General features: G+C 41.5%; 4 protein-coding genes across 5 annotated transcripts; all 4 read left to right on the plus strand.

Moving 5' to 3' along the window:
- Nucleotides 1–11,947: 11,947 nt before the first annotated feature.
- Nucleotides 11,948–30,761, plus strand: pld1a (phospholipase D1a). The gene is made up of 25 exons (XM_070919762.1): nt 11,948–12,138; nt 12,872–13,041; nt 13,287–13,429; nt 15,009–15,120; nt 15,384–15,449; nt 16,332–16,390; nt 16,657–16,749; nt 17,584–17,736; nt 18,588–18,737; nt 19,548–19,631; nt 21,794–21,875; nt 22,585–22,695; nt 23,187–23,372; nt 23,960–24,173; nt 24,497–24,625; nt 24,962–25,080; nt 25,581–25,694; nt 26,655–26,765; nt 27,055–27,143; nt 27,835–27,948; nt 28,130–28,179; nt 28,296–28,430; nt 28,990–29,143; nt 29,346–29,463; nt 29,997–30,761. The coding sequence occupies exons 1-25, from the start codon at nt 11,958–11,960 to the stop codon at nt 30,219–30,221; spliced, it is 3,162 nt and encodes a 1,053-aa protein (XP_070775863.1). The 5' UTR covers nt 11,948–11,957; the 3' UTR covers nt 30,222–30,761.
- Nucleotides 30,762–34,553: 3,792 nt separating this feature from the next.
- Nucleotides 34,554–91,205, plus strand: LOC139297262 (TRAF2 and NCK-interacting protein kinase-like). The gene is made up of 34 exons (XM_070919849.1): nt 34,554–34,843; nt 44,932–44,997; nt 61,422–61,478; nt 62,505–62,630; nt 64,433–64,543; nt 66,378–66,468; nt 66,942–67,072; nt 67,173–67,227; nt 67,786–67,864; nt 67,976–68,151; nt 69,369–69,435; nt 69,561–69,759; nt 70,498–70,614; nt 72,983–73,204; nt 77,365–77,529; nt 78,158–78,424; nt 78,969–79,075; nt 79,551–79,666; nt 80,410–80,507; nt 80,654–80,677; nt 81,022–81,030; nt 81,599–81,667; nt 82,135–82,241; nt 82,449–82,551; nt 82,686–82,835; nt 83,151–83,250; nt 83,436–83,606; nt 83,717–83,860; nt 84,394–84,528; nt 85,212–85,312; nt 85,561–85,710; nt 87,617–87,776; nt 88,550–88,689; nt 89,325–91,205. The coding sequence occupies exons 1-34, from the start codon at nt 34,787–34,789 to the stop codon at nt 89,406–89,408; spliced, it is 3,954 nt and encodes a 1,317-aa protein (XP_070775950.1). The 5' UTR covers nt 34,554–34,786; the 3' UTR covers nt 89,409–91,205.
- A 1,486-nt stretch (nt 91,206–92,691) lies between these two features.
- slc2a2 (solute carrier family 2 member 2) lies at nt 92,692–99,292 on the plus strand. 2 transcript variants are annotated; one of them, XM_070919851.1, is made up of 12 exons: nt 92,692–92,706; nt 93,305–93,400; nt 95,216–95,424; nt 95,643–95,767; nt 96,061–96,176; nt 96,285–96,447; nt 96,956–97,062; nt 97,784–97,864; nt 98,195–98,299; nt 98,442–98,543; nt 98,736–98,939; nt 99,089–99,292. In XM_070919851.1, the coding sequence occupies exons 1-12, from the start codon at nt 92,692–92,694 to the stop codon at nt 99,290–99,292; spliced, it is 1,527 nt and encodes a 508-aa protein (XP_070775952.1). The 2 variants fall into 2 exon arrangements, with proteins under 2 accessions (XP_070775952.1, XP_070775953.1); XM_070919852.1 differs by having other exon boundaries at nt 93,308–93,400.
- A 2,417-nt stretch (nt 99,293–101,709) lies between these two features.
- On the plus strand, nt 101,710–108,909 carry LOC139297410 (eukaryotic translation initiation factor 5A-1-like). Its single transcript, XM_070920058.1, has 5 exons — nt 101,710–101,724; nt 102,877–103,050; nt 103,194–103,298; nt 104,952–105,083; nt 105,507–108,909. The coding sequence occupies exons 2-5, from the start codon at nt 102,889–102,891 to the stop codon at nt 105,564–105,566; spliced, it is 459 nt and encodes a 152-aa protein (XP_070776159.1). The 5' UTR covers nt 101,710–101,724; nt 102,877–102,888; the 3' UTR covers nt 105,567–108,909.
- Nucleotides 108,910–144,179: the final 35,270 nt, after the last annotated feature.

Consider the following 144,179-nt stretch of genomic DNA (forward strand, 5'->3'; position numbering starts at 1 on the left):
ATCTTTTTTATAATTTTATTGCTCTGTATTATGTACATACAATACTTTTACCACTTTACTGTTTCAGTCCTATTTCTCTGTGGTTCATGTGCATGTGGTTCTGGAGTGTGTCTGTTAAATAGTAAGTATTGGAGTGTGGTTTTGGCTGTCATTTAGGCTTAACTGTGCTTCCAGGGTGTGGTAGCAGAGTACAGGGTAAAGTCCCTGTCATAAGGATATACATACACACATTTGACAGCTATGTCTGCAAGTGTGCTTTCGGTCTGTGAGGGGGCGCAGTGTATCCCTGCATCCACAAGATGGAGGAAGAGATCTCTGTTGATTTTGTACTTGAACTGTGAACGTGTGTTTGTGTGTGGCTGCCAGACTAATGAATGGTTTTGTACTACAGGTGTAATTTGAAGGTATTTAGACACACAGCTAAATCAAATTCTCATTCTCTCTTGCTGTTATTGTTCTTTCTTTTTCTTTTCTTTTCAATGAAGCAATATGTTTTGTTTTGTTTTAAATCTTACAAGCATAATCGTTATGTTTAAGTGTTTAATTGACTTAAACAGACTCAACACACACACACATGCAAAGGTGCAGGCAGTCAGACATATTCATAAATACACAGGCATGGACAGACAGATACACATATTATGACAGACAGATATATAAACATAAAGCCAGTGAAACAAACATAGTAACATACACACACAATGTGGACAGAACAAGAGACAAACAGAGAGAGAAGTGAGTGTAAAATTATGAGATAATGGGCAGGACCGGTGTCAGTATCGTCTCCCCAGAGGACTCCTCCTACTTCACCAGAAGTCCAGAACAGTGTTTTATCCAATGAGAAAAGCCTGTGGGAGGAACCCTGTGTCTGTGATTGGTCTAGAGTTTCAGAGACCCCTCCCTTCGTGAGGAGTTGAAGAGAGTTCACTGTTAGTTTTTTTCTCAGCCACACTTACTGAGTTACAGAAGAGAAGGAGCTCAGACTTGCTGTCTGCTGCTGCAGTGCAGTTCTTTGTGGAGAGCGTGAGTCTCAGTATTGCCGTCCATTCAGTGAAGTCAAGTGGATTGATCACTAACCAACATGTGGGCTGCACGTCCACAAAAAGAGCAGGTTGGTAATGTCTCCCTCTCCCTCTCTATTTGTCTCTGTGTCTGCTCTGTTCTATTTGCGTCCATGGGCTGAGGGGAGATATGCGTCTCTGTGACAGTCCTTGGGTTTGGGTTGTCAGTGGGATCATGTAGAAGAATTTACAGTATGTTTGAGTCTGCCATTATACTTGCTGCTCCTGTATGTTTGCATTAGGTAGAAACAAAGTGTGTGTGTGTGTGGGGGGGGGGGGTTTATTTAACATGACATGGTGTAGCTGTGTCTGTTCATCTTTGTTCATCAAGATGTGTGTTTGTGTGAAGATCTTTGCCTCGGTGGGCGTGTGGTCCTTCAGTTGAGGGTGTTTACGTTTCGTTAATGAAATACTGCAACAAGTAGTGTGTTACCTCTTGTGTAAGACTGCACAGGTGTGTGTGTGCTGGCCTGCTGCCCCTCTTCTTACACCCTGCTGTGAAAGTTAGTTGCTACAGCTGGAATGTCATGGGAAGACTGGAGATATTTTGCTTCCCTTTCTCCGCTGCTCGCTCATACCAACCCCTCCCCTTCTCCTCTCTTCTTCTGTTGTCTATGCAGCGGATACACTTGATACTGACCTCTGGCATTCAGCAGTCTTCCTTTTGCATGGCCTCAATGCTTTTCTGTTGTGGTGCCAGCACACACACACACACACACACAGTAAACTGTATTACTGTTATTCCTGCCTCAGGCTTAAAGTGTGTGCATGTGTGTTTAACTGTATCGACCCGTTCCATGTGGTGCTATCCTGCGCAGTTTGTCATACATAACAATCATAAATCTGGACAGTGGGAGAAGTCGAAGGATTTTTGCTCACAAGGACCTACTCTTTAGTTAAAGACACAACTTTATGTAACAAGAGTTTTACCTCATTGCTGTTAGTGTTCTTCTTCTCAGGAAGGATTTCAAATATGTTTAGTGTGGCAGGCAGATTTAGTGCTGTGAATGTATTCCAGATGTGGACTACAGTCTCATATGCTCCTGCCATGTGGTGAACCCCTGTCGAAAACCCACAAACTCTGTTTTGAGTTTCTAACCACATTCTCAAAAATGATAATTTGTGGATAATTTAGACATTACTTTTAGAATTGTACAACAGACATTGTTTTCCCAAATCCTTAACAGGAACAGACTTTCTCAATGATACGTCTATAGATAACAGGTTTAAACCTAATTGCAGCAGACAGCAAAGCTGAAGACAAACGACAAAGCTCTCCTGCACAGACTGTAGAGGATAGAAGATGTCCATGAGATGCAAAAATGGAAGTGATTTATTTACATGGTGAAAACTGTCGCTGTGCCATTTGGCGCTCAGACCATCATTAGCACCTTGTTTTGCCAGTGCATCTAAACTCTCTCTCTATTTTAATCAGAATAGGTTATTTCTGGCCTGTATACAAGCCTGATTCATGTCCTGCGTTGTGAATTCTCAGATATTGAGGTCCAGGACAGCCAGGTGAAAGTATTTTCTCACAAACTGTAAAGGGTTGGTTCACCCAATTCCCCAAATCATGTTTTACCCCTTATAATTAGTGGAATTAGTGGCCATGCAGATAATTTTTGTTTGATTTGCAGAGGTTCAGAAATTTTTGCCTGTGACCCCAAATCAATGAAGGAAAATGGAATTTCATTAGTGGTCACATGATTAAAAAATTACATCAACATCTTTTTCCAGAAACAATGTTCTCATTACTCCATAATAATACAACAGTTTTCATATGGACTATTTTTGTGTTGTAAAGTAGCTCTGGTGAAACCTCTTCACAGTCTGGCCTGTGGATTAACTGGTACATTGTTTCTGCAAAGACATGTGACTGTTGAATTTTTAAGAAGCTGTTGGCATCACAAACGAAATTCCATTCACCTCCATTATATTGGGGAGACGGCAGAAATCTCAGGGACAGGTAACACCTCGGCAAATAAAACCATTTCATTTAATTTGGGTGAACTGACCCTTTCAGGCAAGAGCGTGAATATCCTCTACACTTTCTGTCCTGCTACTGTAATCATGTTGAGTCAGAGTCACTTTAATGGTCAATGCACAAGTAATAGTTTGGTAATTTCCTGGCTCTAAGTTGGCTGCCTTGGTTGGGCTGAGTCAGGCTTGGCTGAAAGAGAGAGAGAGGGAGCGAGAGAGAGAGAGCAGTTCCATCCCTCCTTCAGTACAATGATGCCTTGTGTTACCGCCAGCAGAACGCCACTCTGGCGATGATGACGACGACTGCGCCCTCTCTTTTTCTGGCATTTACTGTATGTCTTGCTTTCTCTGCCTCTCTGACCATCCCTGTCCCCCCTATCCATGGTGTGAAGGATTAGATAATAGGCAGCTTTAGTGTGGGCAGAGAAAGAGAGGTGTCACAGACCTCTCTTGTTGCTTCTCTCTCCCTTCCTCCCTCCATCTTCTCTCTCTCTTTCTCTCTCTCTCTCTCTCTCTCTCTCTCTATCTCTCTCTATCTCTCTTAGTACCATCTGCACCATGAGCAGCTTGGCACCACACAATCTGTAAATGCCAAGCTAGGTTTACTTTATCTTTATTGTATGTGCGGGTGTGTGCATCCGTGAGCGTGAGTGGTAGTCTTATTACGCAAATATGGTGTTTACATGTATATATGTTTTCTTTAAAATGAGTTAAATTACTCACAGTACTTTGTAAATGTCAAATATGTTGTCACACATCCAGGAACAGATGATGCAAGTTATCTATTTTTCCTAACACTCTGTAATCAGTGACAGCACCTCTGCTGATATTGACATAGATGTTCAGCACGCCTTGAGTGTTCTTTCCAATAATTTGACACTTTCCAAACACATATTGCAAGCCAACCCAGTGCAGAGGGACATAAATTGGAGTATCGGCTGCCATCTAAAACAGGCAGTCGTGCAGAGTTCAGTTTATGACTTGTACATACTATTCTGGATAACACTTTTTGGATTAAAGAAGTAGTGCAGTCTGGCTCAAAGGTTTCTCATGTTTCTGAGAAAGATCAGCCCCCTTTTTTTTTATCAAAGTATAACATTTATAGTATTTAGGGCTGTGTGATATAGTCGAAATCGTTTACACATTATATACACATATATTCCGATATCTTTTCTTTTTTAACGCAATATGGCAAATGTATCCAAATTAACACAATTACAAATGACAGTTATTTGTGTTGCACTGCTGTGCAATGACATAGACCAAACTCTTTAAAAGTGTCTAACACAATGACAAAGGTTATTAACGTTTTATTTCATTTTGCTCAGAATCATTCATTCAGACAACAGAAGGCTGCAGAATGATAAAATGATAAGATCTGATCACACAATGAATTTGCTGAAATGAAAAAAAAAAAAAGAGTAAATACCCAACCCTACATATATTGTGGTCTGGCCTGTTGGATTTCTCTCAATGTGAATTTTGAATGTCTGCATGGTAACTTTATGGTATCTGTGCTAGAAATATTCACAATGTCCTTTTTTGACCATGGGAAATAAGAAAAAGAGTGTTTACAATTTACAATCACAATGTTACCAATAGCTTTTTTCTGCCAGTTATATTATTATATCCCCAAACATTTTGTTCATGAAAAGGAAAAAGAGGGTAAGAAGATGGCATACAAAGAATGAGAGCAGGCTATAGAGTATTGGTCTCATGTCTGAATTCCCCTTAAAAGAGAAAATATTCTATGTGCTGTCCACCTTAGACCCCTCTAACACCAGGAAGCCCTACAGCAGCAGAGGAAAATCATTTGGACATATTAGAAAATATAAACGTTCTTCACGCAGCTCTGGGTGAGGACAATACCACTGTTTCTCTGTTCAAGGCATTTAGGATTTGGTTAAGGCCTCATGCAGTGAGTGCAACTCAACTCGCAGCAGTAGCCACAGCATGGCAAGTTCCCACCTTTCCAACTAGATCAGGCCACTCACACATCACCATCATTTCTGTTCATCACTGTTTCTTCAAGCAATCTGAAAAAGCAATCATCATTCCCATGAAATGCTAAAACCTCCAAATCCCCTGTGTATCTAGGGGTAAAGGAAATATTTGAATCAACTTTTAGTTGTAAGAGTGATATTAGTACTTCAGAAAAGACAAGACGACAGTATGTATGATCAGTGTGTGGACCAATGGCAGTGCCTTCCCACACGGATCACAAAGGTTTGGCAGTGAATCAGCTTTTTGGCTGCAAGACACGCAACTTCCTGACTAAACTTAATTTGGGACAACAACAGCTAAGCAACTGATAGAGGATGCAGATTTGTTTCTGTCCGTGGATACAGCCATGGGGACCTCGTCTTTGATCCCATGTGTCCCTGTACACTGCTACAGGAACAGCTACTAACAAGAGAAAAACGTAATCTAGAGTATGTCTCATCTTCTTTTATTTTAAAACCAGGAGGAAATGTTTTATGTTACAATCTCAGGAGGGCAGTTGGAACAAAAGAAGGGACTGTAGTAAATGCAACATGGCCGCCCCTGTTGAACAAAAACAAACACACCTTGCCCTACTTGCTTCTTCCTCCAGCTATGAATGGGTTTAAGACATTAATGAATGAATGCATTTTGAATACAGTATTGATTGTGGATTAACCTGGTGTAACCCACAGTAATTATTAAACTTTCAGTACCACTTTCTAATAAGCTCCCATTTATAAGTTGTAACACATTACTTATTATCATCATCAATCATTAACTAATGATTTATAGATATGTTATATTAAGTAGAACAAATTTTGGGTTGCCAGGTTGCAGAGTCGTGAATAGTCAAGTCTTTCTAATAAACCATCAACTCTGCAGTTATAACTGGGTCACAGGTTTCTCACTTTCTAATAGGTCAACAGCAAAAGTTAGCAAGTCATCTGTAATTAATGTTAAGAAGCTAATAATACAGTTTTTTTAAGCCTTAAGTTGTTAAAGGAATAGTTTGACATTTTGAGAAATATTCTGGTAGAAACTCAGAAGATTGATACCACTCTCATGTTTGTCCGTTGAATATGAAGCTACACCCAGCAGCCAGTTAGCTTAGCTTAGCACAAAGACTGGATACAGGTGGAAAAAGCTAGCCTGGCTCTGAACAAAACAATTTGCCATTTTACAGAGGATTATATACTACTATACTACTATTTCTTGGCTGGGAGCAGTGTCTCAGCTGGTTGCCTGGAAACTGCTTAGGGTCAAGGAATAGTTGGGCACCTAACACTAACTGTAAAATGGCAAATTTTGTTTTTTACACTTTGGATTTTGAATGGATTAAACAAACAACGCATGACATGTTAATAATGAACTTTACAGGTGCTGGTAGGCCGATTTTGTTGCTGTTGGTCACAACAAGGCTATTTGTTTGCAAACAGACATAAAAGTGGTTTTAATCTTCTCATCTAACTCTTGGCAACAAAGCAAATAAGCACATTTCCAGTATTTTCAAAGCTTTTTTTCTGTCTTGGTGCTAAGCTAAGCTAATTGGCTGCTGACATGAGATTCAGTCAGAGGTCAAACAGCCCATTGGAGCAAAGCCTAAGTAAATGATTTATTAATTATGTTAATAAAAGCCATTGGTTAAACCTTATACACCTTTATTAAGGCTGCCTTATTAGAAAGTGGTACCAAAGTTTCCAAAGTTCTCCACTAGGACAAATTTCTATCCCAAAAGCTTTACTCTAATTTGAGTTAAATATCACATCCCCAGTAATGGATTTGGTCTTATTAGAATTTATGAAGGTCGGTCCCTGCATGAAAAGTGTAGCAATATGTTTTTGATGGCTCTGCGGTGCAGGGTGAGAGACTAAATTTCCCATGTGGCACATGTTGAAAAGACTGACGAGTACCCACTTTGCTTTTATGTTGCCTAATTTTTTTTTTCTCTCTCTCTCTCTCTCTCTCTCTCTCTCTGCCACAGTCTGCCGAACCTCCACAGTTCTTCTCCCACTCAACAGTTTTTCATTTCTTCATCTATGATTTCACAATGCGTTGATTCCAACTAATTGACATTTAAGAGGGTTGCTAGCACACGTAGGGAGAGGCGGACGCTCTAAGCTGCTTCTGTTGATATTTATGTATAAGCAGCTCGCCGGCTGTTAAACTATCACCATGACAACAGGACAGGAAGCAGGAAGTAGGCAGTGTTCCATTTTAATGGAGGAGAGAGATAACGCCTGCAAACTTCTGCTTCTATTGCATTCTCGCCATATCTCTGCTCTCTCGGCAGGTTGCATACTGTAGACACAGATACCACGACCAGTGCTTTTGAACATGCATGTGTTTGACATCTGAGCAAACATTCAAACCAGCGTTCCAGGTCCCTCTGCTGGTAACCTCTGTGTGGGTCAAGCCTGTTGGGGGTCATGGATATTCTTAGAGCAGGGAGATAACTGCACTGTCATGAATACTTCTTCTGGAATCTAAGATTGCATGCACTCCACACAAAAGTTCAACCAATGGGCCCTGTTGAATGTCTACTTAGACCAAAATCATACTCTTTTTTTTAATGATTTTAACAAAATTAACTTTTTGTTTAGAACATTTTGCAATACATTTTGTTGCATACACAAAAGATATTTCTGCGTTAACCTTTGTTGTGTAACCAAGTGCTTAAACTTGGGCACAAAAGGTGTGACAGCCAGGCAGACATTAAAGTGCAGCAAACTCAAACGCCTGTTTAGGTATGTGGGCTCTATTCTATATATACTTTGTAGATGGACTAATTTAGATGTCACACCGTTCTTAGCTGTGTTCAATATCCTTTCCCACACTGTTGTCCGTCTGTACAAAATGTGACTAAGCAAAGGGAGCTCATTAGAGCCAATGCTGACTCAACAATGGACAAACATACTCTGCTTAGGGATGTGAAAACAATGATTTTATAAATAGTCCTAAACAACTTTTTCTTTCTATAGAATGTTGGCAAATGTATTGAAAGATTTTTTTTATAGTGTTTAAGGTTATTGAACTAGTATTGTGTGATGAAGATGGTGGAAAAACATGAAAACAATGCCAAATAGGGAGTAAAATTATTTTGTTCCTAAATTATTGATGCTTATGACCGTGATTTAAAATCAGCAGTCAACCTAATTAATTATAATACTCAGAATCATTATTGATATCTAACATAAGCATCCATATTCAGGAAAAAAATCAGAATGAAAGAATGATTGGTTGGATGAATGAAGAGACTAAATGGTTTCACAGGGACAACAGGAAACACACAGACACGACTGCCGGTGACTCTTCTGACTGTGTGAGCTTGTTGGATCTTGTTCAGTGGAGTGGGAATGTTTACTGTCAAGCTGTTATCTGTTGGTGTACGTGCTCATGTGTTATTCACCCGTCACAGACATTTTTAGCTCCAAACAGAAGAATTTTGCACTTTGCAGGGAAAGAAGTGCAATGTACCTGTTATATTGGTTCAGATTAATGTTAAACTTGGATAGAAATGGGGAATGTTGCATTTAGGCATTATAGGCAGCTTATGTTAAATTAATGTAGTCAGTGGAAAGTCCCTGAAGGAAAACCTCTGAAGTGTCTGGGTGTGATTTCTTTTGCCTCCATTGACTTTAAAGAAACAATTGACTTTGTTCTTTTTCTCTGTGTGTTTGTATGTGTTTGTGTGTGTTCATGACTCTATGGCTGATGAGTCACCAAAACCACCATCCTTTGGTGCTGCTACTCCCTGTTGACCTTAACCTAAGAAGAAAAAAGACACTCTCTCTTAAGACAGTTTGCTGTTTTTCCTTAAACTGGTGACTTAATGGTTCCACACATCAGTTTATCATTGCTAGACTCATTACAATGCTGTTGATTGTTCTGTCTCACCTAACTGCTATCCTTGAAACCTCAGGCCAGATGGGGTGTCTGATTTTATCAGAATGCTGTCAGTTGTTGACATTTGTAATGATGTTCTGCTCATCTTTTCATATTAATGCTTACATTTTGGATCACTGAGAGCTGGGATGTGACAGCATGGGGCATCTGCTCCCTGCTTGTAAACACACACATATCACTTTGCAAAGTCTCAATTTTCTTTTAACTAACAGGCCTTGATAATGTCCTCTGCAACGTTAATTACATCCCAATCAAACAGTATGAGAGACTAGCACTGCTTTATGACATAATTGTTTTACTACTATCTTAAAATACAGTAGACAGCATTTTGGTCAAAAACAATTAAGGGAAAAAAGGAGATTCAACATGATAGAGTACAGAAAAATGATCCACAGTGATGTAGAGCAGTAAGGGAGAGCACAGAATAATCAAAAACTCCAATCATAGTTAAACTCTGCTTTAATGAAATCAAATCTCCTTTCCTTCCTAATCTTTTCTACTTCGTCTAGACTCAGAGGGAGGTTTGTCAATGGGCTCCATGTGTATGGGCTCGTCTTGGATGACTAAGCGTACTGCTTGGTGGTATTTTATGTGGATGGGTATTTTCTGGACGATATCTTGAAAGGTGGAAGATTTAAAATGCAGATTACCATGCAGTTGTAGCTACTGCTGCAGCACTGTTATTCTCCACACCCTGCCTGTATCCTGTTTTAGTAATGCAGGATTTCGCAGATGACTGCTCTTGGGGCTAAAATAAAGTCAGAACAGCGTCATAGCAAGCACATGACGAGCTGTATTTTTCTAACCGGTTTAACAACTTTTAGGCATCATGATAAGTGTTTGTTATACAAAATCAAACCTGTGTTCTCAGCAGGTTGATGCAATAGTGAAACTAAAACTGAGCACAGTTTCTCCATATCCCTTTGTAAACATCTACTAAAACCGTAACCGGCTGTGTGTTAACGTGTGTATATGCTGCAAATATTTACCTATAAGGTGTAGAAATGCAGTATTTTGACTGTATATGCAGTATACTGTATGCATACTGTGTTTAGTCTTTGTGTCATGTACAATCACTAAAACTAGTGTTAATGTAGCATGACTGCACAGTGCATGTCATTTTTAAAACGACTGTGTTCGTGCACGTGATGCCTTTGTCAGGTCTTACTCAGCATGATGTCTTACACAAAAAAATTACATCACCAACATTGTTCTGTCACCAACTCCCACTCCTATGGGTGCAGTCAGTCAAGTCATCCATAGACACAGTATTGGCCATACCACATAAGTTATAAAGTAATATTTGGTAAGGCTGTCATGTTCAAGACTTTTTCAAACCTCTGTAAAAGAAAGAAGCGTGACTGAAGGTTTTGCGAGAGCAGAGACTTAACTGATCAAAATGTATGAGCCTGTGAGAGGAAGATCCAGGTGGAGGAGTGGATTACATTAGATTAGATTGAAACTGTGATTATACCTTGGAGAAACCCAGGAGTGACTGTGGGTGTGTGTGGTTGTGTGTCTGTAACAGCTGTGCACGATGACACGTTCTTAGTCAACTCATACATTTTAAGAAAGATTTAGGAATACTGTGGTTTACGGCAACCTTTCCCCTTTATTTGGAATTATTCTAACTTTTATAGCGTGTGATAATGTAGATTATGTCATTTTCATTCTCTTTTAAAAATAAATTTCACTTGAATTCAGATTTTGAATAATGCTTTGATCATATATTGTCTGATTGTGATTATTTTATATTTTGTGTCCTTTATTTAAGGCTGTTTATATTAAGATGGCATTAAATAGAAAGGTATAGAAAAAATAGTTTTTTTTTTGGTATTGGTACTGAACTCTGGTATCATATTGGCATGGTAAGTGAAAAATGGCACCCAGCCGTTTGTCTAATGACCTCAAAGTCAAAGATAAAGTTCATAACATTGAGCAGCAGCAATGGACTGAATTTTTACTTCTATGAAGAAGTAAAAAATGTTCATCTGCAGTACATGATAAGGCATTAAACGCATGATAACACATGTGATTATAGGATTTGGATTAAGTGGAGGCTAGCAGCTGATTTTCTTTGTCATTCATTTTGTGTGTCAGTAATGAACAATGGAATTCCAGTCAGGCAATCAATTTGTCAGCTACTAGATTTAAGACAGTTAGCTCTCAGGAATGTCTCTGAAGTCACAGACCACAGATGTGATAAGTGACACGTTTAATCCAACAATAATTTCCAAAGTAATGCATCAACACTTCATAGGTGCGGGAGTGGAAAGACGGGTTGCGGCTGGGGCGGGCGGGTGTGCATGACTTTATCATTAGCTGAGTCACTGGACTACTGGATATTTTGATTCACTCATAATGCTACTTAACAACTACAGTGAATGACGTCCCCCTCTGGACAACTTAATATGAGTGCCCAAGATGCTCCCCATATTAGGGAATTTTTAAAACTCCTCAAGCATGGCTGCATCACTGACCTTCCTCAGACTACAGGAATAATAGTCAAAACAAACAATATTTGAATTGCTGCGCCCAGGTCTGATGTGGTATTGGCGAGAACAAAACAGACGTCTGTTTACCAGCTCATTTCTGTCACCTGATGAGTTGACCTTCAGCACTGAACTGCTCAGTTGTGCATACCTACATCATAGTGCTGCTGTGTCTATAGTGGTGGCCACATGTGACCTTGAAACCTGTTACAGCTGTGTCTGCAGTAGGTGTGTCTGTTTTTAAGTTTGTTAAAGAGACTGCATACATGTGGTCCTTCTGGGACCCGGGACTCAGGGTCTTGTGTAAACAGTCATGATCAGCATATGACCACTGGAAGTCAGATGTCACTCACTCGCTGTGGGAGTGTATGTACACTCAGGAAACTGTCATATAGCTTACAACATGGACAAGGACATGCAAACACACACACTCTCAAGTTTCCATTCATTCCATAGCATATGATGTGTTTTTTAATTTGGAAATGATAATCTCTCCTCTCCTCAAGGCTGGCCCTGCTCAAGGGGCTAACTGCTGAGCATGCTGGGTAAGGCTCCGCCGACGACCAGTAGCCTCAATCTGGTGAGCTCTGAAGTTTGTGACACCACAGCGACCCCGGACGCAACCGACAGTATCAAGATGGCCGACCTTGTGGAGAGCCTGGATACCAGAGAGCTGGACATGGGGGAGGGAGAGGAGACCGACTATGAGGGAAGCATAGGTGTGTGTGTGTGTGTGTTTGCATATTTTCTGTCTGATTCAAGTGGTTCTCCCAAGAACAAGATCATGCCTAAAAGAAAAGAACATATAACAATAAACAAAACAAATAACCATGAGTTATACTGTAGGTGCAATCATTTCAAACACAATAAATCTGAAGAATACTTTTGCAAACTATTCAAAAGCCAATTAAAACTGAACAAAGCAGTCATTCCAGTGATACAGTAAACAGTTCAGTTAGTAAGACTGTGCAAAATCCTCAAGAGATTAAACTTCCAGGAAACATATCAGACTATGAACCAGATTCATCGTTCATAAACTAGATTTATATGGCCATATAAGCCCAAAGCAATAGGTTTGTGACTGTCATCTTAGGGTTGTACGCAGGGTCTCTGGGAAATGTAGGAAAATCGAGGGGTAGTAGACCAGCAAAAAAACAGACAACAAAAAACACAAAAGGAAATACTTCAGCTGGTGAGCCTTCAAACTGCTATCTAACAGTGAGTGAGTATGAGGGTGGATGTTTCCTTTACATAATTTAGATCTCACAAACTCTACCGGAGAATAAACAGACACATTTGACCTGAGCACCACAACCTAGCAAAGCACAAAACAACTCCAACAAAGGCCGACTTTTCCGTGATGCAGCCTACTCGCTCCGCAGCAGCCTGAACAACTCCCACATGCACAAACAGAGAAACCACACTAACCACCCGCCTCTCTCTTCCTCCAAGGGGACTCTCGTATCGCATTTTCAGCGGTGTATGCCACAGTGGGCTTTAAGGAGGCCATTGCTAAGGTCTACCTCCCCACTGTGCCCATCACTGCCCGGATCCTGGAGGTGGAGAGATTCACCACCGCACAGGACCGCTTCAACCTGTCGCACCACAGGAGTGTCAACAAGGTACTGCAATATTTCTGGCAATATTTTGCAATTTTCCTTGTACTCCTTACCTTCTGTTTTTTATTTTAGAAATTATAGGGAACTTTTTGCTTATAAAATAACCATTTCTAAAGCAACAAAACTTTTTCTTGCCCTAATGTTTTCCCTAATATATATTAAGCTCACCATCTCTGTCTCAAACGTGCACACTCACTGCTACCCTTCCCCCACTGTGTTGTTTGTGTTGTGTGTGTGTGTGTGTGTAGTCTCTCCCAGCAGTGTTTAGGATTGAATTGAAGCACGGCGAGTTTACCTGGGTGGTTAAGAGGAAGGAGAAACATTTCATGGAGCTGCACAGAGAGCTGAGGACGTATAAGACCTTTATGAGGATACCGCTGCCTTCACGCAGGTTGGTGCCTACACACACACACACACACACACACACACACACACACACACACAGATTTATACACCCACACAGACCTGCACATGTACAAACACTAACAGACACAAGTTTAAATGTTTACACAAATGCACATGCACACTTGTTTTTGTCACATTGCATTCTTTCCCTGGAGACTTACCCCCAGCCGCAACCTAAAACCCTATAATTGAATGGCTTACCTTGTAAACAGATCATGTCCCCTCAGGGTGACTAATACAGGAGTACACACACGCACACACACATAGGTGCATAGACACACTGAGTATGATTAACATATTAACACTTATTCGCTGTCTTGCCAAGAGTTGGATGAGAAGATATACTGCTCTTGCATCCATATGCTGAATATGAAGCTAGAACAAAGGCTCAAAGTTATGAAACTCTGCCGACACGTCTAATTAACACATTATATCTCTCTTGTGTTTGTGAGGAGCTACGTATTGGAATTATTTCTAGGTGACCAGCTGCCACGCACATGCCGCGTTATTACCAGCACAGTTTGTTTGCATCTGATTTCATTTTGCCCCCAAATATTTAAAGAAAAACAAAAGTACTTAATTCAGGCTATTTAAATGATGGCTACAAGACCAACAACAGGATTAACCATCTCGGAATAATACGTTGATACTCACAAGTTGAAATAATGGGAGGTTTTCCTGTTATGCCAATTCTGCCGGCATTGCATGAATCCAGCAACAGTTGCCAGGCAACCAGGATGACCAGGATGTCACTGCGCTCAGAAATGGTTCCAGCACTTAATTCCCCCTAAAACCACAACATGTTAATTTTACTTTTCTTTTTGTGTATGGATTAAACCAACAAGACACAACATGTTGATTAATAAAATGTAGATGTGGAAAACTGGCAAAGCCTGACTGTTTCTCCCTGCTTCTGGTCTTTATGCTAAGCTAAGCTAATCACCTCCTGGCTCTAGCTTCATATAAATTGTCTAGACATAAAAAACGTGGTGTCATCATCATAAAATCATCTAAATCTTGGCAAGCACATGTCCTCAAATGTCAAACTCTATCTTTCGGTATATTAATCTGTTACTTTAATAATTTATTAACATTTTCTTAATGTTCTCCACAGTACAGTTGTACTTTCCCTCCCTTTCTCACTCTCTTTCTCTCTCTGGCAATGTAGGCGACACACTTCACACTTCACACACCACAAAACAAAGGAATGTTGCCCTTGGATTTTAATAGGATTTACTGTACTCCCTACTCCCTCTCTCTCTGTCCCTGTCTGTGTTATTGTGCCTCTAAAAAGTCTCCTTGTTTTCAGTTAAATAAATGTCCATTTTGACACTCTGCATTCCTGGTTGATAGAGTGAGTCAACCTGCAACCGGACAATTTATTCAGGCTTTTAAATGTGCCTGTCTAAACACCCGATGGCAGGAAGGTACATAGGAAATTATGTGTTTTCATTTCAGAGCAGTGGCTGAAACTGGGGTTTTAAGCTTTGGGCGGTAGTTCAACAACAGGACCAGCCTTTGCCTAAAGGTTTGAGCTTTGTCCGTTTTTCCCCTCTCTGTCTCAGCCACACAGTGAGGAGAAGGACAGTGAGGAAGAGCGAGGTGAGGGAGATGCCCTCCCTGCCGAGGGGAGGGGGAGACGAGCTGGTGCGAGATGAGCAGGTCTCCAGCAGGAGGGTATGTCGCAGCACTGCCTGCAGCCTTTTTTGTCTGTTGTCCTGGTTGGGAAATTCAGTCTTGTCATAATTCTTAACTTTATGGCAAGGAGCTCTCCTGGCACTCGCTCGTTGCCATGGCACTTAACTCCTTGCCAGCTCATGTATCCTCTGAAACCCTCTCTTGACTGTGTGTGTATATGTGTGCATGTTAGTGTTTATTTGCCTGGGTTTTGTCATTAAAATACTCACAGTGGCCAAAATATAGTGTATGTGTTTTTACAGAGGCAATTAGAAGACTATTTGAACAAGCTGCTGAGGATGGCCATGTACCGCAAATATCACCATACTGTGAGTAATCCTACTAAGCAACATATAACATAAACTCATAATGACTGCCTGCCAATCCATAATACTTATTGTCTGTGTATCATAAACGTCTCTAGATATGAGACATGTCAGCTAATGTAGTTATCTGAGATGCACTGTAAAAGTAAATATAATTAACTGTTGTTTTTTCAGCATTTTACTAAGCTCTACCCTTATGTTGGAACAGTGTTGACGCTCGTTAATGTGTTTACCCATAGCACGGTGTCTGCTTTATGTTGACACACTTGAGGGATTTAAGCAAATTATTGCTGCTCATTTAAACTACTCTCATGAGAAACAAGACAATGTTTCTTTTTTCTGGAAATGACAAATACAGACCTGTGCTCATTTACTGTATTTTCTATTTAATGTGACAATACATTTACAGGATTTTATATATATATATATATATATATATATATATATATATATATATATATATATATATTACCTTTGCCTATTTTTAACTTTTATTATCAGAGCCATCTTCTATTTGGGCCATTAACATATGTACTCTTTAGTATACTAAACTTTACCTTTACCCTTACTTACTTTACCTTTATGGTGGAATGAGAAAACAGACCAATACTATTTTAGCCCTGACATTGTGCCTGTTGTGTGCTGACATATTAATACTGTGCGTCATTCTGATGCATAACAAGTTAATATATGAGATGACAACACATGATGAGATAAGTTACGATAAGCTGCATTGCCTCCAGCTGGAAGGCATGTGTATGGATGTAACAGCTGCCTGCTCACAGTCACATGTCGATCTGTACAGTATGTATCAAGTGTTTCCACTCTGTCTATACAAGACTCAGTGTGTGAAGCCTCTTTTTGTCTTTTCCTGTCTATTCTCAGATGGAGTTCATTGACATCAGCCAGCTGTCTTTCATTCATGACTTGGGGCCCAAAGGACTGTAAGCATTTTCTCTTCTTTAAATCCCTTTTTCTTCCCATCTGTAAAAACAGTTCTGACTGTCTTGTGTCAGGTGGATGAGCGCTAAACAGTTCACAGCAGACCAGTGAAGCACTTCAGGATGAAAATCCCATGTCAGAGTTGTTCTGAGATACTTTATTTAAGTGTGCTCATTTACAAACTTCCAGTCTTCCAGTTTACTTTTAAACTCTCTTTACATCCTATAGCACAAAATATATTTAACACATTTTTCTTTTACTCTTCCAGGGAAGGGATGATCTATAAGCGCTCAGGTGGACATCGTATCCCTGGCATGAACTGCTGTGGTCACAGCCAGGCCTGCTACCGCTGGTCCAAACGGTGTGTGATTACCTCTGTCCTTGTGTGTTGCACTCTCCGTCTCTCTCTACCTTTGTCCTGCTCTTTCAGTCTTTTTCTTTTTGAGTCTCTTTTATTCTCCCTCCCACTGTTTTAGTTTCCGGTTGCACATACTGTATCCCGATTTTCACGACTGTTTTTTCCTCTTATGATTAAGAAACCAGTTTGAATTTATTTTGCAATAATTTCATGGTAGAAATTGATTAAATACAATGACAATAAAAGATTGATTAAAAAGAGGGATTAGCATTTTTTTTTTAACTTTTTAACTGGCAAACTTGTCTAAAATGTAGGTGTGATGGATGCTGTGTTCAAAAGAAGAAATTCAGACTCAAATCTATCTGGCAGGAAGCTGTCTGAATGTGGGTGTTAAAACACAGTGACCACTCATCTCATATTTAAAAACATAATAATGATAACATCTTAATAAGTGGTAGTTTTGGCTATCATCTTTTTTCATTTTTTTTGTAGTTTGCTAACAAAACCTGAGTAGCATCTTCAAACCAGTTGCATTGGCACACGCTTTCCTCTCTCTTCATCTGTTTGTCTGTTTCTTTCCCGGCCTCTTTATCAGCCAAATTATTATGTGAGCAGTTTTTATTATTATTTTCCAAAGACAACACAAAAAAAATCCCACACGTTTGAAACGCTCGGCCCGTCCACCTACATCTCCATGTTGATTTTCTTCCTACATCCCGGGTCCAGAAATGGTCCACAGCAATCAACAGAGATCCAGAGAACTTTACACGAATCATAATTCCTGATGATGATGATAATGAGGATGATGGTGATGAGGACTGTGTGTGTGTTGTGTAGCTGGCTGGTGGTGAAGGACTCATGCTTGCTGTACATGAAGCCAGACTCAGGGGCCATCTCCTTCGTCCTGCTGGTGGATAAAGAGTTCAGCATCAAGATGGACTCTAAAGACACAGAGACCAAACACGGAGTCCGAGTTGACAGCCTCTCCAGGTTATATTTCTGTGTGTGTGTGTTTAAATGTGCGTGTACGGTTAAACGTTGGAATATTGAAGCAGATCACACCTATTTTGAGTGAAGGCTCACAGTGAATTCTGAGGCAAAACCAGTAAATTCCCCCTAGACTCTCTAATACTGTTTGTTTTTCATCTTAAAAATGTATTTAAAAGAGTAATAATTTCCCTTCAACTGGCCCCATTCAGTTCCTCAAACAATGATTTCCTACAGTAAAAGAAATCGACTTTCAAGAGACTTCCTACACCCCCCAGACAACAGGAGTAAACCTGTTGCATCCATTTGTGGGTTGTTTGTGTAGGTGGAGAGCACTAGAGCAATAGTAGGGATGGAGAATGTTTCTCCCTTCACTAAAGATGTATTGTATTTCATTCAGGTTTGCTGATTCTACAATGTTGAAAACCAGATGTTCAGCATTTATAGTTAATTTTAGATGGCTAAAATATTTTTGCTGTCCAAGTTGTACTGAAAATCTCAACCAGTGTTCCAAAAAATGAATAAAAGATCACCAGTCGGCTCAAAAACCACTGCTTCATTGCTTAAAGCTGTTGTTAACAGTCTGCTGTTTCAGGGTGGATTGTTTTCTTTAGCTCATTTTCATTCCAATACTCTTAATCCAGAGCTTGTTTTGTTTTTAGGAATGATTACCAAGCTCTGTTATCTGTTAAAAGGAAAACACAATGAACAGCAGTGTGTCAAGCTAAAGGCAGAGTTGCCTCATTTTTTGGCACCAATGTGTTTTGGGCCATAGCCAATAAAATGTGTGTGTGTATGTGTGAGCACAGTCATGTGTGTTTACATTGTGTCTGTTTGTTTGTGTGTCACTGCAGGACACTGGTGTTTAAGTGCAGCAGCTACAGACACGCTCGCTGGTGGGGTCAAAGCATCGAGAGCTTCGTGAGGAATCATGGGAAGGCTTTCCTCCGAGATCACCGCTTCGGATCATTTGCACAGGAACAGGAAAACGTCCCGGCCAAATGGTAACTTCACTGGGAGAGAGAGCACAGGAGTGGAGCTGTTACTGATGTTGGTGTGTCTGCAGAAAGACTTACTGCAAAAAAGAACAAAGTAGACAGAGCAGGCTTTTCAACTCAAAAGTAACTAAAATTAAAAATACATTCAGACAATTTAAGAAAAATCATGTTTTTTCATGTTCTCTACAAGACAGCTGCACATTGGAGAGTAAATTAAATACAACTCAAAATACACACATTTTCAGCATTTCTTTTTTTTCTCTGCCTTCCTCTGTTAGCCTTCCACTGGTAACTATGGAAATATATGAGGGTACTGAGCAGTCAACTCTCTCTTTGCCATCTTTCAGGTCTTTTTTTTGCATCCTCTCCCCCTCATCTGGCAGATTCTGTGATATTGAATCATTTGTGTGATAATGTCATTACGATGTCTTTGTACTCAGCACGGAGCCTGAGGGAACAACATGCTGCGGTCTTGTGAGCTAATGGAAAAAGAAAATGTTTAAAGAACAGTTATGTTATGATGACACAGCTATGGGTGTTGCCTGAAGCTGGCAACATTAAGAAAGTTGGGGAAGTGTACAGACAAATGCACTTACAGTGCCCTCATTATGTCTCTATCACCTTTTTTATTTTGGTTTTGTGGCCGGCTGTGACAAAACAGACAGCTCCAAAAAGGCAGAAGTAGTTTAGTGTAATTTACTTTACATGGTTTAAAGTGAAACACTGCATATGCTTGTTTACGTCAATACAAGCACGCGTGACAACGATGTCTGTTTTCACAAGTCAGTCAGAGCAACTGTAATTTTTCTTTTGCAGGTATGTGAATGGAAAGACTTACATGGAGGATGTGGCTGATGCTTTGGAGGAGGCTAAAGAGGAAATCTTTATCACTGACTGGTGGTGAGTTTCAGTGCGTCTTTTGTGTAAACATGCACGATGTCAAAGATTTTAGCTGAGGTGTGTCTGCTGTCAGCACTTACATGTGAGAACCCAGAAATAAACAGTTCACTGGGATATATTTTGTCCTGCTTTAACACTGCAACATCCAGTGCAGCCTCAACTTTCAGCAAACCCGACAGAATAATCATTCTCGAAAATCAAACCAACTGGAAAAAAAACCTTATGTTAGCTGTGCAGTATTGGTTACCACAGTGATCTGCCCTGCTTAAAAGTGAGCCAGCTTTGTGACACCGGAGAGCATGAGTTAAAGGTGTCGTGTGGAGTCTCCTTGTAAACAAACACAAGTTGTGTTTACATTCAGTATTACTCACCAAAACACATTTTGTATATCCTTGAGGTCTAACAAACATGTCGAGTGCATTTCCTACCTCATAATACATTTACAAGCCGATATTTGGTCCTGCATTGTTTACATCCATGTTTACTTGGTAGTGCTCTTCTTCTTTGGCTTTCTGGGTGCATTGCTGCGTATCTTGGAGCATTACCGCCTGCTGCCTGTCAGTGGAGTAGTGTAAAACCTTTGGCTGAACTGTTTATCGCATCGTGTGCATGCATGTAAACAGAAACCCCCACAGGGAATACAGTGGCCTATTTTGGACAAGCTGAAGGTATGTTTTTTGGTAGATTATTTTGGTAAGAGTATGGTGAGGTTGCTGCGTCCCAGTGCCCTAGTGGTCTTCGCAGGTAAATTCTTGCCTGGAACTTTTATTGCATGTCAATCCTCCTTGCTCCCTCTCTGCTTTTGAAACTAACCTTAAAATAGCAGGGTAAGGTTGTGAGATATGTCATATTGCAGAATCATGTGTACATGCACATATCAAGTGTTTACCGCATCAGAATCCTCCATCACACATCTATCTGTTTGTGTACTTTGCACCTGCAATAGTCTGTGACTCTTTCTCAATTGGTTTTGAATTTAAAAAGTTCCAAAGATAGTAATGAGAGAGTAATGCAGTACTGGATTTATGAAGTATGTAGTTTGATGCTGTCAAAATAGTATCATGCACCAGCTGAACATAATATAGAATAGCTGTAATGGCTTATTTCAGTAGTTTGGTAAACACACAGGCCATCATCAGAATGAGCTGACAACTTGACACTCTGATACTCAGTTAGTGCAGTGCATGCTGTTACACATTACATTATGTATTACCCACAAGTCCTGGCTCTCTGGCAGGCAATACAATAGTACTGGCTCTAATTACAGTCTCATCCATATCGTACAGTGTCTGTCTACACTTCTGCCGCACCCTCTTTGTCTCTTTCTGTCAGGAGCCATGTGAACTGATTATGTGACCTGTTAGATAGCCCGAAAGTATGGTTGAGTGCACTTTGTATATTTGCTTGCGTGTCTGTTTGTCTTTCTATATGTGCGTCATTTTCAGGCATGTAATGCAAGTATATAATGAACTTTAGGGTCTATTGTGTTAAAATGAAGAAACTCTACATTTTTCTTTTCAAAACAAAGAAAAACCTTATTTGTCTCATGTAAACACTTGTTGTCGGTTGACAGTCACACCTGTACTCTATAGTTTATTATACCCTGTGGGTACAGTCACCTGTACAGTATTGCAAGGATGCAAATCAAATCTAAATCTAAATAAACGGCTTTGCACAGTAGAGAGACTTTTTCTTGCCTGTATTTAAGTTAAATCTTATCACTGTTCTACCTTTCAGATCTTTAATAGTGTTCTGTGTGGAATTTTCTAATGCGAAATAAACACTGCATTTGGCTCGACACAGTAGACACAGTAATAATATTCTTGATAGTGTGATTTCAAATATAATAGTTTATGGTCCCTCTGAGCCAAATGTTTGGCATGGCTGAAACCCCTGCTTTCCAAGGCAGTAATCACTGAGCTTATAGTCTTAACCAATGAGGTGTCAGCCTGTGTAATGTGAGCCAATGGCATTGTAGATATGTACGCTCAGAATGCCAATGGGAGTGACTCATGAGACTATATCATTGTCATGTCTGTCGTATGTACCGAACAGTTTCTTAAGTAATGATGATGTATTCTTTTTTTTGTTTTGTGATTCTGTTAACACCTGAATGCCTAAAAGAAATCCGTCTGTCCTGGTGTCTGTTTCTGTCTCTTCAGGCTGAGTCCTGAGATCTTCTTGAAGAGACCTGTAGTGGAGGGCAACAGGTGGAGGCTAGACTGCACCCTAAAACGCAAAGCAGTAAGCGGGAATTAGATTGCCAACATTATGAGAGAGAAATGACCCACAGGCACACAAGGATTTCACCATTTCTTTCCTCTCAGTAAAATGCAGTTCATACAATTTTACATTCATTTTTCAATTTACAATTGTTAACATCAAAGTTAACATTTTTAGGCATCCAAGATAAAGTAATTTTTCCACTTCTTCCGTGTGGTTTAGGTTAAGGATTCTTAAACAACTTTCTGAAACTGTGAGCGTGCCCACAGAAAATAATTTACTCACATCTGTAGGCTGAAATAAATCTTTATTATCTAAATTCTGGCATTTCAATCTGATTAAGTGGCATAGCAATAGGGTCTTTTAGGTTGGAAAAACAGTATTTAACACCTTACCCTAATTTTCCTATCCTACATCACTGTCTGCCCTCCTGCTTTTACATTTACATTAATCTTGAAACATGCTTTGTAAGGGTGGTTTCTTCAGTACTTTGACATAAATAAATGTCAAGTATAACTTTTAAGTAATATCATCATTAAAAGTATTTAGTTTGTTTCCACATTAAACAAATGATATATTATTATAAGAATATATTATTTGTACTTAAAGACATTCACATACATATATACTACTGACATATACGTGAATTAAAAGTAAACAAAAACCTGTGCAGAATGAAATGGAGATAAATGTGTTCCTAATATTGTTTTTCCTTTCTGTCTCTCTACAGCAACAGGGAGTGCGCATCTTCGTGATGTTGTATAAGGAGGTGGAGCTCGCCCTGGGCATCAACTCGGGCTACAGCAAGAGGACCCTCATGCACCTTCACCCCAACATCAAGGTAACTGAAGGATTATGGGTGGTGGAAAGGATACAGTATGGTTGTTTTAAATTCATATATTATAATGGCTTCCATTGGTCAGGGTTGTCCATGGTTCTGGCATACTATGGGTCTGCCCTATGGGTAGGATGCTAGCCTGGACGACGTGATATGGAGGTACACGTCAGTGATAAATCCAAATGAAGGGCAGGACCATCACAGTTTTGCACTGGCGACATCACAGGAGCTACCAGAACAAAGTTGTTGAAAACAATGAACTGCCTTAGGGACTCCGGCTCTAGATTTTATCTTAGGGTTTACTCCCGAAGCCTTACCGATAAATGGGTATAGCCACGAGGCAGTGGAGGTTTGAATTTAGTTATTTTATTCAGTATATGTATAGTACATGATGGCACATATGCTTTTGCAATTCCCACATTTTATAGGGTCTATGTGCTGTATGTACTGTAACTGTGAATCCATGTGGGCTATATTTCATGTTTGTTGCTCAGGTGATGCGTCACCCAGACCACGTCTCCTCATCCGTCTATCTGTGGGCGCATCACGAGAAGATTGTTGTCATTGACCAATCAGTGGCCTTCGTTGGCGGGATCGACCTGGCATACGGTCGCTGGGACGACAGAGAGCACCGGCTGACAGATGTCGGCAGTGTCACGCGCTCTGTGGCCCTGGAGCAGGTCAGACACACAAATACACATAAACACACACAACTAATTAAAATGTCTTGTCCACCGTTTGGAGTTATTGGCAATAAATTTGGTGCTAACCTCCTGACAAACAGTTGAAATATGAGAGGAGAGGAAATGGAGAAAACGATTTAACTCACACAGTTGCACTCACACGGTGCCAGCTATTGAATAGGCCTCTTCATTTTAATGACACACATGCAGTACAACCGCACACATTCTCATACACATCTACACAAACAGATGATTCGCTATTGACCTTCCAGTCAATACATTTATTTACTTAGTAGAATATTTACTATAGTAGTAGTAAGATTTGTCTCTGTCAGCAAGGCCTCTGGACGTGATGACAGTTGCTTTGTTGGTTCTTCAGTATGTTAGTATAGTTTCATGGCCCCCAAGAGGATGATTTTGCTGATCACTTGACCACAGTCTAAGGCCTCCAAAATTACCATGAAATTCAACAACTCTCTAGAACAGTTTCAACAAAGTTTCAATATCCTCTGCATTAGTTTTAGCTAGGTATATGGAATAAACTAGCAACTGTGTGGTCATCCCCGCTGTTTTTATGCTCCCAGGCGGGCTCCACCAACACTCCGTCCAGTAAGGGCGTGTCCTCTGTTGACGCCGTCTCCAACAGCAATGGACGAGGGACGCCGCCCAGTGATCCGGTGGACTTGCCCAAGCTGAAGGGAATTGGACGCAATAGGAAGGCTCGCTTCAGTCTGTACAGACACTTGCACAAACACACTCTGCAGCATGCGGACAGTGTCAGCAGTGTCGACAGCGCAGGTGTGTTTATATGAGAAGAAAGCGACAGAGTGTGTGAGAATGAGAGTGAACATGTTGAGACATGAATTGGGTGAATTAGGAGGCACATTGTAAAGAACTTTGCTAATAAAATGCCATATACATGCCCTGTAAATGCAGTCCATGTGTGTGTGTGTGTGTGTGTGTGTGTATGTGTGTATGTGTGTGTGTGTGTGTGTGTGTGTGTGTGTGTGTGTGTGTGTATGTGTGTGTGTGTGTGTGTGTGTGTGTCTGTGTGTGTGTGTGTGTGTGTGTGTGTATGCGTGTGTGTGTGTGTGTGTGTGTGTGTGTGTGTGTGTGTGTAGGGAGTGGTTCAGTGCGAAGCCTAAAGACAGGTGTTGGAGAGTTACAGGGCAACACGCGCTTCTGGCACGGAAAAGACTACTGCAACTTTGTGTACAAGGACTGGATCCAGTTGGAGAAACCTTTTGATGGTACACACACACACACACACACACACACTCACGCACACTATTTCCCCTAAAGCTAGGTCTAAATTTCTTTTTAAGCCCTACTTAATATTAATCTTAGTCTCATGATTTTTCCTGTTATACCAGTTTGATGGAAACAAATAATCATCTGGAAAACTAACATTGAGTGGAACCGAATACCATAAAACACTTATTTGTTCCACTTTTGACCGCGCTGTCCTCCTTCCTCCCATCTTCTCTCCTTCTGCCTGTCCCTTTGCTTTTTTATTCTGTCCTACTGTATCCTCTCGCTGTCTCTCTCTTTTCCTGTCTTCAATGTGCTGCTTCCACTCTGTGCAGACTTCATCGACAGGTACACAACTCCCAGAATGCCTTGGCATGACATTGCCTCGGTGGTTCATGGCAGAGGGGCCCGGGATGTGGCCAGACACTTCATTCAGCGCTGGAACTTCACTAAGGTACTGTACACACACACACACACACACGCACACACACACACACACACTCACTACTGTGTAAATTAACAAATACACACAGGGATGTAGAGCAGAATTAAAACTTAAAGCTTAACTTGTTTAACCAGGATGTCATGAGCTGAAGCTTATTTGTTGGCATTTAACCACCTTTTTAGACTGATAGCTTATCACTTTGACTACTTGATTTTACTATTTCCTATGCATGTATCATAGTTGTAATCACAGCAAGTAGTAGCAAACTAATGTAAAATATAAGAGAGGAAAATCACGATTTGTTGACTTAAAAAAATAAAACAGGACAATAAACACTAACCTGGCGACATCTTAGGAAATGTCTGGCTGGAACAGTGGAAAAAAACACCTTAATCCTCACGCTCATGCTTTCCATGGCATCAGCTTTTTCCTCCCGTTCTTTTCCATTCCTCCTCTGACTCTATATTTACACTCTCTCTGCCCAAATTCTCCGACTGTCTCTCCTATAGATCATGAAGCCAAAGTATCGCTCTCTGTCTTATCCATTCCTGCTGCCCAAGTCTCACTCCACTGCCAATGAGCTCAAATACCAAGTCCCCGACTCCGTCAATGCCAAAGTGCAGGTAAGAGAACTGAACACACCAAGTACCATTTTTACCAAACTGCACTCATAAGGCAACACATTTTGAGGAAACTGTTGTTTTTCCATTCTTTATAATTATACAGAACGAGAAAGTGGGGCAAAGACCAAACCATTCACTAAACCTAAAAAGAACCACTGGTAGAAAATTATAGACATACACACACAGTATAAACTCCCACTTTCCTGCAATGTTTTCCACATCCCGGTCTGCAAGCACTTCTGGAAGAAGATAAAAGAGTGAGCTTGAGTTGAAAAGACTCTCCATGGGCCAAAAAGTTATATAACTACAAAGGTTTGCACTTGCGATTGACACTCAAGGGTTTTTTAGCCGAAAGGAAACTGACCTTTGCGTGAAATGCTTGACTAAAATAAGAAGTGCATGAAGATCCCATCCCATCACAACTCCAACCCCATGTTTTGTTTTTTAAGACAAAGTGTTCTTTTGTTTTCTTTGTGTCGTTCAATAAACCTTATAATAAACTGCGTGTGTCTTTTTCAACTGACACGTCTGTGAACACGATGTGCAACTTCTCCATGTACTTTAACTACCACTAATAATACGCACCAATTCTGAAAGTATGTCTTACAACATTTGGGGTATTTTTTGAAATTACACAGCCTTTGTGTTTGCAGTTAATGCTCTAATACAGTTACAGTTTATAAGGTGGGAAAACATAAGTGTGTATACTGATGTTTGGTGTTTCCTTATAATGACCACTGACAATTATATTCATACATATTATAGTTATTATACACATGCAGTCATACTTGGCTGGAACTGTTGTCGACCCCTTCCTTATATGCTTAGCTCTTATTTATGTATACTTTATTGAACAAGACTAGTCGCACAAATTCATATGGCTACAACTGCCATGAAGTAGGTGCAAGATGCAGCCCTTTTTAGAATTACTGCTATAATAATCCTGTCTGTGTGTACAAGGTGTTGCGGTCTTCTGCAGATTGGTCAGCGGGCATAAAGTACCACGAGGAGTCCATCCATAATGCCTACATCCAGGTCATCGCTAAGAGCAAACACTACATCTACATAGAGGTAAACCAGAGTGAGGCCAGGAGAGGAAAATAAAAGAGAAACACTGCAATATGAAATTGTTATGAGAGCTGAGCTGAATTATTCAGAGGTTTGTTTAATGTCGGTAAGGAAATAGCTCCACTGAGTTTCACTTTGATGTCAGTCATTTTTGTACTTGGTGACTCATTGTGGAGTGAAACGCTTCTCTCCTCTGTAACATTAAGTTGCACGTGGAGAAACAAAGCGTCATAACCATTTTAATTGTCTTTTGTCTGTGTTTGTGTCCATCCTTTCTCTCCTCTCCTATCAGAACCAGTTCTTCATCAGTTGTGCTGACAACAGGACGGTCTACAACAAGATCGGAGACGCCATCATCGAAAGGATCATCAGAGCACACAAGTACTTCCTTTTCCTTTTTCCTTTTACTCCTTTCCTGCTTGACTCTCATCACTACAGTTATTACGTTTAGTCGTAGTTCTGTTACTATTAAAGCTGTTATTGCTATTATTAATCTCAGCTATTATTACAGCTGTAACTACTATTATCAGTCATATTTCCATTATTATTATAATTATAGCTGCTATGGCTACTGCTAGTGCTGCCATACATCTCTGCCTGTCTGTCTGTCTGTGTCTCTACGTCTATCTCTCTCTCTGTCTCTCTCTCTCTGTCTCCCTCTCTCTCTCTCTCTCTCCAACTCAACCGGTCAAAGCAAATGAGTCTGGTTCTGCTCGAGGTTTCTGCCTCTTAAAAGGAAGTTTTTCCTTGCCACTGTCACCAAAGTGCTTGCTCATGATGGGAACTGTTGGGTCTCTGTAATAACATTATAAAGAGTCGGTCTAGACCTGCTCTATTTGTAAAGTGTCATGAGATGACTTTTGTTGTGATTTGGCGCTATATAAATAAAATTGAATTGAATTGAATTAAAATTTTTATTTAAACCACTTGTTTGTTTAAGTAGTACTTGTGATTGTAGGAGGGAGGTTTTATGTAATGCATTATGTATACAAGATCTTCTCACCTCTTCTGCTTCTGCTTGACACCGGTAGTCTGTGTCTTTTATATATCTTTGATGTGTGTTTGCTCACAGGGAGGGTAAGAAGTACCGTGTTTACGTGGTCACCCCTCTGCTTCCTGGCTTTGAGGGAGACATCACCACAGGAGGAGGGAACGCCATTCAGGCCGTCATGCACTTCAACTACAGGTGAACACACTGATGAAGTCGAGAGTTTGATATTGAAAGAGGAAGAGCGAAGGGAAATGAGAAAGCAGATGTGAAAGTGTCATGGGAATTCTATTGTATTTTATTTTCCTTTCAAGTTGATTCAAATCTAGGATGTACGATATTTCTATTTTTGATGAGTTTTAATCCCCTGCGTCCTCAGAACCATGATCAGAGGAGAATACTCCATCATCTCCCAGCTGAAAAAGGAGAGTAAGTACAAGAATAAACTATAACGTTAAATGTTGTGACACCTAATATTAAGGTAATAGTTGGAAAAATGTTAATATTCTCCTCCTAATTTCATCCTTGTGTTTTCCCTCTCCCAGTGGACGACCACTGGATGAACTACATCTCCTTCGCTGGTCTGCGGACTCACGCTGAGCTGGAGGGACGCCTGGTCACGGAGCTCATCTACGTCCACAGCAAGATGCTCATCGCCGACGACAACACTGTCATCATCGGTTAGTCTCTCGTCTGCTTCCATCACCTTCTGTCTCTCTCTTTTTTTCTCATGTTGTTTTCACCAACTACTATTTGAGGCAACTAGCCTCTCTGCCTTGACACCATCAAAATGTGATACATCTAAAAATCTGGATTTATTTCTCTTTCTGTCACCATGTGTGCAGCTAACAAGTGTGCATGAAAGTACTGTTTAAGGAAGCTGTAACATAGCTCTGCTGTGCCCTCTGCTGGCTAATAATGTGCAGCTCACAGTACAACAGTACAACAGCAATCAACAAATCAAGAACAATCACTGTAACTTTTCTCTCTGAATTTGTATTAATTTGTATTTATATGGACTAATATTAATGAGTTAAGTCAAATAAAGGCTTATGATCTGTTTTTTATGACTATATGCGTCATTTCGTCAGTGGCAACCAATTAGATCTGTGAAAGAGCTTAGGCTATAAAACCATAAAGTGATTGTCACTCATAGCATGATTAAGAGGTAATGACACCAGCAATTCGGATGAATGCGGAGATTCAGTTTCCATCCTTTGTTCTGTGTGTTTGTTTCAGGTTCTGCTAACATCAACGACCGGAGCATGCTGGGTAAACGCGACAGCGAGGTGGCGGTGATTGTCGAGGACTCTGAAAAGGTTCCTGCGGTGATGGACGGACAGGAGTATGAAGCTGGACCCTACGCACTTCAGCTCCGCCTCGAATGCTTCAGGTGTGTGTGTGTAAGAAGCACATTATAATCTAGTGGAAACATTATGCAACTGTTAAAGGTTTTGTTTGAATCTAATTGTTTTAATCGGCTGATGTTTTGTTTCATCTGACAGAAACATTTACAGTCAAATGATAATACAAAGGTTTTATTCTAAGTTTTGTTTAAATGTGCTGTATTTCTCTTTCTCCCTCTCTCTGAACAGGACTATACTTGGAGGCCACACTGACACCAGCATTGACCTGTCTGACCCCATCAGCGATCGCTTCTACAAGGAGGTGTGGATGACCACAGCTGGCCGCAACGCCACCATTTATGAGAAGGTATGCATTGATATGATGGTTTTTGGGGAAATTCTGTGTCAAGTCAGTCAGTCAGTCATTTGAGAGAGCAAACTTTAGGATTCAGGCATAAGGTTGAGTGGTGATCTCTCTTTATTCTGGTCTATATAAGCACGCTAGCAGTCCCCGTGGCTATCATGCTCATGACACGATGAAAGAACAATTTGGATCAATGATTTTGGGACATCCCAGACAGACTATTGTCAGACTTAGAGGCTCAACTTTCATCAGTTCATCATCAGCCACAGCTGTACTTACTTTAGCTCAAAGTTTGAGCTCAGTCTAAGAACACCAAAGTAATTGGGATTTGTCCTCAGGGAACCTTGAATATGTGTCCCAAATCGTGGAAGTCCATCCAATAGTTTATGAGATATTTCACTATTAACCATGACGGCCTGGCAAACTGACTACTGCAGCATTGCTGTCCCAAGAAACATCTGGTGGCTGACAACTAGTGCTTCAGTCAAAGACGGCTGTATGTTAGCAGTACATGTGTGTGTGTGTATTTGCTGCAGGTATTTCGTTGCCTTCCTTCGTCCCTGGTGAGGAACATGTCCGAGCTGGAGCAGTACCAATCCAAACCAGGTTTGGCCCAGACTGACCTGACCCGGGCTCAGGAGGAGCTGCGCAAAATCCGAGGCTTCCTGGTCCAGTTTCCTCTGGACTTCCTGTCGGAGCAGAACCTCATGCCCTCTGTTGGAACGAAGGAGGCCATGGTCCCAACTGAGATCTGGACATAAAGGACGTGCCACCACTTACACATCTGAATTGAACTGTTTCTTGAGCATCTTGAGTGCAGTATCTGGATTGTGGTTTCTCGTCAAATGTGTAATATTGGATTTGCCAGAGATGGCCTTTAATCCAGAGATGAGAGGCAGTTTCATGAGTCTCCTCTGGGTTGATGTGACTTCTGGGCATTGACAAATCTCTCAGACCTGTTTCTGCTGAAAAACACTAAACAGTAGTTACAACTTATTAGGGTAAGCACTAAGTTTTGGGATGTAGGAAGAACAAAAACACATCGCACTTGTGGACAACATTCATGACTATATTGTGACTGCATTCAAGCTGTGGAGATGAAAAACAGGCACATGAACTTTGGGTTTTGGGAATCAAACTTAACTCCTGGGAACTTAGACCTTTGGACTGTTGGAAAAGCTCACAAGACAGCAAAGATTTCTAAGGGACCAGCGTGAGGCGGTAGTAAAATCTTTGACAATGACGCTAACAAATGTTCGACTTGAGTCATTTAACTCGAGTTAAAATGATCAGAAAACACACAGAGATGGTGATGCATGTGATTTACTGAGTTTGTGATGTATGCTCGTAAGGTTCATTAGTGCTATGTACGCTGTTTATGAGCTCACAGGTGAGTCGTCGAGCTGCTTTAGACAAGTTTAAAAGTTAATGCAGCTGCGTCTTGAGCATCTTTTCTGTAAAACAAATGCAGTACACGCACATGAGACAATTTTACTGATTCAGCAGTGGTGCATGATTTACTAACTGTGCTCAAATCTTGTTAACATGATTGCTATAATGCATGTACCAATCACATCTTTGAAAAAAACCCTCAGACACATTAAATGTCCTGTCAAATGTGTTTTGTGACAGATAATTATCAGAGGTCTGAACTTTACTGTTGAAATCAAAGTGAACTGTGTTGAGCTGACCCAGTTACAAAAGCTAATTGAACTAAGGGTGAGTAAGACATTATTATGGCCGAGGGTGCGTGATCAAAGGCTACAGTGTGAAATGGTTGTGCCAGCGGCCAACATCAGAGGGTGGATGAGACAATCGGCCCACAAATTCAAAGGAGTCATTTCCTCTTTGCTCAACAGATGGTGCTAGCTCCTTAAAAATGCAGTTTGTGTACAGTTGTTCAGCGGTCCAAGATGGGTCTGTCAGTTCTCCCAGCTATTTCTCTCGGTGTTCTATTAAATGCAGAAATACAGACTTTAAAACAATGTAAACAATGAAAATATAGGCAATATTTTCCATATAGCATGCGACTGATGCCAGAGGCAAGGCCTTCATATGAAGATACAGTTTGAAATTGCTTGTTACGTTTCCAGTTTCCTGGCAGTTCCAGTCGTTTTCTTGATGGAGCTTTTTACTCAGAGGGAAAATAGAATTCTCTCTCAAAGCTTTTATTTTTTATGTAATGTAACACAGCCTGTATCTGTCAAGAGGAAATTAAGCTTTTCTAGGGATTCTTATAGTACTTGACTTGAAGCAGTTGGCGTAATTTGTATATGGGAATGTGTGGGCTTGTTGTTACCTGATTTATTTTCACTTCTAATAATTGTCATGGCATCGCGTTTGAAAACCAACCTCCTCAAAATGTGAAGTTAAAGAACCACTCCCTTTAGAATCCATACGTGTTCAGTCATTTGTCAGATATTTTGTGAGATCCTCGGTTGCCAAGAGCCTTTAATTGTGTTTTGGTGTTTATGTCACGCACCCAACATGTTATCAACTGGCATTTATGGAACTGGAGCAGATGATAATTGCATTTTGTGGGAACTGAAAATGAAGTATTGACTTTTTAAATGGGACCAGAAAGTTGACGAATGTTAATTGAAGTGATAAACATTAAAACTCTTTTGCGTTTTACTTTTGACAATATTGTCTGTATTGTTTACCCTTTGCTGTATTTGTCATTGCATTATTTATGGAATATGAACCATTTAACATTCTTGAAACATTTTTTTTTTTAATGTGCGGCATGGTGGTATGGATGGTTTTGGATTTGTCAACTAAAGCTCTTTGTCTTTATCATAACCATCATGCAGCACTCTTGTCTGTCAACTATCTGAACCCCTTGGCCTCAATTTAGCTGGTCTTGCTTCCACTCTGTTTATGTACAATATCATCTTTGTACAGCTGAAAGTATTCTTAATTTCTGTCTGTTCATTTAATAAAATATAACTCAGAATTTAAATGGCTAACAAATAAAATTATCTTTTGATTTTTTTTTTATATCCCATGGAAATAATGTCAGAAGTGACGTACATTAGTGTCATAGTGATGTGTGATTGGAGCTCCAGTTTGAGGCTGTTACAAGCCAGACAAAAACGTTTTCTGTCCAAATGTTAACAATAATTCTTTGGTTTGTTGCACAACAATGATGTTTCGACACATCAGCAAAATCAAGACTTTTATATTCCATTTTAAGTATCTCAGTGTTGTTAATAATTTAAGCTATATTTCAGATATAATGACACATTAACATTTGTTTTTGATTTGTAAAAATTAGCAAGGAGATGTTACTTTCAGCTGCCATCTTTGTTTAGTTTGAGAAACATCCGTAAATTGAGAACAACTTTATAAAAATGTCTTTATGAAGTTTTCTTAAGAAAATATTTTCATTCTAATTGATGGAAGGTGTGTTATCAAAGACTGGCTTCTTTTTATTTTCAGGAAAACAAGTGTTGCAATGCAAAAGTCAAATACAAAAGCTATGATAAAAGGCACAATTACATCAGCAGTTTAAATGGGAATAGGAAAGACGGCACTGGGGCAGTGTATGTGATAGTATGATATACCCTCTGGTTTTATAAACCAAGGATTAAAGTGTAAAAGTACTGTAATGTATTTTGCTGCTGAGATTGAGACTGTCAGTGCCAATTCTTATGAAAAAGAAAAGGAAGTTTGCTGCAGGTGATTTCACTTTTTCCCAGGGACATTGTCCAACACATAACTGAGAACTGGAAAGTCAAAAAAGAAATTCTGTGTAAAATAAAAAAGCCCACACCTGAGATCTGCCCTGATTGACTAATACCTGTTTGTGTTCACGCATGAGGAAGTCTGTGAGAAAATCTGTCAGTTGACGTGCCTTTGGGAAGCCATGTCTCGCCTGTTGATAATGACTGTGAACTTACAGTATTACAAAACATACTTTTAAGTATGTGTGCCTTTTTGTGTATTATACAAGTGTAGAAAATACATTCACAGGCGCAAGGGATAATGGGTCCCGAAACCCCTTCTACTTATCATTGGCAGAGTAATGATATTTTTAATGATTGCTTCGACTCTTATCAACTGTCATTTCCGCTACAATAATCAGGATAGGAACATTATCTTGTACAGAATAATGTTTAATCTGGCAGGTGGGGAGTGCTTTAAGGACATGCCATTAATTTTACATGTGAAGTTCAGTTTAGCCTTCATAAAGAGTACTCTTCAGACCGTGAGACCAGTTGTATAATGTCTTGTGTGGCTCTGAAGGGAGCTTTCCAAAGTCTGAAAATCTTGGCTTGAACTTGTAACTTTTGATTATTTAACTGGAGGCCTGCATTACAAACTGGGGGTGTGCCATTCTTTTTTTTATCTGTCTCTTATGAGTCACCCAACTTTATGGAAGTGCAATGCCAAATTGCTGAAGTGCCCACTGAGACAAAATGTAATGCCGTTACCCAGGATGGAGGACCTGGCTAATATAATAGTCCTGTAACATCTGATAAACCAGCATTCATTTTGACTGTGTCATTGAGGTGTTGCTTCAGTTGAAATGCTATTTTTGCTCTCATTGTTTGTGTAATTGCTGTACTGGATTGCATGATAATGTAAGGTGTTCAAAAGATGGGGAAGTTTTTTCAGAATAAAATGTATTACATACAGTAATCGTTTTTTTTTTATTGTTTGTATTTGTTTTTGTTTCCTTTTTCAGAAAAAAACAACCATAATAAAAAAGATAGATGATTTTCTCAAAAAAATCAATAAAACAAATACCCTAAACACATCCCTTAAACGTCCCCATGTCTTTGAATATCATACAGGGCGACTTCATACACGTTTAGAAAAAACGCTGCTGATCTTTCGTCTTAGTATTTTATGAGAGTCCTTGGAAAGAAAACAAGTTTGGGAGTCCCTACTGCCTCACTAAACCCCGCCCAGGACCAGGCGTGGTTTGCTGAGGCGGCAGGCATTGCGCTCCCCTCCCTCCCTCTCTACATTCACTGGCTGTCACAGCAGCGGCTCCACGACAAGCAGTAATCCACTTTCCGCGGCGCTTCACCTTCCTCGGTACCGTCTACATCCCGCAGTCATGGACCTGGAGGTGCAGATGTACCCGGTGCTCTTGCTTCCCATCCTCCCCGAGTGTGCGCTCTAGCTGTGCGCTCCCGGCCCGAGGCACGTCCCGCTGCTGACCATAAGGAGACTGTTAGTATTTTGTCGGACGCTGAGACATCACCGTGCAGGAGAGAGAGGGGACAGCAGAGACTGAGCAGCAGAGAGGACCACACAGTCGTGACAGCAGAGGCCGTTTCAGGATAACCGAGAGCGGCTTTTTGTGTCCTCCATCATGGCGAGTGACTCTCCAGCTCGGAGTCTGGACGAAATCGACCTGTCCGCTTTGAGGGTAAGATGGTGTGACATTTGGCGTTTTTCAAAATACTGCTTCATCTGAGAGAAACTGGTGTGTGTGTGTGTGTGTGTGTGTGTGTGTGTGTGTGTGTGTGTGCGTGTCGTGTGTGCGCGCGCTTCTCCTCCTCTTGCACCTGACAGCGCTCCCTGAATAGCAACCGACAGGAGAGCCGAGGAGGCTGCGAGAGGCGGATGTGTGGGAGACGGGCAGCCAGGCCGCCACAATGTGTCAAATTATAGATCAAATTATATATAGACATTAACTCACGTGACAGCTGCCTCGCGCATCTGAAGCCTTATTTTCATCCAAGTTAGTAAGAGGAAGGCTGATGGTGTGTGTGATGCTGAGTTCTGCTGACCTGGATAAGGTCTTTTTTCACTGGGCCAGTCTATTATAGGCCCATCAGCCTTGATTCAGACAGCAGTGGAATTTAACCTATTTCTCCCACACACTGCTGATTCTCTTGGCCTGTGTGTTTAGAGAGCGAGACAGAAACTGTTCCTTCCTTTCAGGCCCAAATTGTTATTTCTCCAGAATTCTTACCTCTTAATGGTCGAACTACTTTTCCCCTCTTGTTGTTTTTGCAGTTATTTACTCTCTGTGTGTTGGTGTGTGCGCCAGCCTACCTGTAGTCACTGTGGCCCACTCTCCATCAAAGCTGAAGCTTTGCATGCTGCAATAGCCAGTTCTTTTGTTCATCCGGTGTGTGCTGCAAACCACAACACACTCACACACAGACAGACAGACATACACACAAACAGCCTCCTGCGCTTGTGTTAATGCGTGGATACCCATGTTTTCGCCTGACTGGGCATGGTGTGCGTGTTATTCTGAGTCTGTGTGTGTGTATTTCTAATGTGTGGGTGTCTGCCGGGCTGATAGTCAGCTGTAAGGGATGCTGCACATGAGAAAAGGGCTTCAGCTTAAGACCTGTTTGCTCTGAGAAAGGAAACCATATCACACACACAATGCAGTTGCTGTCTGCCTGTATTTACCTGTTTCCCTGTCTGCTTGATTGTGCCCTCATGTCCATTTTTATACCCTTTATTGTCTGTCTTTGCCTGTCTCTTTCTCTCTGTTCATGTCTTTGTGCTTGTCTCTGTATTTCTGCTTCAGTCACAACTGCTCATCCTGTTCCTCCTTTTTATTTCCTTCAATTTTATCGCCCGTTCCTTTTTCCAGCATGTTGTTTGTCTGACTGACTGAATGCACCTCCCTGTCTATCTGCCAGCCGCTCTGTCTCTTAGCATTATCTCTCTCTGCCCACCTCCCTGCCCTGCCTGCATAAAGAGTAATGTTCGCAGGGGAGGTGAATGAAAGTGTCGACAACAAAACACTGCTTTTGAGGTTCACGCCTACATATGTGGCGTGTTTTTTCGCCAGTGGGGAGAGCAGAATTGGAGGTAGAATGGAAAAGAGGACATGAAAGAAGAAGGGGAGGAGAGGGAGAATGGGACAGACAGAGGGGAGATGAGGAAGAGGAGGGAAGTGTTTGTGCATTGGGAGTCAGCCCATGCATGTCCTGTTCTTTCAGAGGCGTGATGTCAAGCGCATGTCTCTCACTGTGACTCAGATGCAGCTACAAGGGCACATGCACACATTCCAATGCTCACATTTGTTTTTTACAATGCATGGTGATGTATTTGAAGGTACTATGTGAATTTATGTGAGCGCTCTCATCAATAGTGTTCGTTTGACACCTCTTTTATTCATGTGTTTATTCACGTTTCTATGTGCACACTCATAGCTTATATGAAGAGAAAGATCCTGAAGGTTTCTTTGGCTAGGGAAGTAAGTATTTCTCAAATATGACATCTCAAAGAACCTTATGGTTTGTTAGACTTTCTTAAACCCCTGAGACCTACTGATGGGTCAGTCATTTCACACTTTTGCCGTGCAGTTAAGCTTTGTGTAAACCCAAACATTATTAAGGCATTGTTTTTTTAAGATCCCGAAGATATTTCCATTTGATGAAATTGTGCAGCTTCAATCAAGAGTTGGAACAAGCCAAAGCAAAAAAGAACAGGTGATTGTTCCAACTAAAGCTAGAAAGCTAAAGCTAGGAAACAGGTAAATGGGGTAAAGCATTCTTTGGCAGTGCGTACAGCTCTTCTAAAGAAGTGTCATTGTTCTCTCCCTCCTTTGCAAACGTGTATGTCAAATTCTAAGAAACTAAAATCGCAAGATAAATCTGTGTTACCAAAGAAGTCTAATCCTTCAACACGTCCGCACATAACCTATAATCTAGTTACAGCATCACACTCTTTGTCTCTTCATATCTTTCCACAGAAGTGTGTGTGTGTGTGTGTACCTTTCCACCTTTCCACTTCTGTGTACCTTTCCACAGAAGTGGACACACACACACACACACACACACACACACACACTCACACACACACTATCTCAGATGAGTGTACAGTCAACCACTGGACTGGCTAGACAGGAAGTAGGTCAGCTGGCTCTGGCGAGGTGGTGGTGGGGTGATTATAATACTGACATGGGTGGTGGTGATGGGGGGTTGTGTTTTGTATGTGTGTGTGTGTGTGTATAGGGCGTATAGGGGGGTTCAGGGGGCAGAGCTTGCTCTTGCACTCTTAGGCGCACCGACCATCGCACACACACACACACACACACACACACACACACTGATACAAAGAGACAGACAGAACCGAGTGGGAAGTAGAATGGAGAGAGAGAAGTGGCTTTTCATGTTTGCTGCCTCTGCACTTTTCCCTTTTTCTCTCTGTCTTTCTCTTTCACTCCCTTTTCTCATGCCTCGTCTGCTCTCTGCGACATTTGCTGGTGTCGCAACATCAACCCTGGCAGCACCTGTGTAGATGCCGCATGTTTCACTCGAGTGGGAAAGGCCAGTGTTAGAGGCAGACAGAGAGATGTCGCCGCTGTTTCCTGGCTAGGGGTGACTCACAGTGATTCCAAAAGACCAGATGAGGTCGGAAACGCTGCGGTTTGTCATACAGACAGTGGTTTTTATGTAAAGTGATACACACACGTGCCAGACACGCAGGTCAGAGGCATCAGAGGCACGGGTTCATCCAGTCAGCTGACGAGAGCAACAGATGGTAAACCAGCAGGAAGTATAGCCACAGCCACACACACACACACACACACACACACACACACACTGCCAATACACAAATGTGCTGTGCAGGGCCTCAGGTGTGAGATCTGAGATGAAAGAGAGAGCAGGTGAGGATGAAGGGACAGCGACACGGTCAAAGAAAGACGCAGAGGGGGAGAGCCGGATGGACGGATTCGGGGAGAGAAACAGGGCGTGTGAAGATGAATGCAGCTCAGAGCAACTTAGAGGGACAATGTGAGACAGAGGGAGCAGAGAGAGGAGAAGAAAGCCACGGAGGCTGGGCTTGGGCTAAAAGGTGGAGATGTGACCAGTGACTAAAGTAGTCCAAAGCAAAGACCCCTCTCCAGATCTTCTCCCTCCCTCCCTCCCTCTCCATCCCTGTTGCCCAGTAAGGCCACATTCCTCGGCCCCTCACCATGGACGCCATAGTAACGGGGCCACAGCAGTGCCCAAGGCTTACACAGAGCTTATTCATGAATAGTCTATATACTGTATGGCAGTCTGTCGCTGAGAAATGCCCCTCTCCCTCCCACCCTCCTTTCCACTCTGCCTGCCTGCTTCTAGTTGACCTATTTTTTCCCCCCCAAGTCACTGCATCAAGTCTTTAATTCTCTGTTACACTTACACAAGCACCAAAATGTAGAAGTTGGCTCTGTATACATAAAAATATCAAGTTCTCTTATTTGAGTCTGCTAAATTAAATCAGTATCCGCTGACATTTTTATACAAGTGTCCTTTCTGGTAAAAAGAAATAGTGATTTAGCCAACAATATACCAAGTCCAGATTGAGTACAGGTTTTCCTGGGGAAATTGTCTCATTCATAGGAAGTGATCTGATGAAGTTTATGTTTCCAGCAAAAACACCAGTGGTTTAGTGTTTTTGACCAGTCAAAGAAAACTGAATTCAAGGGAAAAAAATGTCACTCTTTGATTTCCAAATGATTTCTTGGAAGAGTGCAGAGCATAAACAACACAGCAATCAGCAAAGATGACGCCAAAACATAAGAAATAAACAGAAGTTGTGGTCGTCTAGATTATAGACTAATGCGTGTTTCAGCATGCTTTAAAGAGATTTAAGGATACATTAAAACATTTTCTAACTCACAGTGTCTTCCCTTTTCTTTATAACTCACAAAGTACACACACACTTGATCATGTGCATGTAAACAAGTCCATAGTAGGAGCCAAATCCCTCCGTTGTGTCTGACTCACATGGTGCGGGGCAGGAAGGCAGCAAAGATGGATTGAAATGACAGAGGGAGAGAGTGGCGGGCAGAAATTGAGAAGAAAAGATGAATGATGAGGGGGACGAAGGGATGGACGGAGAGATGACAGGAAAAGGTGTGAGATGACAAGTTGGCAGAGACGGATGGAAGGCGAGAGGCGAGAGAGCGGATGGGTTCATTAGCATCGCAGAACAAACTCAGCAGCACGTATCATCTTCGGTGGGGCTGTAAATCTGTGATTAAGAGTTGACTCCTGTTAATGTGCTGTACATGTCTGGGTGAGATGTACTGGGAATTAGGCTACCACAGAATCTCCTTGTAAAAGCAAGCAGTGGTGAGCCATGTTGTTAACTGTAAGTAGTTTTATAAAAGGCAGACCCGGCCCCAGCATGACTCCTATCATCCTCTTAGGGTCTCTAATTCAATCCACTTCACTTCTCTGTAATTCACTTTCTATAGACACTAACTGCACTCACCTGGCTGCTGTCTAGTGCACAGAAACATATATTTCAGATACACAGTAGGCCTGTATGATGTAGAGAGGGACCAGCCAGTATTTCCAAATACTTTTTACCGCCCATACTCACATAATTGCCCATTCAAGACAATTCATGTAGAGCAAAAGTACCATAACCCTCCAAAAATATGCAGAATCAACTCTTAAAGCAGCATTAATTGATTTTTTGTGGCTACCTGGGGGCAGCAGAGCAAGCTTTAAACACAACATCGACATACTGTCAGCGCATACATATTAAATGTATATTCTATATCCTGTATGCAAACAGGTAGCCTATTTACATATCCACCAGGCGCAGAGCAGCATTAGCATTCATTTGGAGTCTTGTTTTTAGCCACCTGAGGAATGTAAGTCCAATATTCACGCTCAGTTTAGCTTTGTTTCGCTGTCCACTAACATGTGAGGGAAACGTCTGGCTTTTTAGCTGCTAAATGCTCCACTGTGTTGCCATGCGAATACAATTGTTGGTGTTTTTACCTTGCGAAATGTGTTCCCACAAGTACTGTCTCTATCTGTCTAACATTTGTTATTGTTAAAGAGTGTGTTTGTGGTGTGGCTGAGTGACGCATGTAGATAGAAATGTTTGGTCTCATGCCAAGGCTTCTGTGATTAATAAATGTCATTTTCCTGCTAATAAAGATCTGAAGTATTGTTGATCAGGAGATGAGTCACACTTCCGATAACAATGTTGACCCACAAATGCTTACTTATAACTTCTCAGCAGTTGTGGTGCAGTGTGTTAAGGACATTTTGACCTGAAATGCTTATGTATGCATTAGGGTGAATTGCGTCCCTTATGACCTTTGAATATGGTTTTGCTGATGGATGGATTTTAATGCAACTCATTTATTCTGGTTTTACAGTTAAGGTTAGAGTCAGGACTAGCCTTTGGTAAGGTAAGAGTTAAGGTTAGGAATGTTGTGGAGAGGATTAAGGTTAGGTTGAGGAATGAAAGAATGAATGCAGTCCGTAAAAGTCCTCACACATGTTGGAAAGTGGCTTTCACTAGAGATGCAGCCCTGCACTCTAAAACCCATTATTTCTAATGGCCTTTGCTGCTCATGGACCAATATCCCCTGTTCAAAGAAAAGAGTGGATCCAGCGCTCCATCCATCTCAGTGGCCTTGTGCCCAAAGTTAATCCTACTTCATCCTACTTCGGCATAAAACCATTCCATGTCAAGAGGAAATGGCAAAAGTATAAGCAAAAGAAATAGGAAAATGATTTGGACCAAAACAGAATTTTTATCTGTGGATGTACGAGGATGACAGTAGAAAAGCTCTCTTCTTGTAGCACGTTTTACCAGGTGTGTGTAAAAAAAATAAATGGAAATTAGCCATCTATGACCAATGAATGTCATGCTGTCAGTGTTGCACTGAATGCTAGCAAGATAACATTGCTCTTCTGACTTCTAGATAAGGGGGGGTGAGTGAGGTTAAGCCAACCGTGTCCCACTTTTGATAAACATATCGTCGCTGTTGTGTGAAAGCTTTGCGTCAAACTTTTTGAAAATGTTCTCATAGAAATTGAAAGAAGTCATGCTCCTTTGTGGGTTTTGAATACCTCAGATGTCTGGCCTGCTATGAGATAATCAAAACAAAAACTGGTGGATCAACTAAGAAAAGCTGCACCGTCTGCATGATGTGTGTTTTTTACATCACATCTCATATGGTTGAACCTCGTTCTTACTTCTCTCAGCACTTTTATGTACAAGTTATATTTAATGTGTTACTGTTATTCCGCAGCTTCTTGCAGACACACACACACACACACACACACACACACACACACACACACCGTGATTCATCAGCCACCAGTGAGGTCATGTGGCAGTCATGTGACGCTGACAAACGTTCAGAAGGAACACTAAATGAGAAAAGGGGAAGGGGACAAAATTGCTCCAGTCATTGTGAACTCTAAACCAGACGTGCACGCATGTACACACACATGCAGATGCACTGACAAAGCCCTGTGCATGCTGAGAGCTCATTCTGCAAGTGGCCTATAAAATATGAATGATATCGTGCTATATTTTTATCAGCGAGCCTAAGGACATGTATGAAATGGAGCAGCAAAAATGCTCTGTTTCTCTAGCCACAGCACTCATTCTGTATGCCTACATCATGTGTCTTCCAGCGCTTGTGGTGACTACATGCATTTACAGCGTGTGTGCATGGATTTTTTTTTTGTTATTATCTGAATGTTTCTGTTGTGTAAAAGCAGAAAGAGAAAGGGAGTGCATCCTCAGATGTGTCTCGGGAGTTGCTGTCAGAACTTTGTATGCAGCTCCGAGAGTTAATTCACACACCTGCCAAACACAAACACACACTTGGAGAGAGAAAAAGGAACTGAGGAAAAATCTACCTGCATAAGCTGAAGGCCTGATAACAAAGGCAAAAAGTCACACTGCTTGCAGAATGTTGCTGTCTGCACTCTTGAAAGAGGCTTGCAGTCTCTCTATGACTCTTTTTCACACACACACACACACACACACGCGTTTAGTTAGACACACACTTCATTTTGTGCCCACTCATACTCGTTAGAACATTTGTACACTAGCCGTTGTGTAGGAGTGTGCTTTTGGCACAGTGTGTGTGTGTGTGTGTGTGGTTATGAGAGTGTGAGAGAGCGAGACAGCGTGAGGATGTACTTGAGACGGAGTGTGAGAGAATGAGTTTGTGTGTGTGTGTTTGTATGCGAGGGAAAGTGCATGTGTGTGTGTCTGCTGCACACAACAGAGAAAGAAGGGTGAAAAGGAAGGAGAGAGCAAGAAGAAAAGCAAAAAGCCCTGTCTTCAGAAACCGCTGACAGGTTGACAGGTCTGCTGAGACCCGCAGAAACAAACATATAGAGACAGAGCGAGGGAGACGGAGAGAAACTGGGGAAAGAGAGGGAGGGAAAACTAGAAAGAGAACACAAGAAAGAGAGAAAGTAAACCTTTACAAAGACATAGTTTTAAACTATCTGCAGACACCTTGAGCATGTGCACAATACAAAATGCACTTGTAAAGTGTTCTTACTTCATTTGGCCATAATCCTGTGTCATTTCCTTCTCCATGTACTGTAACAGCACACATCTGTGTGTTATGCCAGCAAAGTTAGCTGAAAGTTCCACTGAAAATGCACAGACATGGCATGAAACTGAAGTGCAGAAAGTGAGAGAGAGAAAGCAACAAAGACACTGATGAAAAAAAAAAAAGAGGACAGACCGTGAATGAAAGACGCAGGAGCGAAGAGAGAGACGGGATGGAAATAGAGTGCATGTGTGGCTGTTTCAGAACGGAAATAAAAAGATGCTTTATTGAGAGGGGAATTGTCTGTGAAAAGTGGGTATCGTGTAATATCGTCTGTTCTCCAGCTTTGCATGAGTCCCAGTGCAGATCTATACAATACTGCAGTTTATTCTGGTGAATCAGCAACAAAATAAGCCTCTAGCTTTACCCCCAGAAGAAGATCTCATTTTTAAACATCTTCTTTGGCTCGTCCCTAGATGATATTGTGGAGCCATTTTCGAAAAGGAAATAGAGGATGAAAAATGACAGAAATTACTTTGGATAAAATATTGGTGTATTTTTAGCTGGCCCTGTAGAATTGGCCACAAGTTCAAGGTAATCCACATTACAAGCAGTTTATAGTAAGAATTATTAGATTATTATAGAAAGTTATTAGATTCTTTACAGTGTTGGATTGCTGATAATGCACATTAATAGACCTTGTGAATATGGAGTAAATGAAGGCTCAACATGAACTGTGACATCTCCACAGGCACCTCTGGCAGAAAGAATAAGGTACGAAGTTAAGAGAGTTTTATGACACAAAATGAATGATGGTATGTAACATTTACAAAACCTTTTTAATGACAAGAAGGACTCACAGGGAGAAAAGAGACATAACAGAAGCTGGTAAAAGGGCCTTAGTGTTGCTGGGACTCTGTTGGAATGAGAAGAGCGTTGGAAAGGGGGACTTGTCCTGGACTCTGTCAGGAATGAAGGAGAGAAGGAGAGAGAATGTGTAGATAAAAGGGAGAGAGAGACGTAGATGGACTTCGGCTGGTTGGAGAACAGAGGCTGGCGGAGCAGAGAGAGTGTGAAAGAGAGAGAGAAGGAAGGAGAGGGTGAATACCAGCTATTGTTGGAATGCCGTAGCAACACGCGGCAGAGAGGAAGGGGGAGGTGTTTGTGTGTGTGTGTGTGTGTGTGTGTGTGTGTGTGTGCAGGGGTCAGTGGGTTTTATACTCTGTTCGAGTCGCTCCTCGTCTGAGATGCGTCGAGTTCTGTGTTGGCAACCTGGCGACTGTGGGCTTAAATTATTAGCTAGTCTGGACACAAGCCTAAAACAATCCAGTACTGCATTTCAAACCAATGTATCAACACCCGGAGTGCTCAGTCGGTAGAGTAAGACATCAGCACTGCTTGGGTTAGAGGTTCAGCTCACACCATTGTTAAAAATGCAAGTAGGTGTTGTGATATGGATAACAGGACTAAGAGTCTACAGCTAGCGGGTCTGTGAGCCTGTACTTAGGCATGATGGCGCTTTGAGCTAAACGCTAATGTTAGCATGTTATCATGCTCACAATGACAATTCTAACATGCTGATGTTTAGCAGATAATGTTTACAGTGTTCACTATCAGAGTGTAGCGTGTAGCATTTGTTAATTAGCACTAAACACAAAGTACAGGTGAGGTTGATGTACTGGGGAAGTAATGGAAAAATTGAAATCTTGACCTGATGATGGCGCTAGATGAAACGTTGAGGGATCACCAAATCCTAAGGGGAACATGAATGTCTGTACCAAATTTAACAGCAATCCTTCCAGTAGTAGACATTTTGTCCAAAACTAAAAACGTCACCCTCCTGGTGGCACTGAAGGAAAAGTGAGGAGTCATTAGGATTCATCCTCTGGGGACCGTAAATGTCTTTTTTTTTTAAATTTCTTGGCAATCCATCCAATAGTTGTTGAGATATTTCCATCTGGACCAAAGTGTTGGACTGCCTGACCAACCTACTGACTCTGCTATCCCTAGAGCTACGTCACGAGCGTGGCTAAGAATATAGATATGTCATGCTTTGTCATACATATGATTACTGTCTAAATCGGATTCAACATACATTCTACCTTGTTGAATTGAAAAATGTTAACAATCTGAAATCTTTTTGGCCATTATTTTGAGTTGAATGTATGAATTAAGGCTTCTATTAGTCCTATTCAAAGTAATAATCCCTTTCCTTTGTCTTTCAGGACCCTGCTGGCATCTTTGAGCTGGTTGAGCTGGTGGGAAATGGCACCTATGGGCAGGTGTACAAGGTAAGATATGCAGACTTTGATACACATTAGTCTATCTTTCTGATAGCATGCACCGCTATCTTATCAGCTTTTGTTTATTCTCTCCAAGTAGCCTGTATGGAATAAAGAATAGAAGTGTGCGCTGCGACTGAAGGAAACAGACACGACAGGAGATAAAAGTAGCGCACAAGCTTGAGAGAAATGGAGCGAAGTAAAAGAGACTTAAATGCAGAGAGGAGAAGCAGAAACTGGGGCACTTTAAAGTGCTTTTAGGAGAATTTCCCTTACTCCTTTTTCTACACTTTCCCTCTCCTTCCCTGCTGTTTTGCATTTTTTCTAACCCTCTGCAAGGAGTTTATAATTCTTCCCTTCCTGATTAGGTATTTCAGGGGGAAGTGTTTCTCTGGGACACAGGAAGTGCTTGTGCTCAGTTGGTTTGATGTTGTGACATCACTGGGGTTTGAGGTTTTTGCTGTCAGCTGGACTCAGCTGTTTCCCGCTGTCGTTTAAACACTATCTCACTCTCCCATGTCACTGTCTGAACTTCCTCTGCCCTCCATGACGGCTTGCATCCTTTTCCTGATTCTGCTGCTTTAACCTGCCACGCTGGCAGGATGTGGCACCAGCCTGTGACACTTTGTTTAATCACCTCTAGCTGGAGTAAACATGTGTTTGTTCCAATATGTGACGGTATGGACACGTGAAGGCCCCTGTGAGTGCATGTATTTTGTGTGTGAGAGAGAAAGTGTGTCTAATGGACCAGAGAGTCAAGGTCAGGTGGTGATGGAGAGGAGCTGTTCTTACAGCTGATTGGGCCAGATGAAAGGTCAGGCAGAGGTCGGACATGCTTCTCCACGCTTCTAGAAACAATCTGACATCCTTGTGTGTGTGTGTGTGTGTGTGTGTGAGGGACAGAAGGGGAAAAAACGCAAAAGGAACGGAGAACGGGAGAGTTATGTGTATCCATTTATTGCTGACTCTGCTGTCTTGCTGAAAGTCACGGCTCATTTACTGGCTGACATTCAGCCAGTCTGTTCCTATACCTTACCGAGCCACAGAATGCCTATGGCAACAGCACTGGCCTGTTGGGTCTGTAGCCCACACAGCTGATCCACACTGGTTTGTGATTGGGTGTCACGTAGTGTATAATACTCACTGACGTTGATTCTATTACTGCTGGTGGTTGACAGATTCAAAAATGACATTTCTATTTTCTTGTGCACACCTTTGAAGTTTGGCAATTGAGTTTTAGTGAACTTTTTTAGCCAAAAGTTAATCATAATACCTGTTCGTGCGAAACTATTTATCCTTAAACTACTCTTTAGGTGCTAGATATAATAAACATTTGGCCTTCAATGGTCATTAAAATTGTCCATTGCACACATTAAAAATTTAAATAAAACAGTAGAGCTGAAACATGTCATTTATTAAGGAAAAATACTAAACAGATTGCTGCTTTTCTTTTGTCTTATAGGAAACCCAATTCAAAAATGTCATCTTGAGCTATTTTCTCACGTTATATGGACCAATTGTTTATTTGAGAATTAATCATAAGAAGAATAGTTAGTTGCAGCTCTAATAGAGTTATAAATCTTCACTGCAAAACATGCTAAAAATGCTTTTTCGTGCTTAGTTTCAAATATTGCCCAGTCAGCGCTGTAGAAGTATGTACAGATGTAAAGTGGAAAAGATTGGATTCATACGCACAGATAAGGAGCAAAGTCACTTGAGCAAAAATGCCATCTATTTTAAATTCCTCATGCGGTTGAGGTCCCTCGTCTAGGCAAGCCGCCTGAAGAGGATCAACTTCTTGTGAGCAGGTGAATCTCTGAGTCACTGAGATGATAAATTGACCTTCAGCCAGCGGGTATTAGTAGACTGGAATTGCTCCAGCTCTCTCTGAACCATTTTTAGACACTTGTTATATCAGAAAAATAACACATAAGAATATGGTACTTTATATAGCTTTGGACTGCAGTATCTTCAGCCTGGATCAATGAATACTCGTCAGTGTGCTGCTGCGGACTGAACAGAGGTGGATTTTTTTTTTTTGCTCAGATGTAAAGATTAAAGTCAGGCAGGCTGTAAACATGATTTTACTAGTTTTGATTCCAAACATACATTTCATTTGCTCAGTAACCAGGGGCCAGTTTTGCTGTGATGTATCTGATGATCACAGACTGCGAGCTAACAAGTTGTGCCTCAATATTTTCTTTCACACCAAAAAAACAAAAAACAAAATCGAGAATCACTAGTTAACTCCTCTTCCCTATCTTTTATTTTGTTCCTTGCTGAATTTTATTGTGAAATTTCTACAGATTTATATAACATATCATTGTCATTAGGTAAAATCATTCTAACTGCCAAATTATGTTTTTCATTTCGCTGAAACTGAATTATTAATTTCTGTGGATGGACACATTTAGGCTACCTTTGGGCTTATTGAATCTTTAATAAGCCTGTTGGATGAAGTGAAAAATGCATCAGGTTAAAGCTAAAAACAGCTAAATTTCTTGAGCTTTTGACAGTTTTGAGATTTAGAATTTTATTTAACAGAAATATGATCTGATACTTTTTTCTCAAATCAGGTACTTTGGTATTTTTCCTGCAGCAGAAACGTGACTCTAAAACCAGTCCACCTCATTCTGCTGCAGTAGCTTTTACTCGGTGCACTATGTGTAATGAAGCTAGAGATATGTAGGTTTATGTGTAGCCATGCATGCATCCTTTTGTGTGTGTATATGTGTGTGATAGTAATGGTCAGCACAGTGTTTTATGTTATTGGTGAAAGAGGGCCAGTAATGTGCCACGTAGCTGCAGTTCTGTGTGTCTGGGAGTGGGAGATAACAGGTTTATCAACAATTCCATTACCCCATCTAGTTAAATGATACAGATCTGCTCCACAGTGCTCTTTCCTCTCTCTCTCTCTATCTCTCTCTTTTTCCCCCTCTCACGCACACCCAAAATCTCATCTCAATTAAAAAAAAAAACGTCTTGAAAAGTTGTTCCAGGTTGTTGCTTTTTGTTGCAGTTCCCCTGTCAGCAAAACTAGTTTGGCCAAGAACAGTGATAGACGAGTAGCCGCAGTGAAAAAGATAATTTTAGCCTGACTTTTCCCTCGGTCTCCCTTTCTCATCTTACATCTCCATGGCGCTTCTGTTTCCTCCTCTGTCTATTCATCCCCCTCACTTCTTCATCCCTCGCTTCTGTGCATTGCTCTTATCAATATGTAATCACGTTTTTCTTCTTGTTTTCGCCAGTTTTTTTGGGTTGAAACTTCCCTGGTGAGCTGTACTTAAGGGAGCAGCCTGTGCCTACAGTATGTGTATATATAGCTTCTACTGGCTGCTTTAAAAGGGCCATAAATAGAGAACACGGGTAATGCTGAATAATTAAACACATTCTCTCTCCGTTAGCTCCCCCTCTCTCTCTCGCCAACTGGTGTGACTCTCTTTCTCATCATCTCTCTCTCCATCTTCCTCTGCCCGCTCCCTCATCGGTATTTCCTTCCTTTATCTTGCCACGTCTCTCTCCACCACTCTCATCTCCCCAGCCCTCCCTCCTCCCCCTCCTCACTCTCTCTTCTTATTTTATTTTATCATGCCTCTCTTTCTGTACTGTCTCCCCCTTCTCTCTTTCGTTCTGATGCCTGTGAATATTTGATGGGACTTATGGGAATTGCAGTTCTCCGAATTGAGGAAGCGCTCCTTGCCTTACATTGTGCCACGGCAGGGGGGGCGGGAACGGGGATCATGCTCAGCCCAGCCGTTGGCCAAAATCACTCCCTGACTGACTGACAGAACGACTTATTGACTGACAGGCTTATTGATTGGCTAATTGATTAATCACAGCTCCTCATCATTCCCACGGGAGAAGTCATTTTTCTCTGTGATGGATGCAAGGACAAGTTGAGAGAGCAACTACTCATATCTCAGCCACGAGAACACAAACGCGACGCTGACACACACATGCACAAACACGTGAACCATGACACATTCAGCCCATCATCTCATCGATTGTCTCCTCGGCTTTGGCAGCAACAAAACATTTCCGGGGTTGGTGTGTGTGTGTGTGTGTGTGTGTGTGTGTGTGTGTGTGTGTGTGTGTGTGTGTGTGCTGTTTTCACATTCACATACTTTTCTCTTCATGACTGTGCTGTCACCATGCAGCGAAGGAGCAGGAGGCAACCAATCTTTTTCTCTCTGATGACAGAACACATCCACTCTGCTCCTCCTCAGGCAAAGTGCTCCACACACTCTTTAAATATTCACCAGTCACTCTGAGACACACACACACACACACACACACACACACACACACACACACATACACTCACACAAAGCGACGGTTGGGGACCTGGGCTTTTGTATGCTCATCCACTGTGACAGCGACTCTGTACAAAGTGCTGCTGTGTGGTTTCCATTTACTGCATTGGTGTGTCTGTGTATAAACCAATGCGTGTGAACAAGGGTTTGAAGGAGCGTGTGTATGCCCCCGATAAAAGTCTTCTTCTCATCACGTGGTTTCTTTAAAATTGATGAACAGATGACGCCACAACAAACAAAACAGAGATGTGTGCAGTTACGATCACACGTCATGATAATCTAGTTACCGTGGCAATCGGGGGTCTCGGGATGTAAACAGACGAGATGTAGATTAGGATTATCATTATTATATCTGTATTATATGTATATGCTTCTGTTTTTTATTGACACAGTGCTTGTCTGCTGTGTGTTTCTGCACCTTTCTGTCTTTGCTGCTGTGACTTGTAAATTTCCCCGCTGTGGGATAAATAAAGTCTATCTCATCGTATCTTATCTTAACCAATCACACCTGTGTCTCTCTTTCTCTAACCCTCTATACCTATGTTTCTTTATCGTTTTTACCTGCAGTGTCCCTTCCTGTTTTGCACCCTGGCCCACCTCTCCTCCTCTTCCTCCCTCCTCTGCCCTCTTAAGAACCGAATAAAACTTCAAAGTTGTTTTTTTTTTATCTTCCTTATCTGTTGGAAGTCATGCTGCAAAGGGCTATGGGAGATTTTTCTCTCTGCATGCTCGCCACAGCCACCCCTCGCATGCACACACATATACACACACCTCCGAGAAGCAGCATGAAGTGTGAAAGCCCAGCATAAGAGACTCGGAAAAAGGATGGAAGATAGAGTGACATCATTTATTCCTCTTTGTTTGATGTTCTAAACTCCTCCAGCTAGTGTTTCTCAGCAGGAAAGAAGATCAAACAGCAAGCATATACAGTGTGTATCTCTTTGAAAGTAGTCATTGATTTTGGAGGATGTAGTTTGTGTTGCTCTTGAACTGTATTGCATTATACAGAGAGGTGCTTCTGTTATTTAGCCTACTGTAATTGATATAAATGAAACACCTGTTAGCATGATGTAATACAGCTCAACAGCACCACAAACTACATCCTCCAAAGTGGTCATACAGTTGAATCAACAGCTCTCGAAAACAGTTTCAATGAAAACTTCATGAAGGCAGGATTTATTACAGGACTGTTGTGTTAGGATGGATTAGTTTTAGATAGGTGCACCTAATAAACCATAATAACAATTGTTTTCAGTATCAGTTAATCATTTTTTTTATTAATCAATTCATCTACAGTCTATAACATATCAGAAAGTAGTGAATAATGGCCATCATGAGTTCCCAGAGCCCAAGGTGATGTCTTCAGATTGCCTGTTTTGTCCAATCAACGGTCCAAGGTTATTTATAGCCATAGAAACAATGGAAAGCACAGATCCTCACATTTGAGAAGCTGGAACCAGCTGTCCTAAGAAAACCATGTTTCTCCAAAACATCAAATTTTCATGAGGTAAGAAAAACAACAGGGCTGTTTCCTGCTTTGTGACAATGCATTTTTCAGACAATCCATTGGGTGTTTATATGGTTTATTTAGCTAAAGTAGCGGGAGATATTTATGAATTAATAAATTCATAATCACCACCATTTACTTGAGTTAATTTAGTGAATTAATAATTACTTTTTTTCCAATTTGATTAATTGGATACATGCTAGGGGCCCTAGCATTAGCGTGTCGATGGTCAGCAGATTTTATCAAATAGTGAAATTATTACACATTTTAAAATAAAATAAGGTAATAAAGTAAAACTTTTGTATCATCACTGTTACTTTAGATTCCCCACAATGCAGTAATTAGGGTCTCTAAGTCTCACTGTTGGCAACAGCACCTCGGTGGTACTTCCTGCACGGGGGGAGAACATTACTCATTCTCAGCCTCCCCTTGGAAACGTAGGCGCTAGTTATGCTTGCAGCATCAGTAAATTGCAGTTAGCGTGATAAGGGGCCAACACATGTAAAGGAATACAGAATGTAGTACTATATGGTAGCATTAGTGCTAATGGGGATGCTGCCAGAAGGTCTCAGCTGGGAGTGTCTGCAGGCTGTAGGGAGTGGGATTGGTTTGTGTTTATCTGTGTGTATGATAAGTGGTTCTGTGTGTGTGTTTTCCTGTTGCCATCTACAGTACACGTGGTCCCAGGTGTAGGGTCATTGTTGCAGTTGTTTACAGTTTGGCACCGTGTCATTGCCTCTCTCTATTGCTGTATTTTTGTTGTTTGTCTACACACACACACACACACACACACACGCACACACACACTTCAATCTCTTGAGTCCTTATGAATGAACTGTGAACCGTGACTGAGGTCGATGTTGCTTGTTACCGTGGGAACAGCAGATGTGCTCGTTCCACTCACATGCAGCGACACACGCACACACATGCACACGCTCACACCTGGCAGTGTGTTCATTAGCCTACATCCTCTCTCTGTCTTCCCCAAGGCCACACGCCCCACTTACCCACAATGCACTCCTGCCACCCAGACCAGGGTCAGTTAGCCATGCCTGATGTCAATAACAATCTCTCATTCAGTCACTGTCTGTCTTTCTCACTCTCTCTCTCTCTACTGCATGTTTTCCAGTCAGATCAGCTACTCTTTAATTGATAGTGTGCACTGTAAAAAGCTATTTAGCCAAGGTTTCTTTTTCCCACAGTGTGAATTACTGCCCATCAATAGTTTAGTCAATAAGCTATACCAGCAGTGACTCTCTCTATTATTCTCTATTCCCTCTGTCCTCCGTATTTTTTCACAGCTTTTAGCTCCTCATTTTTGTTGTCCAGCCCTGCCCTCCTTCATCTGAGCGGCTTGTTCTAGTCATCTTTTCTCTCCTTCCCCACACCCTCGCTCAGCTGTTTCTTTCTCTCTCCTCCTCCTTCCCCTCTCTCACCCCCTGTTCGTACAGTAAATCAGCGCGGCTGTTCGTTTGACCTCCAGAGGCGCCGGAGCATGATGCTGATGTGCTGAACCTGCCGCTTTGCCTCCTCGCTGCAACTCTCCTCCTCCCCCTTTGTAGTGTTCTCTCACTCGTGCACACTCTCCGACTCTCTTGCGCATTCATCCTCCAGTTGTGTGTGTGTGTGTGTTTGTGTGCTTGTTCTGCAGATGTTGTAGTGTCAGGGGGAGAGCTTCTTTATTTCTGTCATGGCTCTGAAGACGTTTAGGCCGTTTGATTTGAAATGAGAGATAAGTGGGTGAATGGGCAGGTCAATGGCTAACAGAGTGAATTAGTCAGTGAGTGCATTATTGAGTTAACCTGTGTAAATGAGTTAGTGACTCAATGAGGTAATATGTTTGTGGAAACGCTGTTGTGATAGGATAGAGTTAACAGTTCTAGAGGGGGTCACACAGCTGTTTAGAAGGATTTAAACAACATCAAGCTGAAAGGCAACATTAGTGTACAGTACATCTGTTTATATATGAGTTTGTGTTTCAGTTAATCTGGGTCAGCCTCAAATGCCCACCATAAATAAACTCTGGACACACACACACACACACACACACACACACACACACACACACACACACACACGATGTTCATCCAGTGAGTGGTTATCCTGTTAGGGTTGATTTATTTCTGTCACATCAAAAGATGTTTTATGATGAGGACAAGCTTTTACTGTTTTCTGACCTTGTACATATGCACACGCTCAAACACATGCAAACACACGCCCACAGATCCTCTTTACATATATAACATTAAACTAAATCATATTTCTCGTCATTTGATGATGCACTTACTCAGCTTTGTGTATGCGCCCTGTCTCTTTGTTTTCAAGCACCATCACGCCACCATAGGGAGCGACAGATGTGCTTCCGTTGCTTGTGATCAAATCTGTGTGTATTTGCATTATTTAAGCAGTTTTGTGTGCCTGCATTTTTGATTATTTAGCACCAAATCCTTTTCCCTGACCCCAGATTAGTCTGTTTCCCGTATATTTGTGTGTCCACTGGCTTGTTAATTAGCTTGTTGTATCGTAAGCGAGCAGGTTAATGAGTGGCTATATTTCAGACTGCTGATAGATTATTGTTTCAATAGGCTTTAGCCGATAACACCGGTTCATTCAGAGTGGAATCAACACTCGCAGGCTGTCCGTCGCAAAACTGAGCTGCTCCTTCCTGCAAACTCCCCCCTCTCTCCCGTCAATAAAAGCCCTCTGGACTATTCTACAGATCATTGCTCTCATCTTTCTTCCTCTCATCTTTCTTCTTTCTTTCTTTCATCACCTCCGCCTCTCTTTCTTTACAACCTCCTTCTCCCACAAACTCTCTGCTTGTATATGTTTCCCTCATCTTCACCGGCTCTCATTATATCTTCTCTCCTTTTAAATCTCTTCCTGTCTCAATCTGTCTCTCTCCTCTCTCCCTTTCTCATGTGTGAGTGTGAGAGCAGCCTCGGGGTGCTTCTATATTTCCTGGGCAGTGCAGTTGTAGATTGGAATGGAGGCCTTTGTCACTTTTATTTACTGCCTCACTGATTCCACAACAGCTTGTGCGCGTGCATGTGCGTGCGAACTTCTCTGTGTGTGTTGGTGTGTGCGTGAGCATGTGTGAATGCGGAATGATTGCAGGTGTTTGAACTGCAATGAGGTGTGTCTGGGAGTATTGCCCCCTTATTTCTTTGGGCTCCTTTGAGCAGAACTGTGTTTGTATCGTTTGTTAGCCGAAAGTAGCTTTAATTCTGCATCGCAGCTCCGGTGACTGCTGAGCATGCTGGGATTGTAAACCCTCAGACTAGAACCAGTGGACTACACTTTGGTGTGTGTGATTGTGTGTGACAGCAGTGGACAGTCTCTTGTCTGTCTGACAGAGAGAGACAGAAAGAAAAATGTATAGAGTGAAAGCCCAGGGGCACACCCCATAGCCCACTTTTCCCCTATGATACTGTTACCATGCCGACAGGCACTATGCCAGGGGAGCATTGTATATTTGTGTGTGTGTGTGTGTGTGTGTGTGTGTGTGTGTGTGCGTGGATTACCATGACGGCACAGATTAGGATTATGGTGTGACCCATTTCCTTTTTACAAAGAGTTGGCAACACAATCTGGCAATCTGTTCCTAGTGAGTGTTTGTGTGTGCGTTCATATGCTTTAGCATGTACAGTATCTTTGCTTTTGTCTTCCTGTATCTTTTGCAAGCAAGGGACATATGAAGACTGATGCAGGTGTTGGAACCACAGTTGCAAAATATTGCTGAGTCTTGATTAAACAAATTGATGCAATTGATGATGATACTTTTATGTCACTATCTGGCAAAACATCAGATGTAAAGTTAAAGGCCCATGCTAATGCTAAATCAAATAATATGCTTTCATTTATATTATTGGAGACCAGATATTTCTGTTAAAACGATCATTTGGTGGTTTGTCTTAAAAGGTTCCTATTTTGGCAGCCAACTCTAAAATGTCAGATGTCACAGTGTCCTTGAATACACCAACAGGTAGCAGGGTCTCGACCAGGAAATGATTTAGCAGAGGTTGTAAGCCACCCAGAGACGCATCTCTCATGATCAATTAATTTAGTTAGTAGATGACGGTAAGTAATAGCCACAGATAAATATATGAATAAAGGTGTATTCATTTTTCAGGATGTTGGAGGCGGTCTTCATGTCAGATGAGGTGGCCCACCTCCATTTAAAACCCTGTGGGAAACCCTGTAGTTTTCTAAAATAGTCCTACTTGCAACTGTAGCACCATGATGACAAAAACACAAAAAACTTGGATATGAAACTATAAAAGTCTGTAATGACATTTATAGTTAATGGGCTAAAACATGCAGAACCACCGATGTAGGTGTTTAAATTTCAGTTAATGTAACGGATAGGCTTAAAGTCAAATAGGGATCCATATTTAAATCAGAAAGCTCACTCACTCAGTCATTTTAAAGTAAAATGTGGATGGTTTCCTCTGACCTTGCAGCTTGGCCACACAGCAAGCTCACACTGAGGACAGATGCACTGTGAAATTCAGCTCTCTCACTGAACTAGTCCTCTGCTCATCCCCTCCCTCGTTTCTCAATCACTTCTTCCTCCTCTCTCTCCCTCCCTCCTTTCCTTTTCCCATCTCTTCTTCTAAATAACAACTCTCCCATATCAGGACAATAGTCTCTTATTCCCTGTCTTCTCCCGCTCTTTGTGTGTGTGTGTGTGTGTGTGTGTGTGTGTGTGTGTGTGTGTGTGTGTGTGAGCGTGTACGTTTGTGTATGTACGTTTAGGTGTCGTGCCCACTGTACTCTGGCCAGCCAAGGCTGTTGCTAGGCTACGACAGGAAGTGTCCTGCATAGTAAATGTGTCCGAGGGGGGGGGTCTGTGTAATTGACTTGGCAAGGGCATGAACGTGCACACAAACAAACAAAATTCACACACGCTGTAGAGGCATTTCTTTCTTGCTCACACACACACACACACGCACGCACGCACACACACACACAGAAGCTTTGCGTATCATGATATCCACCGGCAGGTCGTATTAAGGCAGTGGTTGGCAGGTTGGTCTCGCCTAACTGAGGCTGCAAGCTGAGAATGATGAAGAGATCCTTCCCTCTGCAGCCTGTGGCGCTCGTGTGTGTGTGTGTGTGTGTGTTCACCTCAACACTCAGCTCCATAGCAGCCACAAATCGTAAAACAGAATCATTATATACACATGCAACCTCCTCTTCTTCACCCTAAGACATGCACATACTTCCACATCATGCCAAGTCCTCTGCATACCAAGTGCTTAACTGGCGTTTTACTTTCACTTGACAGGTGCAATTAATCATAATTATGTGTTGATGATAATTGCTGGAATAGGTGTACTTTGTCTCAGTTTGACACCTCCCTCATGGGAAGGGGACAGATGAGATGAGATAGCACCGTAATGTTGGACCTAAAAAATTTTTTGCATCTCTACCTTCCATTACAGTATGAGCTTATATAGACAACATAATGAGTGGTTATCTGAATTAGAGCTGGATTACTCTTCCACAGATAGTAACTCAAAAAAACCCAATTAGTGTGTATTAACTTTTGATTGTAGTTTGAGAGTCAATGATTAATCAATTTATAGAGAAAAAATCGTCAATCAAAAGTCTTTTACCTTAAGTTCATTGTTTAAAAGAATGAAACAATAACCATTACACATGCCATTGTCCTTTTAAAATGACAAATTTGCAGCAGATATTTTCAAACTAAATGAGTGTAAAAGATAAAGATAGCATGTTCATATTTTGTTGGATGGAGCCATCAGAAAAAGACCTACTCTCCATTTTGAATCCCCAACAGTAGTTTAGGAAACACTGACCTGCAGGGACGACACAAAGTAATGACTCCACCATGATGTGGCCGCCTGAAGGCTGATTGGAGATCAGTTTGGTATCAGTTTGCTGTCTCCAACACAGCACGGCCATCCAAGCGGAACAAACATAGTCAATTTGGTCTGTTATCGCTCAAACACACCTGGCCTGGCAGCATCACAGCTCCTTGTGGGTGTGTGTGTGTGTGAGTGGCAGATGTTTTGCTATCATATTTGGTCAAAATACCTCTACAGGATTAAGGAGGGGAAAAAATGGTGGATTGGACACACGTGAAGATAATTTCTCACTATAATGACAGTTAGGAGGTATTAGATGAAAGCGTTTATTCAGTATGTGTGTTTGTTTTGCTTTGCGGAGACACTCAGGCCCATGTCAGCGCATTGTGGTTTGCAGAAGGCGCTAGATGCATTAGCAGAGGCAAAGTGGAAGGGTTGCAGGGAGTCCTCGGTTTGTGTCATATTTGCTTGTCGAGCTCAAAGCCGAATGCTGTTTTGTTGGCATTAGCGTTCAGCTCAGTCATGTTCACGCAGGACCCGCTTTTTCACAGGCTGCTGGTTTGAGCTGTGAGGCATGACAGAGAAGGAGACAGAAAATACAAGGGACAGGGAAAAGTAGTGAGACATCTAGAGGGAGGAAGGGAGAAATAATGAGAGGCATATAAAGAGGAGATTGTGAGAAGTTAAGAGGGTTAGATAATGAGAGGGAGAATCAGAGGGATAAGGGAGAGAGAGGCAGAGTGAGAGGGAGCGAGAGAATGCAGATCTAGGTCAGAGAAGCAAAGCAGTCAACAAACGAGTGGAGGAAGGGATGAACAGGCCTGTGAGGCTCAAAGCTCCTCGTTCTGAATGGGATGGATCAGGGAGAGAGTGGGCCATCCTTGCGAGAAAGACAGAGAGGAGGAAGACGACAAAATCATTTCAATATTGTGTGAAATATTTTTTCCTTTGTCGTTCGAAGGGGCTGCAGCAAACATTCATTTTCATTTTTGATTAAGAGAAAAGTTCACAATTTTGGGGAATACGCTCATTTGCTTCCTTGCTGAGAGTTTGATGAGAAGATCAATACCACTCTCATGTCACCAGGCAATAAGCTTATCTTAGCATAGCATAAAAACTGGAAGGAGGGGGAAACAGCTAGCTAGCTAAGCTGAATCTGTCCGAAGTTAAAAGAAATATGGCTACCAAAACCTCTAAAGCTCACTACTACTACACAAACAGAAACGTTAAAACAATCTTTTATGGTTTACCTTGAGTTAGATGCTAGTGTTTCTTAATGAACAACATCCGGCAGAAGAGATTTTCTGGAGTCTCGTTGTCACCATGAGGGTCTTAAGCAGCCACAGAATCTGCAGGAGTGCTGGGCGGACGGATAAACTGTTGTTTGTGTTAATTTTTGAGCTTTACAGGTGCTAGTAGGCCTGTTTTTGAATATTAAAAGCCAGGCTAGCTGTTTCCCTCTGTTTCAAGTCTTTATGCTAAGCTAGGCTAACTGCCTCCTGGCTCGATCTGCATACTTACCACACAGACATGAGAGTGGTATTGTTCTTCTCATCAAACTCTCAGAAAGCAAAATGTCACAACTTCTTAATTTATCAATTATTTTGTTAATCATTGATTGGATTGATTGTTTGGTCTAAAATGTTGGACGGCAGTGAATACCGCCCCAGAGCTTAAGATAACGTCTTCAAATTGCTTTTTTTGTGCGACCAATAGTGCAGAACCAAAATTAATTACATTTGCAATGATATAAAACAGAGAAAAAAAACAAATCCTCACATTTGAGAAGCTGGAATCAGCAAATATTTTAGATAATAGACAATTAACTGACTGATGGTTTTAGCACTAATCAATTTAGCATTTGTCATCCCGAATTGTTTTGACATCATTGTTACACACGTTGACCTCCTGAATGTCTTTGGAAATACTTTCCTAGTTGACATTCATATATCGAGAGCCGCCCCCATCTTTGAATTTGCAAATAAATGAACAGGGAGCGGACAAAGAAAGAGCGAGAGATAAAGATGAACAGACAGTGCTAATTCCTTTCTGTTGCTCCTTTCACACTTGGTCATTTAATAAGGCTGGATGACATTACTGCTCTAGGAGGGAAGGAGTAATGGAGGGAGGGAGGATGTCAGGTGGCTCAGAGTAATGAATCTTTATTCAGCTCTGATGATGTCCATGTTCAATATCTATTTGACACGTTCTCGCTCTCGTAGTCGCTCTCTAACTCCCTCTATCATTCCCTCTTCATGTCTCTGTGTGCACATGTGTGGGTGTTTGCAAGAGTTCTTCTGTCTGTGCGAGTGGTGGCAAAAGAGGGAGATCTTTTTGTATTTTATGTGTGTGTGTCTGTAAGTGTGTGTGTGTGAGTTTCTGATTCATAAGTGGCTGTAATTCCTTTGTTGGTCTCCAACAAAGCCAGTCCTTGTGCTTGTGGAATTGGGGCAGTCTGATCCTAATGACAAATCCCTGTTCAATCTTTCCAGCTCTTCTACTCTCACAGAATCTGGACTGTGTGTGTGTGTGTGTGTGTGTGTGTGTGTGTGTGTGAGAGAGAAAAACAGAGACTGATCACAATGTTCAACCAACCAGTGGTGCTTAATTTGCATTGTGCAGCGCTGGATTGTGACACAATGAATTATCATATTAAAAACCCTAACTTTCTTTTAGCAATGGATCAGCGAGTTTGAAAGTTCTTTTTTTTTTTATTCAAGAGAAGCTGTTTAATGAGAAATTTAACTCAAATCCTTCTCAGTCAGGGACCTGAAGTTAACATATTGCCAGTCATCTTGTGGGAACCCACCAAATGTACAGGTGTAGAGTTTTGTTCCTACTTACAGCTCTGACAACATGATTGCTTCCTCAAATTAAAACAAGTAGCGGTGACTTTTGAAGCATAGTATTAATGCAAGTGAAACAGTTTGTTCACAAAATAATAAGTGAATGTACCTGTAATACATTTTTTTTTTCTTGAATTCATTAAAGCGGTCTTTAATTTGGAATATGACCCCCAGTCTAAACACCAGGAGAACTAATGAGTAACAACATCCTCTTTTGGCACTAACAGAGATGGAGTTCCTTTGTAAAATGTGAGTGTAAAGAAATAAGTAAGCTATTGAGCTGCCTACATTATTTTGCAGTTAATAACTGTATATATTGAATAACCTCCAACTCACAAGCTATTCGTCAAGTAAAGTGAGTTTTGGTGAGTCTGTGGTTACAATTGATCTGTTAAAACGATATGAAAATAGAATGTGAAGCGGTGAAAATGACTAATGACCACAGGCAGGGTGCAGAGACAGTCCTGTTTCTGTAAAATCACTCCTGCAAATGAATTGCAAGGCAATGAAACCACCAACTTTGAGCCATAATATGCTTCTGTTTTTATTGTAGCATTCCTAGCCGCTCATTATCAGAATAGCCCTTCGATTAAAGCCCTCAGGAGGCGCTTTAGAGCCAGACCATTAATGCCATCTGGTTTATAACAATTCCACCAGGAAAACAGTCCTGCCCTTGTTTTGAGTGTGTGTGTGTGTGTGTGTGTGTGTGTGTGTGTGTCCTTGACTATGTGTATATGTATTTGTTTGTTTGTGCCACTGCTGCTAAGCTGTTCTTCTCAGACTGTAACATGCTAATCAGTTGAGTCCAGACAGGTGGAAGTAATAGCCGTCAGTGGTTTTAGCGTCTCTAGCCCTGTTAGCTTCATTAGCTAATCACAGCCACAGATGCTCTGTTGCAAACGGACCACTTGGGCCTCCCATTCGCCCCTCAGCTTCCAATCTCCTGGTTCCTCGCCTCCTGGCTCCCCCAGGCATCTGCCTGGCCTCGATATTACACAACACAGTCAAGTCTGTGGATCGGTATCCGCCTTTGTTTGTTCGTTTCTCCATCTTGTATATCTTAGACACTCTGTTTCACTTATTTGACTGATGCTGCAACTGAAAGTCAAATCACAGTGACATACTGGGGTATCATGTCAAGTAGTCTAATGCGAGTCCTGTCAGGTCCTTGATTTAAAATCTGGTCAGGGACACTATATTTTCTGTTGCTCTCTGCTGTCAACTACTAAAAGCCTCAATCCATAATTTTGTATTCATATTCATTCATTTATTCATTCATTCAAGTTTATTCAGATAACTGAAAGGTTTGACTTAAGATAAAGAAAATCATCACATTTTGTGTGTTTCAGCTGATCATTTTTGAAAATATTTTCCTTCTGACAAACAATGTTCATGTTAACAAACCTTTAAAGTTGGAAAGGTGATGTCACAAACTTTCATTCACCAATCAGGAGTTTTTTGCTTATGTTGCAAGGTCGCTGTCAGACAAATGTGATCAAACCACAAACACGCAGTCCTACAGAAGCAGATTACATGAATTTTTGTCTACACCTTTGAGTGTTGCTTTCAATATTCAATCATGAATACTGAATGTTTTGAAACATTAGCAACTTAGTTGTTGTCTGCTGTTAGTTCTTGTATTTAAAGACCTGTCAGTTTGGGAATAATAGCAGTTAACCAGTCAGTGTTTTGGTGGTGGGGTTACACTTTTGTTCACATTTTGGATTGTGTCCTTTAAAAGGCAAAAATGATATGAAAGTAATCTTTAAAAAGTCAAGGTTACATATTAAATGTGTTGCTTATTCGACTGGATCACCTTTGGGAAGTCATGCTTATTACAGTTTTTTTTTTTAATGCAGTGTTGGCCCGATAGAGAAAGACTAATCTGTTTTTTCCGTTTCTGACTGTCCCTCTCCTTTCCTCCTTTCACCAGGGTCGCCATGTTAAGACAGGGCAGCTGGCAGCCATCAAGGTCATGGATGTCACCGGGGTAAGACACATACATACATGCATGCACTCTCGCTCTCACTCACGCACGTACCCACGCACAGCAAATCATCTCAAGTGATTATACCACCGTCGACCGTGTCATCTAATTATGAGCGATGAGTCAGGGCTGGCGCGCACGCGTGTGTGTGTGTGTGTGTGTGCGTGCACCGACGTGTGCATGTGATGTGGCAAAGAGGAAATGAGGACAGGCCTATTGCCATGGTAATATTAGCTGGAGGTATTAGGACAGCAGTGTGGTCTCAGGCGTGTCTATAAAGCAGGAGGGAATCTCAGCTATATTTAGAGATCCTCTCACCCTACGCCTCCCTGTCAGCACTCAGCTGCCAGCAAAACAATGAAGCACTGCAGGAATGAAGCAACAAAGGAAATGATGAATGAATAGGAGCATGAATGAATGAATAAGGAAATGGACATACGCAGGTGTATGGGCTGGAATGAGTGAGCAAATTACCACGGAACAGTATGAACAATGAATAAACACATAAATGAAACTGGATGTGAATAAATCTGCTTAAATACAATAAAAATAAATGACTGTATTAATTAATGATTGAAAATTAAAAGGGCAAACACAAAATTGCTAATTAAATGAGCCGCTACTGTACAAAATCAGCTTACTAAAACAAGTGTTATTGTTTTCATGGCTGATGAACACTGAATTGAAGTAATCAATGCGTAATTTTCTGACATTGTGCATAATGAAATAGAAATTGCATTTTTAAGTAGCCAACTGCCACCATAACGACTTGTTTCAAACAACTGCTTTTGGCATTGTGGCAGTAACACCCTAAAACGAAAGTAATTAAAAAGTAATGCTGTTATTGTGGGATATTTAAGAGCCCAGCTGTGTGCTTTGCAGTTTTTTAGAATTTAAATGGATTTAAATTGATGCAAATCAACAACTTCATTTCTTTTGCTCTATCAACCATCCTATTAAGATGTTTGAGGTCACAAATAGAGGTCACGATTTAACGCCTGTTGATTTTTCTCCTCTCGTGTGTGTCAGGATGAGGAAGAGGAGATTAAAGCCGAAATTAACATGCTGAAGAAGTACAGTCACCACCGGAACATCGCCACCTACTACGGAGCTTTCGTCAAGAAAAACCCTCCTGGCATAGACGACCAGCTATGGGTACGGCATTATTTGTGTGTGTTCATGCATGTTTTTGTCTGCATTTATGCAACTCTGTGTGTTTGTGTGTATGAAATGGAGTGTGAGAGAAGATGGCTGTGGCCTCTTAGAGAAACACAGAGCAGAACAGAAGTGACTTTCCATTTTTCTCTGTTACATTCATGTGAAAGAAGTGAGTGTGTAGTGTGTTCATGCACGCAGTGGCTGCAGGTTTGTGTGCATTGGAAGACGTATATATACTTAACACGCGTGTGTGTGTGTGTGTGTAAAAGATATAAACTGTATGAATGAGTGTGTGGCTGGCTGGCTGCTGCAATAAATCATGTGTTAACGCAATCTAAGGGAGCTCTCACTTCTCTGATCCTGTAGCATTCATCACACAACAATGGGAGGACACACACAAACATATGCATATGCACACAGCAGCCAGATCTACTGCCTGCATAATTCCCCCTGACTCAACAGCTGCCTGTCTTCCCTGTGTGTGTATGTGGGTGTATATGTGTGTAAGTGAGTGTGCAACATGAGCACGAGCTGTATGTTTGCGTGCTTTGACATGTGTCCCCTTATATCTATGAGTGGGTTTCTTTTTTGTCTTTGCGTGTCTGGGCACACGTGCACGGTCTGGATGAGAGGGGTCGGCTATTACTCGCCAACTTCCTCTCTCCCTGTAATCTAGAGTGATGATGAGGGGAGCTTGAAGCAGAGCCAGAACTGACCAGCTGAACTTTTGCCCGCAAATCTCCACGGATGTAATGCTGGGAGAGGAGAGGAGAGGAGAGGGACACATTGTGTTTGGGTCAAGAGATGGACTCGATTCATCCATGTGATCTCGTGATCCTGTAGAGTCCGTTTATGCAGTCGTTTCTGTGGTCTCTGTGGAGTGTGTGTTTGTAAAGAGTGACTGTAACATGGCTGTCTCTTAATGTGTATTGCTCTCTGTATTATTAATGCTATTACAGTAATGTGATTTCGGGTACTGTGTATTTTCTCTATAATGTGCATCAGGAATGAATGCAAATGCAAATGAATACATCCAAGAGACTGTTGCCGTGACTTTTGGTATTTTGGAGCATGACCGATACTGGATTTTTTTGAGGCCAATAACAATATCAATACTTGGGAATAATATAAATCCAATTACAATATATTGGAGAATATTTTTGTGATAAAGATATTTTACAGTCGAACAATAAAGTTTATTTTCAAATAGAGCTGCACGGAAAATGAAAATGCACTGAAAATGCTTCACTCATATCCACAGTCAGTTTTCCGCTGTAACATATATTGAAATGTAAGCAAAAAAACTATAAATAAAAAAACACAAAACATATTAAACTTGAATTAGGAAAAATGAAAAAATATACATAAAATGCTGCAATTAAAATGTTTTTCCTTTTGCATATCTGCCAAAATTCATGCCAATACTGATGTATCTGTGATAACCTGGTACATAGTATCGATCGGGCTCTAGTACTTTGATAATTTCATTTATTTATCTATTTATTTGATAGGGACAGAGCATGTTAATGAACATCAGTATAATAATACAAGATGCAAACATGCAGGAGTTAGCAAGAATGTTAATTTACATCCATAGTCCCTAGGCAGGTAACAGAAACAAAAACACTGCAAGTGACAATATACAAACACAAATATACAATACACAAGTAGAAAAAGACAAAGTACATTGTGCAACATGTCAAGTCAATGTTGTTAATTAATGTTTGTTGTTTGCCAGATCCTAGACCAGTTTGCTACCTGTTGCAGAACAGTCAATAATCAACCTTGTTTGTGTGTAGCTGGTCATGGAGTTCTGTGGAGCCGGATCAGTGACGGACTTGATCAAGAACACTAAGGGCAACTCTCTGAAAGAGGAGTGGACCGCTTACATCTGCCGAGAGATTCTCAGGGTAAGTGGCCATGTTGCCAAGTCAGATCTTTAACTTCTGTAAAAATCACTGTCGAGTCATTGTTTAAATGTGTCCTCCATGAGTAAGAAATGATTTTATGTGAGTGTTGAAGAAACAGACAGAGATCCTTGGTGGTGTTTTCCTTCTGAAAGCATGAATAAGACTTTGTGAAGCTGTGTGAAGAAAAACAGCTGTGAGATGATTTATAATTGCTGTTCACAAGAAAGCGTCCCGTTCATTTTTCTAAGTAGATCCTCCTCAAGAAAGATCAGACATGATTTACAGAAAATAACATGTGGGACGTCATGGCAAAATATAGCAGTGAAATGATCAGACTAACCTCTGATAAAGGATTACTCCCAATGTACATTTTATTTATTTTCATTTCCGTTAAAATGGTAGTTCTCAGTGTTTTCTGAAAGAATTCCATCAAGAACGGGTTAATGTTCATGTCCTTCCAAACCAAGGGAACAAGGGACATTACAAGTCTGAATCAGAGAATTATCTGCAAAGATAAATAAGTACTCATGTTTTTGTTTCACAATAACTCATTCTCTGCTGTTTTATTCTTTGGTTCCTCAAACTACTTCCTTGTCCTAGCACAGGTACATCATGCTTCAACACAGAGTTTCAACAGAAACAACAACAAAATTCCAATTATTTTATGATCAGGCTCTTAATAATAGCATTGACAGCAAGGATTAAATCGGAAAACATAATAATGACTGAAGTTTTAAGGAGCACAGTTGTTGCTCTCAATGGCCCGCAGGCAAACCTGAGGCAGCGACGAGTCAAAACGATCTCACACACAGCTCAGGACACGGTTCACTTTTAGAGCAATAAAATACACAGACGCAAGAGCTGACTAAACCTGGGAGTCAATGAAAGCTTCTAATTGTATAGCTTCTCTTCACAGTATTCTCAGTTCATTCTAATTTCAATACTTGACACAGACCTGCCCGTTGACAGCAATCTCCAGTTGTTTGTGTTCCATGATGTCTGTGTTTTGAAGTGATGTGAAGCAATGAATTGAATCTTCCAGGGAAATCTCACTTTTTTTTTTGTGCTGAGGGCTACAGCCTCACACAGAGAACAGCAATATCACTGCATCTTGTCAGTTATACGCAGTGCTGCTTTGAACTGCGGCAACAATGACTTCCTTTCATCCACTTTTATTTTCTTTTTTCACCCTTTATCTCTCATCTCATTTCGTCCTCTCTGCTTTCTCTCTTCCTGCTCTGATTTAGTCGTCTCTTGTGTCTTTCTGTGTACTTCTGTCCCTTTACATTTTGTCTCTTATTCCCCTTTGTCCCTCTTTTACTCTGGTTTTCATCTTGTTTTTTACTATTTATGTGTTGTTTTCTGACCTTTTCCCATCTTCCCTCTGTCCCTTTTACAATTTATACTCTCCCTGTTTGTCTGTGTTTTACTTGTTAAAACAAGAGGCTTCAGTAAAATATTATTATTCTTCTTCCTTGATTTTCCTGACAAAACGATGAAAACGTTGCTAGAAATGATGAAAAATGAACTTCAGGTGGTGTGTTTTGCTCCAAGACTGATGTACTGCTGCTATTACGTCTTTTTCTATGACAACTAAAGCTACTAATAGGACTTATGATAGTGCTTCTACTGCTGTTGCTCTTGCAAAAAACCTTTTTCTTTGTAAAGAAGAGGTTTTTTTGTCCACCACTCATGCAAAGGAAGGTCAGAGGTCAAGGTCAGCTGCATGGTAGCAGCTTTTGGAAATGAGCTCTTTAGGTAATAATACTAATCATGACTTGGCTCATTGCTGCAGAGGCGTTCCTTCACTGTGTGTCTCTTTCGCTGTCTGCAGGGTCTGACTCATCTCCATCAGCACAAGGTCATCCACAGAGACATCAAGGGACAGAACGTCCTGCTGACTGAGAACGCAGAGGTCAAACTAGGTCAGTCTGTCATCTAACGCCACTTGCCAAAATGGCTTTAGGATTGTGGGGGGGGGGGGCAGGAGGAGGTATAACATTTCAGATAGCTCAGAGGTGTGTGTGTGTGTGTGTTTGTGTGAGGCTTTTCTTTCTTCTTTTATGCTGAATACCAGCCTACTCATCTCTCTGTAGCTCGGCCACTGTTCATGGTGCAGATTGCTGAAGAACTCTCTCTCTCTCTCTCTCTAAAGCCCAGTGGGGAGGGGATTATAAAGTCTGTGTGTGTGTGTGTTTGTAAATCGGGCAAGCTATTGCAGGTTGGGTAATTCGTTCCTGTTTAGAGTCCATTATGGAATTCAGTGAAGCCCACTGGTATGCTTGTGCATCAACACACACACACAAACAAGTACACTGTGAAAAACAACTGCAAGTAAGGAAACTGCAGACTATAAGAAGTGTTTTGTGTGTTTTGTGTGTGTGTATTTTCCCTGTAGTGGACTTTGGTGTTTCCGCCCAGTTGGACAGAACAGTAGGAAGGAGGAACACGTTTATCGGGACGCCATATTGGATGGCACCAGAGGTTATCGCCTGTGACGAGAACCCTGACGCCACGTATGACTTCAAGGTGCTTCAACAACCTCCCGTCCGCTGAAGATGTCTGTCTGTCTGTTGTTGTTTTGTTTGATCGCCCTGAGTATTTATGCCCTGCGTCTCTGTCATTACAGAGTGATTTATGGTCACTGGGAATCACAGCAATAGAGATGGCTGAAGGAGCACCACGTACGTACCCACACCTCTGCTACACATCATTTCTTAGCGCTACTACATTTGATCACTATAATCAGGAGGCAGATCCTTTTTCAGTCCACGCCAATGCAACTCATCTTTAGCCATAGTGTTAATGAAGGCCAAGGGGCGTCGTCTAATTGCTGGGCTGGTGCCCAAAACCCTTTGGTGATAATACCTGTGTTTCTTCTTTTTTATTTTCTTTCCATTCATTACCTTATTCCTAGAGGTACTACATTACACACAGTAATTATGATGATTCAATAAATAAATAACCAAATGTTAAAGGAGTATACATGCACAGCTGCCCATTTGTGAGGCATTCTAGAAGAAGACAAGACCTAAGTGTGTGTGTGTGTGTGTGTGTGTGTGTGTGTGTGTGTGTGTGTGTGTAAAACTAATAGATTGTTATCAGTATTGACAGCATATATTGATCAGGTGAGGGTAACTCCAGCTGGCTTTGACTATATGCCATGATAATGTTTAGCACAATTAGCCAGAAACATTCACCCTAACTCACCCCTGGTTGGTACCTGATTTCTCTCTTTTTAGCGCTGTGTGACATGCACCCAATGAGAGCCCTCTTTCTCATCCCACGCAACCCCGCCCCCAGACTCAAGTCAAAGAAGTGGTGAGTTTGTATCTTGATAATTGTGTTAGCCGTGCAGATTTGCAGATTTCCTAGATTAGAGCAGGGGGAGTTTTTTAATTTGCTTTTTTTGTTGTGTGCGTGTGGTTTCAGGTCAAAGAAGTTCCAGTCTTTCATAGAGAGCTGTCTGGTGAAGAGCCACGGCCAGAGACCCAGCACAGAGCAGCTCCTCAAACACCCGTTCATCAGAGACCTGCCCAACGAGAGGCAGGTCCGCATCCAGCTGAAGGACCACATCGACCGCACCAAGAAGAAGAGAGGAGAGAGGGGTGAGGAAGAACATGTATCATATGGATTTAAACACAGATGTGCATGGAGATTTACACACACACACACACACACACACCAAAAATGTGCTGTTAGCTCTAACAGTAATGTGACAATTTTATTGTTTTCAGTGACTGTTTCACAATAAAAGCCACCTCATGTTTCGCCATTTAAAAACTTTTAATGTGAAGTAGCAGCAATAGGAAATGCTTGGTATGCAGCAATAACTTAATACAGCATTCATCATTTCCTGTGAACCCATCGTGCGTGTGAAGGCAATTTGAATCCCAGGTGGGAATGGCGGACTCCGCCTCTAACAATGAAAACGAATATATAGACAGGTATTTACAGAATCTCAATATATTGAATAGCTGTTGCTGAAAAACTTCCGACCATAAATAGTATTCAAAACAGGGTTTGATTTCATGAAAATCTTACGGATTATAACTTCAAAGTGCAGCAGGCCCTCAGTGTGTGGCTGAAGTGTTCTCACACGCACACACACACACACATAAGCACTCATTGCTCAAAAAAAAAAACATGGCTGCAAGGATGAGATGTAATGCACTTTCAGATGTACACACAGACGCAAATTCTCGCACAAATGTGCCGTCACAGTCATGGCTCTCAGCAAGGCGGAAAATAAAAGTGACAGACTTCTCTCCACTCCACCACGACACACACACACACACACACAGTCTGAGTGATAGACTGACACTCGCACACAGAACTGCGCCAGTAAGAACCACATTAACCGCTTCAAGAAACAACATACTGCAGGGCGGACGTCGCGATGATGTATAGAAATGTCTTGTCATTGTAGAGACTGTGGCTTTCTCCAGCTGTCACTTTGTCACATTCGGAGGACAGGTCCGTGTCTCAGAAAGAGCCGGGCAACTTCTGCAACCGTTATGCTTTAAACCTGTTTGACTGAAAGAGCTCCGAGCTAATGTTCTCCACCTCGCTACACACAGTAACATTACAATTTACATTCTTATTCAAAGCGGCTAAAAGAAAGTGCCTTGAAGGAGTAAGGATCTGGGAATGCCAAAATCGTGAGCAGTTTAGTAATGAACAAGGGTAGTTCAAGTGAAAAATGAAAAACATAAAGTGGAATGGCTTTGCACTCTGCTGGTTATTACCTTACTCATTTTGGTTTTATTCCTTTCTATTGTTTCTATTCTTTTAAGTTTTTTTCTTCTCTCTCTCTCTCCATCAGATGAGACAGAGTATGAGTACAGTGGCAGTGAAGAGGAGGATGAAGAAAGAGACATGGGTGAACCAAGGTGAGCGTCTTCACAAATGTACAAATATGAGCACAAACCTACACTGTACAACTTTTCCCCCAAACACATTTGACATCTCTTCGTTGACCCAAAATCATCCTGCCTTGTCACTGGTGCATTCCCAGCTCCATCATCAACATCCCTGGAGAGTCGACCCTGAGGCGGGACTTCCTGCGCCTCCAGGTGGCCAATAAGGAGCGCTCAGAAGCGCAGCGGCGGCAGCAGCTGGAGCAACAGCAGAATGAGGAGCACAAGCGCTTACTGTTGGCTGAGAGACAGAAACGCATCGAGGAGCAGAAGGAGCAGAGGAGGCGGCTGGAGGAGGTAAGCGGCAGGAGGTAGAAGAGGAGGCATTAAGCATGACCTTTGACCTTGGTGAATGCATTTATCTACTGCAGCTTATATAAAAAACATACACCAGTATATACATTTTTAACATGGATGGCCCAAATTCACCTTTGGAGATTATACTGGATCTGGCAGTTCAAACTTACAAAATCTTTCTTTCACCAATTGGTAGAGGCTGTAGAAGAGAGGGAGAGCGGTACAGAGACAGACACACACACACAGCCTTTCCCCAGTGTCTGTCTCTTAGTTCCAGAGAGCAGGCTTACAGAAGGAAATCCTTAGCCCATAATCTGTGCGCTCTCTCTAGGTTCCCACCAGGGTTTGCCTCCCAACGCACGGCTAAGCACCATGACTCGACTCAACTAACATGACCCCTCCACTCAGGGCCAAGTGTGTGTCTGCGTGTGTGCAAATGTGTGTTTGTGTAAGTGTGAACGCATATGTTATGTTTATTTGTATCCTGTGTGAGTGTGTTACACTTCCTTTCATTATTAATAGAAGGGTTAGGGTTAAGCCAAGCCTTGTGGAAGGCACGGAATTTAGTTAAAAGACAAAAATAATACAAAAAGAAAGATGATCAAATGAGTTCACACATCAAAGTTTCAGCATTTGTGTGAGAATCTCTGCTGAGACATGATTTCTTAATTTGTGTGAAAACAGACAGCTCACTGTGCGGTGATCCTGAACCTTCTTGTGCTTCTGTTCTCCTGACAGCAGCAGCAGCGAGAGCGAGAGCTGAGGAAACAGCATGAGAGGGAACAGAGGAGGCGCTACGAGGAAATGGAGCAACTCCGTAGAGAGGAGGAGAGGAGGCATGCAGAGAGAGAACAGGTTCATACACTTACTGTAATATTATATTAAAACAAACAGACAGTATGGTGCCGTAGAAATGTGTAACGCGATGACAACTCAAGTCCAAAATGCCTCATTTGCCCTTAAACTTTCTCTTGTTTTCTGTTTCCTTTTTATGGCAACATCTTCCTCCGTCTCCCTGAGTCATTCTGATTTTACTTGTCTCCTTAAATTACCTCAGAGGCGTATTTTCCTAATGTTTTATTTCAGTTTCAGTCACACAGAACTTGGACATTTTTAATACGATGATACATTGTTTTGCTCTGTTCTCATGATCCCATCCCCATTTGTTATTAGGTCACTTTCTGCTTCTCAGCTCCTTAATCTTGCATGCAAAAGACTAAAACACTACCTCCTTCTTTCTCTCTGATCCATTTTTTTGTTAGCCATATTTCAGTCTAACAGCTTCAACTGCTCTAACTCCAACTGCTCCACCTGCTGCTAACTCCAATCACATTTTATTGCAACATCTTAAATGTTGCTAAAAAATAAAACGCCAAAGTATTTTTCTCCATCTGTTGGTTTTAAGCAGATAAACACATGCCTTTAATGGCAAATTACAGATATGGAGGAAAAACTGGGTATAGCAAGAGATTATCACTTTTGGAAAAGTTGTTATTGTTCTTTAGTGTCAGTTGATCCCTGAGGACGGAAATCTAGACATGCCCTTGGCAATATTACGTAGCAATATTTTAAGGCTGGTCTGCCACAACATAGGAGCTCCAATGGGTATGTCACTGATGATAGGTCTAATGGACAGATATTTTATGGTCTTTCAGAATATCCAAAGACACTGAATTATTGTGTAATAAGTTTTTTTTATTATTATTTAATCAACAAATACCTTTCCATATTTATTCATTGCGTACCCTTATACAGAAAAAGCAAAATATTTTAAAGCATGCATAAGAAACTTCTACTTTTTGTTGTCTGCTCATGTATGTAATATGATCAGTCTTTATCTTTCCTGCTTTCTTTTAACAACTCTTTCCCTTGTCCTCTCACTGAACTTACTGCTGTTTTGGTGTGTATTTTTTCTCTGTCCTGGTGCCTCTTCATCGCTCTGTTGCTCTCCTCCCACGCTTTTCAAGTGTTTTGGAAAGATATATTCAGACCTCTTTTTTTTCTCTGTCTCTTTGTCATTTTTCCTTTGTAACACATTACAATTGTTTGAGAACACTGTCTTCTTAGCTTCATCTGTCTTCTGACTCTCATCTTCTCTCCTTATTCACAGCCACCTCAGGAGATTATCTTCTCTATTTCTCTTTCTATCTCTGTCTTTCTTTCTCTCGCTGTCTGTGTTTGGATGTTCAGATTTCCTGATTTTTTTTCTTCTCTCGGTCTATTTCTATCTCTTGTGCCGACGCGCTGCTCAGGAGTATATCCGTAGACAGCTGGAGGAGGAACAGAGGCAGTTAGAGATTCTCCAGCAGCAGCTACTACAGGAACAGGCATTACTGCTGGTAACCATAGCCCTCCCACGTGCTACTACTGCTCCCCATCTGTGCTGTGTGGCCCCCTATCCCCACTGCATGCACCCGAGTGGCAGTTGTACAGAGGAACAGACTGTGAGGGAATCCACAGTCTGAGTCACTCAACCTGTTAGCTACAGATTTGAGGAAAAACATGAAGCTGAAACAATGAATCGTATATCTCTAATGCTTGTGTTGAATTTAGTCACACCACTGATTGCATGTACAGTACCATTAAGTTGGCTGGATCTCAAAGGATTCCCCAGAGCGCGCAGATAAACTGTTTTGTCAGCCCCAATAATGTTGGCCCACGCAAAGTGAGACCATCCAAGAGAAAATAGGACATTGTTATTTTCCACAGAGGGTTTCTCTCAGTGCCCCAGTCTTGTCTACGGTGACAGCTTTGTGCTTTATTAGAGCGAGGAATCCACAGTATGTCTTGTAGTATTTGTTCATTGCTCTTTGCATCTTATTTGAAGAAAAATTTGTTAAAGGAGGTATAGAGAGAGCCTGCAAGGAAACCTTTTGAGATCCAACCCATGCAAACTCCACAGGCCACAGCAATGACTTCATGCACCAAAACCCAGGGGTGTGTTGTGGCCCGAAAAAAGGGTGTCCTCCTCTACCCTCCCTACTGCCATCCGTCCTGCCTCCATCCCTCCTTCCTTCTCAGTACCTACCTTCCCCTCCCCTGTCTCATAAGATTTGACAAAGCCTTTATCTCCTTTGTCCATAATCAGCCTAACAATCGTGAAAGGTCTGTGTTCATGTTCCATATACGCGATTCCAGTTGTCAATATTTGACACATTTATTTGTGACTTGAATCTGACATTAGAAACAGTCTCTCATCTCTGTCCTCCCTCTCTCCCTCCAGGAGTACAAACGTAAGCAGGTCGAGGAACAGCGGCAGGCAGAACGGCTACAGAGGCAGCTCCAGCAGGAGAGAGCCTACCTGGTGTCTCTACAACAGCAGCAGCAACAACAGCAGCAGCAGCAGCAGCAGCAGCAGCAGGAGGGAAGGCAAGCAGAGAAGAAACAGCTTTACCACTACAAAGATATCATCAATCCTAATGACAAGCCTGCCTGGGCTAAAGAGGTAAGTCACAACATGCATGATATACAAAGACATGCATGCATTATTATGAATATGAGAGTTATTTTTTAATGTGAAATCCCTTTTCTTGGGTGAGGAGAAGTACCAGCTCTGAGGAAAGTAGTGCACTAGATATGTGCATGCATTTGTGATGATCCAGGTAATGTTTTGGAAATCAACCCCTATTGTACGTTGTACACGCCTAGTGGCCTTCTTGTGTTGTTAATATCTTATTCAGCAGGTCATACTAGAAGCAGCAGTCCTGTGAAGAAAGTAGGAGGGGGAAAGTGGGGAGACCTCGCTTTTTGAATCTGAAGACGTTTGAGAATTAAAGCTGCTGCTACGATAATCACACTGTGATGTCTGCTTTGTGCGTGTTTGTTTTGTTGCTTACCCTCCTCTGACTCTGACTCCTAGGTCCCGAAGCAGCAGCATGTTCAGGGTAACCCGCCCCGCTCCCACCTTCGACATCACCAGTCATTCAACCAACCAGCTTCATCCTCTGGCTCTCACGGCCAACACAGAGCTCAGCCCCCTAGGCGAACCCCGTCCCATTGCGCCCAGCTCCTCCCCACCCACCTCCCCCATATCCGTATTTCACTAGACCCCGGAGAACCCCTAGATCCGGGGCTGAAGCAGGAGATCAGTCAGCAGGTCAGAGAGTTTAGGGCTCAGAAACTCAATCAGAGGGGCCGCAGCCCGGGGCCCATCCAGGAACACAACCAGGCCGCTGGCCAAGAGCCCAGTAGGGGACGTAGTAAGAGTCATAAAGAGCATTCTAGTCAAGGGCCAGTCAGCCAGTCTAATCCAGTACCCAACCCTTATCTTCTGGGGCCCAGTAATCAGAAAGAGAAGCCTAGAGACAGGCCTCTCTCTGCTCCCACTCATGCAGCCATCCAGGAACTAATGTCTCCGGAACCACAGTTTAAGGCACTTCAACCTTATCCTCAGTCCCCAGGACAGGTCCAGAAACCCCAGTCCGGATCTAATGCTGTTTCCAATCCTGCGGTCAAACTGGTTAGTGGCCATCCTCGCATCAGGTCGCAGTCACCTCGCTGTAGAATAGATGTAGAGATAGAACCAATGTATCAGGGAAGGTCATGGAAAGACTTGAGGTCAGCCGTTAGCTACGAGAGCTTAATGGTGGCCTCGAAGTACTTTGACCAAACTGACCCCCTCTCTCAATCCTTCCCTGACAGTGCTCTTCTCCCCGCCCTATCTAGACAAAGAAACGCCTACTCACCTGCCTCCAACGGTGGCAATCTTCTTCAAGTCCCCAATAACAATAACAACCTTTTCCCTGCATTAAGAGGAAGCTCCTCTATGTGTGAGCTTAGTTCTTCTGCCTCGGCAGACATACTCAGACAGAACCTGGCTGAGGGCAAACTAATGAGTAGTCACTCCTCTGACCATTTGCAATCCAGATCTCCAAACGTTCCAGCTCCTTGGTTGTGCCTCTCTCCTCACACCTCTCCTCAACACTCACCCTCGCACTCCCCCAAGTCCTCAAGCTCGTTATCCATCAATACTTTGTCCCCTGTATTCTCTCCTGACTACCAGGTGTACAACATGGCCTACCAATCATCTCCACCTACCAAACCCCACCTCGACCACTCCTCCTATCCCCTCCTCATCTCACCTTCCACTACCCCTCACTGCTCCCCATATGCCTCTCCCTTCGGATCCCAGTCCCAGATCTGCCCCAGATCTGTTGAGTGCTAGACCCTTGTCCAAAGCACACATGTTTAGGAACACACACACACACACACACACACATTTTTTTATTTCTAGATTTGTGACTGAAACAATGCATTCCCTAGCCCCAAACCTTAACCATAGCAACTACATGCAGAACTCCAACCCTTATGCTAATTGCTGTACCTTGTATTGCCTTTAGTACTGGTGGTTGACACCATATTAAGGTGTTGGTCAACACACTTTTTTTGTAACTCAAAATTTAAATGTCTACTTGATGACTATGATGAACTCAAAAATTACAGTAATTAACAAAAGGACAATCAAGTTATTCCCCATCCAATCTTTAAACATAAAACTGTAGTCCAAAAAATGTGCCCACCTGGCTACAGATCAAAACATCTACTGCCTCTTAACCAAAAAAAGCCAAATTGGTCCTGACAAAGATAGAAGTAGAAGAGCTTACATACATACTGTACATACATACGCACACGCACACACACACACACACACACACACACACACACACACACACACACACACACACAGTGTACATTAACAATCTTTAAATATATCTACATTTATCTCTACAAAGTGTGTTTATTTATTGTTTATTTTTGTACAGGTTGTTAATGATTTTTATATAGCCTCAATTTTTGTTTTGTATTTTTATACTGAAAATATTCTCTACTGGGACTGAGATCCAGAGGAGAGGTGCCGATATTCAGGGACAGTCTCTGACATCACCCTGATCCATCGGTAGCTTTGTTAACCAAAGTCCATCCCCAACCTCCCACACTCTGCCAGCCACCTTGTCACCCTAATCACCCAGTGCCCCATTAAGTACCATGGCAAGCCCACTCCTAGCCATATTGGTGTCGATGTCATCTGGGAAACCCATCCATCCCAGCTTCCTGTTAGGTCAGTCAACCTTTCAATCAGATCCCGGCTTGGTGATGGGTGCTGGCCAAGAGGTGATGGGATCCTTTTAACAAACCTGAATCCTCAAAGGATGCCCTTCTGTCCTCCATCTGCTCTCCTTCCTCGTCTTTTTCTGTGTCCTCTCTTAGTGTAGATGTGGCAGTGGCTACAATTAACCTCCTCTAATGCTCTGTTTTATCTCGTAGAATCTCTGCCATAGTAGAAAGATCTTTTGAGTGGCACCTGATACACACAAAACGAAGATTTAAGCAGCATTACCCAAAAGGTTTTTCTTCTGTAAAGGGATCTTCTAATAGTCTTTCTCTTTCTCTTAAAGGTCAATGGATGTTTGATATGCTAACCTTGATCATGTACTGCCCCCACAGATCACAGCAGTGCTTCTCCTGAGTCACCAAATGTTTCTTTTCTTTTTGTACTTGGCTTCATTCATTCCTTCACCAGTAGTTACTTTTCATCCCAAGTGAACTAACAAAGAATTTGGGACGTTTTCTGCCTCCATAGATGTCATAGTTGCTGCATTGTAGTGGACTCCCTTGCAGGCAACTAACAAAGATTTGGGGAATGAGACAGTATTGCATAGTTGTTCTGACCCAAGTCATAATCTTGAATAATCCTACTAGATTATGAGCTCATGTGGAATTATAGAAAGCCTCCAAAGGGGATAGTTCTCATTGCACACGCATGTTTACCTGGGGGCTATTGACACTATGCCCTGCTGAGCCATGACTCAACCCTCCACCAACCGTTGAGTAGAGTGGAAAAGTGTGATTTGGGAAGCTGGGAGCATTCCTCGGGGCCTTCTCTCTCTGCACGGCAGATAATCTGATAATCTGATTACATTGGCAAGAGGAGCTTTCTGCCTTCCTCACTCAGATATTTGGTTCTTGTTGGCACATGCACTCCCACAAGTCGGTAGAAATAGTCACTCAAACTCTTATGTACACTAACAATCAAACATGGTTTCGTATGTGTGCGCACGCCACATTCGCATGTAGTGAAATCCATGATTTTGGTTTGAATGTGGTGTCTGCTAAAGAAGATTAGGGATAATTCTTGACCTTTCCCCACAGCCATCAGACGCTCTTACTCCTCAACTGCATGTGGGACATGGAGACACGCATAGACAAGTAGATGAGGGAAACGAAGGGAAACCAATCTACAGCCAAAACAATGTGTGGCACATTGGAAGCTGTTTCTTGATTCTTTTATTTAGATTTTATTAATTCCCTCGAGGGTTTCTGTGGAAGTCTGGCTTTGATTCAACTGTGTGATTACACATAAAGGGCAATTACGAAAAACAGGGTCATCGAGTCATGAAAACGAGTCATGAAAACGAAACAGAAATAATTGCGTGTGAAGTGAGAAAACATCACCCGCACTGTCCCACAGCGCTGAGCGATATTCAGATTGTCTGGTGGCTTGTAGGGGTGCATGAGGGGGTAGCGATACCCGCGGTGGGTCAAGTGTGGTGACTGGTTGTGCTGTGTGCTGGGCTGTGAGTGACAGTGGTATGTGACCCGTCCCAGGTGGAGGACCGATCTAAGCTGAACAGACAGAGCTCCCCAGCGTTGCAGCACAAAGTGTCCAACCGCATCTCCGACCCCTCCCTCCCTCCCCGCTCCGAGTCCTTCAGCAGCGGGGGCATGCAGCCCGCCCGCACCCCACCCATCCACCGATCCATCGAACCACAGGTGTGTGTGTGTGTGTGTGTGTGTGTACTTGTGTGCAAAAGGAGGCATGTGAATGTTAGGTGTGTTCCCTAGAGACCAGTATGTTCAAACAAATAATCACAAACCTCTTCACTCCTTGTTTATAAGTTTATGCCTCCATATCAGTCAATCTCTTTCTCTCTTCCATTTCTCTATCTCCCTCCTTACTGACTTTCTCTTTTCTATCTGTATTTCTCTTCATCTCAATCCATATTCTGCCATATATTGTCTTTCCCTACAAATTTTCATTTTCACCTTTTCATTATGCCTCGTACTTTCTTTCTCTATTCTATCTCTGCCTCCTTTCCTCTCCCTACCTTCTTTTTTCACTCTGTTCATTTCTCCTCCATCACTTTGTACTTTATTTCTTTCCTCCTTTTCCCTCATTCTTTCCCACTACATTTGGATCTTTAACTGTTTATATCATCCTTTCCTCTTTCACCCTGCCGACTGGCTCTCTCTATACTTTTTCCATCAATTCTTCCTACCTTCTCCCTTTCCATCTTTGCTCATTTTCTCTCCCCTCCTAACCTATACACCACCAAACTCACCCCATTCACCCAACTTCCCCTCATCTCTCCCTCTGTCTTTCTCTGTCCCCCTCCCACAGATTGCTCACCTGGTTCCAGTGAAGACACACTCCAGCTCCATGTCTGGCTCTCAGTCTCTGCAGGACCAGACCGGCTCAGCTCTGAGTGAGGGCGTCAGCGTGGGCTCCCCCAGGCCCGAGATGCCCCGACAGAACTCAGACCCCACTTCTGACACCCCCGGACCCCCGCTGCGCATCACAGGCAGGGAGGAACGGGATCGGGAACGAGACAGAGACAGGGATCGCGACAGGACCGCATGGCTGAGAGAGGAGGACATCCCACCCAAGGTCAGAGAGACAGAAATGTTTGATTTAAATTTGTTCTACTTATTGGATGAAACGTGGTATTATATTAGATCTGAGCAACACTGTTCATATGTTGTTTGATGTCTAATTTTTCAATATTTCAAAGCTGATATGAGTACGCTTAGTCTTTCTCATTTGTTTGATTACAAAGTGGTTGATGTGTGGCTTTACAGGCTGTGCTGACTGTCTCCAGTCAAGTGAGGCAACTGAACTGATGTTGAAAGGACAGCAAAACAGTTTTTGCATGGTTTAACCAGCTTTTGCAAAACTTGAAAAGAGCTGCTGGGCTTAATCTGTTCACTTTTATACAAGTACAAACATGGTATTTAGAGCATCACCGCCCACAGTTTAATGTACCAGACCTTTTTTCTTTAATTCGATGTTATACAATACGTTGTATTAATGATATAATAATCAAAAAAACATTCTGGATACAAGCTCTGAACTCCTTGTTAGGGAATTAAAAGACAAGCTTTACAAGACCTTCTGTCTGTGTGTGTGTGTGTTTGTGTTTGTGTGTGTCCAGGTCCCACAGAGGACCACTTCCATCTCCCCAGCCTTGGTCAGGAAGAATTCCCCTAATGGAGGAGTGGGTCTGGGCCCTCGCACAGGTTCCCAGCTCATACGGGCCAGGTAAAGCTCATATTAGCACACTGTCCACCTCTGAAGTCTAAACTAAACATCTGAAGTCAACCTTTATAGTCTAGATCATCCTTTAAACCCCTTCTTAACACATTTATGCAGACTGTTTTTTAATTACCTGTAATAATTCTCTGGTTTTATTCTTAAGTGACTTTTAGATAGATTCCTTCCATTTTTATTGCATATCTTGAAACACTGTAAAATGCCATTACAAAACATGCTGTGGTATATACTTTTACAAAGACTGCTGTACCTGTTAAATTAGATTAAAAGTTAACATTGTTGAGCCGAAGCTATTGATTGCAGAAATTCCATCATACTGCATTGATGCCGTTTTTACACTGCAGGAGTTGCCTAAGATTATCTAAAGTATATAAAAACATGGCAATTCTACAGTGCATACATCATATGTTGTATAATTTTACATAACTTACAAATGAGTGAAAATGTTTTCCTCCTGTTTCAGTAATCCAGACCTGCGGCGCTCAGAGCTCTCTCTGGATGCCATGCTGCAAAGAACTTCCTCCAACTCGTCATCCTCCTCCTCCCCTTCATCTCAGGGAGGCTCAGCTGAGAGGAGAGGTACAAAAAGTCGGACAGAAACTCTAAAAGCCACAAAAACATATGCACACACACTGAAATAAAAACTGACATGCACACACTGGCAAATACACAGACACGCTTGCATGCAAACAATTAAAAACTGGTGCATGTACTTGCTCTTGTATACATGCAAATGCGGACACAGAAGCACACAAACGTCCACGCACACTCACAGGGCTTCAGCGAGTTTCAGAGGCTATCAGCGGGACATTGTCAGTCGCAGTTCTGCTCTGATCAACCTGTCTGATGTGCCCTGTTACTCTCAGCCTCCGAAGAGATAGAAGAGAGGAAATGAGAGAGGGTGATAGAGAGAGGCGTACAGGGATGTGTCAAACAACAGGCCAGAGGGATATCTAAGATATGCATGGATCTCCCCTTGACAAACACATGGCAGAGAGAGAGGTTGAAGTATGGTAGGATCGGTTTTTCCTTCAGGTTTGTTGGATGTTATTACCATTTTGCAATGGGGTTGACAGTAGATATGGCAGAAATGTACAACATGAGTTAGATAGTATCAAGATAGGTAAGAAAAATAGCTTAAAAAATATGAAATATGAAATGGCAATGTGTGGCAAGCAAAAATGTTTTCACAATGTAATGAATTTGAATTTTAAATAAAATGTTTAAAATTATATCTGTCATTTTTTTACATTAACATTTTTTTGATAAAGCGTATTTGTGTGTGTCGGTCAAATGTGTAATTACTTGCTTTTTCTGAACAGGTCAAACTAAGCAGGAAGGATCCCCTCCAGGAGCCAATCAGGAGGCAAAGGCCAAACAGGAAGAGGGCCGTGAATCAGCCAGACCCAGCAGACCTGCAGTGAGTCGCACGACACAAATACACACATACACTTTCTATCGCAGCAGTCTCCTCTCTGGGAATCTTCTACAGGCCTCTTCTCCTTTTTTCTGCTATTCATCTGGTTCTTTCTTTCTTTCCTTCTTTCTTTGCCTTTCATTCTTCAGAGCTATAAGAAAGCCATAGATGAGGTTAGTGACACTTGAGTCCCCTTTCTTTTATCCCGGCTTACTTTTGCCTCGATCTTCAGAGCTCCTCTTTTTTCCCCTGGCATGGTGGAGTTAGTTGGTTTCACAAGAAGATGACATTTGTGTCTTTTACCTTCCTAATATCAGGGTGTGATGGCAATGGCGGTGCATGTGTGCTTCTACACACATACCTGAGAGAGTGTATGTGGACGCGTGCTTGTGTGGGTGTGTGTGTGTGTATGCATGTATGTGTTATGAGTGTGTGTGCGCGGGTGTGTGTAACTTGAACTGCCAAGCACCTGAACAGTCTCTTTTCCTGTTTCTCTATTGTCACGGTTACTGGTCAGGAGGAGCTGGTAAGCCCACCGTGTATGACGGCCCCCCCACCCCACCCCCACCCCGTCTGCATGATTTGGTCTGATCCATCGGCTGGGTTGAATGGGGAGGGAAGGGAGGGGAAGAACCATGGGCCACTTGGCATGGGGGTGATTGGTAGAGGGGGTACAGATTGATGCTGCACTCCAGTAGTACATCAAGCCTGATTATCTGTCTTTCTCTCTTCTTATGACCCATCTTCACAAAGTTAGTATATTGCTCGTGAGCGAATAAAAGTGCTGATCTGTGATCACTTCTTGTGCCACAAAATAAAATTTTTAGTGTGACTAAGCAGAAAACGTGGTCTCACATAAGCACTCTTGTTCCAGGACACCTCCGTTTACAGGCCCAGACGTTTATGTGACAACAAATCAGTTGTTTTCTTGTCATGATGCTGATGGTTTGTCCTACTCTCTGCCCCGCTCTGCTCCCCTCGTCCTTGTATGTGATTTGGTCTCTCACTCCTCAGGTTCTGAGACTGATGATAACAAATTGATGAACTAACTGATTTGGTCTCCTTCTCCTCTCCTCTTCTCTTCCTCCTTATAGGACCTAAGTGCACTGGCTAAGGAGCTCAGAGAATTGAGGGTAGAGGAGGGCAGCAGACCTCCAGTCAAGGTATTTATAATATTGATTATTATGAATAGATGGCTATATTTATTTTTATTATAGTCTTCGTTAGAAGGGGAAAGAGTGAGATGACAGATCTTCTTTACATCCATGTTTGCTAACTTACGGTCTTCTTCCTTGCCTTTGTTGGCGCATTACCACATACACTGCTGACCAGCAGAATAGCGTAAAACCAGCGGCAAGAATGTGCATTGCGTTGCCCGCGTGCACGTGTGCATGCATGTGCCCGATACAAACTAAACAAGGACCCACTGGTGAAAACATTCCTCTGTAGTGCTGCTTGTGGTCAAACAGGGCACCTTTAATTTGAAGAATTCCACGGAAAAACATTAGACATTAGACTCAAACAGATTTGAATAAAAGTACCTTGTCTTATCACAGTGTTGCTTCTCAGAGGGTTTCTGACCAATTCTCTTTATTTTGTCTCTACTTCTTGCGTTCCAATAATAATCTAGGTGACAGACTACTCGTCCTCTAGTGAAGACTCAGATAGCAGCGATGAGGACGGGGAGACGGTGGGGCATGATGGGACTGTTGCTGTTAGCGACATCCCACGCATCATGTAAGTTGTCCCTTCTGTTTTTGTTTTTCCCCATCTCTGTGTTTTTTCAAGCTAGACTTGTCAGTATCCATTTGTGTTAAGATATGCATGTCTTTGGAATATGCGCCATGCCAGGAGCCTGTCAGTATAGTTTTGGCCGAATTGCTTTGTAAATAATCGGGTCTGTGTGTGTGTGTTTTTGGGTGTGTGTGTGTGTGTGTGTTGCAGGCCAGCAGTACAGAGCAGCAGTGAGTCGTATGGAGGGCTGACAGAGGGCTCTTTGGGAGATGCCTATAAAAGCTCCAAGGACGGTACTCTAGTGATGAGAGAGGTGATGAATGGACACACACACGCACATACACACACACACACACACAATAGGGAAAATACTGTTCATATTCTTTCACACATCATATCTCCTCTTTCCTTTGTTTCTCAACTCTCAACTTTTTTTCTGTGTCTCAGGCAGAGGAGAGGAGGAGAGGTGGTCACACTGAGAGTAATGGGTTCGGGAATCACAGTAACCATGGTAACCTCCCTGACCTGGTGCAGCAGAGCAACTCTCCCTCAGCCACACCCACCACAGCCCTGCAGGAACTGGGCGACATGGCTGAGGTCAGACACACACACACACACACACACTCACACACTCATTCCTGGATATAGTGCTGTAAATAAAACAAGTTAAATTAATGCAATAAGTCTTAAAATGATATTAAAAAAAGTTAATATCATAAAGTTATTAAAATGACTTTTCATATTTGATGTCTCGCGACTGCAATTAAACAAATCCAGCACGTGTCAGATAAAAGTCTGAATTTCTCACATAATTGCACAATATATTTTGATGTCTGTCAAAAGGTTCTTGGTATAAATTCAGGCCATGTAGACTGCTGCTAATTAAAGACTCACTGTCTGTCTGTCTTACAGTTTGGCGTGGGCGGGTCCGAAGCGTCCTTCACCCCATTTGTTGATCCACGTGTCTATCAAACCTCCCCAAGTGAAGACGACGATGAGAACTCAGCAGCAGGTAAGCTAACCTTAAAAATGTTTTAACAACAGGCAGTGTATTTGTGAATTGTTCAATGAAGGGCGTAATTAGCGAGACAGACAACTTTGCTGTTTAGTTTTGCACCTGTAAGGCCTGCTGTCAAAAAAAAAATCAAATCACTTATGGCTGTTTGTCCATCTCTTTTTTCTTCTATGGTATCCCAGCCATGTTTGCTAATGAGCTGCTGAGGCAGGAGCAGGCCAGACTAAACGAAGCCAGAAAGATCTCTGTGGTCAACGTCAACCCGACCAACATCAGACCCCACAGTGACACACCAGAGATCCGCAAATACAAGAAACGCTTCAACTCTGAGATCCTGTGTGCTGCGCTCTGGGGTAAGAGGGAACATCCTTCATCTTCCTTACAAAACAAGAACATTTTAACTGTCCAGAATTTTTGTGTATCTTTCTGTGTCTCTGACTCTTGTGGGTGTGTGTGTGTTTAGGTGTGAACCTGCTGGTGGGGACAGAGAACGGTCTTATGCTGCTTGACCGAAGTGGACAAGGAAAAGTCTATAACCTGATCACCAGACGGCGCTTCCTGCAGATGGATGTGTTGGAGGGCCTCAATGTGCTAGTCACCATATCTGGTAGGTCTAACACAGACACACTTGCACAGTATGCACACATGCCAGTGAATGCTCATACACACCTCCCACACCCTTCTCCTGTGTATCTGAACACAGATTGCAGCTCACATACCTCTTGTAATATGCATGTACATCTCAGTTGTTCCCTATTAAGGAAGGTCCTGACGTTATGCCTTTGATAAGTACACATCAACAGTATGTGTTTTATTCTCTCAAATTCAAATAAGCTTGAAATGTAGAAAGTAAGACACAAGAATAGATAAGAATAAATATTATGTGTATCATCATGTGTTTAGTAAATCATTGCAAGAGTAGTGATGAAAGCAAAATAGACAAATACAAAAGATTGGCTTCCTCCATTCCTCTCAAAGTATAATTCTTTGAGTCATCTGGGTCAGTCACAATGGCCAAGCAATCCACCATTGTGTGCTGTATACAGCCAAGTAGGTTTCCAAAATATATGGGGATTTTATCGCTTCATTCTAGTAAATTTGATGTAATTTCTCCTCCTCCCTCTGTCCCTCCCCTCTCAGGGAAAAAGAATAAGTTGCGTGTCTACTACTTGTCTTGGCTGAGGAACAGAATATTACACAACGACCCGGAAGTAGAAAAGAAGCAGGGTTGGATTACAGTTGGGGAGCTGGAGGGCTGCGTGCATTATAAAGTTGGTAAGGACCTATATGTGTGTGTGTGTGTGTGTGTGTGTGTGTGTGTATATATATATATTAATATACATGTGTGTTTATCTTATTAATTAATAAATTAATTTGGATCACATGTGCAGAGTGTGATATTTAAGCTTCGTTCTGACTTGGCCTGTTGTTCCAGAGTGAGCTGAAGTGTAGGAACAAATAGGAACAAATGGGATTAGATATGCAGGTTTTGGGCTCACAGGTTGTTTTCTTAAATCCCTAACCAGCTGGGAAAATGTCATCAGGAGGAGGCGACATGCATGTTATATCAAGCAAAACATATATTGGTAAAATATTATACAGTCGGCTGTTAAATGTCAGAATAAAGCGTCTTTGGATCTTTCAGTTGGTATCTTTTAATTGTGACTCGGATTTGGTGCTAATTAGATTGATTCATGCTGTTAAGGGAAGTTGCTGTGCAGTCCCATATATGCCTTTATACCTTTATTATTTTCATTTTTATTAAACTAGAATTGCACTCTGGTTATACTAACCCAAGGGCTTTTTCTTGCTTTTGCCTTTGATGTTGTTCTTAACATGCCTTAGACCAGACTTAGACCAGTAAGGGAGGTGAGAAAGGGCACAAAGCCTCCTCGTAACAGGAGGCAACAGGGTTTATGATAAATGTGGTCCTAAATTTGTCTTTGTCATGTTTCCAGTAAAATATGAGAGGATTAAGTTCCTGGTGATTGCGCTGAAGAACTCTGTGGAAATCTATGCCTGGGCTCCCAAACCGTACCACAAGTTCATGGCGTTCAAGGTATGGAAAAACATACTGTATATTGTATGACGACAGGCCCGGCATCTTTTTCAGCATACAGCATAAAATTTTCACCGACTGGATCGATAATTTCTTTGTTTGTTTCCCTCTGACTTCTCACTCCTTGCCCCGCTCTACTCCCTTTATTCTATCATTACCCTCCATCCCTGAACGTCTTTGCCCCCCCCCCCTTCTCTTCCTGCTTTTCTTCTCCTTCCCCTGTCGGTTTCTTTCTCCCTCTCTTTCAGTCATTCACTGACTTGCAGCACCGTCCCCAGCTGGTTGACCTGACGGTGGAGGAAGGTCAGAGGTTAAAGGTCATCTATGGCTCCAGTGTGGGCTTCCATGTCATCGACGTGGACTCGGGAAACCCTTACGACATCTACATCCCCTCACATGTAAGGCCTGTGCATCTTTTGTAAAACATGTTTTCAGATTGAAGCTGTCTCACCTCTAATGAATGTGAATGAAGAACAACAAACATGATATAAGGAGAGGGATAACTGGATTTTCTCCTTCTCTGTTACCTGCTGTTCTCCTCCTGTGCCAAGGTTAGCAGTGACTCATGTCTCCTGAGAATTGGCCTCTAGGAATACAATGACATCTTACCTCTTTGATTGATTTACTGTCGTGCAATTAAAAGATTGATGGGTGCTTTTCCCTTTTGTCAGATACTTTCTTTAGTTTGCTAAATATGATGCATTGGGCCTGGACTATCTACGTTAATTACACAGAACGTAGCTCAAATGACTGAAGTACTCTTATTACAAAACATGATGAAGCAGTCCGTATTGCAACAAAGGTCATCCGAAGAGCGTTGTTGTCAAGAAGTCAGCGTATTCTTTTAGCATACTTCTTTTTTCCAGCATGCAGTCAGTTATAATTTAAATTCTAGCCTCTCAATCACTCCTGGAAGCTAGCTACACCATCAGTAGTTGTTCATTTGCGTGCTTGAATGCAAATCAGTTTTGGTACTTACATGCAGATTAGTTTGTTCCATGGTGGCTTCACTAATCACATGCTTTTACTCAAATCAAGTTCAAACACAGTTCAGCCAAACCCTTGATTTAGTGGCACTATTTCAGTAAACATAAACCCGCTGAAGGCAGAAGCGAAGACATGCAATTGTAGCCTGTGTCGGCAAATTGAGCCCTTGAGGTGATTGTCTTTCACGATTTTTGCCTTTAATCCATGCTTCCTCTCTCTTTTTCCTTCCCTGCCAACTTCTCTTCCAGTGTGCCAAACAGATGAAGGTGACATCCTGCCATCCACCCTTTAGACTAGATCAATAGATCTTTAGTGAAACCCCATAGTGGATGCACAGAAGTACTGTGCAGTACCGTTCATTAGAGTAGAGATTAATGGTCAATTTAGCTAGAAATCGGTTTGCATGAATAAATTCATCTTACCCACAGGAGACATCACAAGGTCCTGAAAAGACGTATACTGCGAGATGTTTGGTCATGCTGGAGCCACGACACAAAACTGCAGAATTAAAGCCTAATTCCACATATTTATCAGAATAATTAGTATTACTTTAATTTAAATTGCAATTCCATTCAATGCATTGCCGTCAGATGTTTATCACACACTTGACAATATTCGTCAAACTGCACTCTCACCAACCAACAACACCACAGTATGATGTACTCAGAGTGGTTTTGTTCGATTAAAGTGCTGCCATTTTCATATCTGATACGATGTGTAAATTGCTTTCTTAATGTGGTCAAGAGTAAGCAGAAGGGAGTCCTTGTGTAAATGCAGTTTCCCGTGGGTTAAGATAAGTTTTTTCATTACCTTTTCACTCACTTGTTTTACTGATATGATCCCTTGTTGTGCTCCTGAAGTGCAGTTTTGAGTCACGCCTCAGTGTAGCCTGCTGGCACAAATAATGGGGTTGGTCTCTGGGCTACACTTAAAGTGAAGTGCACAGATTCAAGCTATGTTTGTGTTCCCAACTCTTCTGATGCCATTTCTGTTAATTAAGGTCAGAGAAACGCGCCATAGTTCAACTCACTTATTAAACAGAACAAGGCTCCTCAGACAACAAGCCAAAGTCTGAACCTTTTGATACACACATGCTCTTGATATTTGACAGCCTTGTCAATGTCCACAGACTTGCTCTTTAGAGGATTACAGAATGCAGGCTGGTCCAAAAATAATGCCAGAGAGCCAGCCAAATTCTGTTGCATTAAACGCCCACGATGGAACCTCTGTAATATTTTAATCTAATGAAGATTACGATTCAATTTGACAGATTTAATTAAAGCCTCTGAAATGTTTGCGTGTTTGTATCTGTAATAGATCCAGAGCCAGGTGACACCCCATGCCATCGTGGTGCTTCCTAAGACTGATGGAATGGAGATGCTGCTGTGTTACGAGGACGAGGGCGTCTACGTCAACACCTACGGTCGAATCACCAAGGATGTGGTGCTACAGTGGGGAGAGATGCCTACCTCTGTTGGTATGTCCCACCCACATGTGTATTTATTTGTATGTTTAGTTGATTTGAATTGACTTTTATCAACACTGGAGTCTTTAAAAAAACATGATAGAGAAACACCAAGCAAACCACCAAACACCAAGTTCAAAGACGTTCATTAAAAATCACCAAATTTGAAGTTAAGAGGTTGAAATAACTGCAGTGACATGTGCTGCTACCCATTTCAGTGGCTGTGTATGTGTGTGTTGCAATGCAGATCAAAAGTCTTGTGAGTTCTCTGAGAACTGAGCACATCGGGGTTCATTTAAGGTTTAATTGCATTCAAAAATCAGTTTACAACATCAGCCATCACTGGAAGGCTTCCAGAGCTGCTCAGCAGGAACAAGAAAGAAGGAGGGGGGATTAAGATTAGATGATTAATAGTAAATGTAAAAGGAAAAGTGAGGGTTTAAGACACAGGTAAATAAATGTGTACATGTATGTATGTATGTATGTATGTATGTATGAACACTGTTTCAATAGAAAATACCACTTAATTTCTTGTATTTTACTGCCCTCGTATGGCAACTGGGGGCATTACACATTTACCGCTACTACTGTTTAGGATACTGCTAGTGAATCTGGATTCTACAATGTGCATTTAGATGCTCTGGGTTATGAAATGTTCTAATGTTATATTTATGTGTCATTCAGTTGTGAACTGAATGATATGATAAAATGTGTTTATTGGTATTTTTTTAAATATATTTTTTCCCAGTGTCGCTTAAGCTTCTCTTGTGTTTTCTCTTGTCCAGCCTATATCCATTCTAATCAGATTATGGGCTGGGGTGAGAAAGCCATAGAGATCCGCTCTGTGGAGACAGGTCATCTGGATGGAGTCTTTATGCACAAGAGAGCCCAGAGACTCAAATTCCTTTGTGAGCGGAATGACAAGGTAAAAAAACACAGTTGAATTGCGTTCTCTTTTATTCTATTGTTTGGAAATGATTGGAGTACAATCACATAATGTTTTAGAAAAATACTCAGCTACCTGCTCTGGTCTAATCTCTGTCTCCATTAGAGTAGTCCTGGTTGCAGCACTGTTTCTGTGGACAAAATATTGAAAAACACACATGCATACACACAAGCTGTTAAAACAGTGATTGTGAGCATGACGTTTGGTAAAATTTGCATAGATCTTACACAGGCCCATAGGGCCAACAATGCTATATTAGGTAACACATTTTAAAGTTCAAATAAGGTAAAAGGTAATGTCCATTACTTTTTTATGGGGAGATTTCATACCTATCCAAATGTGAACAGGTGTGCGCCCAGAAACATGCATTTAAAGAAAAATAAATGCTTTAAGTTTATATATCCACAGTTTGTAAAAGCTGACACCTACAGTGACCTTATACATTGAAATGCATGAACATGATAGCCTTAATTGGCTATAAATAATATAACTTAATTCATTTATTAATTAAAACGGTAATTATTTGTTGTCTGTAGTTATTGAGAAATTATTGATAACTATTGATAACTGAGAAGTGAAAATGTTTATGTTTGTGATATTCTCTCTCTCTCTAGGTATTCTTCGCATCGGTGCGTTCGGGAGGTAGCAGCCAAGTTTTCTTCATGACCCTCAACAGAAACTCTATGATGAACTGGTGATGGCCCCTCCCCCCCTCGTCCGCTCTGCCTCACTCTCCCATTGGCCAGCCGGGCAACCCACCTTGGCCCACGGCAGATCTCACAAAATGAACCCGGTTGACGGAGAGGCCACAAGTGAACTCTTTTAACACTGGAGAGACTAAAACAGAGTAGAAAAAAAAATAAAGTTATCGTAGAGAATAACAACAAAGACCTGATCTAAATACAGAGACATGTTACCCTAGATTACGTCGGGTCATGCAGAAGCCATCGTTACTCAACTGACTGGCAAACTGGTGCCACTGACTTTCCAAATACTGTCTTCTTCCCACTTTCTCTGTCTCTGTCTGTGACTCTTCCCTTTTTTGCCTCTTCTGTCCAAAAGGACCAGTGCATTCAAGTGTTCAACAACTGTAGAAATACACATTACACCTGCCTCCTTCTGTCACCCTTTGTCTTCCTTTTGTCCCCCCGTCTTAATCCTCAGCTCCTTCCTGGTGGATCTAGTCATCACTTTTTCAATCCTTTGACACCCATGTCCTCCATTTTCCTCACTTCCTATCTGCCATGTGGGGGCTCATCCCTACGCCTCAGAGGTTGGAGAATAAGATTTAATATAAATTTAAATATATGCTTCTGAATATGACAGGGAGGGCAGCTGAGGGATGATAAATCTACTCTGGATGTCGGCGGTGAAAGCAGACAACCTGATTGATTTTCTTTCTCCTTTGTCACTCCCCTCCTCCTCCTCCACTTCCTCCTCTCGCCATCTTTTCGTGCCCCGATTAAACTGAATTGTGATTTAACGTTCGATCGCATTTCGCTGATAGAGATGCGGTGAGACGCTCTGCTGTCATAGGCGGGTTGTTAACAGTATGCAAAGATGATGTCTGCGTCCCTTTAAAATGAAATCACTGGTCCGTCTTCCCTCCTTTTTTCCCTCTTTCCCTCCTGCTGTCATCATCATCATCATCATCATCACACTTATCTCCCTCTTTTCACTCTTACGTCTTTAAACTCTGAAGGTGCTGCATCAGATATACTGTAATATTAAATGAACAATGAGAGCGTCATTCTGTTCATTCCATTTATTTCGGTTTTCTTTTTCTGTGGCTGAGTCAGTCAGTTTTTGAAGCTTGACGAAATGTACAGCACATCTGTGTCTCTGAAATCAGGAGTGTATGTTAGTGTGGGTGTGTGAGTGCGTGCATAAGTGTGTGTGTGTGTGTGTGTGTGTGTGTGACTTGATGTGGAAATGAGTCCCATTCAAATCAAGTTCGAATCAAAGTGGGATATCGAAATCAATGTCCAAAAAAAAAGAAAGAGTCATTCTCTGTAATTCAGTCTCTGTGCGTGAACTTTTACCTTAATGCGATCAAAGCAACATTGAGTGTGTTTACATGCAGATTTATGATATTATCTTCTTAGTATGGAGTTTATGAGTTGGTGTATTTAAACACCAAGCATTTAAAAATAGGCAATATTAGTGGTTCATTTTTTGGCGTATGTTTCTGTTTTCTTTAACACAGTAGTGTTTTGGCTATTCACGAATACAGCCATGTGACTGTAGGGAATATGAATACGCATATAAACAACTTATCCTGAATACAACCTCAGCAGGATATGAGCTACTGTTCCGAATACTGTGTGCATGTGAAAGCACTCATTGTTGAAAGCTGTGGTGTCCTTTTTAAATCATGCTCCTCCCTGATTGGTTCTTCTGATGTTGGCTCCTACCTGTTTGTACAGTGCCTAGCATGATGTAAGCAAAACTAAAATGGAGGCCAAAAGATTCACGTTATAAATGATAATTTTATTTCCTATACTGTTACTTTACATTGGTTTTTTTTTCTGTGTTATTATCTAACTTTAACACATTGCTGATGTTATTTGTCTCTTCTAATGGAGATGTACATTAACAAATTTAAGACTTGATTTATTCTTTGAAAGGAGTAACTGAATATGGTATGATAAAACCTTGCCATTTCTTTCTAAATATTTAGTACAGCTCAATCATTAATACATACTGTATTGAATTTATAACATTATTGAGGGAGGACTAGTTCATGCATACTCATCCACGTTGGAGAGCACTGTAATGCGGATTAGTCTTAGTGGATATACTGCAGGTTTGGCAGTATGTTGGCCCATGGTTAACAAACGTGAGGTGACACACATTTATTTACCCAGTTACCCAATGATGTAATGATCATTTGAATCAAGTTTTTCTGTTAAATTATTAAAAGTTTTCAGTTATATTTTCAAGCACTTTCTACACATTCATACAGTAGCTGTTCCTGTGCAGCTGTAAGTTAGGTTCACTGGTCTCTGTTAGGGGGAGCAGGCTAACATTTTAGCAATAAAGAGCCGAACTGAAGAAACAAACCACTGTCTTCCCTGTGTGTGTGCACGCATGCATCTGTGTGTGTGGTTAATGAATAAAGTGTGAATGGGGCATTATTACTATGTTTGTCCATAATGGAATTCACTCTTCCCGTTGGAAAATGCTGATGGTCATTACACTGAGGACTCTCCTTTCAAAGACGAAACCACTGTATTCTTTATTGTTTATTTCTTGTTTTTCTTTATTTTGCTTTACTAATGTCCTTGGGGATTTATTTGTTTTGTAAAAGAGAAGATGTACGAGAGAAATAAAATGAAACTAGAGCATTATGCTTCTGGAGTTGTGTGTGTGTTTTTTTTTTTTTTTTTTGTGGATGTGTTTGTGAGAGAGCCTGTCTTTTTTGCAAGTGTGCACATTTGTATCAGCTTCAACCCTCAGACTTTGTCCGCCCCTCAAGTATATCATTAACAGCAAGTGTGTGTGTGTGTGTGTGTGTGTGTGTGTGTGTGTGTGTGTGTGTGTGTGTGTGAGAGAGAGAGAGAGAGAGAGAGAGATAATAGTGTCCAAATGTCATTATAAGAAAGAACACAACTTTGAATCTGACCAGCAACAACAGTAATTTTGTATTCCATTATCGGTTGCAATATACAGTATATCATTGTCCATAATTTACCAGCCTGAAACACCACACATGAGATCCTGAAACCAGTGCAAAATATTCCATTGGTCATCATGATTATCATTTTATTGCCTCTCTCCAACAGGGTGTGTTCGTCTATAGAGAATCACTACCACTATTCATTTATGTGTAATAGTTCTGTCAGTATTGTAGGTGTATGTGTGCGTGTGTGCATGCGTGTGCATGCGTGTGTTTGTCGATTAGTGAGTGGACACAGCGTGATAGAGCATGCAGCTTTCATTGATCATTACCAACCTCCTGGCTGACACTCTGGACTCATCATGGAGTCGGGGAAGGTAAGATAGTTCTTGACAGATACATTCTTTATGTGTATTTAATAAAATGGTTACATATTCTACATCTTCGTTGTAAATCTTGTATGCGATATTTGCAAACAGGTGGCTGGTCACTATGTTGATGACATGTGAAGCTTTAGGCACTCAGAAGGTTACATTTACCACTCGGACCTGAAGAAATAACCAGCCTTTTATTCCTCAGTGTTTTTTGTGTTTGCATTTTTGTCATTTTGTTTAGGAGGTTGTCTTGAATTGACTTCTGATGTGTCTGCCACGACAAGATCTTAGTTAAAACATACTTATAGCACATGCAAAATGTTTCATTTAAACATTATGTAACTGTTGTACCTTCGGTCTGTAAGCATTATTTTGATTGTCAGAAATAGTGCATGAAGTACCGATTAATCCATTGATAATGTGGATAAAGTCTTTTTTTCTGCACTATATGCACTTGTATTTGTGGCTGTGTGCTATGAGAGTACAACTCAGTGACTATTTACACTCTCATGTTCTTGCTTGTGTGCAGGTGCATGTTAAATTTTGTGTTTGTTCATGCATTCATGTGTGTGTGTGTCCTTTACTAATTTCACTCCTGCAGCAGCTAACGGGTACATTGGCCCTGGCTGTATTCACAGCAGTTCTAGGGTCCCTGCAGTATGGCTACAGTCTCGGAGTCATCAACGCACCCCAGAAGGTAGGCTCTACTTTAACACAGGCTTTGCTCCCTAACTGGCCATCTAATTGCCTCAGCATACTGATATTGGCATGCTAATCAGCCGACCCTATAAGACAAGTGTAACTTCCCTGTATATACCTGGAGCAGTGGGGATAATGTCTAAAAACTGTCGGAAATTCTCTGGTCTGCAATGAGTAGCACATGGAGTGTTTCTCAACCAAGCACGTGCCTTGTGGAGCACCAGACAGGACAGAATTTACTTTGTGCCAATGTCTCTCTGCTGAAAGCTGCTGGCAGGGTTGGCACAATGTCATCCCCTGCCGAAGGACGACACTATGCTCGCCATCGATCACTCTGATGAGGACATCCTCTGGTCCAGTTCTGTACAGATGGCATTGCACTCTTTTACTGCACCCGCAGTCTATCACCAGCATTGGTGATGACGTCTGCCTTCATTGGCCGCACTGTGGATTACATCTTGGACTGTGAAGACAAACTTGGAATGGAAGCTTGGGCAGGCAAGAGACATGCTTCCCTCTCTGCTGACCACCATTTTTGTGCCCTGTTTTGGCCAATTTAAGCTCAGACCTTATGTGGACATTGTTCAGGACAGAAAGCACACCACAGATTACAATATTCATTCCCAGATCCACGGCTGGCCATGCCCTGCTATGTCTACTGAAATGTCCTGAATCTCTTCTGCAGAATTTGCCATGGTTATCAAAGCACTTCACCACCACCACCAGTCAGTTTGTTCTTTAGCTGCTAACCAACTTACCTACTTACTTAATCCTCTTCGTCCCCTGTGGGACATCAGGCCACACAGAGCTCCCTCCACCATTCACTATCCTTGGAAACATGTTGAACCTCAGCCAAGGTTAAGTTAATCTTGGCCATCTCATCCGTCACAGTTCTGCTCAAGGTCATTTTTGGCCTTCCAGGCTTTTTTTTTGCCAGGAGGAGTCCACCACAGCACAAACTTTAGGATACAATCCATTCGAAGCACATGACACAGCCATCGCAGTCACATCTGCCTTATTTCATTGATGATATTCCTGCTTTTGGTTTTTCTTCATAATTCAAAGATTGTGATTTTGTTAGGCCAGTCCAAATCTTTCAGCTGCCAACCAACTTAGTAGATGCAGAATCCCGCGGTGTTTGCCACATAGCGCAAGGAGTCATAGGGTAAAGAAGCTTCCTCCTGAATGGTGGAGTTTGTACATGTACATTTCAGTGGGCCAAGGCAACTGGGTGATTGGTTAAGCCCAATAGAGGTTGAAAGTATACTCAAAAAGAAGTTAAATTATCTTAGACTGCTGTCCAATACTATGCACACTCACTGCAACCCTGGTCTGTTCATATAATGGTGTCCAGCAAGAGGACCTTGTAAGCCACTGTGCAGACAAGGCAGGCAGTTTCATTCACAAGATGTACACATGTCGGTATGCTGAAATTCGAATCCTTAAAGGGCTGCAACAGTCTCACAGAACTAGAGTTATAAGTGGCATCTTTTCAATTGGCCTCTGCTGTTTATTTGATTTTAATTGACAAAATTATTGAATCGATATTGAATTGAATAAAACTGAATTGAACTAAATTGGCACAATCAAAGACATTTCTGTTGTTCTTCTGCTTAACTGACATTTTCTCCAGTAAAATGTAATGTTGCATAATGAATGTCATAACTACTATGCATTTTGGTAAATTAGATTTTAGCAGAATGGATCCATGTATGTGTGTGTGTGCAAATTTTGTCTCTGCCCTTTTGTCTGTCTCTGTGTGTGCAGTCGTGATTGTACCTCTTGATGATCCACAAACATGTCTGTGCCATAGGTCATTGAAAAGCATTATGGGCGGTCCCTGGGGGTGTGGTCAGAGAGGGACGATGTCCTGTCAGAAAACAGCTCAGAAGAAGAAGAGTTTGCAGAGGCGGGACAACACCCTGCCGTGGTCATATATTGGTCGTTGTCGGTGGCAATCTTCTCCATCGGTGGCATGTTATCATCCTTCCTGGTGGGATTTGTGGGAGACCTGAGAGGGAGGTGAGAGTGGAAGGATGAAATGATGAGAACACAATAGTGCAAGAATGAAAGTTTGGTGGAAAAAGGAACCTGAGGAAAATTATGGAGAATGATAGGTTAAAAGTGAAAAGTTAAACCTGGGTCAATGGATGGAATAATACCATGGTACACATGCCCATTCATCATCCATCTTTCTCTATATCTCCCTTTCCACGTTTCTAACTCTTTCTGTCTTGCAGGGTAAAAGGCATGTTAATGGTCAATGTTCTGGCCGTAGCTGCTGGACTGCTGATGGGACTTTGCAGGATGTGGAAACCTCACATCATGGTCATCTCGGGCCGCGCTGTTATGGGCTTTTACTGTGGTACAGTAAAGCACATGTTATAACCTTCAATTAATACTTGTGTAGTTTAGTTGGAAATGTTTATCGGTTATAAACAATAGAAGAGGCAAGTTGTCCTCATTATCATTAGGAATATACTCATTCACGATCATATCGAAAGCTAATTTTTTAATATTTATTTAAGAGAAAATTAACATGGGTTCCTAAATTGCACTTGGATAGAAGAAAGAAAAAAAAATGCCTCTCTATATTGTCATATATCCAACAGCGAATGCTTGTTTAAAGTCGGCTAACTCATGATGTGTGTGTTTCAGGGTTGACATCTGGGCTAGTGCCCATGTACATTGGAGAGATTGCACCCAAGGCTTACAGAGGGGCTCTGGGGACGTTACACCAGCTGGCCATTGTCATTGGCATCCTCATCAGCCAGGTGAGGTGCACTCACACACACATGCACGTCCACAGCAGCATCTTTGCTTGATGACATGTTGAACATTTAACCTAAGCTATATTTGTGTGTGTTTGTGTGTGGAAATAGGTAATAGGCTTGGACTTTTTACTTGGTAATGATGATATGTGGCCCCTGTTGCTTGGTCTGTCTGGAGCTCCGGCAGTATTACAATCCTTTCTGCTACCTCTATGCCCTGAGAGCCCACGGTACCTTTACATTGTACTGGGCAAGGATCAAGAGGCTCAAAAAAGTAAGAATTACAAAGCAACTCTCTCTGTCATCCTTTTTCTCTCTGTAGTGCTGTCTTATCCAGACACTGTATGCTCAATCATTCAGAAACATACAGTGTAAAGGCTACACAAGATACTTTAAAGCAATAGTTCAACAATTTCTTGCACAGTTAGATGAGAAGATTGATACCACTCTCATGTTTGACTGCTATATATGAGGTTACAGCCAACAGCTGGTTAGCTTAATTTAGCAAATACTGCAAAGAGGGGGAAACAGCTAGCCTCTAAAGCTCACTAAATAACACGTTATATCTATATTTAGTCCGTGGAAAGCCAAAAAATAGACTGGAACATAAACCCCTTTTACAGACTAAACAAACAATAAACATGCAATACTTTTACTTGTAATGGAACATCTTTACGTTATGGCACTGCTGCTTTTACTAAAGTAAAGGATCTTCTTCCACCACTGCAAATAAGTCATTTATATGGATTCTTGCTGTTCCTTCGCCCTGTGTTTTCTTGCAGGTCTGTATCGTCTAAAGGGGGCATATGATGCAACTCTTGATCTGGAAGAGATGAGGAGAGAGAAAGAGGAGGCAGACAATGAACCCAGGGTCTCTATCCTTTCTTTGGTATGTCTATAGGAAGAGGATCACTTGACATATATTGTTACAACTACCTAAAAATTTTTGATTTTTGGGTTATATTAACTCCCTAGGCCACCAGAACACTTTCATTACACTGCAACTATAATAGTCCTGACATTCCTCCTCGGGGTGGACAGAGACACCCTCTCAAACATCCAAATTAATAAGCTAAACTAAAGTACACTGATAATCTCTGTAATAGTTAATGTTAAATCATTAGTTAGATAAGCGATATGATAGTGATGTAACAGTGAAGGAGTCTCTGCACATCAGCTAACTTAAAGCTCAAACCGGTGACTCAACAGCCAACTGATTGAGACAAAGTTATAGTAAGAGCTAACGTTTCAACATCAGAGTAACTCTGAAGACATGCTTTATGTCGAAACATTAGTTGCTACGCCTTATTAAAAGCAAGATCTTGTCTCAAGTGAACAACTTGTTTAGTTTGAAAGATGATTGAATTAATGTTAAATACACTTCCTGACACAACCTACTGTAAAAGGGCTGCAGATGAAGCCATCCCACCAGATTTCTAAAATTGCAAAATATGTTAAAATACCTGTTTCATGCATGACAGCAGTCAATGAAACAAACATGATGTTGTTAGATAGTAGTAGAAATACACCAAAATGTATGTGCCTTTTAGTCGTGTGCTTTTGAAAGACATTGCAGTGATAATCTTTTACTGCTCTGTATTCTCTCCAAGATCCGCTCCTCTGTGTACCGACAGCAGCTGCTCGTTGCCCTCATGATGCACCTCTCCCAGCAGTTCTCTGGCATCAATGCGGTGAGTGGCAAACTTCTCTTTTTTTCTAATTCTCATTCACTTCACTGAAGTTGAACTAAAATTATAGTGATTTCGATGGCATGAGGAGATGACAGGAATGTCATGGTTTCATTGTTAAAGCATATGTACACATCAGCAGTAACTGGTTCAAAAAACAGCTAATTGCTTGATTTCTTCATTAAAAGAAAGCTTATGTGCATGAAAATGTAAAGCCAAGTAGATCTGTAGGAGACTGCAAAATACCTCCCACTCTGCCTAAGCAAAGCCAACACACAAACTGTTCCTTCATATTTGTAATTATAGAAAATCTATACTTGTTTTGTCTTCAAGATCTTTTATTACTCTACGAATATCTTCACCCGGGCTGGTGTCGCTCAGCCAGTCTACGCCACTATAGGTGTCGGGGTCATCAACACAATCTTTACTCTGGTGTCTGTGAGTGAGGATGCAAAACACACAGACACATGCACACACATATGGACATTAAACCATGAACATGAGCTGGTATTATCTCATTTCTTCTACACACAAAACACACACAAACATGCACAGATAAACAGTGTACTGTATGTTCTAGGTTGCACTGGTGGACAGGGCTGGCAGGCGCACTCTGACTCTGGTTGGTCTGGGAGGGATGTGCTGCTGTGCAGTTGCCATGACAGTGGGCCTCAAATTCCAGGTTAGTTCAATCAGGTGTCAGAGCTTTAGTCTGTCAGCTACTAGAGCTGAACTTCCATCTACTTATGGGACTGCCCTTGTGACCCGGAAAATACAAGAACAAGACAAACAGATGCATTCGATCATTTGAAATAATCAGGAAACTACGCTGGCAGGAAACTGTTTCTCTTGACTGATGTACCCTTCCCTCCAGAGTGACTATTCGTGGATGAGCTATGTCAGCATGTCTGCCATCTTCCTCTTTGTGAGTTTCTTTGAGATTGGTCCTGGTCCCATTCCATGGTTCATAGTTGCTGAACTGTTCAGCCAGGGACCTCGGCCTGCGGCCATCGCTCTCGCTGGCTGCTGCAACTGGACCAGCAACTTCATCATAGGCATGACCTTCATATATATACAGGTAGGCAGAAAGGACACACATGTACTGTAAAGTTGGGCAACACATGCACTTGCATGTGGGTTGACATGTAAATCCTTTATTCACACAAAATCAGACACACTGTCCCTCCTGACTCCTGTCTTTTTGTTTTCTTCTATTTTTCTTTTCAGGCTTGGTTGGATTGTTACGTGTTCATCCTGTTTGCTGTGCTGCTTCTCGGCTTCACTGTGTTTATTTATCTTCGGGTCCCTGAGACCAAGGGCAAAACCTTTGAGGAGATCGCTGCTGTCTTCCACAAGGGACGGAAAAAGTTGGCACAGAGCCCCAAAGACGGTACAGAACTGCAGCAGCTCAAAACATCCACAGATGCTTGAAACGACAGTGTTTGTGTAGTCTATTTGTATGTGTGTGAAAGGGTGTCTTCATCTGTCAGTATTTCAAATGTCAAGTGTTTATGTACATTTATCCTCACAGTATTATAATAATACTTGGTAAATTGAGGACTAAAGTCAAATGTAAATATAACGCTACACAAAAACCAGCAGTGACAATATAATGTTTCTGTTATGGAGTGATATTTACATTTAGTCAAAATACAAACTTTTATTGCAGTTTTGTGACTTGATGGTTAATGTGGCTATAATCAATAATGGGTCACATGACTATTTGTACATGAAAGGGGTCGCTTGTATTGTTAAACCTACAGAGAATTGTGACCTGACTCTGCAGTTCCCCTCTCCTCTACTGACTTTATAACATCTTGTATTGTTGTAGTTTTCAAATGTTAGTGTTTTGGTTCACTTCCACCACTCATAGCGTTGTTTTCAGCCCCACCAGACACATGTTTTCAGTAAATAAGCTCTAAAAACCCAACAAGTGGCCATGAAAACAGTTATTGCAGGTTTACCACTAAAAATGCATTTAAAAAACTAGAACTGTGGAATTATCAAGGAACGGAAACAGTATTTATATTTGCAGAACCCTATAGAGAAGAGACAGTCAAGTACTATTACTTAAAGTGTATGTTATACTGTAGTGATATTTGGTTACCACATTCAGATATTACCTTATGTTTATGTTATATTTATGGAATTACTTCACATTTTCTGTCTTGAAATATAATCATAAGCCCCCACCACACATAAATGTGTTTTGCTTGTCGTTACTTCACTTGAATGTTTGACCTCCACTCTGCATAACGGTGTTTGTGTGTATGTATGAGTTTGACACGAGAAGGCTGTTTACATTCATCTGCTGAAGGAGGAAGGTTTCTCTGTGCTCACCTTAAACCTGAGTTTAAGGCAAGTATGATCGAGGATTACTTTCTGTCATCAGAACTAGTTTGGAAGCCAATCGTGATCCAATGTGCAACTTACAGAAGTGATGTAGAAACATGAAACCTCCCGTGCACATACACTGACAGTGGACTTTTAAGTGGAGTAGGAGACATCTTGTGTCCAGCAATTAAACTTTTGAAACAACAAATATTTGCATTGTCATAGATTCTGGATTTGTCAACGAGAGAGAAACAGTTTATGTAATTTTAATAATATTAATGAGGTAATGAGGCAACTTTTTTGTGAAATAAAAATTATATCAGACACAAATTGTACTTTTATACATCTTATTACATGTCAGGAGGGGATGTTTAAGAAAACAAAACCTTGTGTTTTTATTCACCCAAGTGAGGGTGCTCTGTTTTAGAGAACCTGCATTCCTTTAGAAGATCCACGCAAAGACTGTTTAACTGACACCAGAGGAAATGTACTCTGCTGTCAGACAGGTCTATTTATCCAAAGACACAGTCCCTCTTACACAGCCCCCAGAAATGCCCCGGGACCAATTTAAGACTAATTACAAGTTGGCTGTGCTCTTCCCAGTAAACGCTGCATTTTTGCTCTGAGCTAAACAGTCATGAGTTAACACACACCTGGGACCACAGGAAACACAGTACTTTGCATCATTATAGTTGTCTTTTATACAGGAGGAATGTCAGAAGAGGATGTATTCAGATCCTCTTGAAAGTAGCAATAACCCACTGTAAAAAAAACAGTGCAAATAAAATCCTACATTGAAAAATGTACTTGATTAAAAGTAAAGAAATATTAACACAAAAGTATCAAAGCACTTGTTATGTCGATTGGCCCCTTTCAGAGTGTCATATTATTATATATTTATATTACTGGGTTATTATTTGTGATGTACTCACCTGTAGGGAGCACGTCAATGTTGTAGCTGGTCATGGTGGAGGTCATTTTAAGTGTTTTATATTCTATTGGGTTATTTAATCCACAACAGCGAATTATTAGATGATCATATGTTTTGTATGTCAAATCTGAATTTGTAAAGTGAATATAGCTGTCAAATAAATGCAGTTAAAGTATAAAACAGCAGGAAATAAAAATGCTGAAATAATGAACAAGTACCTCAAAATTACACTCAAAAGTGCAGGAGGCAAATTAAATAAATGTACTAGTTGCTTTCCACCACTGCTTATGACTGAACTAACTAAGCCCACTTATCTGCATATTTTGCTAATGCGATTTAGTCGAACAACTGCACGATTACAAGTTTACAAAGTCTCTTATTTTTCTTGGATAGTTCTGTTGCGGTGTGCGTGGCGGTTTGGACGTCCCGCAGACACCAGTACCACCGCACAGTCCCAAGATTTCAACGAGCGAGCCTTCCCCCACCCCCTCTGCACCGCGTCACCGGAGCCAGTACCTGCCCTTTCTGCTCCTCCTGCGGTACAAAATCTCTACGCATGCGAAGTGACTTTCCCTCTTTGTTGTAAGCACGACACAAGGTAAGCTAAACGCAGAGGCTTATAAGTAACATTTGCTTTGCGTAAGCTAACCTAAGTAGCCTGTTGTTTTGAGTTGTTGTGACGCCTTACCTAATGTGTAACGTTGGGAGGCATTTGTCGTCTCGGTAGTTAATCAGTAACTTCTGAGTAGTGAGACGATGTTTGGTGAGCTATTGAAAGAAGTTAGCACACTACTTAAGCTAACATTAGCAGTAGTCGGTGTCAAAGGGTGTGGGTGGTGTTAGCAAGCGAATTTAGCTAACGATGACAGAAAACACACGAGGTGGGAACCTAAAGCTAGCTTTACGCTACCGTGGAAAATGCTCATCTGGCCCAACTGCCACGTAACATAGCTAGTTAATGGTGTTTGCTAGCTTTCTAACCTAAACTGCCTAGCCACTATGACGCTAACTTGGGCTATTTTTAGATTACTTTTTAAAGGCGATGAACTAACGTTAGTAAGATGGCTAGCATGTCTAACTCGTTGGGTATCTCCCCCGGACAGTGTATGAAAGAGAGTTTGATGGCAACAACATAGCGTACAAGTCAATTCGACGCATTAGAAATTAACGTTAGCTGTTAGCTTTCAAACAGTTGGCCGTTGAGATGTGATGACACCACCTTTTTTTTTTTTTAGATAATTATTGTGCACAAGTGTGTGGAGTGAATTTAAAAAGTGAATGAATGAAATTAGAGCATAACTTGGATCGCTAGCAATTTTGCTATCCGAAAGTGCGTCAGCGTTAGCTTGGTAATACACATTTCATCGCCGAGCAATGTGCAGCAAAGCACTTTTAGTTGACATCACCCACTCTGATTTCAGGTCATTGATTTTTAAGCACTTACGGCTCAACCACTGTCCACTTCCCATAAGGAGAAAAGATTGAGCGTGACCACGTAAGCACAGCATCTCTAGGACACAAGGTGTTCAGCACCTTTCTATCACTGACAGCTGGGGAGTCTAAGCTGGTCTTGTTTGTGGTTTTAGTTTTACGTTTATGATTTAGCATTACAAATCTGCTAACCAGCTGTAACATAACTAAAGTCTGATTATTCCTCCTTTTTATATTTGCTGTATTGGTTCAACATCTTAATAAGTCAATCACATTTTATGTTTGCTCTTGTTTTCTTTTGCTCATCCGATTGACATAGAAGTAGCCCATCATGGCGGATGATGATTTCACCACTGGGGACTCTGGGGCCTCCTCAACATACCCCATGCAGTGCTCCTCACTGAGGAAGAATGGCTATGTCATGCTGAAAGGACGTCCCTGTAAGATCGTTGACATGTCTACCTCAAAGACTGGCAAGCATGGGCATGCCAAGGTAAAACCTCCTCATGCATCCTTTGGAATGCGGAGCTTAAGGCACTTTTGCAATTTAGCCTGAACTGTTTCCCAGTTTTACAAGTAACCCCCAATGCTTACTTGGCCTGAAGCCAGATCTAATCCGTTATGGTGTTTTCCCAGGTTCACCTTACTGGACTTGACCTCTTTACTCAGAAGAAGTATGAAGATATCTGCCCATCTACCCATAACATGGATGTCCCAAATGTAACAAGGAAAGACTACCAGGTGAGATGTCCCTTTTGCATCTCTTGGTGTAACCTAGGGGGCACCAAGGGGTATGTAGCATTTGCAATGTTTACTGGAAGCCAATAATAGTCTCCCTGGCCAGTATAGGGTGTTTTAAGCACTTTATACCACCAGTGCATCCATATCCTATAATGTCTTGGATTGTATTTAACCTAATTCGAATGAAAAGGTGTGATGTGACAAAGTGAAGTTTTTTTTTCGGTTGCTAAACGGGTGTGTCGCATGCGTCAGAGCAGTGCTGTGTCTTCAGTAGTTGTGAAAGGATATACAGGTTTTGAACTTGCTGAGCAGGTTTTGGCTTGGCCAACAAGCAGTCTCTTCTGCCCTGATTAGAGGCCTCCTTTGAGATAGCAATTCAACACAAGTAAACGATGGCTGGTATGTTAGGAGAAGACTAGGTTTAGTTTTGGGGGTCAGTTTTGTTCGACTGAATGTGTACTGTATTGTTACATGTGGCAAAAGATTCTTGTAAATAACCTTTTTTTTTCTTGGTGTACTTATGCAACCACCCACCGTGGCTATGTTCCACAATGGCTTAGAGTTAAAATATTTTTATTTGGTCTTACTGTAAATATATGCCCATCCTATAAAAGACTTACTTTATGTATAGCATGGGTACAGCTCAAATTAAGCATTTTTAAAATGCTTCAGGTAGCATTGGCTGTGTGATGGAGCTGGTGTGTCCAGCAGCACTGAACAAAAGTTTCTGCTCTGTTAAATGGACAACTAACACTGCTCATTCACACACAGTAAAGCCTTTGGTCTCTGTTGCAGCTGTCAATTCTGTGTCGCTGCCGCTCTCTATTAGCTTGATTTTCATGATGTACGTTGCTTATCCTAAGTGACTCTCTGGTCTGCCACTTTTGGTGTTAAAGCTGTCCCAGCAGCCAGGTTTAAAGGTCCCATATTGTAGAAAGTGAGATTTCCATTTTTTTTTAAATTATAAAGCAGGTCTAGATGCTATATGAATACTGTGAAAGTATCAAAACGCCCAGTCCACGGAGAAATGCACACGGCTCGTATTAAGACACTTTGCCTGTTAAAAGATACGTCAGGACTTCCTTATGGTTGTGATGTCATAACAGCTATACAGTTGCTGCACTCAGCCACACCCCCAGCAGGTCATCTGCTCCAGGCACAGCAGTGACTGCACGCCCACAAAGTATAGCGACACACTCATCCACCCGCTCAGTCTGAGGTATTCGACTGCTCTGCTCAGGGCTACTCTTCAAGTTTTTGGAGGATGTTCAGTTTGTCTAAAACGGCTTGTTTCAGACAGAGGGTGAACTGAGGGGCTGCGTAAAGGACCAGTATAAGATAAATAAGGACTTTTTTTGAACTGTGAATCATGCAAAGCTACTGTAGTGGAATCCCAGAAATGTAGTGCTAAAATGAGCTTAACAAGGGGCCTTTTTTAACTCTTAAATGTGATGTTCCTGTTGCTCCTCTGCTCTCGAATGGCATTCCACCAAGGATTATGTTGACTGGCACTGGTTATGCCTTATTTGTCTCTGACACCCCCCCCAGCATTTTTATTATGTATTTTTTTTTTTTTAAACCACAACTGCAAAATGACAGTCTTAGTGTTTTAACATTTCACTGTTTTTGTTCTTTGTCTGATGGCACATTTAGGTAATAGGGGTCTCAGATGGTTTCTTGTCCCTGTTGGATGATGGTGGAGTAACCAGAGAGGACCTTAAAGTGCCAGATGGTGACCTGGGCAAAGAAATCGAGAAGAAGTTCAATAATGGAGAAGAGTTTATGGTGAGTTTCTGTGGTCCAAGGGTGGGGGAAAAATCTCCTTACTGGTAGAGTCTGAACTGTAAAAATGATTTTCTTGTATTTAATTTCCGTGTAGTTATACGGTACTTTACCAGAAGTTTGCTGTGTTCACTTATATTAGCTTAAACTTTGACAGTGTCCCAGACCTGCCCCTGACAATGCACAAGCATCAAACTGTTGGCTTCATGCTGCTTAATGGGTTTAACTAAGATAATCTGTTTCTTCATTCATGGTTTTAGCTTGCTGTGAATTGAGGTAGACAACTGTGCATACACTGTAGCGCTATCGGTTTGATTTGCCATTTTTATCTTCTAAAATCTTCTATCTTTGTTTTTGAGGTACAACTAAAAACAAAAGTGCTGTGAGACAACTTTTTATTATTATTTTTCTTCTTTCTCTTTTCAGGTCTCTGTGATGAAAGCTTTGGATGAAGAGCATGTAATTGGCACCAAGGTTTTTTCTTAATGACCAGGACAACGCTGGAGACCTCACACCTATTCTCCATTATGGCTTTGAAGCCTCACCAAAGCTACTTGCCTTCACCCCACATCTCCACCAGTTTCCCCGCTGGTCAACTGATATCTGGAAACTGGACTGGGTCAGCTTCTTCAACTGTACCATGGGCTCAGGGCTGACTGGCATTCTCTTCAATCAATGAAGTTATCCACCCATAGCCGTCACAGCTTAACTTTGCATTGGGTACAGATATCATTCCAGGAATTCCAAAAAAATATTCCAGTAATTCATAACATTCTTTTAGAGTATGGGTGATATGTTGTTTTTTTTTCTGTATGCATTCCTTTTTGATTTTGCTGCGAACATGTATTTTAAGGTTGGTTTACAGTTGATATGCTGCACTCTGCCTTCAACTTAAATTCTCCCCTAAAATGATTTTATCTCCAAAAGCTGACCTCTCACCTCAAGCAAGCTCCAGCTCTACTTGTTACACACTTTCGAGACCTTTAAAAAATATATAACTTCATTGATGGCTGGAATATGCCTTTCTGCCTTTGACAATTAAAACATGCATTCTCATGCACACTTATATTTGACAATTGACTTGTATACACATTCCATAGCAGCTATGAATCTATGTAAACGGCAAACTTTTATTTACGCTGCATTTCAGCTACAGGTCTCGCGGCAGCATTTCCACTGCATGTGGCTGGGTCTCGGTAAGATCGGCCTCTTTGTGGCAGGGAATTCTGCTGTCTCAGCCGTTCTGAAGCCGAACAGGCCTGGACAGGGGTGGTTGGTTGGGTGGGGCCATTTTCTCTGCTTTGAAACTTTTTCCTTTCACTTGAGGCCTTTTATGAGCTGACAAATGTATAGAAAATTATTTTGACAGAACAAAACACTGAAAACTTTTACTATTCTAGTCTTAAAACGATTTTATCTTAAACAAATTTCGAAAACAAATGTTGCATCATCACAATAGTAAAGATAATTATGACTTCTTGTCACACAATAGTGGGAAACAAGAAACCATTTTTCATCTTATAAGATGTAGCCAAATCTAGGCGGTACTTCCGCTGTGGGATATCCAAGTCTTGTTGTGATGGAAGACATTGGTGCCCAATAACAATAGATGAGTGTTAACCAGTGAGCGATATTTGGGTTGCGTTTGTGGGAAAGTAGTTGTAGAAAGTTAATTTGGGGGGTGCTAGGTCTGTTTTCAGTTTCGTGGGATTTTCAAGGTTTTTGTTTAGAGTTTACACTCTTAAAATGGATTGTGGCTCGCATGGATTTTTACAAAATTATGCTGAACTGTGGTTATTCTCTACGTTTACATCAACACAAACTGTTATTGGGAGACATCGGGTAATTGCAGGAAATCAGAATGCATTTACATGCACTGCGTTAACGTGGTTGCTGTAGAATCTGCATTCACATGCGGGTCGTCAGTTTTCTCCCCTACCTCCTACCATAAAATTAAAACTATTTAAAGTGTATTAGCAATATATTTGAAGCGCTGCAGCCTTTCTTTATGTTTTCCTGATCTGAGCATTTGGACTGATGGTGCAGCGAGAAGGACAGACGCCAGTCTTTCAAGAGTGCATGTGTTAAGACATTTACAAATAACCTGCTGTTCAGCTGTCGAAATGACTTATTTAGACTTGTTTGTTTTAGTCTGACTTTGGATTTCGGCTACAAGGCTGCACTACTATGAGTTATATGATCTTTCCACATTCTGCACTGTCATAGCAATATTGTTCCTATTCCAAGTTTTGGTCATGAACCTGTACTCTTGTAAAGACTCTGTTAGAAACTCAATCCCTTACATCGGGTAAGGGATGTATTTACATGACGTTTATGAAGTCAGATTACTGCCAGAAGTTGACAATAATCAGAATACATAAATGTGTGTAAACACACTGATTGTAATATTGACATAGGAAGGTATTCTGTCCAGCTTTCAAGTTGTCCTTTGTACAACGGCAGCCGGTCTGTTTTTTTTTTTTTTTTCTGATTTCAGTCCACCTTAAGTATTTTTTACTTCCGTCAAAACACCAAAGTAATCCACTGAATGTTTTGTATTGTGTATTAAGTTCTACATGAATTTTGTTTCTCATCATTCCATTCTTGTTCAGTGTTTTTCCTGAAAATCATGTTTGGAGCTGTGGCATTACAACAGTGGCCTCCAACTCTGGCCTTTTCTCCTAGCCAGCTAGATGTTCACTTAATGGTACGAAACAGCACAACAGCAGCACTCTGGCTTGCAAGGACAAAAGGTGGAAGCCACATGACTGTACTCGATATACTAATTACATTTCATATTGAGCATTCATTTCTTTAAGCCGGAGGAAAAAGCATTTGACTAGCAAATTAACGCTCTGAAGGCAGCAGTATAGTAGAAACTTGCGCTGCATTAACCTTGCGCCATGCAGGCCGTTGGGATGACATTCTATGGCAAATGGGGGCGCATGCAAGACAACTTTGAAGTCCCTGTTTGCCTTCATAAGCACATAAATCCTCTCACAACTTCAGCCTGCAGTGCCTCAATCTGATTTTATCATTCTCGGGGAGTAATGAGCCCAAAGAGTGTGTGTGTAAAACAACCTCTCATATGCAAATAGCAGGAAATACTTGTTTTTGGGGTAGTAAATGAAGCTGTACAAAAGTTAAACTACTTTGACCAGTGAGCCAACACACACTGTGGCATTGTGCTCTGTCCTTTTATTTTGGTTGCAAATGTGCCATTGTGCCTGTGAAAACCAGATTTTATTTCTAATATACTGCTTCCTTAAATACATGGCAAGAATTCCAAAAGTTTCCAAATCTTAATATCCAGTCAGTAGTGCTATTTAATAGTCATGGAATGAGTTATACTCAGTATACTGAATTATTCTCCCGTCTCCGCAGTCCTAACAGAAGACAGTCTTCCTGAAGCCATATTTGTGCCCTGTTACATGTATCTATAACTAAGGTCAGGCGCAGGATAATTGACTCACCCTCAGCTCCCTCCCATTATTAAGCTGCTCTGGTCTCTGATACGTAGCACTAATTACAACCACACATCTTGTCGAAGATCCTTTTAGCTTTTGTTGTCATAAAGAAATCTCTCACATGGAGACCGGTAGCAGGACTGACCCTTGATTCCGTTTGCAAAAATGTTTACACTGTAAGATGGCCCTGTCCTTGTCAGTTTCACGTGCTGATCCAGGATCAGACTGAGAGGGATACAACTGCAAAATGACGTGTGGTCAGTGTCACGAGGGTAGATTTTCTCAGGGTTCCAAACAGAGTGTTAGGAGATGTGTTACTTTAATGGTGTCAGCAGTGAGGATAATAAATGACATTATTAGAATGGTTTGTATTTTGATTAATTTGTCTCTCAAATCATTACATTTTCAGTTTTTTCCCCCCCATACTCTTCTCTGGCATCTGTCATCAAAGACATTGTCTGCTTCTCATTTTCTCTCTTTCTGTCTTTTAAATCTGCTACTTAATTTTCCTTGTGAGAAACAGTGGTTTATTTGTATGTTTAGACCACAGGTACAGTGTAATGTGTTCAAACAGGGAATAGGTGAATTACTCACTTGTATGCTGTATGTTCCTGGTGTATATCCACAGCTTGGCACAGGTCTCTTCCTTAAATCTCTGATCTAGGGGGAATCTGACCTTGAGCCTCCTCTGGAACATAAAGATACATGGGTTTCTCTATTCTAACTTGTGTATGGCTGCTGTCTTAAAAAATCACAACTGTCTGTTTTTATTGTGTAGGCAAAAAATAAAGTTCATTCAGATGTTACTAGCTACAAGAAATTTGTCAACGGTTTTCTCTTATTTTATATAGATGAAATGAAGGGTTACCAACTTTAAACAACCAGCTGGAATGAGATTTTTTGGTGCATGGGTGGAGTTCAGATTTATAATACATATAAGAGATAAATTAGATGGAGGTGAATTTAACAGACCTCCCTATTAACAGTGTACGTAGGAACTCTTCAGTTGAAAAATTTCCATGGAAATTGTAGACACTTAATTCTGTGGATTAACTGTTCACCTCCATTATATTGGGCAATGATTCTGGAAAGAGATGTTGAATTTGAAATGCTGCGAGCACTGCAAATGAAATTCTATTCACCTACAAACCAACAAAACCTGGATGGATAGATACCACTAGAAGTTATTGAGAAAATAGTAATAGTAGTAATTTGGGGGAACCTTTAATTAACTTTTTATAGATAAACATGAACGCATGAATATAACTATGGGTGTAAGGATGGCCAGTTGACATAATCAAAAGTACAGTGGTGAGTTTTGAAGCAAACCGGATAGCAGAGTTATAGAGAACATGAAGTGTCAAAACTTGAAATCTGTATGTGACAGTTGTCTGAAGTGTATAACAGTACAAGATCAATTACCATTAGATCTTTTTAGATCTTCACCAATCCTGTTGCTGTTGCTAATGAATTGTGAATAATTACGCTGCTGTTTGATGGCTGCATGTATTCAACAAACTCAAAGAAAAAAATCCTACAAACAGCTGTGAAAAACAAAAACAATTTAAGTGGGCAAAACCCAGATTGCATTCAGTGGCACGAGGAAACATTATTGGTAAGCCTGTGTAGAGAAAGCTTAACCTCGATATATATTTCATGAAGGAGTGGCTTTGTGGCTTACTTTCATTTGCCATGAAATTTGTTTGGGTGGGGTGAGAGCTTGAGACAGAGCATGAAATCGGGTTGTGTCTCGTGCCAAAAGCGTGAGAGTTAACACCCCCTGAGAAAAGTCAGGGGATCGCCAAAGTTATTACAACTCATCCTGAGAGGGGCACGAATGTCTGCACCAAATGTCATGGCAATCCATCCAATAGTTGTTGAGCCATTTCACGAAAAAAACACATATTTGAACGAGAGACTACTGAAAAGAAGTATCTCACACAGACTGTTTTATCTATTTTGTATCACTTGGAAACATTGTGGGTTGATATGTGCCAAATACTGAAAGAAACTAATGAAATATTATTTCAGCCATCACAAGATGCATTGACCTTAAAGGGGGCTTTACCTCAACTGCTCAGTAGGTGGCAGTGTAGCATCACTTTTGATAGCTGAGATTTTTCTGAAGTTTGCTCTTGAGCCACCTATCTATCTAGTATTTTTTTTTTCTTCAAATCTTGGATATGTCATTTATTGCAGTATGACAGGACACATAAGAAAGTCGGCTTTCATTAGGTGATTTCAAAACGAAAAAAAAGACTTTTAGATTGCTTCAAATTCAATAATCAGAGGCTTTTATATTTTGTTTCCACAGTTTTCAGTCACACCACATTGTTTGCATGCATGGCAGCTCGAGTGCAAGTCAGAACAATAGTGGCAGTGGTCGTGAAAGTTGAACTCCGCAGGTTACACACTCTCTCTTGCTGTCCCACACACCCCAGTGAACAAGGCCCATGGAATCATCTTGCAGTCCCTACAGACTCCAAACCCCATGATTGTCTCTTCATGGCTGTTACAGAGAGACCTCCAGAGTCCTCCAAGACTGTTTCACTGGGATAGTCTGAACTCTTTCAAGGTGCGGTGTGGAGATCGAGGCGGGGATTGTGGAGGGGATTGGCAGAGGTTTTATGGGCCATTCCGCAGTTCTCCAAAGTTGTTTATCCAGCGGGTGAAGCCACTGGATTCCCGCCTGATGTTTGGAGGACATGAACCCGTTTGGAGTGATTGGAGATTTGATAGAATTTCTGGGTAGAGGGCTTCTCTTGTGAGTCAGGGAAAACACTGGTCCAAACACACACACATAGGCTACATATATCAACACTGGGGTAGCGCCTAGTGTAGAGGAGGGCCATTATGTAACTGTAGGACCTATGTCTCGAAACAGCATGAGATAGAGAGAGAGAAGAGATCAAAGCATTAGTGTGAACCGTGTGCTTTTATTGAAACTGTATGGGAATAACTGTGCTTGTGTTTGTGTGCGGAAAAGAGTTTCTTCCAACTGTTTCCTCTCAGTCCGTCACACAACTGCATTATTGCTGGTACTCTATTTGTATAAGAGCATTGTAACCCTATTCATATAAGTCCTTATGGCAATATTATACAGGGCAGGTATGATACAAAACATAATCAGCTTACATTTATTGTAATGGACCCTTATATAACTGGCACTGTCAAAGCACAGGCATAAATCCCTTACAGCAGTTATATGAGACACACTAACACACCTTCGTGTCTCCGTAAAGACAGGAAAAACAAACGTCTGTCACCACACAGACATACAGATTCTTTAAATAGCCTACAGTTGTGAGTCAATAACCATAAAAAAATATTCATTATTATCAGCACTGCCTGTGATGAGTTCTATAACTTCCCATTTCATTTTAGGATTATATATATATATATATAGAGTCAGATTGGTTTGCTTATTTCTTAGTGTGTGTATGTGCATGTGTTCATGCCTGCATGAGTCTGTCTGTGTGATGGATGATTGCATGTGTGGTAATTTAGGGTTTGTGTATGTTCGAGTATCTATGCAGGTAACCTACATGTGTGAGTGAGTTTGTATGCATGTGTGTGACTGTGTTGATGTGAGTGTTTTTGAAGATCAGCAGAGTTATTGAATCCAGATTTTGAAGTAAAACAAATGGGGAGAAAGTGCACTTCATCTCAGGCTCTGACAGGATTTGGAGGACTGATGGAGGACAGAAGGAGGTGTTTTGTCCTCCTTTCATGTGCTGAACCCCGCTGAGAGAGGAGCAGTAGGGAAGGTTTCGGTTTGTGTGCGGCATGGGGGTACAAAGATGGATATTGGAAACAAATCCAACAACCATTTGATAGATTGTAGAGATGTACAGAAGTGTCCATGTCTCGCCATCCCTACCCCAGCGGGGTTGGCAATATTGGTCTGTTTGTTGGTACACCTCTTTGGTCTAGACTGAAATATTTTACCAATGTGATGATGGATTTAGATGAAATTTCTTGCAGAAACTCAAGGTCCCCAGAGGATGAATCTCAATGACTTCGGTGATTCTCTGATCTTCCTCTTGCGCCACCATGAGGTTGACCTTTGTGGTTTTGATTGAATTATTGGGTGGATTTTCATGTAATTTGGTACATGTCCCCTTCTAAATGAATTATTATTTCTTTGGTGATCCTCTAACTTCACATCTAGAGCCATCGTCAGACTTTGTCCAATACTTTTGTTTATGACCAAATACCTACAAAACTAATGACATTCCCATCAGCCTCAGAGCTGCTTTGTGTTTATGTGCTTATTAGCAAAAGTTAGCATGCTAACACACTAAACCTGCTGTTTTGAACATATTCAGAAAGATTTTGAGGCCAGAAAATGATGTCGGTAGCAACTGTGTGCGACTAGAGACATCATCTCGACTTTCATTTTGGGACTACAAGTTGTGCTCATAAGTGCAGGCTGCGTTCGAGGTCTATTCAGTGTCAAAATGTTGGCTGAGAAAAGCGGGGACATTGTGCATGTCTGTCGATGTGTGAGCCTTTGTATGTGCACATTTGTATGAGACTGTGATTAAGACCAGAAGGGCTGGGGCGTGTTCAGAAATAGTTATGCTAACAGATGTGTTCATATGAGAACGGGGCTCACAGCATGTACTTTCTATTTTAGCTGACAACCCCCTGTACACTCATACTGTTGGGAAGGCCCTCTTGCCTTTGAAAAAGAAGAACTTCCCTGGAAGAATCAGTGAATGAGTTCACAGGCCAACGATTTAGACTAGACTGGTTTTTGCTTTTTTAGAGTTTGGCAGAACAAAAGATTGCGTCTTTGTGTTGCTCCTCTTCGGTAGAACAACTTGAACGATTGTGTTTTATGGTTCCTAATCTTCCGATTAAAATTTGGGCCGTGTTTGAGGGCGTTAAATGCAGAAAATAAAGATCGACTAAGTTCAAAATATAATTAAACTATAAGCTAACTATTGTTAAATGCATGCAACAATTTCAGGACATTAATTAATGAGTGAGAATTATAGAAAATAGAGTTACTTTAACTCATTACCTACAGATGTCTACATCAAGAACTGCTTAATTAAATGTGGATTATTAAGAACAAGCCATCATAGAATATAAACATTATAAATTAAAGCAACATACAAGAAGTGCACATGTACAATACATGAATACAGAATGGCTACGGAGCTTCTGTTTTCCTGGCCAGTGTTTCTTGATGAATGAAGTTTGAACTTTCAGGCTGTAGTCTCCGATAGACCTCTGGTGAAAAGCAGCGTGTTGTTTCTGGCCACCTGCTCCCCTCTGGCACAGCTTTGAACTTCCTTGTGTGTGTGTGTGCGACCTACAATGTATGTGTGTATATTTATAAGGGCAGTTAGTAGACCAGTAGTTGGAATGTTGAAAGGTTGTGTCCAACATCTGGAGGTTGACTCCAGCAGGAGGTGGGGAGATGTAAAGAAGAGCTGATGGGAGGTGGGCTGGGGCGCGTCATTATTCAAACCAGATGAGGATGGCTTCTCATAGTTGAGGAATAAAAACACAACTTTCTGTACTTCATTTCATTTTACAGGACTGTATTTTTGGTCATTGGACGAATATCAATATTTCACGACCAAAAATGATAAAATCTTTGAATCATCTCATTAACAAGATTTTAGATGATTCAGAATTCTACATCCTTATGTGGCTTTGTAATCATTTTGTACATCCAGGGGTCTTTATTGCTGAGTGAAGTGGCTTCAAAATGAAGGGGAGAGTGTTCTAGAGGAAATTTAGAATAAAAATCAGGTAGCACAGCACAATATTGGTGTTGAGATATTAAGTGGGAAAGACCTTCAGCTGTGAATTCCTTTTCAAAAAACACTGTCAACTAAAACTAAGTGGATAGTTTAATTATTTTTCTCACACATTGTAGCCAGGATGAGCTTAGTTACATTTGACTGTGACTCCTTGCCTGGTTGCAAAACGAACACAAAGAGACTCAAAATTACTACAGTGATGCAAAATGACCACAAAGAGACTCAAAATTACTTTTTCAGTCTGGGTTCATTTATTGCACTGAATAAACAATGTCACAATCAATTATGTACCATTTATTATTGCCCAGAACCAGGCTTTTAACTGTGTGTCTTAACACATTTTTACTAATTTTACAAATGTTAAAATTAAAAAGTTTCTAAACCCGCCCCTGCTGTCTGGGGGCTACTGATAGAGAATAGCCTTTTGGCTAACACTGGCGCATATACAGCAATGTTTATTAATGTGCATTGTCCCTGTTAAATAAACCAATACTTAAAGGAATAGAAACAAATGACACTATTATACCGTACAGTTCAAGCGAGGATGCATTTTTGTGGCAGCTGGAGAGATTACATGTCTTGTGTGTGTACAGTGGTATTTTTTCCTTTAAAGACTTTACTCTCATAGTACCAACATCAGCTGGTTGGACGGAAGATGCAGGGCTGTATGATGTCATGATGAAAAGAATGATGATTATATTCACAGTAATGCGTTTCACAGAAATGGTAATGTGCAAACAATCAGCAACTTTTGTCTGGAATTTCTCTGTGTTTGTCTTATTACTCATGCTGATGTACTGAGGCAGACGAGGCTGAAGCAACGTTTTGGGAATGATGGAGAAATGCTGATGCGATGCTATCATACTAATAAACAGGTGTCCGTCTGCTCTCCTCCCACTCGTGTCGATTTCCAGGACATAGTTGGACCCACAGGACATGTTGCATAAGAAGAAACAAACACTTGATGTGGGTTTGTCAAGTCGTTTGAGAGATTTAGGTCACTGGACAGGTTTGGTCCCCACAATGTATGAAAATATGTACATGTTACTGCTTATTTATGAGGAGATGTGTGTTTGCATTCATGGAGACTAGAGAGAGTAATAAACACAGAAAAATAGTGCCGAAACCGATAACGAAAATGTGTTGGCAGCTATGTGGATGGAAAGGCTCCTGCCCTGTAGCACTGATACTGCCAGAGCTTAAGATGCGTTTGATATTTGTTTGATCCAAAGATTCGGTGTCCTTGAAATAGCCTCAATTCCAGTTTGTGTGTGAATGTGTGGATGTGGCTTCCACCATAAACATCAATTGTTCTCAGTGCCCTGAAAACAATCTCAAGGACGCCCTGAGAGAGCCACTTTGCCAGTGTGTTGTGTGTTCTTTTTTTTTGATGAAGTCCCCATTTTCTGCAGGCTGTTTGTGAAACAGCTCACTCATGTTTTGTCTCACAGATGCCAGAAGGAGAATGCCATGAGAAAATGACTATGCTTGCTTGAAACAACAGTGACTCATGCCGTGTGGTCACCCACTTTAAATAATAAGCAGCCTCAGCTTGAACTGCTGTTGAACAGACTTAAATTATGAGGAATGATGATGAAGAAATTCTTCAAATTACTCAAAATTAACTTCATGATACTTGACACACACAACGGCCTATTATATAACACACTGTGTGTGGTATTTTGGAATATTTTCCTAGACTAGTTTAGACTGCTTAGAATTAATATTGGTATGTATGGGTATGAAGTGGTTTGTGTTTGTATGTGTGTGTGTGTGTGTGTGTGTGTGTGTGTGTCTGTGTGTGTGTGTGTGCCTGCATTACCACAACTGTAAGAATAAAGAAGCTTTTAAAGAGGTGTATTAGACGGTACTAACTTTAACTTTTCACTAAGGTTTCAGTTTAGAGTTTGGTGTGTTTATGTACGTATGTATCTGCATGAGTGTGTAATGTGGTACATATGTTCTGTGGTTCTATGTGTTTGTGGATCGAGGACTGGGGGCGGTTATGAAAACAGCGTTACCCAGAGTACAGTTCTCCTGGATCACAGGTTACTGCCCCAGGGGGTTGTGGGATAGGCTGGGCCACTGTAGGGAGCGGATAAACCTGACAGTGACTCTCACAGAGTCTGTGTGTGTGTGTGTGTGGGTGTGTCTGTTTTATTGACCCCAAATGAGCGGGAAGAGGAGGCTGACGTAAGTGACATCATGGTAAAGCAGAACAAGCTGTTTCCAACCTGATGCTATAACCTCCTCTGACGTTCCTATTTGTATGCATGTGTGTGTGTGTGTGTGTGTGTGTGTGTGAAGAAGAAGAGAGTTACAATGCACCCCTAGGCCAAATCTTCATTGTTATCTTTGTCATCAATATTATCGTCATGAATTTCAAGATGTTAATCCCAGCAGAGTAGAAAGGTGATTTGTTTTAGACTGGTGGTCATGCAGTCTTGTTTCCATGCAGCAGGTGGTGCCACAATGTCTAAAAAGTGGGCAAAGATCATCGTGGGCAGCACATCAACAAACACTGAAGCCAATGTGTTGTTATTTCAAAGACGACTTTACTTTCTGTGTTGCCGAAACAGTAACAGCAACGTGATACAAATGAACCTTTTGCTGACAAATCGCAAATCCTCCTGATGCAAATGTGTCCTCCTTAAGTCCTATAATGGTCATATAATGCCAAAACAGTCAAGTATCACTAATATCGCTAACACATGTTGCAATTAATCTGTGTCATTTACTTAATTAACTACCTGCTATCAGTATTCCCCCACATGTCCCTGAGTACCTGTTTCATCTTCTCTATTCTGCCTTCTGTTTCAGTTCTCCCTTTCATCACCATCCACGATGCTCATAATCCCTTCCTTCTTTTTGTCGTTATCTCGCTAAATCCCTCATACTCTGCCTTTTCTAATGCTCTCTGTGTCTTTCATGTTCTCTTTTTCCTCCAAACCTTCCAGTAACATTACAACTCCTCACATCTGGGATGCACCTGTCACGGCAAGAAGTCAGTTTTCCCGTGAGACTTCAGTCCCTGTGAAGTTAAACCCCCCCGCTACCCATTAAATAAGTATAAATATTTACCTGCATGGGTTATAACGCACAGGTTCTGGAGTTATCCTTTGGGCTATGGTTTCACTCAGTCATTATCCGAAATGGGAAAATTGGGTGCAGTGCAATGTGCACTCATAATATAAAATAAAATGAACACATTGAAACAAATGAATGATGTGAAAGTTGAGAAAGGGAGTACGAGTGTGGGAGTATAAGTCTGTTTAGCAGCAACATGGAATCCCAACAAGTTCTCCAAATTTAACAACAAAATACATCGTTTACAACTGCCCTCCAGAACGACACATATAAGTATTTTCTGCTTTAAAACCATTACAAATCACTGTTGCAATATCTGATCTGACAACTCTACAGTTAAGGTTTGTTTGGGTTTATGCACAAAAATGATTTGGTTATGGTTAGAAAATGATCATTTTTTTGCCCCTTAGCAGACTTTGTGGTGACAGACAAGAGTTGTAATTGTTACAGACACTAGAGGGCTTTGTCACTTGAATGTACACATCCAGTATGTCAGACAGTCTCTGGAATATACCTGTGTAACTCCCAGGTTTGGTGTATTTCTTGTTTTAATATTTGGGTTGAGAAATGATAAGCCCAAAAACCAGTGAGACTTGGTGTTTGGTTGCCTGTGGGATTGGGCTCCAACAAACACAACTGCAGGTGTTAATGGGTGGGAGGTCAGTGAGGGAACATGGGGCGTGCCTGGCACCTGCTTGTGTCCTGGAGGAGTTCACAGTGACAGGAGCTGTGGTAGGCTACACAGTGGAAACTGGGCTACAGTGCAAGGACTAAATGGGAGAAAGATTGTAAACGTAATAGGATATAAATTTAATGTCAATAATGCCATAACACGGCTGTTCTTAGTTCCTCTACCACTGAAATTTTGGAAAACTTCAGCCTGTTTCATCCGTTTTTGGTTGGTTGGTTTGGTTGGGAACGTGTAACCTGAAGGACTTTTGTCTTCCTCTAATTATCGTGGTTATGGTTGCTTTTAGATTTCACCATACTCATCTGCACTACCATTCCCTGCAGGTGTTGCACTGCCACTCGCCTCCTGATTGTCTTTTTATTGTTGTTTATTTTCCTGTCCGTGGCATAAAAAAGTTTTTGTTTGTGCCTGTGTGTAAAGCGTTTCAGTGGGTGTGTATGGGAGTCTAGGCTGGATCACCCTTAGAGGCGCTCTGAATCATCGTTTCCAAAGCCTGTTGCCGTGGCAGCGAGAGGACTAAGGGATCTGACCAAAATACAACCATATAAATCTGCACTTAAAAGGGAACTGCCCCATGCCTCGTCTTTGTGTGTGTGTGTGTGAGTTTGCACTTCACAAACCAACCACAAAATATGTCTGTCCTGCATGACTTTGAATTTGATTACATTAATGATGAAGTGGAGATGGTGTGAGAGTTGTTTGAGGATTATACTTGTAGTACCAAGTGACAGCATAGAAGGAAAGGCTTGTTTATTGACCAGTATTGAAAATCAATATCCTTTGCCTCTCCTCTCTTCTCCTTTGAAATCATTTCCTCATGTCCACGCCAGAGAACATAAACCTGACAACAGAGACAGAGGGAGGGGTGGGTACAGCAACTTGTTTCTATTAAACCAAGGCCAGGGCATTGTTCTCCGAAAGGAAAGATCCAACACAAGAGACCTTATTGATGACCGAGACCTGCAGCCTCTTTTGCTCTGTGTGTATGTGTGCGTGTGTTTGCATACAACCACCAGCAAGCTGATGTAGAAAATGCCATAGCTCTGTGCTCGCAATGGAAAGGGTGGAAGTTACGCATTGATTTGAGAGCTGCTCTCTGCCCCCTCCATTGTTGAGCTGCCAATCTCTCTGCATCCAATAATAAACACCAGTTAGAGTGTGTGTCTCTGTGTGAACTGGAGGTCACCAAGCAGCTTCTCCTTCTTTGTGCTCAATAATAAACACTGAGTAGGGTGTTTTAACAATCGAAAACACAAACACTCACATATTCATAGGTCAGTAGATGATTTGCGACAGACGTGGGAGCGGAATCACTGATTAAACACGATACACACATACTCACACACAAACACACATATATGTATCTTGACAAGTTGATACCGTATCTTGTCCTTCAGTGTCAGCGATGTAGTTCCGAAACAGTTTTTGAAACAATGGGTCCTTGATTTCAGACAGAGGTAGACAAAAGTAGACTTCTCATTTCTATTTGCTGATATGACAGCTGTCCAGATTTGATCTGCTGTAGCTCGCTAGCTCATTAAGCTAACTTTAGTTTAACAAGCAAATGAGTCTCAAATATGCATGGATGGATACATACATGACATCGTCCTAAAAAGGCTGAGACTAAAGCTGCATGTCCAAGGCAAAAAGTGAGCATCCTCACCAGTTGATGATCCAAAGGACTCAGTAACAATGAACACTACCAGACATTACAGAATGCCAATGCATCGAATGGATGCTGAAAAATGCCAGCCAACACTGAGGGTTGATACTATAAAAGCAACATATAATGTACAACTTTAAAAGCTTTGTCCTAGTATAGTATAAAAGTATAAAATGGAAAAGAAGAAAGTTTACAAGAACATTTATCAATTCAAATGCAGAACAGAGCTGAATGAAGAATACTGGTTCTTTTGTGATTGTGGTTCCTCTATAACTGCAGTTAATTTTGTTATCTTCTACTCTCACAGTAGTGTATTGAGTTCTCATGTCGGGCCAACAAAGCTCCCACTGAACTGAATTGAGAGATCGAGCGTGAGAGAAGACCATGTTGCAGACAATGTCAGGGATTTAGCAGGACCAAGATAGTGTGAGTATGAGGATGAAAGTGAGCACCGAAATGTGAGAGTGTGATTGAGAATGATGGGAGAATGTCAAGGGGCTTTCTGGTGTGTGAGAGACCTAATTGAGTTAACAGACATCAGACATGTCACAACTGGAAAATGTAAGTTATACCACTGACTTTCCATCAGAAGAAGATCACTGTCCTCTATAAACAGACGACAAGTATTTTTATTTGAAAATAGTTTAAATCAGATATTTGATTCCATTTCAGCAAACTTGCAAAAACATGTTATGCTAAATGGTACAAAAAGGTTGCAAAAGATGCTTTGCAGACGTTAACAAAGTGTGCTTTTTTTGAAAAGGGATGCTCACCGTTTCTCTGATATGGCCACACTCCATCTGCTGCGTTCAAATAGAGCCTGAGTCGTAATGTGAACCATATAACCCCGTCTGGATCTGCCAAAGGAAGATATGTGAGGCAAGTTAACTTTTATTTGTACTGTATGTAACATCCATCACTGCTGAGTTGAAATAAACCACAACGCCTCTTACTATGGGTCATAGTGGTATTTTATCTTTTTTGCATTGGTCAGTCTGTATATAATGTATTGTGGAAATCCATTCTTCAGTCAGCTCACAAGCAAACAGCAAAGTTACCCCCTCATTATTTCAATGTGTCACATGAGTGTGAACCATGTGTCAGTCTGTGAGAACTGAATCGTAATGATTTTGAGCTTGCAGGGGGAAGAAAGAAGCTATTGGATAATAATATAATAATTACTGAGGGCAATTTGTGATACTGCAGGGGCATGTCCAGGTTCCACCCCATTATCTAAAAAACTATGATTGGCTATATGCCCGTGTGGAGGCGGGACCATAGTTCTTATTTTGTTGTTGTATTGTAGATTGTTGTTTTTTGCACAATTTTGTCAATACAATATTTTGTCCATGCAGGCTTATTTATATTCATTTTGTAGGTTCTTTATACCGTGATTGGCTTCCCCCCTCCTGATTGCTGCACTCAACTCACCTGTTCCCATCTGCACACCAGCCAGCCATCAGCTCATCAACTCAACAGCTTACTCTACTCCAGTTTTCCAGCCACTATTGCCAGATTGTTGTTACATCTACAGTGCCACGCTCTCATCTACTCAGCTTTCATTCTGAGTTCTCCTAGTGTTTTTGTGTGCTTTACTTACCGTGTCTCCTTGTACTCCAAGGATCACCACTTCCTGGTTTCCCTGCCTGCCAGCTCCGCTTGCTTTGCTGCCTCCTACACCCTGGAGTGTTTCCACCAGTCCACGCCAACCCTCTCTACTTCCACACAAACTTTACACTAAACCTTTTTACTCTACTCCAACTTGTCTGAGTCTTCACTTGGGTCCAACCTCACTGATTGTAGCAACATGCACTCACTGGCCACTTTACTGGGCACACCTGAACAATCTAATGCAATTCAATACAACAGCTCTGCCATAAATTCTACCTTGATGAAGCTCACAATGCTCAGTTTTTGTGGACATTTAAATTAGGGGGTTTATGGTAAACTCGAGTTGCCCCCGTGTCATAGAGGTTAAGACACAGACCAAGTCCTGTTGTGTATCTTTGTTGCATGTTGTTCTCTCATTTCCTGTCGTCTCTCTACTGTCACAATCTATTTAAAGGTATGACCCCCCCCAAAAAAAAAAATTGAGATATTTATGATAAACTACTTCTATGATACCATGAGACACAGACTGTACACTGCATAAAAAGTTTAGAGACAAGTTCAAGTAGGAGAGTGGTAGCAATGTGTGCAAGCCGATGTTTTGTCTCATTACATGGGTTAGGGTTAGGAGAGTGAAACCCTCAGAGGATGGAGAGTATTTTCTGTGAAGGAAATATAGTGATTGTAAAAGTAGCTGTTATTTTTCTCTTCTAGCTCCACTCCCACCCCTTCCAGTGGTTGTTTTTTTACCAGTTATTGTCTAACCCACACTTGTTTTTTTTCTCCTTTTGTTACTTATGTTCTTTGCTTTCCAAAATATTGGAATGTCAACATTGCCAGCGAGACTAGTGGTTAGAAAGACCATTATGTAACGGGAAAAAATGCTGTTTCTATCCCCTTTAAAACATCACAGGAATTCACTGAATATGGTTTTGAGCAAACAATACAATACAATACTTTCCCTCCACTGTTATTGCAAACCTCTGGATCACAACAACAGGTAAACTCCTACAGTGTAGAACTAAATAAACTCATAAGGGGAGTTCTACTTTTGGTTTGTGTAATAACCTTCACAGCAACACATTTTAGCAAAGCTGAAATCTGCGTTCACACATTAACATATCATCAGCCTGCAAAGTTGATATGGCAAACATGCAAACAAGCAGTTGCCTATTTACACATCTAGTTCTAGCATCTAGACACATCTCCATAAGTCTGAGGTCATGTTTCTGGCAAATACACGTCCAATATTCATGCCTCTGGTAGTTCTGTTTTGGTCACCATCGGCTCCCGAGGGAAATATCTGACTCTTTAGCAGCTACATTTTCCACTATGTTCAGCAGCTCGCTACCTCTTTAAATTAGTCTGTCTGTCATTTGGTGCTCGTTGGCTAGCGTTCATGTATGTATGAAAACAACACTGATGAGAAGTGAGCCAAAAGAGGAAAGTTGCTGGACAAAAAAACCCAAACCAATGAACTGAAAGCTGCTCATCGCTACAAGCGACACTTTTCATATTACACGTAGTCATTTGATCCCTTGTTCATGTAAAAATATTGATTAATGCAAATCCTTAAATGTAACAAGAGTGTGGCCAGGAGCAGGCTCGGTTTATAGACCATCACAAATATGAAAAACTGTTCTCTTTTGCAGAACATAACGTTGCACTGAGTCAGGACCTGGAGCAGAGAGATCATTCCATGCAGAGCGTCCGTTGCAGGGCTATCTGTGTGTGTGTGTGTGTGTGTGTGTGTGTGTGTGTGTGTGTTTGTGTGTGCTTATCTCAACATGCTCGCTATAAACATAGCACCAAAATCCAAAACATGTTTTTCACTACTGTGTACTGGGCACACATGAGAGAGAGTGGGACAGAGAGCACCACACACACACACACACACACACACACACACACACAATGGTTGCCGGTTAGATCATATAATCCACCAGTGGTCTTGCTTACTTTGGCCCCTGTGTCTCTTTTCTTTGTTATGCCTCTCTCCATCCCCTTACTTTGTTATCCATCTCTCGGTCCATCCTCTCTCCTTACCCAACGTCTGGCCGTCTTTTTTACACCATCAAAGGCTCAACCCCTCCCTGTGAACACTCATTTTCATCATACCATACAACAACAGAAGTAAGTGCAGTCCTCCCCACATTCCCACTCTGTCTGCCATGCACACACATACACACAAGTGCATGCAAAAACACGGCTGATAAGGCTGATTTGCTGTGTTATTCACTCATTCACACACCAAACATTTGCTATCAAATGGACACACGCACACCATTTGGAGGGTGAGTATGTTCTGAGGTGTGGTGGACGGGTTTGGTCCAGATCTTGTTTTTATTCAGCAGACAGACTGATGACTCCCTGGAGACTGTGAAGGCTGTCTACCATCATTTTCTTCAAATCCTTTCTTTCTTTTTTTACTTCCTCACTTTCTCCTCTCAGTGGTTAGCCCTGCGCTTAAACCAACTTCTGGCTCGCTCTGCAAAAACAAAACCTTTTGGCTAATCAAATCCTTACCATCTGCTCTGCAGTTCCCTCCAAACTTTCCAAACGTGCCATCGCTTACAATCCCTGCTGCTCTCACTCAGTCATACCTATAACAGTACACTGACTTTAAATCGTGTTTACTCCCTGGGCCCACGGCAGCTGTATTCATTTTAATGTGGATTGCACAATATCTTGCAGTAGTGTTAATGCTGATAGATATCCATGCTGCACTGCACGCCCATATAAGCAAATATAATGTTGGTTTAATGGCTCACATTAGTGGAACAACAATAAAATTATGAAAAAGATTCAGACTTAAAAGACAATAATAGCAATTTTGTTCACACTTACACTTATTATGCACTATTATTCTCCAGCAAAAATACATTACTTTTACTGGATTTTGTTTTTTTAGCATGGATCACATGACTACGTGTATGTGAAACAGGTCCCTCATAGTGACAAATGCACATTGACTTTTCACCCAACTCTAGAGTTCCCCTCAGCTCTTCAGAGCTTTCGAGCCTCTTTTGTGCCATCGGCATATGTAATCACTTTACATATAGTGGCTTTAAATATTTGACTTTCTATGTCTTAAAAATTATTAGAAGTATTAGATTCTTCAGGGCATATACTGGCCATCATTTTTTTATTTTCCTGAAATGGGAAAATAATTCTTAATTATCTGACAATACAAAGAAGCTGAGATTCTACATGTGAGCTGGTGTGTGTGTGTGTGTGTGTGTGTGTGTGTGGATATGCAACTATGCTCAAGTATTCATTGTGAGTATTTTGGGGGCTGCAGAGTTGTAAAATCTGCTCAGTGAGATGAATATTACACGTCCTTCCCCAGCTTAAATAAACCGTCCACTTTCTAATCAGGCAGGGAAATCACAGCGTTGAGGCAGGCAGGTATGTGCACATTCAGCACGGAGTCTGAGAATCCACACGCACACACACACTCTCACAGACAGTGGATGTGTTCACCATTATAATCATTGCACACACTGCAGTACAATGAAGCTGATGCACAGTAGCATTCACACACCTTAAAAGGTGAAAACACGTGATCACATGTATATATAAACACAAGACACCTATACACACTTTTTGTCACTTGTGAGGACACTGTCTTGATTTACATTAATTCCCTGGAGTCTTACATTAACCATAACCACCACATGTCTAACCCCAACCCTCACTCTAACCATATCCTAATTATTCAAACCTCAACCCTAAACCAACTGTCAACCTTAAATATAAATGGTTAACCGCATGGTGACCATTTTTTTGTCCACACAACTGGATCACATCAACCAGCGAAAGACAAACTGTACACAAGCCTACAGCCCTAACTTCCACTATCATACAGTAAGTGTCAGTTACGAGGTCTTACAACAGAACTAATAATCGAGCCAACAATTTTAACTTAATTCAGTGAATTATACCGTGATCTTGATACGCAAACCATGAGTTCCAGGCCTTTGCTGCAGTGTAATAATGCTCCTTTGTCTGAGTGTGTGTGTGTGTGTGTGTGTGTGTGTGTGTGTGTGTGTGTGTGTGTGTGTGAGGAATCTAGCACTCAGCAGTGGTGATAGCATCTGAAGTTGGCAGGCTTTATCCTCTGTGTGTGTGTGTTTTAGTGTATTTTAATGATTTTTTGTCCATTTATATATGAGTGTGAGTGTGTATTTTGGTCTGTGTGTGTAAATACATGTGTTTTTTTGGGATCTTTTCTGTGATGTGTGTGCTCTTACAGTACATGTGTGTGTGGGTCTAAGTGCGCATGAAGTGTGTGTGGTTGTGTTGGCAGGGTGTGTGTTGTGCTAGTCTGGCCCCAGTGGTTTTACGATGTATATCAGGCAGCTGCTTGGTCCAGCATCGAAAAAGATCAGAAAAAGAGCTGTTATTCCAGCAAAATGGCAACTGTGAGATACAGTTTCACACACATACAACCGCACACCACTGTACTGTACATACACAAAGGCACTATGCACACTCACAGACAGGCACACACACACACCGCTGGTTGCTTCTGTTCCCGGCTCTCTCCCTCTCTTGTTGCATTCCTCAGCCTGCGTCGACCTTTCAACTGAGAGGTCAGATAACATCTCAGGGGATGTACTCTACCGGCTGAGTGTTCCTTGAATTGTTGACTTAGCAACAGTAATTGGTTTGAATTGAACTTCATGGAGGCATTTCATGGAAAGGTATTCAGATATTTCTGACTTGGCGGCTTGGGGGATTTCGCTCCCCAATATTTTGGCTTTATTCCCCGCCTCAGGCTGCTCATGGGAGGAATGTACAGTACATGTACATATGAGTGCACACGCAATTATTTTCCTGAAAATGTAGTGTTATACGCTAAGCATTAGGACCTAGGTCCTATTGTTTGTTTTCAAAGATAAATGTCAATCATAAAATAACCTTTCTTGCCTTCATTCCTGAGGGGAAAAAATCAACAGATACTGTACTTTTTATCCAAAAACAGCAATGTTTGCAGAGCACAGAGAGATACATGGACACACACACACACACACACACACACACACACACACACACACTGAGCTGCAAGTCATGTCTCAATCAATGAAAGCTGATCCTTGTCATCTGGTTTTGGTTTAGATAGAGCCCATTTCAAGACTGATTTGATCTAAGTTCACCCTGTGGTGTTTCTGTTCTTCCAAGGCCTATATGACTCACTCACACACTGCTTTTCTAGCTGTACATTACACACACAAACTCACGTACTTGCACCGGTAGTGAGAGAAAAGGAGATATTTCCTGCACACTCTTGTCACTTGACCCCGTGTCCCAATATGTTAATCATTTCCCGCTGTATAATCCAATGAAGCGGTTGAATTCACTGACTTATTAGATTAGTCAGACTGCTGTCCATGTTGGGGAAGAAAAAGCAGAACTAGCTCTGGAGTCAAGTTAGTGGAAGAGTGCTTCCATTACAAACTCTTATCCCTCATTTTTTTCAATTTATGAAATGTATGTAAATGATTTCTTTCAACTCAAAACCTACTGAGGTGGTGTTTTCAAAGTCTCATCTTCCCAGCTTCTAGAGGAACCATTTAAAAAAGTTTAACCTTGTACTTTTCAGCTTCAGAGTCTAAATAGTTTTATTTTGCCACTAAAGAGATGCAATGAGATGAGATGCCTCTAATACAATTTACTGTACAATATGATTGTGACATGTGGCAGTGATAACATGCTGATGTTTAGCAGCATCTTACTTTAGTGTGTTAGCATGCTAACGTTTGCTAATTTGCACTAAATACGCTGGCGCTAGATGAAAAGTTTGGGGACGACCAAAGTTATTACAATTAATTCTTAGGGGGACATAAATGTACCAAATTTCATGACGATGCATCCAACTGTTGTCGATTTAACTCAAAACCAAAGATGCTAACCTCATGGTGGCGCTAGATGAAAAGTCAGGGGATCACCAAAGTCATTAGGATTCATCATCTGGATATCTGGACCAAATTCCATAGCAATCCATCAAATAAAAAAAAAGTAAGGGAATCACCAAATTCAGTGGGCTCTGTTCCCTTTCAACCATGAATGTTTGTACAAAATGTCATGCTAATCCTTCCAATAGTTGTTGGAATATTTCAGTGTGGAACCAAGAGGTGGAGTAACGGGTGTGAGCAGAAAAAAGTAAATCTACCACAGACGTTTGGTATCCACATTAATTTGCTTCTCGTATAAACTTTGACCCCCACAGTGCATTCCCTTGACCTCAGGGACGGCCCCAAATGTCTTCTTCCTGTCTGCTTGGACTAAACAGTAATTGGGGCTCTTGTTCTGATGATGCCCCAAAGGCTAAAGCAGACACAGTGGATATGTGGTCATGCCTCACAACATTAGATGACACAGCTGTGGTGAGGAGCAGCTGCTGTGTTTCCCTTAATAGTGTGGAAAGCCAAAACTTGGACACCCTGCTCAGTATGAATGGACTCAGTGGGGTAGTAACAATGACTCGGCTATATTGGGACAGAGAATGCACACACCTCTCGTTTTCTCTGCAGTAAATTCTCCACTTTCACTCCTCCTTTTTCCTTTTCTCTCTGAGTTATAATGCCTCGCTTCAACTCCTCTGCAGCTGCAGTTAAACAACTCATCAGCATTATTTATTCATGGCCTGTTTACAGCATTGGGATCTGATTGGCCAGTTTGGGCTGGGTGGTTAAAGCTCCATCAGGTCTCAGATGGCTGTGTGTATTGGTGTATTTATGTTTTCTGTGTGTATTGGTGTATTTATGAGTTTCTATGTGTATGAAGAGACACACTGAGAGTTGAAGCAAGTGAAAGAGAACATAAAACAGCAGATGACATTTAACCAGAGGAGGGAAATAAAGAAAATTGAGAAAGGGATCGTCAAGAGTGGGTGAAACAGTTATATAGAGAAAAAGTGTGTTCGCTGTCTGGCTCTATTTTTTGTAATGAGATCCTGTCAGCTCTTTGTTTGTCCTCCTGCACCTGGCTGGGGGGTGGATGTAGGCCTGAGAGGCAGATGTTGAATGAGCCCTTCTCTTTGTTTCACAGTGTGTCCATGTGTGTTTGGGTTGTGTGTGTTTGGAAAAGGTCCTTGAATCTTGTTGAACCTGTTTAGTATTTTAAAACCTGTGCGATTATATTGTAATTGAGGGGGTTAAAATACAGCATAAGTTTGTGTGTGTGCCTGTGTGCGCATGGGTGTGTGCTAAATATATTACCCCATAAAACTCAGGTAAATAAAGTCTCTCATACCTACCCTTAGGCTCATGAAATATAATAAATTGCTCACTATCTCCGTTGTAGAATGACTGTCTACTCAATGATGAATAGAATAGGCGTTAAACCGATTAGTACTAATGAGTGTGTGTGTTTAATTGAGTTGTTTAGAGAAACCCAAATGGCTGTCCTCTTGTTTTTTTAACATCAGGGGAAAATAATCTACATATACAAAACAAATATAAAGAGACACAAATATAAAGAGACACACATGTAGACATGCACATATTGTCTCACTTGAATACATTTAAGTTTATAAGCACTTTGAATTGACTTGTTGAAATTCGAAATTGCGAATCAGTGCTCTACAAATTGTCCTTGCCTTGTCTAGCTATTAGTATGTTTCTATGCTAAAAGTAACCTATACACAGAAGTTATATTTCTACCAATGTAACATTAACTTACCACAATATTCTTTGGTAAATCTTTCAGATGAACACAAAATCAGCTAACAGGCCTACACTAAAATATCTGTCAATTATCTGTCAGTAAACAAGTTAGCAGTGAAAAAAGTCAAATTTTTAGCAAATCAAAGACAACCAGATGTTTTTCTCTGAAGTTAAAGGACCGGAAATTAAGTAGTAAAAAGAAGTTATAAAGATGTATTATTTTATCCCATACTAATAACCAAATCAAAATCCAAATTCTAACTGAGCACTGGCAAATGTGCTCACCTTGCCACTCTTGACCTCACAAGAATATAATCACAAGGAAGTGCACACATGTTCTGTCGGCACATACTGTAAATAAATCCAGCGGCCGTGTTCCCTACAGGATATGAAACGCAGACACACAACCTGCATGCACTGAAGCACATGCAAATTGCAGCACTATTCCAGACAGGATATGAAAGCGACTGATATAAACTGACTAAGCAGATAAGGTGGTCGTGCCCCGCTGGCTGAGGCAAGGGACGAAAGCAGAGTATGGTTTCAAAAATAAATGTAACATGGTCATTGTTTTCATGTTTCACAGAGGAATTTAAAAGGGCATTGTACCCAAAAAACCTACAGTACTGTCCTTTGTTCTCTGTTTTGGGCTCCATCAAAAGCTAGATGTTTGACTTTCCCCACCGGACATCTGATTAGTGGAGCTTTATGTGAATTGTGATGGCAACACTTTGAACACATATCCCATAAACTTCCCTGATTTTCCCAAAACACCCTCCAAATCTTCCTGAAATCAGTTCTTACAACTGTTAAAAATGTGTGCTGCTTCTTTTCTGTTTATCTCAGATGAACCTAAACATTATTATCTGACATTATTATCTATCTGAGGTGCTATGATGGAGGGAAATCTTGAAATCTGATCTGACCTGATCTGATCTGAGTTTTATTTCTTGTCTGAAAGTTGGAAGTGATGAAAGGAACAATGTGCACTTGGTGGTGGAAAAGAAGAAGATACACAGAAGACACAGACACAAAGAAGTGTGTCTGTGTATAAGTGTTTGTGTGTGCACATGATGGATGTAGAGGACATTGTGTCATCACCCAGGGAAAACACTGAGTGAGTCACGGCTGGCCTTGGATTTCATTAACTGGCCAACAGCGACTATCTTTATCTCAACAATCTGAAAAACAAGATGAAGAGGCCGACACTGCGAGAGGGATGAGCGGAAGGAGACTTAATGATGATGTTGAATATGGCGACTTGGCAACGGAAAGTTGTGCAGACAGAGTAATGAAGGTATTAGAGAACAGACTGGATGAGGGAGAGATGAGATGATGAAGATGAGAAGATGGGAAGGCATCAGCAGTGTTTTGTCTGCATTTTCATATAGCAGAACTCAGCCCCTCCCTCCATCTTCCATCTCCATGGTGATCTGTATGTGTGTGTGTGTGTGTGTGTGTGTGTGTGTGTGTGTGTGAAGGGGGGAAGACATAGAAGACAGAGAGAGAGAGAGAGAGAGAGAGGGGAAAATATTAAGGGGAAGAAATAAAGAGTGCATGAGAGCAGTATGGTGAATTTCCCCAAGGTAGATGTGGTAAATCACTGTTTTCCCTTTCTGACAGAGCTCTTTGACTGCAGCTCAGCTTATAGCAATGACTGTGGTCGATACACACATCATCACACACACAGAGACACACACACTGAAGCACAGCTCTCTCATCCTTGGCAGTTTTATTTAATTACAGCAAGCTCTACACAAATATTAAAGCGCCTCTCTCAGATGAAGAATATTCTCCCTTCGTTCCCCATTTGTTCCCTCGCTCTTTCTCGCTCTGTTTCTTTCTCACATGGCTGCATGAGCAAAGTGTCACCCCCGTATCAGTAATAAGTTGGCTGTAAATTAATTACTTCATTATGAAAAAACTGTAGCCTGGTCTCAGCCGGATTAAATGCAATGCAATGACGCACACATATACATACATACGCCTATATACAAACAGCCAGCTGCGTTCGCAGTCATGCTCCCATGGACATTCAGCTGGAATATCACTGAGTCATTTATTGAATCTTGAAATGTTATATTTCCTGAAAATAGTGAGCTGCTTACTGTATGTTGGTTGCTTGCAATATAAGCAAACCTAAACCAAAAGAAGCAGTGAGGTTAGCCATATTTTGGCATATTTTGTATGTGTGTTTATGTGAGCTGGAGAGCAGAAAAGTGGATTATGCTGCAGGAACACCAAGTCCTTATACCTAAATGATATATGTTGTTAGTTGCATCCCAACAGTTTCTGATATGCCGCGACTAAGAAAGGGTATTTTTAATTTAGGCAGCTAAAACTACGTGGTTGAGGTTAGGGGAAAGATTTCCTGTACAAGAAACCAAGGTTGACTGTAAATGGGAGATGAGATGCAAAGCCTTATCTTCGGTGTCAAAGTCACACACAAGACATCACACAAATGCAGCTTTATCTACTGAACATAGACATAAGTTGTTTCAACAAATGGCCAGTGCTGTCAGGTCTAGCACTACCACAGGAGGTTACTTGTCAGGAAAACAAATTAGTTGTTTTCAGGGTTTGAACAAATGAACATTTTAGAAGAGGGTTTTCTGATGAGGACAGTCTCTTAGGTTCAAGAATTGTGTGTGGACATTTTTAGTTTTTGGTGAGAAAGTTGATTTGCATCAGGAAGGAGTTAAATCATCTCAACTGAGACAGTGTTTTCACTGTGACAAGAAAAATATGATTTCAAGTTGAGATAGGACAGGTCTGTCGCCAGACTTCTGCTTAGAATTGCAGCATTTGAATACCTTACCTTTTAAAAAGCTTCGTCTTCACTTCTTGGCACTACTTCACTTTCTATTCTGTTGTTAGAAAATATATGTGCCGTAGTCATACTGTAATTAGACTTACCCCCGTATTAATTATATTAAGGCTCAAAATTAGACTAAATGTCTTGTTAAGATAGATATACAAACAGACACTGATAAGACTACAACAGAAAACCAGATTAAATCTGCAGCTAACAGGACGGCATCTATTTAGTACAACAACAAAGATATATACTGTACCTTCATCTCTATACATGTGTGTTATTATGTGTGCTAATCTCAAACACACAAACTCACACACACAATATTTAAGCTGATCAGTATATTAAATGTTATTTTAATATTACATTATTAAAAAGTGCTCCTCCCATGGACAAACACGTAGTTGGCTGACACACTTATACACACCTGCATGTGTATTCAATGCCAGCGCACTCACACATACACGCACGTTACCATGGTTACCCCCTCAGGGTGCTCTGTAGATGTCTGTGGTATCACAGATCATCTACATTTCAGAATGTTGAAGGCAATTAAAATGAACCTGACCTCACACACACACACATGCACAAGTTAACACAAACCACACACACACTCTCTCTCTTCCCCAGTAGAACCCAGTCTGAACTAAAAGTTCAAGAACTCATCAGCATCTGTCAGAAAATGAGGCCGTTCTTCTCACCTCCTTAAAAAACTGACTTCATGGAGATACAAGGTTTTCATCCAGCAGCTGTGAACTTGTTTTAGAAATTCACACACACACACTTCCTCTGTCTGAGCTGCATTTGAAGCTGAACCCAGTGTATGAGAATAGATCTGAGATATCTTCATCTGGGAAATGTACCTACATTGATAGGTGTGTGTGTGTGTGTGTGTGTGTGTGTGTGTGTGTGAGAGAGAGAGAGAGAGAGAGAGAGAGAGAGAGAGAGAGAGAGAGAGAGAGAGAGAGAGTACGAATGATGAGGAGACAGCTACAGGGAAGTGAGAGGAATGTGAAACAGGGAAACTGCAATAGGGACACTGGATCCTCCAGTGCAGATACTGCAGTACGTATTGTCAGGTGTGTGTGTAGTGGTCACATGTGCTTGCTGTGTGCGCTTGCATCTGCAGGAATGACAATTGATAATGATCCCTATTCTGCCCATCCACTCTATCCATCCATCAGCATGAAACAAAGACAAGCCATTTCAAGACGCTCCCTAATACTACAGGTTTGCTTGTGTTTTGTCTTCACATCCCCCTTCACCCCTCCTCCATTTTTAAATCCCTCTTCATCCCTCCATCCCTCACACCTCTTTCTAACATTTTAAGGAGTGAACAGGCTCGGCATGTTTCCTCTTGGCTGAATTATGTCCATATGGGGAGACATTTGTCAAACTAAAATGCACTGTTGAAGCCAGCTCTCTCGCTCCTTAGGTGGAAACACAGTATGCTGTTAATCACCTCTGAAATAAATACTCCCCATTTAAACACCCTCATACGCACACAATCACACAGACACCAATCGATACACATTCACAGTTGTAAATCTAAAACGCGCGCACACACACACACACACACACACACACACACACACACACACACACACACACACTGTTAGGCTGGTTTGGAGCCAGCTGTACAGACTTGTTTATCTGTTGCTGTGCTGCAGAAGCTGTTTATTTGGCCTGTTTGTGTGTGTGTGTGGGTGTATGGGTGTGCAGCTGCTGCGCCGAAGCACCGGTGTAGGCCGCCGCTAATGACCTCATACGTGGAGGGAACACCTGGGGGAATGGCCGACCTCAAAAGAGCTGCAGAGGATCATGGGACGGGACCCACCATGCCTCAAAGAGACTCCAGAAACCATGGCATTAACTCGCAGCACTGCCAATTAGCGATGCGAACCTCTCTGGGTTTTGCCTTTTGCGGACCAAGTCTGTGTCAAATTGTGTCCGCGCAGGCTTAACAGGGTTTGTTGAAGCTTGTTTAGATGTCAGTTGAAAGGGGATGGCCAGGCAGCACAGCACAATGTTTAGAGAACCATACAAAATGTATTTTAAGGCATTTGTTGAAATTTCAAGCATCATTTAGGTATCATTTTCTAAATCAGGTCCTGCAGACTGAAGAAGGGCAAAATTACCCAAAGAAAGACAGGACTGCAGTGCTCCTGCTCAGTCTGTCCTTATTTTCCCCAACTCACTGATTGTTTCTTCTGTTGCTGTTGCTCTTCCTCTGTCTTTAACTCACCGTCGCCGCATTTCTCTCGCTTTCTCTGTTCATTTAGCCTTTGCTCTCTTTTTCTGTCTTGATCCCTTTCTTCAAAAGCACCCCTCTTCTCTGCTCTCCTCCCTCCATCCACCCCTTCCACCGATGTGGCAGAGGGAGTGGCAGAGAGGGAGGAAGGCTACTTCTGGAGATTGTGTTGAATAATACATGCCTGTTAGAGCAAAGCCGAGGAAGCTGACATGGATGGAGGAGAGACTATTGAGCCAGATATAAAGTTTTGATAGCGTGTGAATATGGAGTATTTATTAGGATGAGATATGAGCAGGCAGGTTAGTTACAGAATGGAAATATGAGATTCGATAAATCTATTAGATTCACATATGCAAAAGGGGAAATAAAGTTTAGCAGCACAAATTTATTTTCATTCCTACACACACACACCCATCAACATATTGTGTTAATGGTTAAACCTCACTTCTATATATGCGGTAGAGGTATTCACCCTTCTTTAATATGACATATGAGGAAGCAGAGTGTGTGTGTGTGTGTGTGTGTCCACTCCTGCAGGTTCACATCTGACAGATATAAGGGGTCACTCCTGCCCTGTGGCCCAGTGACCTCATCAGACAGTGTTGAATTATGGGTAGTGGCACTTGGGTCTCACAGCTGTCTCTCTGCTTAGGGCACAGTGATAGTGAGTCATCTCTCACTCTCTCTCTCTCTCTCTCTCTCTCACACACACACTCATGGAAACTCCCACACTCTCACAGCAGCTGGACTGCAGGGTAGCTGACATTTAACAGTGGATGAAAAAGCAGTGAGAGTGAGCTGGAAAAAACAACAAAGGAGCTGCGGCCATGATGGTATCAAACACGTCAGCGTACCGCAGAGTGGAAGCAAGAAGAGGAACATTTACTGTGTACAAGCTGCACTTGCTTGTCTGCCCCGTCTCATTGCTGCAACATACATTTACACTGATGGCTTCACACTCACATCTCAGAGGACATAACCCTAACCACTACTTGCCTAAACCTGACCTTACCCTAACCTTAAACCAAGTCTTCACCCTAATATTTAACGATTAAGTTATGGGGACTTGCTATTTGTCCCCAAAAGGAAGGTGAGTCCCCACAATGTGAGTGTGTAAACAGATTTATGTCCACACAGCATGAGTAATACACACTCTTTCTGTGTCACACACACAGACACACTCACATACACACAATGCAGCTGACATAAATAGGCTATCTATGGCAAATAACATGGCCATGTGCTGAATATTTGATCAGGGACCAGCACAGGCTTAATAATTTAGCAACAGGCCTTTACATGAGTCTCACTGCCTCTGCCTCTGCAAATTAATGGTGGATGGTAGGGATTCATTTCCCCTCCTGACATTAAACACCAATTTTGTGTCATCGCATCCATGGGAAATGTCACAGGCCTGGAAAATGTCCAATAGCTGTCTAAATCTGACATAATTGTATTTGACAGACATGCCTGTGTGACCTGTACCATCCACTTTGCACTGGTTAGGATGATTTGTTGCTGCAGCTCTGTGTAGCAATTCCACAACCTATTGATCTCCCGCGTGTCTGCAAAGCACCAGGCAAATGACATGGTAAGGTGGGAAGAATAACACTCCAAGTGAAACAGTGAAAGAGCAAACTGTGGTCCATCATTTATCTTAGCCACTAGGGTGGCTGAGGACAAACCAAATGCAGTATTTTTTTGGGAGTTTGTAACATACAAAATTGTTATTTCCTGTCCATTTTTGTTAAAGAAAATGAAATTGTTATTTTCGTGTATTTGCAACAAACACTGAAGTAAACAACAATTGTTAAGAGTAGGCTTAAAACTTTGCTTTTTGATAACGCTTATAGTTAAGGGCTGGCTCAGGCCTGCCTGGACCAGCCCCCTAGTTATGCTGCTATAGGCCTACACTGCCGGGGGACTTCCCATGATGCACTGAGCTTTCCTCCTCTCCCTCTTCATCTTTGCACATTCATCACAGTCCAATGCATGTTACTAACTTTATTTCTTCCCCGGAGTTTCTTTGTGCTTTGTCGACTCGTAGGTCGCTGTGGATCGTGGTCCTGGTACGCCTGGGTGCTGCTGCTGCCATGGGCCTGCCTGACTCCCATCACTACCGTTATTATGTTTAGTCGTAGTTCTGTCACTATTAAAGCTCCTATTATTAATCTCAGCTAATATTACAGCTATTTCTACTGTTAGTGCTGCCATACATCTTTGCCTACCTATCTGTCTGTCTGTCTGTCTGTCTATCTGTGTCTCTATGTCTATCTCTCTGTCTCTCTGTCTCTCTCTCTCTCTCTCTCTCTCTCTCTCTCTCTCTCTCTCTCCCTAAAACCCAACCGGTCAAAGCAGATGACCGCCCACCTAGAGTCTGGTTCTGCTCGAGGTTTCTGCCTCTTAAAAGGAAGTTTTTCCTTGCCACTGTCGCCAAAGTGCTTGCTCATGGTGGGAACTGTTGGGTCTCTGTAATAACATTATAAAGAGTCGGTCTAGACCTGCTCTATTTTGTAAAGTGTCATGAGATGACTTTGTTGTGATTTGGCGCTATATAAATAAAATTGAATTGAATTGAAAAAATTGAATTGAATGGTTGACCCTGGTTATCTCTCCCATGTTTAGCGAATGTAAATCTTTAAAAAATAAAGCTTTATTAAAAATACCTGACATTTATTTGGCACAATCAATTCTTTACAATTACAAACAAAGTTGATGTGGTCTTTAAATGAATTACTGGGATAAAAGAAAAAGTACCAGTAAATTATAGGCATTTATGATCCCATTAACTCTTTTATTCAAGTAAATGTTAACAACAAAATAAGAAATAAAGCAATAATATAACTGCATAAGACAGTAGAACTAAAAAGTACGTAAGTAAGTATAATGCACCACTCTATAAAGAACTTAAATTGCAGGGATAATCCTCGTGTCATGGTTGGATCGGTGTAAATGACGGGGGTGGGCTGGAACAACGACGTCCGGTCAGCTCGGTGTCTCCTGTCCGGTCGAGGGCGATCAGGAAACAAACCGGATGAATAATACACCGTGTCGGCGGTCACATGTCGTGCAGCGGGCTCCTGAATGATTTAAAGCTTTTTTACATCATCAGCCTGCCTCACCCTCCTCCCCTCCCCTCCCCTCCCCCCCTCCCTCCCGCGCTGGCTCCCGCTGATGCACCGCGCAGCCCGGAGATGCTGCTGCTGATGCTGGCGACCGACTGCAGCATCCGACATGGGCATCCTTTAATCCGGCCGTGCCACAGTGAGTGTTTTTCCTCCACTTTTCTCTTCCTCTCATCCTCTCGTTATCTCCAACTAGATCACCCCCTCTCTCCCAGTCACTCCCCCCTCACTCCTCCTCCTCCTCCCTTGTCTGTTGTCTTCCTTTGTGCAGTTCTATTTTTTTCATGAGCGATGGCGCATAACGCGGCGGAAACCGTGCGTCCTCACAGAGGTGGTGTTTGGTGAGTCCGCGGAGTGGACGGAAATGTCGGGAAATGGTCCCTTCCTTCCTGTATGTGCGCCTCACCTTTAACGTTGTGCGTCTTTGCGTGAGAAAGAGAAAGGAAGAGAGAGTTTAGGGCGGGTGTCGCTTCTCCCACCGGACTAAAGCTGCAGCAGGCTACGTTTGGAGGGTCGAGAAGAGTACAGGAAGAGGCAGAGGGGCGGCTGAGACTCGACTGAAAGAGGGTGGGACGTTTAATGAAGTGTTTTTGCAGGTGAGAGCATGTGTAGGTATTGCTTATATGGATTGTGTTTAGGTGTGTCCGAGGGAGAGGAGAGAACCAAAGATGCCATGGTGAAAGTTATTGTCCTTGTGCTCAGGAAAGGAGAGGAAAAAGGAAAGCTTTTCCATGCTGTAATAGTGTCGAGGTATAGAGTTTCTTTGCTGCTGTCAGTCGTCATGCTGCTTCAGAGGGATATTGTATAATAAATGATCAAATAAGGTTTTTGCAAGAGCTGAATCTGTATCTAATGTGGATAATTTATCCCAGCCTGTCTGCCTCTTTGTTATATCACACATTCTGCTCAGCAAAGACAGTGACTTCTGTCTATCTATCTATCTATCTATCTATCTGTCTATGTATCCATCTATCTGTCTGTCTGTCTGTCTAGAGCCTCACACAAACAGTGAGGCAACATACTGTGCTGCTGGAGGCATGTGTATGTGTCTATGTGAGGACAAGAGCACTCAGACACTGAAAGCCTCAAGCTGTGGAACTGGGCTAATCCCTAATGACATGGCCAGATCTCTCCCTCCCTCCCTCTTTCTCTCTATCTGCCATGAGGTCTCTTCTGTCTTTTTTCCCCCTTCTTAATTCTTTTTTTTTTTCTCCCTCCCTCATACTCAGTTAGCGGTGACGTGCTGTCCGTGGTGCTGAAAACAGTCATCAGCAAACCGCTCGCTAATATGCTCAAGCTTGATGGCCCTGTCAGCGCTCAACAGGTGCCTATTACTTACCACAAGAGACAGCCGCACAGAAATAGAGAAAGTTGATTTCAATTTTAATTTTTTTTTTTGGGGGGGGGGGGTTTAGATGGAGGTTGTGTTTGCATGTTAGAGCTGTGGGGTTTTTGTTTGAAAATGACATATTAACTACACAGAAAGTGATTTAAATTGTCAGTGTAGAAAGCACAATATGCTTTTCAGGTCCTTGGCTGCCAAAATTAGAACACTTTTTCATGCTGGGTCAACTATATATTTTGAATGTCATTTTTAAATGTAGGTAATGCTCCAAAATTCAGGAAAAAAATGGAGGAGAAAATTTTTTTCTGCAACACCCATTGGAGTAACTGGAAATAGCAATTTAAGGCAAAAACAGTTCTAGACAAAGCAATGGATGCCAAACAGGAAGAAGAAAAATGATGATGATGATGAAGGGGAGGGTGAAAACAACAACAATAAGGAATAGAACCAGAAGATTACATAACTGACCAATTTAGCAACTGCAGTTTGTCTTCCTGCATATCCTTCACACACACACACACACACACACACACACACACACACACACACACACACACACGCACACAGGCCCCCAGACATCCAGGTCTCACATCAGAGGACTCAGAGTCACATGTAGGGCCACACCACCGGAGCAGCTTGAGGTGCAGTGACTTGCTCCTTGCTCAAGGGCACTTTAGCAGTGACAGTGAGCACAGATAGCATGCCTGCCTTTTCACCATAGCATTAAAGTAACAAGTGACATAATATTTTCACATTGGGGAGGTGTTATTTTTGTAATTCTGGTAGAGTTTCAAGTAACAATTATGGAATAATGACAAAGGTAAAACTTAGCGCGACAGTAGCACAAGTAGAGAAGAGTTACAAAGCACACAAACAGACTTTCTGTTGTTTGTTTCATTTTAAAGTTCTCTAGCATTAGCTAACATTAGCCACCATAAGCTAACTGGTCACAACAGACCAAGTGAGGCTGTAGAAGTAAAACCCGTCAGTGAACTGAAGTAGGAATGCATTTTAATGCTTTTGAATTAAATTTTTAATTTGCAAAATAATTAATTTGCAACCTGCAATTACAGTGTTTTTGGCATTTGGGGGTTGTTTATATATCCAACGGGTAACAACATTATCATTTCTCACCACCTAATGAATCTCAGTCTCTTTTAGCTTTGTTTTTGGTCTCTGTCTGCTGTTTGGTGACCAGGTAGCGTATGGTGGGCTTTTAGAGCTTTACAGTAGCCTGCTGTGGCCCGAAAAATGATGGTACGAGAGCGGACCAAAACAGTAAAAGTGTCGGGCGGACAGCTAAACAATGAGCTGAAACTTGCTATAAAGCTCCATGAAGCTGGGAGCTGCAGATTCAGGTGATGGTTTATCACTGTGTGCGACCACATTCACATTGTTGTTTGTTATCATAAAAATATCGAATGTAGCCTTTTTAAGTCACAAGCCAAAATAGTGAAGAGAAAACTCAAAACACACAGTAACTGTGTAACTGCAGGGTTTATGAAATGCTCCTGGTCTCACATTTATCTTTATTAGGGATAATGGATGCTGAGTCAATGCTGTGTGTGTGTGTGTGTGTGTGTGTGTGTGTGTGTGTGTGTGTGTGTGTGTATACTGTTGATACAAGACACTAGAGAGAAAAGATGTTTCTTTGAGAGATGGTAATGTTGGCATGACAGGTTTCAGATTTCAGACAAACGCATGACAGATTTCTTCATGGCAGATAAATACTTTACATTTAGTGACGTCATTAGTAAAAAAAATAAAAACTGTGACTCATGCAGCAGAACACATACATAAGCCTTTTTATTTATGAATGGCTGACTGGCCCCCACCAGCCCTTTCTCCATCAGATGCAGCTCAGCACTGACGTCAGTGAACCTGCCTGCGCATAAAGGCTAATATAATCAGAACCTCACACACACGCAGACACACATGCACACATTGTCTCTTTGTTTGTCTCTGTCAGCAGCAGAGACACACACACACACACACACACACAGCTCTGATTATTGGCTCAACAGGCATTAAAGAGAGAGAAAAGGGAAGGAGAGACGGATAGAAAGAGAGACAGAAAGAGACTAGAGGCTTAGTGTGTGGGAGGTGGGCGGCCATGATCATTATCATTACAATGTAATCTGATCTCTATTCAATTTGTGACTGTGGTTTCTTGCCTGCAGGTATATCAGTCATTTAGCATATCTCCTGTCATTTTGAGCACTTTCTAAACAAGATGCACCAATCTTTGTTATATTGATAGTCAGGCACTGACAAAGCTGAAAGCTGTCACATTTTAATCTGTCATGTCATAAGCCACAAAAAAACTCAAAATAAAGAGCAGATGATTGTTATGGATGGTAGGAGAAATTTGTTCTCTTCCCTTCTACTATATGAATAAAAACTCTGTGCTCATTTATGTATCTGTGTTTTAATACCATCATTCTACTGTAAGTTTGCCTTAGTTTGTAAAAGACATAGGCTTCCATCATTTTAAAAACCATTAAAATATCATATAGAGACTTTCTGTTGCACTGACAAACACATTCAATCATTTTGCAAATGCACAAAGTAGTTCCAATCTGTAAAACTGGCTGAGAAGAAAGCATTGCATGTCTCTAAGGTTTTGTCCCAATTACCTCCCTAAGGAGGCCTCCTTCCCCTCATTTCATGTTGCCTGAAGTTTAGAGCGGCCTTCAAAAAAGAGGAAGGGGAAAACTAACCTGGTATTTGCCTCTTTACCTCCCCCAGAAGAAAACACTTAAAAGATAGACCCATTAAAAATAGTAATTAAAAACTAATATTGCACAAACCTTCCAGGCATGTAGTATTTAGCATGATGTATTACTTTTGTCAAGGCACCAGTAAACAGTGTGCGTACAAGCTGAAACCTCTATTAAAACAGACATTAGGAAATTCAAACTGTGGTGAACACATAAATCGTCATCTATGTGAATTTTCTGTGAGTTGACTGTGAGATTTAATCATTAGTTATCAGCTCATAAAAACATTATTACTCACTTTACTTTCGCTGAGACAAAAAGCATTTGTCTGAAATTGGTTTATGCTCCACTTTTATGTTTCTTTTTTTTTAACTAATGGACCCTCTTAAAGAATTGTATTGGTTTCTTCACAATTGTTACCATGAAGCACACGAGAGTGGGCAGAAAACACAGTTACATCTCGCAAACCTGCAGCTTTCACATATAATCGGCAGTAGTTACAATGAAGTTCTCCTTTTCCACAAAACAAGGCTCCTAGGATGACACCTCTATACTCTTACAAATTAAAAGACCAGGTACTTCACACAAAGTGTACATTTTGGATCCCCCAAAATGACTTTCCTAGATTGGCATTTTGAGTTATTAAAATAAAAGGAATAAAAATAAAAAAATTCTTCGTTTGCTCTTGTCAGTCCCAATATTATTGAATATCAGACTACAAAATATATATAGAAATGTATTTACCACACAAATTAATCCAATTGAAGATCATTGTTACCTCACCATTACCTTTCACACCCTAGGAGAAAAAAAAAGGATCTTGGCACGCTATGCTAATCCGCAAAGTCAAAGTTGTTTGATTGAAAAATTGTTGGTGGCAAACACTGGAATTCAGGGAGTTTTATCTGTTTGGTTGCCATGGTAAAGCTCTTCAAGGCCAGCCTCTGAGAAGAGACAGAGAAAAAGAGAAACCGAAACAGAGACAGTCAGAGAGCGGAGGGGAGGAAATACACTTGAGAATGTGGAGAGGGCAACAGGTGAAGGTGGAATCGATGAAATAAAAAGGACAATCAACTGTCAGCGGACTGTTTGAACGCGGTGAGTAGGACACAGCAGCCACTGCACTCGTTTGTTGGCGAGCAGTATAAGCTGACAAACAACTCCCTGCACTGTAGGAGAAAGACTGGGAGGACAGAGACGGAGAAACCACAGAGGGAGTGGAGAGGTTAGAGAGAGTCAATGTAAACCCAAGACGGATGGATACTGAGTTCTTTGTCATAAAGACCATGTTACAGTGATACTATATAAAGAGCTATATCTAGAAAGCTCTCTCGGATACTACAGAAGGACAATACTGCCTGCTGCAGGGATGGGGATTAGCCAATCAGACCGATAGGGACATTATTGTGTGTGTGTGTGTGGGGGGGGGGGGGGGGGGTTGTCTTTTGGCAACCACTGGCAATATTTCCTGTCTCCATTATCTCTGAGTGTCACCAATATTTCATGGTATTGGAGTTCTTCATCCAAGAATTAGTCAGCAGGATATTCCTGAAGTCTGCAACCAGAATCAATGAGCCAGTTTCAGGGCCAAGCCTTGTCTGGGACTAAATGTCTTCAATTGAGGTTTTTAATACTGGCATCGAGTCTCTGTGTGTGGAATGACCCTGTTGTTTTTTAGAGCTTAAGGCCATACAGACAGAGCTGTCATCGATACGGCTGGTTAGCCAGGGAGCCAGAGGGAGTGACACTGTTGTTTTTATTTATCTTGCAGTATGGAGCCAGACCCAGTGTGCTTTAAGCTTCAGGCTCCCACTGTGTTGCATTAAGGCAAGATAGATGGGGATGAGGCAGGCCAAGTTATGAGTGAACCGGACTGGATGACAGGTCAGTCATACAGGGCAATTTGTCTGTAGCCTGGCTCCAGTGCCAGCCGTTTCCACCTTGACAGATAGGGATGATACACCTTCAACGGAAAGAAAACAATATTTCTTCTTCTTCTGTTTATTCATTTCTTATCCCTCTACTACAAATCGAGCGCACACGTCTACATGTTTGAGCTCAATGGTCAAAATCTGGAGTGAGTCAGAATCATCAGCAAGCCAGAATCTGAGCCAGTCGGTCAGTAAATGAGCATAACTGGTCAGACAGCCAACTGAGTGAAGCAGAGGGACGTCCTTGTTTGTGTTTATATTTGTCTATTGCCAGTTCCAATAGTGTCGATCAACACATTACGCTAATTAGTTAGGCATAATAGTGTGCAGTCAATCATATATTTGTTTATACCAAATGTAGACTTTCTGGGACCCATTTTCTATGTTTTTACTTCATCTTCAAAATGTTTGACCAGTATCATCTACTGGCACATTGATTATTTGCACTGTGTATTGGCTTTATTCCATGTTCCAAGGCCACTTAGGATTTGCTAGTCTGCTAGGATTTTCTCAGTTCCATTTAATTAAGTAAACCAGTACACTCACAAGTCCAGGAGGCAAGGGAAATGGTGAATGAGGATTTATTTGAACTCACAACAGCATGCAGGCGAGTCTTGTCAGTTCCATCAATACTAGATGGTTTACACAATATAACACGGTCAAAAGCTTGTTTTGATCCACATTTTCAGACTTCTCTACATCTAGCACTGCATTGTTCACATTGAGTCATTATTTCCTTGTTTAATGGCACCTTGCAAAGAAAAGCCATTGCTTTACAACTTCCTGGTTTACTATGTGACAGATGGCTGCATATTAGTACATATTAGTGAATTAATCAGACTTGGCTAGATTAGGACCTTCAGTGGCCAAGGGGGGCCCCCCAACACATCAGGGTTCTGTTTACTGTGTTTCATTTACTGCTGTCTGTAATCAGATTAACACG

Source organism: Enoplosus armatus, chromosome 15 (genome assembly GCF_043641665.1).
Source record: "Enoplosus armatus isolate fEnoArm2 chromosome 15, fEnoArm2.hap1, whole genome shotgun sequence".
Classification (NCBI taxonomy): domain Eukaryota; kingdom Metazoa; phylum Chordata; class Actinopteri; order Centrarchiformes; family Enoplosidae; genus Enoplosus; species Enoplosus armatus.

What these genes read in the sequence shown, in the direction of transcription:
- LOC139297410 (XM_070920058.1), top strand. Translation starts at nt 102,889, where the DNA reads ATGGCGGATGATGATTTCACCACTGGGGACTCTGGGGCCTCCTCAACA. An exon ending in GCAAGCATGGGCATGCCAAG is followed by an intron (nt 103,051 to 103,193) that starts GTAAAACCTCCT and finishes GTGTTTTCCCAG; the next exon opens with GTTCACCTTACTGGACTTGA. An exon ending in ATAATGGAGAAGAGTTTATG is followed by an intron (nt 105,084 to 105,506) that starts GTGAGTTTCTGT and finishes TTCTCTTTTCAG; the next exon opens with GTCTCTGTGATGAAAGCTTT.
- slc2a2 (XM_070919851.1), top strand. An exon ending in TGTTATGGGCTTTTACTGTG is followed by an intron (nt 95,768 to 96,060) that starts GTACAGTAAAGC and finishes TGTGTGTTTCAG; the next exon opens with GGTTGACATCTGGGCTAGTG. An exon ending in TTGGCATCCTCATCAGCCAG is followed by an intron (nt 96,177 to 96,284) that starts GTGAGGTGCACT and finishes GTGTGGAAATAG; the next exon opens with GTAATAGGCTTGGACTTTTT.
- LOC139297262 (XM_070919849.1), top strand. Translation starts at nt 34,787, where the DNA reads ATGGCGAGTGACTCTCCAGCTCGGAGTCTGGACGAAATCGACCTGTCC. An exon ending in GAAGAAGAGAGGAGAGAGGG is followed by an intron (nt 68,152 to 69,368) that starts GTGAGGAAGAAC and finishes TCTCTCCATCAG; the next exon opens with ATGAGACAGAGTATGAGTAC. An exon ending in AGAGATGCCTACCTCTGTTG is followed by an intron (nt 87,777 to 88,549) that starts GTATGTCCCACC and finishes TCTCTTGTCCAG; the next exon opens with CCTATATCCATTCTAATCAG.
- pld1a (XM_070919762.1), top strand. Translation starts at nt 11,958, where the DNA reads ATGCTGGGTAAGGCTCCGCCGACGACCAGTAGCCTCAATCTGGTGAGC. An exon ending in GTTGGAGAAACCTTTTGATG is followed by an intron (nt 24,626 to 24,961) that starts GTACACACACAC and finishes CACTCTGTGCAG; the next exon opens with ACTTCATCGACAGGTACACA. An exon ending in CGACAACACTGTCATCATCG is followed by an intron (nt 28,431 to 28,989) that starts GTTAGTCTCTCG and finishes TGTTTGTTTCAG; the next exon opens with GTTCTGCTAACATCAACGAC.